At 50.7% G+C, this 144,179-nt stretch overlaps 1 protein-coding gene across 1 annotated transcript; it reads left to right on the plus strand.

The window, feature by feature from the left end:
- Positions 1–32,142: 32,142 nt before the first annotated feature.
- LOC138564021 (zinc finger protein 892-like) lies at positions 32,143–108,273 on the plus strand. Its single transcript, XM_069642880.1, has 3 exons — positions 32,143–33,787; positions 44,253–44,709; positions 105,164–108,273. The coding sequence occupies exons 2-3, from the start codon at positions 44,259–44,261 to the stop codon at positions 106,072–106,074; spliced, it is 1,362 nt and encodes a 453-aa protein (XP_069498981.1). The 5' UTR covers positions 32,143–33,787; positions 44,253–44,258; the 3' UTR covers positions 106,075–108,273.
- The last annotated feature ends 35,906 nt before the right edge of the window (positions 108,274–144,179 follow it).

A 144,179-nucleotide genomic window follows, 5' to 3' on the forward strand; every position in this document is an offset into this window, starting at 1 on the left:
TGGAGGCCTGTGGCAAGCCCAGGCATAGCCCCTGCAGCACATGTGGAGGCGTGTGAGAAGCCCCAGGCATAGCCCCTGCAGCAAATGTGGAGGCATGTGAGAAGCCCCAGGCATAGCCCTGCAGCACATGTGGAGGCATGTGAGAAGCCACAGGCATAATCCTGCAGCACATGTGGAGGTGTGTGAGAAGCCCCTGCAGCACATGTGGAGGCTTGCGAGTAGCCCTGGCATAGCCCCTGCATGCCCATGTGGAGGCGTGTGAGAAGCCCCAGGCATAGCCCTGCAGCACATGTGGAGGCTTGCGAGTAGCCCCAGGCATAGCCCTTCAGCACATGTGGAGGCTTGCGAGTAGCCCCAGGCATAGCCCCTGCAGCAAATGTGGAGGCATGTGAGAAGCCCCAGGCATAGCCCTGCAGCACATGTGGAGGCGTGTGAGAAGCCACAGGCATAATCCTGCAGCACATGTGGAGGTGTATGAGAAGCCCCTGCAGCACATGTGGAGGCTTGCGAGTAGCCCTGGCATAGCCCCTGCATGCCCATGTGGAGGCATGTGAGAAGCCCCAGGGAAAGCCCCTGCAGCACATGTGCAGGCATGTGAGTAGCCCCAGACATAGCCCTGCAGCACATGTGGAGGCGTGTAAGACATCCCAGGCATAGACCCTGCATGGTCATGTGGAGGTGTGTGAGAAGCCCCAGCCATAGCTCTGCAGCACATGTGGAGGTGTGTGAGAAGCCCCAGGCTTAGCCCTGCAGCACATGTGGAGGTGTGTCAGAAGCCCAGGCATAACCCCTGCAGCACATGTGGAGGCGTGTGAGAAGCCCCAGGTATAGGCCCTGCAGCACATGTGCAGGTATGTGAGTAGCCCCAGACATAGCCCTGCAGCACATGTGGAGGCGTGTAAGACATCCCAGGCATAGACCCTGCATGGCCATGTGGAGGTGTGTGAGAAGCCCCAGGCATAAGCCCTGCAGCACATGTGGAGGCTTGCGAGTAGCCCCAGGCATAGCCCCTGCAGCACATGTGGAGGCGTGTGAGATGCCCAGGCGTTGCCCCTGCATCACATGTGGAGGCGTGTGAGATGCCCCAGGCATAGCCCTGCAGCACATGTGGAGGTGTGTGAGAAGCCCTGGCATAGCCCCTGCATGCCCATGTGGAGGCATGTGAGAAGCCCCAGGGAAAGCCCCTGCAGCAAATGTGCAGGCATGTGAGTAGCCCCAGACATAGCCCTGCAGCACATGTGGAGGCGTGTAAGACATCCCAGGCATAGACCCTGCATGGCCATGTGGAGGTGTGTGAGAAGCCCCAGGCATAGGCCCTGCAGCACATGTGGAGGCTTGCGAGTAGCCCCAGGCATAGCCCCTGCAGCAAATGTGGAGGCATGTGAGAAGTTCCAGGCATAATCCTGCAGCACATGTGGAGGTGTGTGAGAAGCCCCTGCAGCACATGTGGAGGCCTGTGAGAAGCCCCAGGTTTAGCCCTGCAGCACATGTGGAGGTGTGTGAGAAGCCCCAGGCTTAGCCATGCAGCACATGTGGAGGCGTGTGAGAAGCCCCAGGGATAGCCCCTGCAGCACATGTAGAGGCGTGTTAGATGCCCAGGCATAGACCCTGCAGCACATGTGGAGGCGTGTGAGAAGCCACAGGCATAATCCTGCAGGACATGTGGAGGTGTGTGAGAAGCCCCTGCAGCACATGTGGAGGCCTGTGAGAAGCCCAGCCATAGCTCTGCAGCACATGTGGAGGTGTGTGAGAAGCCCCAGGCTTAGCCCTGCAGCACATGTGGAGGTGTGTCAGAAGCCCAGGCATAGCCCTGCAGCACATGTGGAGGCATGTGAGAAGCCACAGGCATAATCCTGCAGCACATGTGGAGGTGTGTGAGAAGCCCCTGCAGCACATGTGGAGGCTTGCGAGTAGCCCTGGCATAGCCCCTGCATGCCCATGTGGAGGCGTGTGAGAAGCCCCAGGCATAGCCCTGCAGCACATGTAGAGGCTTGCGAGTAGCCCCAGGCATAGCCCCTGCAGCACATGTGGAGATGTGTAAGACATCCAGGCATAGACCCTGCAGCACATGTGGAGGCGTGCGAGTAGCCCTGGCGTAGCCGCTGCAAGCCCATGTGGAGGCATGTAAGAAGCCCCAGGCATAGCCCTTCAGCACATGTGGAGGCTTGCGAGTAGCCCTGGCATAGCCCCTGCATGCCCATGTGGAGGCATGTGAGATGCCAGGGCGTAGCCCCTGCAGCACATCTGGAGGCATGTGAGATGCCCCAGCCATAGCCCAGCAGCACATGTGGAGGCCTGTGAGAAGCCCAGGCATAGCCCCTGCAGCACATGTGGAGGCGTGTGAGATGCCAGGGCGTAGCCCCTGCAGCACATCTGGAGGCATGTGAGATGCCCCAGCCATAGCCCAGCAGCACATGTGGAGATGTGTGAGAAGCCCCAGACATAGCCCCCGCAGCACATGTGGAGGTGTGTGAGAAGCCCTGGGCATAGTCCCCGCAGCACATGTGGAGGCGTGTGAGAAGCCCCTGCAGCACCTGTGGAGATGTGTGAGAAGCCCCTGCAGCACATGTGGAGGCCTGTGAGAAGCCCAGGCATAGCCCCTGCAGCACTTGTGGAGGCGTGTGAGAAGCCGTCATAGCCCCTGCAGCACATGTGGAGGCGTGTGAGAAGCCCCAGGCATAGCCCCTGCAGCACATGTGGAGGCGTGTGAGAAGCCCTGGCATAGCCCCTGCAGCACATGTGGAGGCGTGTGAGAAGCCCTGGCATAGGCCTGCAGCACATGTGGAGGTGTGTGAGAAGCACAGGCACAGCCCCTGCAGCACATGTGGAGGCATGCAAGAAGCCCCAGGCATAGCCCCGCAGCACATGTGGAGGCGTGTCAGAAGCCCCAAGCATTGCCCCCGCAGCACATGTGTAGGCGTGTGAGAAGCCCCAGGCATAGCCCTGCAGCACATGTGGAAGCCCTAGACATAGCCCCGCAGCACATGTGGACGAGTGTGAGAAGCCCCAGGCATAGCCCTGCAGCACATGTGGACGAGTGTGAGAAGCCCCAGGCATAGCCCTGCAGCACATGTGGAGGCCTGTGAGAAGCCCCAGGCACAGCCCCTGCAGCACATGTGGAGGCGTGTGAGAAGCCCCACGCACAGCCCCCGCAGCACATGTGGAGGCCTGTGAGAAGCCCCAGGCATAGCCCTGCAGCACATGTGGAGGTGTGCGAGAAGCCCCAGGCATAGCCCCGCAGCACATGTGGAGGCATGCGAGAAGCCCCAGGCATAGCCCCGCAGCACATGTGGAGGCGTGTCAGAAGCCCCAAGCATTGCCCCCGCAGCACATGTGGAGGCGTGTGAGAAGCCCCAGGCATAGCCCTGCAGCACATGTGGAGGCATACGAGAAGCCCTAGACATAGCCCCGCAGCACATGTGGACGAGTGTGAGAAGCCCCAAGCATAGCCCTGCAGCACATGTGGACGAGTGTGAGAAGCCCAGGCATAGCCCTGCAGCACATGTGGAGGCGTGTCAGAAGCCCCAAGCATAGCCCCCGGAGCACATGTGGAGGCGTGTCAGAAGCCCCAAGCATAGCCCCTGCAGCACATGTGGAGGCGTGCGAGAAGCCCTGGCATAGCCCTGCAGCACATTTTAAGGGGTGTGAGAAGCACAGGCACAGCCCCTGCAGCACATGTGGAGATGTGTGAGAAGCCCCTGCAGCACATGTGGAAGCCTGTGAGAAGCCCAGGCATAGCCCTGCAGCACATGCGGAGGTGTGTGAGAAGCCCCAGGCTTAGCCCTGCAGCACATGTGGAGGCCTGTGAGAAACCCCAGGCATAGCCCCCGCAGCACATGTGGAGGCCTGTGAGAAGCCCAGGCATAGCCCCGCAGCACATGTGGAGGCCTAGCCCCGCAGCACATGTGGAGGCCTGTGGCAAGCCCAGGCATAGCCCCTGCAGCACATGTGGAGGCGTGTGAGAAGCCCCAGGCATAGCCCCTGCAGCAAATGTGGAGGCATGTGAGAAGCCCCAGGCATAGCCCTGCAGCACATGTGGAGGCATGTGAGAAGCCACAGGCATAATCCTGCAGCACATGTGGAGGTGTGTGAGAAGCCCCTGCAGCACATGTGGAGGCTTGCGAGTAGCCCTGGCATAGCCCCTGCATGCCCATGTGGAGGCGTGTGAGAAGCCCCAGGCATAGCCCTGCAGCACATGTGGAGGCTTGCGAGTAGCCCCAGGCATAGCCCTTCAGCACATGTGGAGGCTTGCGAGTAGCCCTGGCATAGCCCCTGCATGCCCATGTGGAGGCGTGTGAGAAGCCCAGGCATAGCCCTGCAGCACATGTGGAGGCTTGCGAGTAGCCCCAGGCATAGCCCCTGCAGCAAATGTGGAGGCATGTGAGAAGCCCCAGGCATAGCCCTGCAGCACATGTGGAGGTGTGTGAGAAGCCCCAGGCTTAGCCCTGCAGCACATGTGGAGGCGTGTCAGAAGCCCAGGCATAACCCCTGCTGCACATGTGGAGGCGAATGAGAAGCCCATGGTATTGCCCCTGCAGCACATGTAGAGGCGTGTTAGATGTCCATGCGTAGCCCCTGCAGCACATGTGGAGGTGTGTGAGAAGCCACAGGCATAATCCTGCAGCACATGTGGAGGTGTGTGAGAAGCCCCTGCAGCACATGTGGAAGCCTGTGAGAAGCCCAGGCATAGCCCTGCAGCACATGCGGAGGTGTGTGAGAAGCCCCAGGCTTAGCCCTGCAGCACATGTGGAGGCCTGTGAGAAACCCCAGGCATAGCCCCCGCAGCACATGTGGAGGCCTGTGAGAAGCCCAGGCATAGCCCCGCAGCACATGTGGAGGCCTAGCCCCGCAGCACATGTGGAGGCCTGTGGCAAGCCCAGGCATAGCCCCTGCAGCACATGTGGAGGCGTGTGAGAAGCCCCAGGCATAGCCCCTGCAGCAAATGTGGAGGCATGTGAGAAGCCCCAGGCATAGCCCTGCAGCACATGTGGAGGCATGTGAGAAGCCACAGGCATAATCCTGCAGCACATGTGGAGGTATGTGAGAAGCCCTAGGGATAGCCCCTGCAGCACATGTAGAGGCGTGTTAGATGCCCAGGCATAGACCCTGCAGCACATGTGGAGGCGTGTGAGAAGCCACAGGCATCATCCTGCAGGACATGCGGAGGTGTGTGAGAAGCCCCTGCAGCACATGTGGAGGCTTGTGAGAAGCCCAGCCATAGCTCTGCAGCACATGTGGAGGTGTGTGAGAAGCCCCAGGCTTAGCCCTGCAGCACATGTGGAGGCCTAGCCCCGTAGCACATGTGGAGGCCTGTGACAAGCCCAGGCATAGCCCCTGCAGCACATGTGGAGGCGTGTGAGAAGCCCCAGGCATAGCCCCTGCAGCAAATGTGGAGGCATGTGAGAAGCCCCAGGCATAGCCCTGCAGCACATGTGGAGGCGTGTGAGAAGCCACAGGCATAATCCTGCAGCACATGTGGAGGTGTGTGAGAAGCCCCTGCAGCACATGTGGAGGCTTGCGAGTAGCCCTGGAATAGCCCCTGCATGCCCATGTGGAGGCGTGTGAGAAGCCCCAGGCATAGCCCTGCAGCACATGTGGAGGCTTGCGAGTAGCCCCAGGCATAGCCCCTGCAGCACATGTGGAGATGTGTAAGACATCCAGGCTTAGCCCTGCAGCACATGTGGAGGCGTGTGAATAGCCCTGGCATAGCCCCTGCAGCACATGTAGAGGCGTGTTAGATGCCCAGGCATAATCCTGCAGCACATGTGGAGGTGTGTGAGAAGCCCCTGCAGCACATGTGGAGGCCTGTGAGAAGCCCAGCCATAGCTCTGCAGCACATGTGGAGGTGTGTGAGAAGCCCCAGGCTTAGCCCTGCAGCACATGTGGAGGCGTGTGAGAAGCCCAGGCATAACCCCTGCAGCACCTGTGGAGGCGTGTGAGAAGCCCCAGGTATAGCCCCTGCAGCACATGTAGAGGCGTGTTAGATGCCCAGGCGTAGCCCCTGCAGCACATGTGGAGGTGTGTGAGAAGCCACAGGCATAATCCTGCAGCACATGTGGAGGTGTGTGAGAAGCCCCTGCAGCACATGTGGAGGCATGTGAGAAGCCCAGGCATAGCCCTGCAGCACATGTGGAGGTGTGTGAGAAGCCCCAGGCTTAGCCCTGCAGCACATGTGGAGGCGTGTGAGAAGCCCAGGCATAGCCCCTACAGCACATGTGGAGGCGTGTGAGAAACCCCAGGCATAGCCCCTGCAGCACATGTAGAGGCGTGTTAGATGCCCAGGCATAGCCTGTGCAGCACATGTGGAGGCGTGTGAGATGCCCCAGGCATAGCCCCTGCAGCACATGTGGAGGCGTGTGAGATGCCCAGGCGTAGCACCTGCAGCACATGTGGAGGCGTGTGAGATGCCCCAGGCATAGCCCTGCAGCACATGTGGAGGCATGTGAGAAGCCCCAGGGAAAGCCCCTGCAGCACATGTGCAGGCGTATGAGTAGCCCCAGACATAGCCCTGCAGCACATGTGGAGGCGTGTAAGACATCCCAGGCATAGACCCTGCATGGGCATGTGGAGGTGTGTGAGAAGCCCCAGGCATAGGCCCTGCAGCACATGTGGAGGCTTGAGAGTAGCCCCAGGCATAGCCCCTGCAGCAAATGTGGAGGCATGTGAGAAGCCCCAGGCATAGCCCTGCAGCACATGTGGAGGCGTGTGAGAAGCCACAGGCATAATCCTGCAGCACATGTGGAGGTGTGTGAGAAGCCCCTGCAGCACATGTGGAGGCCTGTGAGAAGCCCCAGGCTTAGCCCTGCAGCACATGTGGAGGCGTGTGAGAAGCCCCAGGGATAGCCCCTGCAGCACATGTAGAGGCGTGTTAGATGCCCAGGCATAGACCCTGCAGCACATGTGGAGGCGTGTGAGAAGCCACAGGCATAATCCTGCAGGACATGTGGAGGTGTGTGAGAAGCCCCTGCAGCACATGTGGAGGCTTGTGAGAAGCCCAGCCATAGCTCTGCAGCACATGTGGAGGTGTGTCAGAAGCCCAGGCATAACCCCTGCAGCACATGTGGAGGCGTGTGAGAAGCCCCAGGTATAGCCCCTGCAGCACATGTGGAGGCGTGTGAGATGCCCAGGCGTTGCCCCTGCATCACATGTGGAGGCGTGTGAGATGCCCCAGGCATAGCCCTGCAGCACATGTGGAGGTGTGTGAGAAGCCCTGGCATAGCCCCTGCATGCCCATGTGGAGGCATGTGAGAAGCCCCAGGGAAAGCCCCTGCAGCACATGTGCAGGCATGTGAGTAGCCCCAGACATAGCCCTGCAGCACATGTGGAGGCGTGTAAGACATCCCAGGCATAGACCCTGCATGGCCATGTGGAGGTGTGTGAGAAGCCCCAGGCATAGGCCCTGCAGCACATGTGGACGCTTGCGAGTAGCCCCAGGCATAGACCCTGCAGCAAATGTGGAGGCATGTGAGAAGCCCCAGGCATAATCCTGCAGCACATGTGGAGGTGTGTGAGAAGCCCCTGCAGCACATGTGGAGGCCTGTGAGAAGCCCCAGGTTTAGCCCTGCAGCACATGTGGAGGTGTGTGAGAAGCCCCAGGCTTAGCCCTGCAGCACATGTGGAGGCGTGTGAGAAGCCCCAGGGATAGCCCCTGCAGCACATGTAGAGGCGTGTTAGATGCCCAGGCATAGACCCTGCAGCACATGTGGAGGCGTGTGAGAAGCCACAGGCATAATCCTGCAGGACATGTGGAGGTGTGTGAGAAGCCCCTGCAGCACATGTGGAGGCCTGTGAGAAGCCCAGCCATAGCTCTGCAGCGCATGTGGAGGTGTGTGAGAAGCCCCAGGCTTAGCCCTGCAGCACATGTGGAGGCGTGTCAGAAGCCCAGGCATAACCCCTGCTGCACATGTGGAGGCGAATGAGAAGCCCATGGTATTGCCCCTGCAGCACATGTAGAGGCGTGTTAGATGTCCATGCGTAGCCCTGCAGCACATGTGGAGGTGTGTGAGAAGCCACAGGCATAATCCTGCAGCACATGTGGAGGTGTGTGAGAAGCCCCTGCAGCACATGTGGAAGCCTGTGAGAAGCCCAGGCATAGCCCTGCAGCACATGCGGAGGTGTGTGAGAAGCCCCAGGCTTAGCCCTGCAGCACATGTGGAGGCTTGCGAGTAGCCCCAGGCATAGCCCCTGCAGCACATGTGGAGGCGTGTGAGATGCCCAGGCGTTGCCCCTGCATCACATGTGGAGGCGTGTGAGATGCCCCAGGCATAGCCCTGCAGCACATGTGGAGGTGTGTGAGAAGCCCTGGCATAGCCCCTGCATGCCCATGTGGAGGCATGTGAGAAGCCCCAGGGAAAGCCCCTGCAGCAAATGTGCAGGCATGTGAGTAGCCCCAGACATAGCCCTGCAGCACATGTGGAGGCGTGTAAGACATCCCAGGCATAGACCCTGCATGGCCATGTGGAGGTGTGTGAGAAGCCCCAGGCATAGGCCCTGCAGCACATGTGGAGGCTTGCGAGTAGCCCCAGGCATAGCCCCTGCAGCAAATGTGGAGGCATGTGAGAAGTTCCAGGCATAATCCTGCAGCACATGTGGAGGTGTGTGAGAAGCCCCTGCAGCACATGTGGAGGCCTGTGAGAAGCCCCAGGTTTAGCCCTGCAGCACATGTGGAGGTGTGTGAGAAGCCACAGGCTTAGCCATGCAGCACATGTGGAGGCGTGTGAGAAGCCCCAGGGATAGCCCCTGCAGCACATGTAGAGGCGTGTTAGATGCCCAGGCATAGACCCTGCAGCACATGTGGAGGCGTGTGAGAAGCCACAGGCATAATCCTGCAGGACATGTGGAGGTGTGTGAGAAGCCCCTGCAGCACATGTGGAGGCCTGTGAGAAGCCCAGCCATAGCTCTGCAGCACATGTGGAGGTGTGTGAGAAGCCCCAGGCTTAGCCCTGCAGCACATGTGGAGGTGTGTCAGAAGCCCAGGCATAGCCCTGCAGCACATGTGGAGGCATGTGAGAAGCCACAGGCATAATCCTGCAGCACATGTGGAGGTGTGTGAGAAGCCCCTGCAGCACATGTGGAGGCTTGCGAGTAGCCCTGGCATAGCCCCTGCATGCCCATGTGGAGGCGTGTGAGAAGCCCCAGGCATAGCCCTGCAGCACATGTAGAGGCTTGCGAGTAGCCCCAGGCATAGCCCCTGCAGCACATGTGGAGATGTGTAAGACATCCAGGCATAGACCCTGCAGCACATGTGGAGGCGTGCGAGTAGCCCTGGCGTAGCCCCTGCAAGCCCATGTGGAGGCATGTAAGAAGCCCCAGGCATAGCCCTTCAGCACATGTGGAGGCTTGCGAGTAGCCCTGGCATAGCCCCTGCATGCCCATGTGGAGGCATGTGAGATGCCAGGGCGTAGCCCCTGCAGCACATCTGGAGGCATGTGAGATGCCCCAGCCATAGCCCAGCAGCACATGTGGAGGCCTGTGAGAAGCCCAGGCATAGCCCCTGCAGCACATGTGGAGGCGTGTGAGATGCCAGGGCGTAGCCCCTGCAGCACATCTGGAGGCATGTGAGATGCCCCAGCCATAGCCCAGCAGCACATGTGGAGATGTGTGAGAAGCCCCAGACATAGCCCCCGCAGCACATGTGGAGGTGTGTGAGAAGCCCTGGGCATAGTCCCCGCAGCACATGTGGAGGCGTGTGAGAAGCCCCTGCAGCACCTGTGGAGATGTGTGAGAAGCCCCTGCAGCACATGTGGAGGCCTGTGAGAAGCCCAGGCATAGCCCCTGCAGCACTTGTGGAGGCGTGTGAGAAGCCGTCATAGCCCCTGCAGCACATGTGGAGGCGTGTGAGAAGCCCCAGGCATAGCCCCTGCAGCACATGTGGAGGCGTGTGAGAAGCCCTGGCATAGCCCCTGCAGCACATGTGGAGGCGTGTGAGAAGCCCTGGCATAGGCCTGCAGCACATGTGGAGGTGTGTGAGAAGCACAGGCACAGCCCCTGCAGCACATGTGGAGGCATGCGAGAAGCCCCAGGCATAGCCCCGCAGCACATGTGGAGGCGTGTCAGAAGCCCCAAGCATTGCCCCCGCAGCACATGTGTAGGCGTGTGAGAAGCCCCAGGCATAGCCCTGCAGCACATGTGGAAGCCCTAGACATAGCCCCGCAGCACATGTGGAGATGTGTAAGACATCCAGGCTTAGCCCTGCAGCACATGTGGAGGCGTGTGAATAGCCCTGGCATAGCCCCTGCAGCACATGTAGAGGCGTGTTAGATGCCCAGGCATAATCCTGCAGCACATGTGGAGGTGTGTGAGAAGCCCCTGCAGCACATGTGGAGGCCTGTGAGAAGCCCAGCCATAGCTCTGCAGCACATGTGGAGGTGTGTGAGAAGCCCCAGGCTTAGCCCTGCAGCACATGTGGAGGCGTGTGAGAAGCCCAGGCATAACCCCTGCAGCACCTGTGGAGGCGTGTGAGAAGCCCCAGGTATAGCCCCTGCAGCACATGTAGAGGCGTGTTAGATGCCCAGGCGTAGCCCCTGCAGCACATGTGGAGGTGTGTGAGAAGCCACAGGCATAATCCTGCAGCACATGTGGAGGTGTGTGAGAAGCCCCTGCAGCACATGTGGAGGCATGTGAGAAGCCCAGGCATAGCCCTGCAGCACATGTGGAGGTGTGTGAGAAGCCCCAGGCTTAGCCCTGCAGCACATGTGGAGGCGTGTGAGAAGCCCAGGCATAGCCCCTACAGCACATGTGGAGGCGTGTGAGAAACCCCAGGCATAGCCCCTGCAGCACATGTAGAGGCGTGTTAGATGCCCAGGCATAGCCTGTGCAGCACATGTGGAGGCGTGTGAGATGCCCCAGGCATAGCCCCTGCAGCACATGTGGAGGCGTGTGAGATGCCCAGGCGTAGCACCTGCAGCACATGTGGAGGCGTGTGAGATGCCCCAGGCATAGCCCTGCAGCACATGTGGAGGCATGTGAGAAGCCCCAGGGAAAGCCCCTGCAGCACATGTGCAGGCGTATGAGTAGCCCCAGACATAGCCCTGCAGCACATGTGGAGGCGTGTAAGACATCCCAGGCATAGACCCTGCATGGGCATGTGGAGGTGTGTGAGAAGCCCCAGGCATAGGCCCTGCAGCACATGTGGAGGCTTGAGAGTAGCCCCAGGCATAGCCCCTGCAGCAAATGTGGAGGCATGTGAGAAGCCCCAGGCATAGCCCTGCAGCACATGTGGAGGCGTGTGAGAAGCCACAGGCATAATCCTGCAGCACATGTGGAGGTGTGTGAGAAGCCCCTGCAGCACATGTGGAGGCCTGTGAGAAGCCCCAGGTTTAGCCCTGCAGCACATGTGGAGGTGTGTGAGAAGCCCCAGGCTTAGCCCTGCAGCACATGTGGAGGCGTGTGAGAAGCCCCAGGGATAGCCCCTGCAGCACATGTAGAGGCGTGTTAGATGCCCAGGCATAGACCATGCAGCACATGTGGAGGCGTGTGAGAAGCCACAGGCATAATCCTGCAGGACATGTGGAGGTGTGTGAGAAGCCCCTGCAGCACATGTGGAGGCTTGTGAGAAGCCCAGCCATAGCTCTGCAGCACATGTGGAGGTGTGTCAGAAGCCCAGGCATAACCCCTGCAGCACATGTGGAGGCGTGTGAGAAGCCCCAGGTATAGCCCCTGCAGCACATGTGGAGGCGTGTGAGATGCCCAGGCGTTGCCCCTGCATCACATGTGGAGGCGTGTGAGATGCCCCAGGCATAGCCCTGCAGCACATGTGGAGGTGTGTGAGAAGCCCTGGCATAGCCCCTGCATGCCCATGTGGAGGCATGTGAGAAGCCCCAGGGAAAGCCCCTGCAGCACATGTGCAGGCATGTGAGTAGCCCCAGACATAGCCCTGCAGCACATGTGGAGGCGTGTAAGACATCCCAGGCATAGACCCTGCATGGCCATGTGGAGGTGTGTGAGAAGCCCCAGGCATAGGCCCTGCAGCACAGGTGGACGCTTGCGAGTAGCCCCAGGCATAGACCCTGCAGCAAATGTGGAGGCATGTGAGAAGCCCCAGGCATAATCCTGCAGCACATGTGGAGGTGTGTGAGAAGCCCCTGCAGCACATGTGGAGGCCTGTGAGAAGCCCCAGGTTTAGCCCTGCAGCACATGTGGAGGTGTGTGAGAAGCCCCAGGCTTAGCCCTGCAGCACATGTGGAGGCGTGTGAGAAGCCCCAGGGATAGCCCCTGCAGCACATGTAGAGGCGTGTTAGATGCCCAGGCATAGACCCTGCAGCACATGTGGAGGCGTGTGAGAAGCCACAGGCATAATCCTGCAGGACATGTGGAGGTGTGTGAGAAGCCCCTGCAGCACATGTGGAGGCCTGTGAGAAGCCCAGCCATAGCTCTGCAGCGCATGTGGAGGTGTGTGAGAAGCCCCAGGCTTAGCCCTGCAGCACATGTGGAGGCGTGTCAGAAGCCCAGGCATAACCCCTGCTGCACATGTGGAGGCGAATGAGAAGCCCATGGTATTGCCCCTGCAGCACATGTAGAGGCGTGTTAGATGTCCATGCGTAGCCCCTGCAGCACATGTGGAGGTGTGTGAGAAGCCACAGGCATAATCCTGCAGCACATGTGGAGGTGTGTGAGAAGCCCCTGCAGCACATGTGGAAGCCTGTGAGAAGCCCAGGCATAGCCCTGCAGCACATGCGGAGGTGTGTGAGAAGCCCCAGGCTTAGCCCTGCAGCACATGTGGAGGCCTGTGAGAAACCCCAGGCATAGCCCCCGCAGCACATGTGGAGGCCTGTGAGAAGCCCAGGCATAGCCCCGGAGCACATGTGGAGGCCTAGCCCCGCAGCACATGTGGAGGCCTGTGGCAAGCCCAGGCATAGCCCCTGCAGCACATGTGGAGGCGTGTGAGAAGCCCCAGGCATAGCCCCTGCAGCAAATGTGGAGGCATGTGAGAAGCCCCAGGCATAGCCCTGCAGCACATGTGGAGGCATGTGAGAAGCCACAGGCATAATCCTGCAGCACATGTGGAGGTGTGTGAGAAGCCCCTGCAGCACATGTGGAGGCTTGCGAGTAGCCCTGGCATAGCCCCTGCATGCCCATGTGGAGGCGTGTGAGAAGCCCCAGGCATAGCCCTGCAGCACATGTGGAGGCTTGCGAGTAGCCCCAGGCATAGCCCTTCAGCACATGTGGAGGCTTGCGAGTAGCCCCAGGCATAGCCCCTGCAGCAAATGTGGAGGCATGTGAGAAGCCCCAGGCATAGCCCTGCAGCACATGTGGAGGCGTGTGAGAAGCCACAGGCATAATCCTGCAGCACATGTGGAGGTGTATGAGAAGCCCCTGCAGCACATGTGGAGGCTTGCGAGTAGCCCTGGCATAGCCCCTGCATGCCCATGTGGAGGCATGTGAGAAGCCCCAGGGAAAGCCCCTGCAGCACATGTGCAGGCATGTGAGTAGCCCCAGACATAGCCCTGCAGCACATGTGGAGGCGTGTAAGACATCCCAGGCATAGACCCTGCATGGTCATGTGGAGGTGTGTGAGAAGCCCCAGCCATAGCTCTGCAGCACATGTGGAGGTGTGTGAGAAGCCCCAGGCTTAGCCCTGCAGCACATGTGGAGGTGTGTCAGAAGCCCAGGCATAACCCCTGCAGCACATGTGGAGGCGTGTGAGAAGCCCCAGGTATAGGCCCTGCAGCACATGTGCAGGTATGTGAGTAGCCCCAGACATAGCCCTGCAGCACATGTGGAGGCGTGTAAGACATCCCAGGCATAGACCCTGCATGGCCATGTGGAGGTGTGTGAGAAGCCCCAGGCATAAGCCCTGCAGCACATGTGGAGGCTTGCGAGTAGCCCCAGGCATAGCCCCTGCAGCACATGTGGAGGCGTGTGAGATGCCCAGGCGTTGCCCCTGCATCACATGTGGAGGCGTGTGAGATGCCCCAGGCATAGCCCTGCAGCACATGTGGAGGTGTGTGAGAAGCCCTGGCATAGCCCCTGCATGCCCATGTGGAGGCATGTGAGAAGCCCCAGGGAAAGCCCCTGCAGCAAATGTGCAGGCATGTGAGTAGCCCCAGACATAGCCCTGCAGCACATGTGGAGGCGTGTAAGACATCCCAGGCATAGACCCTGCATGGCCATGTGGAGGTGTGTGAGAAGCCCCAGGCATAGGCCCTGCAGCACATGTGGAGGCTTGCGAGTAGCCCCAGGCATAGCCCCTGCAGCAAATGTGGAGGCATGTGAGAAGTTCCAGGCATAATCCTGCAGCACATGTGGAGGTGTGTGAGAAGCCCCTGCAGCACATGTGGAGGCCTGTGAGAAGCCCCAGGTTTAGCCCTGCAGCACATGTGGATGTGTGTGAGAAGCCCCAGGCTTAGCCATGCAGCACATGTGGAGGCGTGTGAGAAGCCCCAGGGATAGCCCCTGCAGCACATGTAGAGGCGTGTTAGATGCCCAGGCATAGACCCTGCAGCACATGTGGAGGCGTGTGAGAAGCCACAGGCATAATCCTGCAGGACATGTGGAGGTGTGTGAGAAGCCCCTGCAGCACATGTGGAGGCCTGTGAGAAGCCCAGCCATAGCTCTGCAGCACATGTGGAGGTGTGTGAGAAGCCCCAGGCTTAGCCCTGCAGCACATGTGGAGGCGTGTGAGAAGCCCAGGCATAACCCCTGCAGCACCTGTGGAGGCGTGTGAGAAGCCCCAGGTATAGCCCCTGCAGCACATGTAGAGGCGTGTTAGATGCCCAGGCGTAGCCCCTGCAGCACATGTGGAGGTGTGTGAGAAGCCACAGGCATAATCCTGCAGCACATGTGGAGGTGTGTGAGAAGCCCCTGCAGCACATGTGGAGGCATGTGAGAAGCCCAGGCATAGCCCTGCAGCACATGTGGAGGTGTGTGAGAAGCCCCAGGCTTAGCCCTGCAGCACATGTGGAGGCGTGTGAGAAGCCCAGGCATAGCCCCTACAGCACATGTGGAGGCGTGTGAGAAACCCCAGGCATAGCCCCTGCAGCACATGTAGAGGCGTGTTAGATGCCCAGGCATAGCCTGTGCAGCACATGTGGAGGCGTGTGAGATGCCCCAGGCATAGCCCCTGCAGCACATGTGGAGGCGTGTGAGATGCCCAGGCGTAGCACCTGCAGCACATGTGGAGGCGTGTGAGATGCCCCAGGCATAGCCCTGCAGCACATGTGGAGGCATGTGAGAAGCCCCAGGGAAAGCCCCTGCAGCACATGTGCAGGCGTATGAGTAGCCCCAGACATAGCCCTGCAGCACATGTGGAGGCGTGTAAGACATCCCAGGCATAGACCCTGCATGGGCATGTGGAGGTGTGTGAGAAGCCCCAGGCATAGGCCCTGCAGCACATGTGGAGGCTTGAGAGTAGCCCCAGGCATAGCCCCTGCAGCAAATGTGGAGGCATGTGAGAAGCCCCAGGCATAGCCCTGCAGCACATGTGGAGGCGTGTGAGAAGCCACAGGCATAATCCTGCAGCACATGTGGAGGTGTGTGAGAAGCCCCTGCAGCACATGTGGAGGCCTGTGAGAAGCCCCAGGTTTAGCCCTGCAGCACATGTGGAGGTGTGTGAGAAGCCCCAGGCTTAGCCCTGCAGCACATGTGGAGGCGTGTGAGAAGCCCCAGGGATAGCCCCTGCAGCACATGTAGAGGCGTGTTAGATGCCCAGGCATAGACCCTGCAGCACATGTGGAGGCGTGTGAGAAGCCACAGGCATAATCCTGCAGGACATGTGGAGGTGTGTGAGAAGCCCCTGCAGCACATGTGGAGGCTTGTGAGAAGCCCAGCCATAGCTCTGCAGCACATGTGGAGGTGTGTCAGAAGCCCAGGCATAACCCCTGCAGCACATGTGGAGGCGTGTGAGAAGCCCCAGGTATAGCCCCTGCAGCACATGTGGAGGCGTGTGAGATGCCCAGGCGTTGCCCCTGCATCACATGTGGAGGCGTGTGAGATGCCCCAGGCATAGCCCTGCAGCACATGTGGAGGTGTGTGAGAAGCCCTGGCATAGCCCCTGCATGCCCATGTGGAGGCATGTGAGAAGCCCCAGGGAAAGCCCCTGCAGCACATGTGCAGGCATGTGAGTAGCCCCAGACATAGCCCTGCAGCACATGTGGAGGCGTGTAAGACATCCCAGGCATAGACCCTGCATGGCCATGTGGAGGTGTGTGAGAAGCCCCAGGCATAGGCCCTGCAGCACATGTGGACGCTTGCGAGTAGCCCCAGGCATAGACCCTGCAGCAAATGTGGAGGCATGTGAGAAGCCCCAGGCATAATCCTGCAGCACATGTGGAGGTGTGTGAGAAGCCCCTGCAGCACATGTGGAGGCCTGTGAGAAGCCCCAGGTTTAGCCCTGCAGCACATGTGGAGGTGTGTGAGAAGCCCCAGGCTTAGCCCTGCAGCACATGTGGAGGCGTGTGAGAAGCCCCAGGGATAGCCCCTGCAGCACATGTAGAGGCGTGTTAGATGCCCAGGCATAGACCCTGCAGCACATGTGGAGGCGTGTGAGAAGCCACAGGCATAATCCTGCAGGACATGTGGAGGTGTGTGAGAAGCCCCTGCAGCACATGTGGAGGCCTGTGAGAAGCCCAGCCATAGCTCTGCAGCGCATGTGGAGGTGTGTGAGAAGCCCCAGGCTTAGCCCTGCAGCACATGTGGAGGCGTGTCAGAAGCCCAGGCATAACCCCTGCTGCACATGTGGAGGCGAATGAGAAGCCCATGGTATTGCCCCTGCAGCACATGTAGAGGCGTGTTAGATGTCCATGCGTAGCCCCTGCAGCACATGTGGAGGTGTGTGAGAAGCCACAGGCATAATCCTGCAGCACATGTGGAGGTGTGTGAGAAGCCCCTGCAGCACATGTGGAAGCCTGTGAGAAGCCCAGGCATAGCCCTGCAGCACATGCGGAGGTGTGTGAGAAGCCCCAGGCTTAGCCCTGCAGCACATGTGGAGGCCTGTGAGAAACCCCAGGCATAGCCCCCGCAGCACATGTGGAGGCCTGTGAGAAGCCCAGGCATAGCCCCGGAGCACATGTGGAGGCCTAGCCCCGCAGCACATGTGGAGGCCTGTGGCAAGCCCAGGCATAGCCCCTGCAGCACATGTGGAGGCGTGTGAGAAGCCCCAGGCATAGCCCCTGCAGCAAATGTGGAGGCATGTGAGAAGCCCCAGGCATAGCCCTGCAGCACATGTGGAGGCATGTGAGAAGCCACAGGCATAATCCTGCAGCACATGTGGAGGTGTGTGAGAAGCCCCTGCAGCACATGTGGAGGCTTGCGAGTAGCCCTGGCATAGCCCCTGCATGCCCATGTGGAGGCGTGTGAGAAGCCCCAGGCATAGCCCTGCAGCACATGTGGAGGCTTGCGAGTAGCCCCAGGCATAGCCCTTCAGCACATGTGGAGGCTTGCGAGTAGCCCCAGGCATAGCCCCTGCAGCAAATGTGGAGGCATGTGAGAAGCCCCAGGCATAGCCCTGCAGCACATGTGGAGGCGTGTGAGAAGCCACAGGCATAATCCTGCAGCACATGTGGAGGTGTATGAGAAGCCCCTGCAGCACATGTGGAGGCTTGCGAGTAGCCCTGGCATAGCCCCTGCATGCCCATGTGGAGGCATGTGAGAAGCCCCAGGGAAAGCCCCTGCAGCACATGTGCAGGCATGTGAGTAGCCCCAGACATAGCCCTGCAGCACATGTGGAGGCGTGTAAGACATCCCAGGCATAGACCCTGCATGGTCATGTGGAGGTGTGTGAGAAGCCCCAGCCATAGCTCTGCAGCACATGTGGAGGTGTGTGAGAAGCCCCAGGCTTAGCCCTGCAGCACATGTGGAGGTGTGTCAGAAGCCCAGGCATAACCCCTGCAGCACATGTGGAGGCGTGTGAGAAGCCCCAGGTATAGGCCCTGCAGCACATGTGCAGGTATGTGAGTAGCCCCAGACATAGCCCTGCAGCACATGTGGAGGCGTGTAAGACATCCCAGGCATAGACCCTGCATGGCCATGTGGAGGTGTGTGAGAAGCCCCAGGCATAAGCCCTGCAGCACATGTGGAGGCTTGCGAGTAGCCCCAGGCATAGCCCCTGCAGCACATGTGGAGGCGTGTGAGATGCCCAGGCGTTGCCCCTGCATCACATGTGGAGGCGTGTGAGATGCCCCAGGCATAGCCCTGCAGCACATGTGGAGGTGTGTGAGAAGCCCTGGCATAGCCCCTGCATGCCCATGTGGAGGCATGTGAGAAGCCCCAGGGAAAGCCCCTGCAGCAAATGTGCAGGCATGTGAGTAGCCCCAGACATAGCCCTGCAGCACATGTGGAGGCGTGTAAGACATCCCAAGCATAGACCCTGCATGGCCATGTGGAGGTGTGTGAGAAGCCCCAGGCATAGGCCCTGCAGCACATGTGGAGGCTTGCGAGTAGCCCCAGGCATAGCCCCTGCAGCAAATGTGGAGGCATGTGAGAAGTTCCAGGCATAATCCTGCAGCACATGTGGAGGTGTGTGAGAAGCCCCTGCAGCACATGTGGAGGCCTGTGAGAAGCCCCAGGTTTAGCCCTGCAGCACATGTGGATGTGTGTGAGAAGCCCCAGGCTTAGCCATGCAGCACATGTGGAGGCGTGTGAGAAGCCCCAGGGATAGCCCCTGCAGCACATGTAGAGGCGTGTTAGATGCCCAGGCATAGACCCTGCAGCACATGTGGAGGCGTGTGAGAAGCCACAGGCATAATCCTGCAGGACATGTGGAGGTGTGTGAGAAGCCCCTGCAGCACATGTGGAGGCCTGTGAGAAGCCCAGCCATAGCTCTGCAGCACATGTGGAGGTGTGTGAGAAGCCCCAGGCTTAGCCCTGCAGCACGTGGAGGTGTGTCAGAAGCCCAGGCATAGCCCTGCAGCACATGTGGAGGCATGTGAGAAGCCACAGGCATAATCCTGCAGCACATGTGGAGGCTTGCGAGTAGCCCTGGCATAGCCCCTGCATGCCCATGTGGAGGCGTGTGAGAAGCCCCAGGCATAGCCCTGCAGCACATGTAGAGGCTTGCGAGTAGCCCCAGGCATAGCCCCTGCAGCACATGTGGAGATGTGTAAGACATCCAGGCATAGACCCTGCAGCACATGTGGAGGCGTGCGAGTAGCCCTGGCGTAGCCCCTGCAAGCCCATGTGGAGGCATGTAAGAAGCCCCAGGCATAGCCCTTCAGCACATGTGGAGGCTTGCGAGTAGCCCTGGCATAGCCCCTGCATGCCCATGTGGAGGCATGTGAGATGCCAGGGCGTAGCCCCTGCAGCACATCTGGAGGCATGTGAGATGCCCCAGCCATAGCCCAGCAGCACATGTGGAGGCCTGTGAGAAGCCCAGGCATAGCCCCTGCAGCACATGTGGAGGCGTGTGAGATGCCAGGGCGTAGCCCCTGCAGCACATCTGGAGGCATGTGAGATGCCCCAGCCATAGCCCAGCAGCACATGTGGAGATGTGTGAGAAGCCCCAGACATAGCCCCCGCAGCACATGTGGAGGTGTGTGAGAAGCCCTGGGCATAGTCCCCGCAGCACATGTGGAGGCGTGTGAGAAGCCCCTGCAGCACCTGTGGAGATGTGTGAGAAGCCCCTGCAGCACATGTGGAGGCCTGTGAGAAGCCCAGGCATAGCCCCTGCAGCACTTGTGGAGGCGTGTGAGAAGCCGTCATAGCCCCTGCAGCACATGTGGAGGCGTGTGAGAAGCCCCAGGCATAGCCCCTGCAGCACATGTGGAGGCGTGTGAGAAGCCCTGGCATAGCCCCTGCAGCACATGTGGAGGCGTGTGAGAAGCCCTGGCATAGGCCTGCAGCACATGTGGAGGTGTGTGAGAAGCACAGGCACAGCCCCTGCAGCACATGTGGAGGCATGCGAGAAGCCCCAGGCATAGCCCCGCAGCACATGTGGAGGCGTGTCAGAAGCCCCAAGCATTGCCCCCGCAGCACATGTGTAGGCGTGTGAGAAGCCCCAGGCATAGCCCTGCAGCACATGTGGAAGCCCTAGACATAGCCCCGCAGCACATGTGGACGAGTGTGAGAAGCCCCAGGCATAGCCCTGCAGCACATGTGGACGAGTGTGAGAAGCCCCAGGCATAGCCCTGCAGCACATGTGGAGGCCTGTGAGAAGCCCCAGGCACAGCCCCTGCAGCACATGTGGAGGCGTGTGAGAAGCCCCACGCACAGCCCCCGCAGCACATGTGGAGGCCTGTGAGAAGCCCCAGGCATAGCCCTGCAGCACATGTGGAGGTGTGCCAGAAGCCCCAGGCATAGCCCCGCAGCACATGTGGAGGCGTGCGAGAAGCCCCAGGCATAGCCCCGCAGCACATGTGGAGGCGTGTCAGAAGCCCCAAGCATTGCCCCCGCAGCACATGTGGAGGCGTGTGAGAAGCCCCAGGCATAGCCCTGCAGCACATGTGGAGGCATACGAGAAGCCCTAGACATAGCCCCGCAGCACATGTGGACGAGTGTGAGAAGCCCCAAGCATAGCCCTGCAGCACATGTGGACGAGTGTGAGAAGCCCAGGCATAGCCCTGCAGCACATGTGGAGGCGTGTCAGAAGCCCCAAGCATAGCCCCCGGAGCACATGTGGAGGCGTGTCAGAAGCCCCAAGCATAGCCCCTGCAGCACATGTGGAGGCGTGCGAGAAGCCCTGGCATAGCCCTGCAGCACATTTTAAGGGGTGTGAGAAGCACAGGCACAGCCCCTGCAGCACATGTGGAGATGTGTGAGAAGCCCCTGCAGCACATGTGGACGAGTGTGAGAAGCCCCAGGCATAGCCCTGCAGCACATGTGGAGGTGTGTGAGAAGCCCCAGGCTTAGCCCCTGCAGCACATGTGGTGGCGTGAGAAGCCCCATGCATAGCCCCTGCAGCACATGTGGAGGCGTGTGAGAAGAAGCCCCAGGCATAGCCCCTGCAGCACATGTGGAGGCGTGTGAGAAGCCCTAGGCATAGCCCTTCAGCACATGTGGAGGCTTGCGAGTAGCCCTGGCATAGCCCCTGCATGCCTATGTGGAGGCATGTGAGAAGCCCCAGGCATAGCCCCCGCAGCACATGTGGAGGCGTCTCAGAAACCCCAGGCATACCCTCCGCAGCACATGTGGAGGCGTGTGAGAAGCCCTGGCATAGCCCTGCAGCATATGTGAAGGGGTGTGAGAAGCACAGCCCCTGCAGCACATATGGAGATGTGAGAAGCCCCTGCAGCACATGTGGACGAGTGTGAGAAGCCCCAGGCATAGCCCTGCAGCACATGTGGAGGAGTGCGAGAAGCCCCAGGCATAGCCCTGCAGCACATGTGGACGAGTGTGAGAAGCCCCAGGCATAGCCCTGCAGCACATGTGGAGGTGTGTGAGAAGCCCCTGCAGCACATGTGGAGGCGTGTGAGAAGCCCCAGGCATAGCCCTGCAGCACATGTGAAGGGGTGTGAGAAGCCCCAGGCACAGCCCCTGCAGCACATGTGGACGAGTGTGAGAAGCCCCAGGCACAGCCCCTGCAGCACATGTGGAGGCGTGTGAGATGCCCCAGGCATAGCCCCTGCAGCACATGTGGAGGTGTGTGAGAAGCCCCTGCAGCACATGTGGAGGCGTGTGAGATGCCCCAGGCATAGCCCTGCAGCACATGTGAAGGGGTGTGAGAAGCCCCAGGCACAGCCCCTGCAGCACATGTGGACGAGTGTGAGAAGCCCCAGGCACAGCCCCTGCAGCACATGTGGAGGCGTGTGAGATGCCCCAGGCATAGCCCCTGCAGCACATGTGGAGGCGTGTGAGAAGCCCTGGGCATAGCCCCCGCAGCACATGTGGAGGCATGTGAGAAGCCCCAGGCATAGCCCTGCAGCACATGTGGAGGCGTGTGAGAAGCCCTAGGCATAGCCCTGCAGCACATGTGGAGGCGTGTAAGAAGCCCCTGCAGCACATGTGGAGGCGTGTGAGAAGCCCCTGCAGCACATGTGGAGGTGTGTGAGAAGCCCCAGGCATAGCCCTGCAGCACATGTGGAGGCGTGTGAGAAGCCCTGGGCATAGCCCCCGCAGCACATGTGGAGGCATGTGAGAAGCCCCAGGCATAGCCCTGCAGCACATGTGGAGGCGTGTGAGAAGCCCTAGGCATAGCCCTGCAGCACATGTGGAGGCGTGTAAGAAGCCCCTGCAGCACATGTGGAGGCGTGTGAGAAGCCCCTGCAGCACATGTGCAGGCGTATGAGTAGCCCCAGACATAGCCCTGCAGCACATGTGGAGGCGTGTAAGACATCCCAGGCATAGACCCTGCATGGGCATGTGGAGGTGTGTGAGAAGCCCCAGGCATAGGCCCTGCAGCACATGTGGAGGCTTGAGAGTAGCCCCAGGCATAGCCCCTGCAGCAAATGTGGAGGCATGTGAGAAGCCCCAGGCATAGCCCTGCAGCACATGTGGAGGCGTGTGAGAAGCCACAGGCATAATCCTGCAGCACATGTGGAGGTGTGTGAGAAGCCCCTGCAGCACATGTGGAGGCCTGTGAGAAGCCCCAGGTTTAGCCCTGCAGCACATGTGGAGGTGTGTGAGAAGCCCCAGGCTTAGCCCTGCAGCACATGTGGAGGCGTGTGAGAAGCCCCAGGGATAGCCCCTGCAGCACATGTAGAGGCGTGTTAGATGCCCAGGCATAGACCCTGCAGCACATGTGGAGGCGTGTGAGAAGCCACAGGCATAATCCTGCAGGACATGTGGAGGTGTGTGAGAAGCCCCTGCAGCACATGTGGAGGCTTGTGAGAAGCCCAGCCATAGCTCTGCAGCACATGTGGAGGTGTGTCAGAAGCCCAGGCATAACCCCTGCAGCACATGTGGAGGCGTGTGAGAAGCCCCAGGTATAGCCCCTGCAGCACATGTGGAGGCGTGTGAGATGCCCAGGCGTTGCCCCTGCATCACATGTGGAGGCGTGTGAGATGCCCCAGGCATAGCCCTGCAGCACATGTGGAGGTGTGTGAGAAGCCCTGGCATAGCCCCTGCATGCCCATGTGGAGGCATGTGAGAAGCCCCAGGGAAAGCCCCTGCAGCACATGTGCAGGCATGTGAGTAGCCCCAGACATAGCCCTGCAGCACATGTGGAGGCGTGTAAGACATCCCAGGCATAGACCCTGCATGGCCATGTGGAGGTGTGTGAGAAGCCCCAGGCATAGGCCCTGCAGCACATGTGGACGCTTGCGAGTAGCCCCAGGCATAGACCCTGCAGCAAATGTGGAGGCATGTGAGAAGCCCCAGGCATAATCCTGCAGCACATGTGGAGGTGTGTGAGAAGCCCCTGCAGCACATGTGGAGGCCTGTGAGAAGCCCCAGGTTTAGCCCTGCAGCACATGTGGAGGTGTGTGAGAAGCCCCAGGCTTAGCCCTGCAGCACATGTGGAGGCGTGTGAGAAGCCCCAGGGATAGCCCCTGCAGCACATGTAGAGGCGTGTTAGATGCCCAGGCATAGACCCTGCAGCACATGTGGAGGCGTGTGAGAAGCCACAGGCATAATCCTGCAGGACATGTGGAGGTGTGTGAGAAGCCCCTGCAGCACATGTGGAGGCCTGTGAGAAGCCCAGCCATAGCTCTGCAGCGCATGTGGAGGTGTGTGAGAAGCCCCAGGCTTAGCCCTGCAGCACATGTGGAGGCGTGTCAGAAGCCCAGGCATAACCCCTGCTGCACATGTGGAGGCGAATGAGAAGCCCATGGTATTGCCCCTGCAGCACATGTAGAGGCGTGTTAGATGTCCATGCGTAGCCCCTGCAGCACATGTGGAGGTGTGTGAGAAGCCACAGGCATAATCCTGCAGCACATGTGGAGGTGTGTGAGAAGCCCCTGCAGCACATGTGGAAGCCTGTGAGAAGCCCAGGCATAGCCCTGCAGCACATGCGGAGGTGTGTGAGAAGCCCCAGGCTTAGCCCTGCAGCACATGTGGAGGCCTGTGAGAAACCCCAGGCATAGCCCCCGCAGCACATGTGGAGGCCTGTGAGAAGCCCAGGCATAGCCCCGGAGCACATGTGGAGGCCTAGCCCCGCAGCACATGTGGAGGCCTGTGGCAAGCCCAGGCATAGCCCCTGCAGCACATGTGGAGGCGTGTGAGAAGCCCCAGGCATAGCCCCTGCAGCAAATGTGGAGGCATGTGAGAAGCCCCAGGCATAGCCCTGCAGCACATGTGGAGGCATGTGAGAAGCCACAGGCATAATCCTGCAGCACATGTGGAGGTGTGTGAGAAGCCCCTGCAGCACATGTGGAGGCTTGCGAGTAGCCCTGGCATAGCCCCTGCATGCCTATGTGGAGGCGTGTGAGAAGCCCCAGGCATAGCCCTGCAGCACATGTGGAGGCTTGCGAGTAGCCCCAGGCATAGCCCTTCAGCACATGTGGAGGCTTGCGAGTAGCCCCAGGCATAGCCCCTGCAGCAAATGTGGAGGCATGTGAGAAGCCCCAGGCATAGCCCTGCAGCACATGTGGAGGCGTGTGAGAAGCCACAGGCATAATCCTGCAGGACATGTGGAGGTGTGTGAGAAGCCCCTGCAGCACATGTGGAGGCTTGTGAGAAGCCCAGCCATAGCTCTGCAGCACATGTGGAGGTGTGTCAGAAGCCCAGGCATAACCCCTGCAGCACATGTGGAGGCGTGTGAGAAGCCCCAGGTATAGCCCCTGCAGCACATGTGGAGGCGTGTGAGATGCCCAGGCGTTGCCCCTGCATCACATGTGGAGGCGTGTGAGATGCCCCAGGCATAGCCCTGCAGCACATGTGGAGGTGTGTGAGAAGCCCTGGCATAGCCCCTGCATGCCCATGTGGAGGCATGTGAGAAGCCCCAGGGAAAGCCCCTGCAGCACATGTGCAGGCATGTGAGTAGCCCCAGACATAGCCCTGCAGCACATGTGGAGGCGTGTAAGACATCCCAGGCATAGACCCTGCATGGCCATGTGGAGGTGTGTGAGAAGCCCCAGGCATAGGCCCTGCAGCACATGTGGACGCTTGCGAGTAGCCCCAGGCATAGACCCTGCAGCAAATGTGGAGGCATGTGAGAAGCCCCAGGCATAATCCTGCAGCACATGTGGAGGTGTGTGAGAAGCCCCTGCAGCACATGTGGAGGCCTGTGAGAAGCCCCAGGTTTAGCCCTGCAGCACATGTGGAGGTGTGTGAGAAGCCCCAGGCTTAGCCCTGCAGCACATGTGGAGGCGTGTGAGAAGCCCCAGGGATAGCCCCTGCAGCACATGTAGAGGCGTGTTAGATGCCCAGGCATAGACCCTGCAGCACATGTGGAGGCGTGTGAGAAGCCACAGGCATAATCCTGCAGGACATGTGGAGGTTTGTGAGAAGCCCCTGCAGCACATGTGGAGGCCTGTGAGAAGCCCAGCCATAGCTCTGCAGCGCATGTGGAGGTGTGTGAGAAGCCCCAGGCTTAGCCCTGCAGCACATGTGGAGGCGTGTCAGAAGCCCAGGCATAACCCCTGCTGCACATGTGGAGGCGAATGAGAAGCCCATGGTATTGCCCCTGCAGCACATGTAGAGGCGTGTTAGATGTCCATGCGTAGCCCCTGCAGCACATGTGGAGGTGTGTGAGAAGCCACAGGCATAATCCTGCAGCACATGTGGAGGTGTGTGAGAAGCCCCTGCAGCACATGTGGAAGCCTGTGAGAAGCCCAGGCATAGCCCTGCAGCACATGCGGAGGTGTGTGAGAAGCCCCAGGCTTAGCCCTGCAGCACATGTGGAGGCCTGTGAGAAACCCCAGGCATAGCCCCCGCAGCACATGTGGAGGCCTGTGAGAAGCCCAGGCATAGCCCCGGAGCACATGTGGAGGCCTAGCCCCGCCGCACATGTGGAGGCCTGTGGCAAGCCCAGGCATAGCCCCTGCAGCACATGTGGAGGCGTGTGAGAAGCCCCAGGCATAGCCCCTGCAGCAAATGTGGAGGCATGTGAGAAGCCCCAGGCATAGCCCTGCAGCACATGTGGAGGCATGTGAGAAGCCACAGGCATAATCCTGCAGCACATGTGGAGGTGTGTGAGAAGCCCCTGCAGCACATGTGGAGGCTTGCGAGTAGCCCTGGCATAGCCCCTGCATGCCCATGTGGAGGCGTGTGAGAAGCCCCAGGCATAGCCCTGCAGCACATGTGGAGGCTTGCGAGTAGCCCCAGGCATAGCCCTTCAGCACATGTGGAGGCTTGCGAGTAGCCCCAGGCATAGCCCCTGCAGCAAATGTGGAGGCATGTGAGAAGCCCCAGGCATAGCCCTGCAGCACATGTGGAGGCGTGTGAGAAGCCACAGGCATAATCCTGCAGCACATGTGGAGGTGTATGAGAAGCCCCTGCAGCACATGTGGAGGCTTGCGAGTAGCCCTGGCATAGCCCCTGCATGCCCATGTGGAGGCATGTGAGAAGCCCCAGGGAAAGCCCCTGCAGCACATGTGCAGGCATGTGAGTAGCCCCAGACATAGCCCTGCAGCACATGTGGAGGCGTGTAAGACATCCCAGGCATAGACCCTGCATGGTCATGTGGAGGTGTGTGAGAAGCCCCAGCCATAGCTCTGCAGCACATGTGGAGGTGTGTGAGAAGCCCCAGGCTTAGCCCTGCAGCACATGTGGAGGTGTGTCAGAAGCCCAGGCATAACCCCTGCAGCACATGTGGAGGCGTGTGAGAAGCCCCAGGTATAGGCCCTGCAGCACATGTGCAGGTATGTGAGTAGCCCCAGACATAGCCCTGCAGCACATGTGGAGGCGTGTAAGACATCCCAGGCATAGACCCTGCATGGCCATGTGGAGGTGTGTGAGAAGCCCCAGGCATAAGCCCTGCAGCACATGTGGAGGCTTGCGAGTAGCCCCAGGCATAGCCCCTGCAGCACATGTGGAGGCGTGTGAGATGCCCAGGCGTTGCCCCTGCATCACATGTGGAGGCGTGTGAGATGCCCCAGGCATAGCCCTGCAGCACATGTGGAGGTGTGTGAGAAGCCCTGGCATAGCCCCTGCATGCCCATGTGGAGGCATGTGAGAAGCCCCAGGGAAAGCCCCTGCAGCAAATGTGCAGGCATGTGAGTAGCCCCAGACATAGCCCTGCAGCACATGTGGAGGCGTGTAAGACATCCCAGGCATAGACCCTGCATGGCCATGTGGAGGTGTGTGAGAAGCCCCAGGCATAGGCCCTGCAGCACATGTGGAGGCTTGCGAGTAGCCCCAGGCATAGCCCCTGCAGCAAATGTGGAGGCATGTGAGAAGTTCCAGGCATAATCCTGCAGCACACGTGGAGGTGTGTGAGAAGCCCCTGCAGCACATGTGGAGGCCTGTGAGAAGCCCCAGGTTTAGCCCTGCAGCACATGTGGATGTGTGTGAGAAGCCCCAGGCTTAGCCATGCAGCACATGTGGAGGCGTGTGAGAAGCCCCAGGGATAGCCCCTGCAGCACATGTAGAGGCGTGTTAGATGCCCAGGCATAGACCCTGCAGCACATGTGGAGGCGTGTGAGAAGCCACAGGCATAATCCTGCAGGACATGTGGAGGTGTGTGAGAAGCCCCTGCAGCACATGTGGAGGCCTGTGAGAAGCCCAGCCATAGCTCTGCAGCACATGTGGAGGTGTGTGAGAAGCCCCAGGCTTAGCCCTGCAGCACATGTGGAGGTGTGTCAGAAGCCCAGGCATAGCCCTGCAGCACATGTGGAGGCATGTGAGAAGCCACAGGCATAATCCTGCAGCACATGTGGAGGCTTGCGAGTAGCCCTGGCATAGCCCCTGCATGCCCATGTGGAGGCGTGTGAGAAGCCCCAGGCATAGCCCTGCAGCACATGTAGAGGCTTGCGAGTAGCCCCAGGCATAGCCCCTGCAGCACATGTGGAGATGTGTAAGACATCCAGGCATAGACCCTGCAGCACATGTGGAGGCGTGCGAGTAGCCCTGGCGTAGCCCCTGCAAGCCCATGTGGAGGCATGTAAGAAGCCCCAGGCATAGCCCTTCAGCACATGTGGAGGCTTGCGAGTAGCCCTGGCATAGCCCCTGCATGCCCATGTGGAGGCATGTGAGATGCCAGGGCGTAGCCCCTGCAGCACATCTGGAGGCATGTGAGATGCCCCAGCCATAGCCCAGCAGCACATGTGGAGATGTGTGAGAAGCCCCAGACATAGCCCCCGCAGCACATGTGGAGGTGTGTGAGAAGCCCTGGGCATAGTCCCCGCAGCACATGTGGAGGCGTGTGAGAAGCCCCTGCAGCACCTGTGGAGATGTGTGAGAAGCCCCTGCAGCACATGTGGAGGCCTGTGAGAAGCCCAGGCATAGCCCCTGCAGCACTTGTGGAGGCGTGTGAGAAGCCGTCATAGCCCCTGCAGCACATGTGGAGGCGTGTGAGAAGCCCCAGGCATAGCCCCTGCAGCACATGTGGAGGCGTGTGAGAAGCCCTGGCATAGCCCCTGCAGCACATGTGGAGGCGTGTGAGAAGCCCTGGCATAGGCCTGCAGCACATGTGGAGGTGTGTGAGAAGCACAGGCACAGCCCCTGCAGCACATGTGGAGGCATGCGAGAAGCCCCAGGCATAGCCCCGCAGCACATGTGGAGGCGTGTCAGAAGCCCCAAGCATTGCCCCCGCAGCACATGTGTAGGCGTGTGAGAAGCCCCAGGCATAGCCCTGCAGCACATGTGGAAGCCCTAGACATAGCCCCGCAGCACATGTGGACGAGTGTGAGAAGCCCCAGGCATAGCCCTGCAGCACATGTGGACGAGTGTGAGAAGCCCCAGGCATAGCCCTGCAGCACATGTGGAGGCCTGTGAGAAGCCCCAGGCACAGCCCCTGCAGCACATGTGGAGGCGTGTGAGAAGCCCCACGCACAGCCCCCGCAGCACATGTGGAGGCCTGTGAGAAGCCCCAGGCATAGCCCTGCAGCACATGTGGAGGCGTGTCAGAAGCCCCAAGCATTGCCCCCGCAGCACATGTGGAGGCGTGTGAGAAGCCCCAGGCATAGCCCTGCAGCACATGTGGAGGCATACGAGAAGCCCTAGACATAGCCCCGCAGCACATGTGGACGAGTGTGAGAAGCCCCAAGCATAGCCCTGCAGCACATGTGGACGAGTGTGAGAAGCCCAGGCATAGCCCTGCAGCACATGTGGAGGCGTGTCAGAAGCCCCAAGCATAGCCCCCGGAGCACATGTGGAGGCGTGTCAGAAGCCCCAAGCATAGCCCCTGCAGCACATGTGGAGGCGTGCGAGAAGCCCTGGCATAGCCCTGCAGCACATTTTAAGGGGTGTGAGAAGCACAGGCACAGCCCCTGCAGCACATGTGGAGATGTGTGAGAAGCCCCTGCAGCACATGTGGACGAGTGTGAGAAGCCCCAGGCATAGCCCTGCAGCACATGTGGAGGTGTGTGAGAAGCCCCAGGCTTAGCCCCTGCAGCACATGTGGTGGCGTGAGAAGCCCCATGCATAGCCCCTGCAGCACATGTGGAGGCGTGTGAGAAGAAGCCCCAGGCATAGCCCCTGCAGCACATGTGGAGGCGTGTGAGAAGCCCTAGGCATAGCCCTTCAGCACATGTGGAGGCTTGCGAGTAGCCCTGGCATAGCCCCTGCATGCCTATGTGGAGGCATGTGAGAAGCCCCAGGCATAGCCCCCGCAGCACATGTGGAGGCGTCTCAGAAACCCCAGGCATAGCCTCCGCAGCACATGTGGAGGCGTGTGAGAAGCCCTGGCATAGCCCTGCAGCATATGTGAAGGGGTGTGAGAAGCACAGCCCCTGCAGCACATATGGAGATGTGAGAAGCCCCTGCAGCACATGTGGACGAGTGTGAGAAGCCCCAGGCATAGCCCTGCAGCACATGTGGAGGAGTGCGAGAAGCCCCAGGCATAGCCCTGCAGCACATGTGGACGAGTGTGAGAAGCCCCAGGCATAGCCCTGCAGCACATGTGGAGGTGTGTGAGAAGCCCCTGCAGCACATGTGGAGGCGTGTGAGAAGCCCCAGGCATAGCCCTGCAGCACATGTGAAGGGGTGTGAGAAGCCCCAGGCACAGCCCCTGCAGCACATGTGGACGAGTGTGAGAAGCCCCAGGCACAGCCCCTGCAACACATGTGGAGGCGTGTGAGATGCCCCAGGCATAGCCCCTGCAGCACATGTGGAGGTGTGTGAGAAGCCCCTGCAGCACATGTGGAGGCGTGTGAGAAGCCCCAGGCATAGCCCTGCAGCACATGTGAAGGGGTGTGAGAAGCCCCAGGCACAGCCCCTGCAGCACATGTGGACGAGTGTGAGAAGCCCCAGGCACAGCCCCTGCAGCACATGTGGAGGCGTGTGAGATGCCCCAGGCATAGCCCCTGCAGCACATGTGGAGGCGTGTGAGAAGCCCTGGGCATAGCCCCCGCAGCACATGTGGAGGCATGTGAGAAGCCCCAGGCATAGCCCTGCAGCACATGTGGAGGCGTGTGAGAAGCCCTAGGCATAGCCCTGCAGCACATGTGGAGGCGTGTAAGAAGCCCCTGCAGCACATGTGGAGGCGTGTGAGAAGCCCCTGCAGCACATGTGGAGGTGTGTGAGAAGCCCCAGGCATAGCCCTGCAGCACATGTGGAGGCGTGTGAGAAGCCCAGGCATAGCCCTGCAGCACATGTGGAGGCGTGTGAGAAGCCCAGGCATAGCCCGGCAGCACATGTGGAGGATGATGGGGGTAGGGTGGCCAACTGTCTCAGATTTTGCGGGATTGTCCCGCAATGAGGGGCTCCGTCCGGCGGTTTGCAGAGTGGCTGTGCGGGAGACTTGCGTCGGGACAACCTACCTCCAGCACAGCCCCTCTGCAAAGTGAAGTGGGCATGAACGCAGCAGGGCGCTGCCGCCGGCTGCTTCCTTTGCCCGGGCGGCTCTGCAGCCCGGGCGGCTCTGCAGCCCCGGCTCCTTTAGAGCCTGCAGGTGGAGCTGTAACGCTCCGACACCTGCTTCATTGAAATGCTAACGCTTTGTTCCTGGGGTCGTGCTGGTCATGTTTGCAGTTAAAAAATGTGACCATCACCCCCCCCCCCCCCCCAGGACAAACCATTTGCATTTCAATTAAGCCAGGAATTAAGAGCCATTAAAAAAAAATACATTTCAAAAAGGGGCGGGCAAGTCTCCTGCACAGACTATCAGGGGGTTGGCCCCCCTGGATGGGGGTCCTTTGGGAACCCCAATAACTGATGCCCCCGAATTTGAACAGAGCCGGCATCAGGCGCGCCTTCTCCAAACACATGACGTGTACAAGACGCTTCAGGGTGAAGCCATGGCACAGGCTCAGAGCGGGAAGAATGAGCGATGGATAAAAGGGGACGCTTCGTTCTCATCACCCTCAGAAGCCCGATCATCCAAACTGCGCCACGGTTCTGAAGCCACCTCTCGCCCGCATCTCGCGAGACTTTCGCCCCTTCAGCTATCGCGAGACTAAGCCGCGTGACTGTACTGCGCAGGCGCACTGGAGGAGTCACGTGGCGGGAACAGGACCATAGCTCGAACCGGCAGCTTGTTTCACCTGCCCCTTCACGTCTCGCGAGACTGAGCTGCGAGGCAGTGTAGCGGTACTGCGCAGGCGCAATGACAGTGTACACTGCGATGTGGCTATAGCGCTCAAGTCACCGTTCATCCTTATCCCGCGAGACTTGCTCCTATTCCACATCTCGCGAGACGTAGCCGCGAAATATGCCGCAATATTGCGCAGGCGCACTTCATAAGTCCTGCTGCAGGGGAAAATGCCCATAGCTCTCAAGTCACGGCTCACCCGCATGTCGCGAGACTTGCTCCTTTGCCATGTCTCGCGTGATCTGCAGCAGTACTGCGCAGGCGCACTGAATGAGAAACATCTCGGAAACGGGGCAACAGCTCTAAAGTCACGTCCCTCAACCTCCGGCTCCTTTGTTTTGCCTCGATCTCGCGAGACTCTGGAGGCAGTACTGCGCAGCCGCCCTAGACAAGCCCTAGAAGGACCCTGCCCCAGCCCTGCTGGCCTCCTAGAACACCTGCTGCCTGGGGCTGAAGGACCCTGCCCCAGCCCTGCTGGCCTCCTAGAACACCTGCTACCAGGGGCTGAAGGGCCCTGCCCCAGCCCTGCTGGCCTCCTAGAACACCTGCTGCTGAAGGACCCTGCCCCAGCCCTGCTGGCTTCCTAGAACACCTGCTGAAGGACCCTGCCCCAGCCCTGCTGGCCTCCTAGAACACCTGCTGCCTGGGGCTGAAGGACCCTGCCCCAGCCCTGCTGGCCTCCTAGAACACCTGCTGCCTGGGGCTGAAGGACCCTGCCCCAGCCCTGCTGGCTTCCTAGAACACCTGCTACCAGGGGATGAAGGACCCTGCCCCAGCCCTGCTGGCTTCCTATAACACCTGCTGCTGAAGGACCCTGCCCCAGCCCTGCTGGCCTCCTAGAACACCTGCTGCCTGGGGCTGAAGGACCCTGCCCCAGCCCTGCTGGCTTCCTAGAACACCTGCTACCAGGGGATGAAGGACCCTGCCCCCGCCCTGCTGGCTTCCTATAACACCTGCTGCTGAAGGACCCTGCCCCAGCCCTGCTGGCCTCCTAGAACACCTGCTGCCTGGGGCTGAAGGACCCTGCCCCAGCCCTGCTGGCCTCCTAGAACACCTGCTGCCAGGGGATGAAGGACCCTGCCCCAGCCCTGCTGGCCTCCTAGAACACCTGCTGCTAGGGGCTGAAGGGCCCTGCCCCAGCCCTGCTGGCTTCCTAGAACACCTGCTGCTGAAGGACCCTGCCCCAGCCCTGCTGGCCTCCTAGAACACCTGCTGCCAGGGGATGAAGGACCCTGCCCCAGCCCTGCTGGCCTCCTAGAACACCTGCTGCTAGGGGCTGAAGGGCCCTGCCCCAGCCCTGCTGGCCTCCTAGAACACCTGCTGCTAGGGGCTGAAGGGCCCTGCCCCAGCCCTGCTGGCTTCCTAGAACACCTGCTGCTGAAGGACCCTGCCCCAGCCCTGCTGGCCTCCTAGAACACCTGCTGCCAGGGGATGAAGGACCCTGCCCCAGCCCTGCTGGCCTCCTAGAACACCTGCTGCTGATGGACCCTGCCCCAGCCCTGCTGGCCTCCTAGAACACCTGCTGCCAGGGGCTGAAGGGCCCAGCCCAGCCCTTCTGGCCTCCTAGAACACCTGCTGCTGATGGACCATGCCCCAGCCCTGCTGGCTTCCTAGAACAGCTGCTGCCTGCTGCTGAAGGACCCTACCACAGTCCTGCTGGCTTCCTAGAACACCTGCTGCTGAAGGACCCTGCCCTGCTGGCCTCCTAGAACACCTGCTGCTGAAGGACCCTGCCCCAGCCCTGCTGGCCTCCTAGAACACCTGCTGCCTGGGGCTGAAGGACCCTGCCCCAGCCCTGCTGGCCTCCTAGAACACCTGCTGCCTGGGGCTGAAGGACCCTGCCCCAGCCCTGCTGGCTTCCTAGAACACCTGCTGAAGGACCCTACCCCAGCCCCGCTGGCCTCCTAGAACACCTGCTGCCTGGGGCTGAAGGGCCCTGCCCCAGCCCTGCTGGCTTCCTAGAACACCTGCTGAAGGACCCTACCCCAGCCCTGCTGGCCTCCTAGAACACCTGCTGCCTGGGGCTGAAGGGCCCTGCCCCAGCCCTGCTGGCTTCCTAGAACACCTGCTGCTGAAGGACCCTGCCATAGCCCTGCTGCACTCCCAGAGCACCTGCTGCCTGGGGCTGAAGGACCCTGCCCCAGCCCTGCTGGCCTCCTAGAACACCTGCTGCCTGGGGCTGAAGGGCCCTGCCCCAGCCCTGCTGCCCTCCTAGAACACCTGCTGCTGAAGGACCCTGCCCAAGCCCTGCTGGCTCCAGGGGTTGCCTTGAGGGAGCTCTGCCCAAGTGATTCTTTGACCTCGCATTGAAAGCTGGAGGCCTTCAGTTAACTGCCAAGGAATCCGCTGGTAAGTCTGTATTTTTCACTCCTGCAACTTCGCCACTCTTTCACATTTTCAATGCATTTGTGATATTTGTGATATATATATATATATATATATATATATATATATATATAACGCCAAGACAGTTATGGTGGCTTTAAACAGGAGATATACATGAAAAACCAGCAAATAGTTGCAAATGCCCTTCTCCACCGCAGTCAATAGCAGGAGCTGCTGCATCCAGAACGTTGGCACACATTACTTTATTAGCAGATCCCTGAGCAGGGCAGACACATGAAGCTGAATGTTACACGCTTCGCAATGCCCACGTTGCTTGTTCCCATACCATGTGCGTGTCTGTGTGTATATATTTAATACATCGTGAAGGCCAGGTCAGCTAGCATGTGGCTTGGCAGTGAGCAGTTAAGTTCTCTTTGTAAGGGTTCTGGTAGGAACTTTGCTGCACAGTTTCTCTGTTGGGCCTGTTCTGGGACCTTTCCATAGTTTTCCTCATGCTACCCACGGCATTCCATTTTGCATCCTTAAAGGCAGTGTAACTGATATACTTGTAGGGCTGCTGAGCGGAAATGGAATTCACCAGGCGCACCCTCTGACAAACTGGCTTGCCGCTTCCTTCAAAGGCAATATCGTCTCTGCATCCGCACCAAAAAAAGTGTCTTTCTTCAAGCCTGCATCAAACAGCACGGCCACACTTTTCAAAGTCTGTAAGGAACTAGCCAATCCTGCAGCAGCCTCCTCTGCTGTCACACCCACGCAGGACCTGTGCACGGCCCTGGCTTCACACTTCACTGCAAAAACCTGAGACATCTTTTCCTATCTCACTTCCACACCACATCATTTACCCACACAGCATCCTTTGGCACCTCCGCCACTTAAGCACTCCCTTATGCACCCTCTGCTTATGAAATCCTCCGCCGCACCCTCCATTCCTGCAAACTACCGCCCTATCTCTATCACCCCATTCCCAAGCAACCTCCTTGAGAAATTGGCTATCTCTCAGCTCACCCTCCATACTTAATCTGCTGGTTGCCTCCACGAGAATCAGTCTGGCTTTACAGCAGCCAGAGGCACAGATATTGCTCTTCTGAACACCCGTGAAGACCTGCTCTCAAATCTCGACACTAACACTCCCTCTGTCCTCATTCTCCTCGACCTCTCCTCTGCGTGTTATCCTGGGAATCTCAGGTCAGGCTCTGGCGTGGTTAACCACCTTCCTTTCTGACCGCACATCCCAGGTGGAACTTGGGTCCTTTCTGTCTTCTAGCACTCTCTCAACCTGTGGCGTTCCCCAGAGCTCTAACCTGTCCTCCTGGTTCTTCAATGACTACATGGCTGCCTTGGCATGTGTGATGCCACTTTCATCTCGAACTTCCAATGTTATGCGGATCATGGATGTCGCAGTATAGCAGGTGGAGTTAAAGGAATAGTGCGCTCAAAAATATTATTGTCCTGAGGGTTCGGGCATGTGTTTTTAAGTATACGTTGATCGATCGCACAAACCGTTCCAATGCACCTTACCGTAGTTTTCCTCTTTTGTACACATGCAAAATCAGGCAGGGTGTGGCCATCTTGTGATAATCTGATCAGTTGCTGGCCTGCCCTGACTTCACTAAATCATATTCCCCCCCCCTCCCCCTGAGGCTGCCATCTGCAAACCTAGTGATATTCTCTGCCTATCTCCATGACGTGACTGGGCAGCGTAGACAAACGCGCCCAGTCATCACCTACGTGACGCAGAACCTGGAAATCAACCCCCAACACAACGCGTCACAATTCGGAATACAAAACTATACTTTAAAAGGAAATGGCAAAACAGTACAATTTGTACAAGTACTTTTTTTTAACAATTAACGCTCCGACAACATCCGGCAATTGCCATATTCAATGAAATGGGTATTTTTTTTCATTTTTCTTGGTCCATAAATGTTTGTCGTGAGCCATGTTGCGCTCCTTTTGGGTAGGTATAAGAAACGCATCAGACGCACCGTGAATCACAAGGCTTGGGCATCAGCTTGGCGCTAGTCCACCGTAAACAATGTCATGTTGCTCCTTATTGCTGGTACCGCATAAGGGCATATGGGCCTGTATCGATCATCCCAAAAAAGGGTCCCTGTGACCCAGCTATTCAAAAGTATCTGCAGCTGGCGGTTGAAATACCGTCTTTTAAGATCTGAAATCGATCCCAGAAAGGCACGATGTAGCTGTTTGGAAAACAACGGAAATGTCAGGACTCAGGGCTGGCAAAGATGAGGAGTTGTTAGATATGCCTCTTAAGCTGGGTAGGTCTAGCAACTACAATTCCCAGCATTCTCTGGGTCTGCATGTAGTTCAACACGCGCACGCTTGGCCAGCTGTCTGGGATTAAGGACAGCATATTAACTGGTAACGGCAGCGTGCAGGTGTGGTTTATTCTGATTCAGCGTGGAGGCGGGCAGGCCGCGTGCGGAGAGGAGCGATGGAGAGCAGGACGGCATGAACTACAGACAGCCGCATTTCGGAAGGAGCCGGAGCGTGCCGATAAGGATCACAGCTTTACGGTCATTGTCTGGGAAGTCCCGTGGGGCTCGCCAGACCAAAGATAAGTACAGGGAAATGCACAGTGATTGCTTACATTGTTGGGAGAGATTTACAGCGGTTTGCATTTCGTCTGGGAAGTCCCGAGGGGCTCCCAGACATAAGATAAGTAGCGGCAAACGTTTTTGGAATGTTGTGCTGAGAAAACAGTGTATGCGCTCATGTACTGCTGCGTTGGGACATCCAGGGTGTTCACTCATTTACGGTTGTGCTGGGCAAACCCAGTGTGTATCAAGCAACAGTGAATCTGCATCTTTAATGGGTGTCTATGAGTAATGAACTCTTTTCTGACAAAACACTCAATATGATACATGGACATTACGTTACCCAAGTTCACCAAATCTTCACTAGTGCAGTAAACTAGTGTAGGAGGGAAATCATTTGTTATATGTTGCTTTGCTGCCCGAAGGGCCATGTGTCTTGTTTATCATGATGGGAAGTTTTCCTAATGTTTGTTTTCATCATATTGCTTGCTTATGTGTTTTCTTGTGAACCAACATGGGTAAGTACACGTAGTAAGGTGTACTAGGTAGGAAGTCAGGTTATATACGTGAACAGTGTTACATGCTGGACAGAGTAGGGTTCTTTCCTGGTGTTTCTCCCTGTCCCATCCAAAGTAGGAGTTTCTTACCCTTTTTCCGGTGTTCCTAAATTCCCATCCTATCCACAACCTCACCCTAACCCCTCTCCCCTCCCCCCCCCCATTGGCTGCCACATGGCGACCTGTTTTATATATCGGGCGTCTGTGCCAACCACGGTGGGAGGGTCGAGTTCATTCGGCTTCCGTGGTTTGGGGGAGAGTGTCGATCTCTCTTCCTTTCCTTTCCTTAAAAGGTGTGATTGTGACAAGAAATGTGTCTCAATAGCCGATCTTTATTAAAATGTATCATTTTACCGATTAATTCTGCTAATCATGAACACAGACGTGAACCAATGGCAACACAGAAAACCACGTGAAAACTAGTCCACAATTATATTCAGAGGTTAGTGCTATGGAGAATGTTCAGTTCGAAATGGGATGCGGAAGCTGACGCTACAATTCGAATAACACATAGATGGCATTTTAATTAAATATTAGCGTTGAACCTGGGGGAGCCTAGTGGTGGTCTACATGCATCTCGATGCTGGACTGCCCATGTGCCCGGGAACAAAGACAAGTACACACACAGGTTGTACTTGCGTGTCATTGCAGTATGCCACAAAGAACAACCCAGTACAATGTAACCTAGCAATAATGGTGGGCTAATGATAAATTGAGTCGATGGTCTATAAAATCGTCAAAAGTAAAACTTACATTATATTCGGCATTTCCATTCTCTTAGCGTAACACAGAGACACCGTTCTGATCAATGCCTTTTCATAAAGTTAAATTGCATGATCCTTTGTCCAGTTTTGGAATGATGAACCTTATCATATTTGACATTATTACACCCCTCCCTTAATTCATTCCTTTGGGGATCATGCCTTTCTCTCAAGGTCGAAAAACAATTGAACCTTACACTGTGTGTGATGCGTGGGCGTGCTGAGCGCGCAAGCAAAACATCAAAGCTGCTGACCTTAACTCAGAATGAAGATACATTCTTAGTTTGCCACAACTTGTCTCGGCGCATCCATGAGAAAGGGACTTGTGAGGCTTACGCACAGGAGGAAGAATGTGGGGGCTGTCAGTTTTCGCTGTTCTTTGCGCTGTTGAGGGGTAGGGGAAACTTTGCAATGACAGAATGCGGCCTAGTCCAAAGTTGTAGTCCAGGGTACAGAAAATGGAGTCCAAAAGTGTTTAGCAATAGCCCCACCTCTGCTTATGTCAGGGCCTACTTCCCCATGGCAGCAGAAGGGCAAAGGATGCACCCCCCATGAGTGCAAGAGCAGGGTGTCACTTTCGCGTATAATATATAGGGGCGGGAGCTCAATAGACCCACTCCTTCCCTACATTAGCAACGACCCCCAACACATGCCCCCATGAATATATTGGTCGGAGTGCAGCTATTTCTCACCAACAACCCACTTTGATCAGTGAATATCCCACAGTACATCGACGAAAGTGTGAAAGCACAGCGTTGCATTGTATGGCATACGTAAAAATGGAACTTGTTAAAAAAAAATGGACAAAGAGGATAGATTTCAAAAGACAAATTGGATGCTTTATTTGGACACTTCATAAAAACAATGTTGATCAAAAAAAGAGATGGTAATCATTTGAACCTGGATGTGAACTGTTCTATGAGCTCTGCTTTGGATGGTGCAGGGCACGTTGACAATGTATGTGTAATCTGAACAAAATCTCGTGCGATTCTGTGAGTATGTATTTCCAAGACAGTCATAGTATCTTTCACAAAATCGAATTCCATTTCCTCATATACTAGCTTGACCACCCATTTTTTGCTTCTTTTCATAAAGGCCATTGCTTAGCGAAGCATCCCAAAGTCTCCTGCAGTCCTCGATTGTTCACGCCCTACATTGTCGTTATGTGCTAACGCTGCTAGTAATGTCCTATATTGCATACCGTCTATACCGAAATGAACCTCTTTGGCCTGTACTTTAGGCACATATTGTGGAACACCTCCAAATCTCCTGTGTGACAGAATTCTTTGAGTCCCTTCAGATCTCTTGATAGAGTTTTATCAAACGCAATCTTCTCAAGGGCTTTGTGTGGAGGTGAAGATGGAATCACCCACTTCTTCTTCCGTTCCTGCTCCGACGACAAAGGGGCATGTGCACATTGGTGGAAATGTTGGTTTTCTGTCTAAGAGTGAACGTTGGAACAGTGGTGAATTAGTGACCGCCATTTCTCTAGTAGAATTTCCACAGACCCATCACAAGTTTTGGAGCTCCACCAAAGATGGTTGCTGAAAGACTTGGACCACTGTAAAATATTTTCAGAACCTTTTTTTATTTCCCCTGCTGCTGAGATTTTTTTTTTTATTGATGGAATTGGCAAGGTGCCGTTCATCAAATTGATGGCGATTATTTGGGAACTGCTCTTGCATTGTCTTGGCTATTGAAACATGTCTGTCTGTGGCTATGAGGTTGATTTGCATTCCCCTCAATTGGAGCTCTTCCAGTGATTTTATAAAACCTAGTTTTTCCATGGCCACTGAGGATTTACATTCGGACACCAGCACGACCACCGAATTCACAATGTTTTTACTTTTCATGTCCTGAAAGTGGTATGTTTAGTACTATGCTGAAAATCCGGGGCCATCACACTGTCCATCGCCAGCTAGCCTGAACCTTTTTTCAGAGAATGTATTTTGAATAGACATTTGTTCAATTTTCCAAGCTTCACTAATGGCAGGGAATAGATATTGACGTTGATATTTATAGTACTGTGTTTTAGCAATGAAATGGAGTCCCACAAATTCACAGAAACCGGACAACTTACTGAAACTAGACACACTGAAAAGTAAAGCAGCTGCACACAGTAGATTCCCAGCTGGCAGTTTCCCCAGCATTGGTTGAGCGGACCATGAACATTTTTCATGGAGCATTTCACAGGTGGCATATATTTTGAGGTTACTGCCTTGTGATACACGAGTCACATTCACCAATGGCTTCCCACATACTTCTCCTCTCACTGCAGGCACATATTTCAGCATCATTCTAATCTCCATCAAGCAGCTGTCGAATACAATGGCCCTCATTAGGAGGTTGGAGGTAACCATGCTGCATTTAGTGGCATGGTTGCCTCCTTATCGCATACCGGGCCCGGGTTCCTCAAATGAGGACTTACCGGGCCATGCCAACCTTGGCGGACCCGGTAATTCCTCGTCCAAGGAACCCGGACCCGGTCCATCCCCATTCGAGCCCCCATAGGGCTCAATGGGAATGGGGAAGGAGCTAACAACGGGCCCGTTGTTAGCTCCCTGGTCTCCTCACGGGACCCGGTAAGGATGCCTGACTTTACCAGGCGCCCATTGCGTGTCCCGCGAGCAGACCTCGTAATAGGGTGGAATGGGTTTACCATGTTCATACAGTCTACAGAGCTAATGTTTCTTGTGGAAATGCATCAGAAGGGCATCCAGTTCATTTCCCCCCTTTGAATTCTGGGATGTGTAGTTCCCCATCTTTCAAATTGGTGGGAAAACTACAAATCGGCTGATCTTTAACCCGACTCTACTGCTCACAGAGAAAGAGCGGTCACAGCATCAAAGCTGCATTTACTAATGTGGCCTCGCTTCCCCTATGCTCTTGTCTGCTAAACACCACATCTCGCAGTGCAAGATCCAGAATGCACAGCACTTGCTTACTGCAGCCTTTCCAAATCAGATTGAAAAACTCACCTAATAGCTGCATGCCCTAAAACGGGATACCGGTAAAAACAACATGACGGTTATTATAGTTCAATTAAGCTGTTTACGGTATCTATAACGGTATACCGTTACACCTCTACCCTCCTACACAGTGAATTCCTTTCTTTGGAGCAGTTATAAAGCACCTTTCAAAGTTGTGGTGAAACAAACTCTGTCCAAGCTACCTTCCTACAGTTTCTCTAGAGTGTGTTGAACACTTGGACTGTTTTGTATTCCTCACTTGCAGTTTTCCATTCAGGTTGTAATTGGTTATTTATAACACGCTTAATACCCAGAGGTTTCTAAGCGCGGACCAGGGGATCAAACCTTTGTTGCTCCGTGTCGTCTTGCTTCCAAGGTGAGCATGTTTCCTTTGAGCTATCCTCCCGGGACTGTGGAAATAAAGCAATCATATTTTTTTGGCTTCACATGTTTCTATAAGGATTTACATTTAGCTAGGTTGTTTTACCATCATTTGTGTATTTTGCAAGTAATCCTTGTAAAATAGTATTCTTGAAGTTCCAGATAGCCAAAACGTAGATATGTGCACCACATACATCTAAAAAAGAATGCAGCTAAATTGTGTGTGTGTGTGTGTGATCCTAAAAACTTGAGATACTATTCAACTGACCAACAATGTCAGTCTAACAAAATTTGATACTATGAAGTAACAAAGCAAGTCTCAAAATATGGTCACTTTCGGTGATGTCCCTTCCTGTGACGCCAGACGCCACCTCCCGTGTCCAACCCAGGCTCTCACCCTCCAAACATTAGTTTAAGGTTGAGAACTAGGCAACACACTGTGTGTGTGTGTGTGTGTGTGTGTGTGTGTGTGTGTGTGTGTGTGTGTGTGTGTGTGTGTGTGTGTGTGTGTGTGTGTGTGTGTGTGTGTGTGTGTGTGTGTGTGTGTGTGTGTGTGTGTGTGTGTGTGTGTGTGTGTGTGTGTGTGTGTGTGTGTGTGTGTGTGTGTGTGTGTGTGTGTGTGTGTGTGTGTGTGTGTGTGTGTGTGTGTGTGTGTGTTGCCCGTGTGTGTGTTGCCCGTGTGTGTGTTGCCCGTGTGTGTGTTGCCCGTGTGTGTTGCCCGTGTGTGTTGCCCGTGTGTGTTGCCCCAAGGAAAAGCTCCTGGCTTTCTAGTGGGTTTCAAGCCACAGAACACCCTTGGGGAAGAAGAGGACCAGGGATGAAATAATAAACCCGCCGGCATCACTGGAGGGTGTGGCGAGGAGGAGTGAAGAGACTCGCCAAGTGGTGCCATAGTGGTTGCTATCGACCTTTGTTAAATAATCAAACCAACCTATCCCTAACTCTGGTGCACGTCAGGAAATCTGTGTGAGTCGGAGCAAAAGGCTCTGTCCCGGCCACAAAGGCCCTACTCTATCCCTGCTGCTACAACAAAATACCTTAAAGTCCAGCTACTGCCCATGATCCAGTGACTCCCTTCTCCTGGATGTAAAGCATACAAACGCTGCTCAGGTTGTTTAAAACAAACGTTCCAGGTTCTCGTAACCCCAACAGAAATACAGCCACATACAGTTCTCATGGGGCTAGGAGAATGACCCCTTCTCCTAGCTGGTTCCCCAATGGTTTTCACTTTTCTTAATGAGGTTTGTAGCTCCTTTAGGGAGGCTTTCACAGTCTTGTGGTTTTGTATAATCTGGATTTGGCCCCAGTAGGATGATGCTGTTCCTGGAGTCTTTCTTGACTTTTCAACACCTCACTTTGTGGAACTGGTCTGGGAATTGTCTCACAAAATGATTTACGTTTTTCTCTATTTCATTATAGTTTATAGTCTCTTAACTTCCTGCCCTTCTCCTGGACTTGTATGTGTTCCCATTATCTTCTCCTAGGAAACTCTTCACTGGTTTCACCTGGGGTTGCAGGTCCACACTTCGTATTTTAACTTTTTCCATTAGTAGTTCTCAGTCTTGCCTCTCTCCACCTCAAGTTATTGTGGACCACCTCTGTGTAATTGTAAGATCCTTTGGTTCCACCGTGGCAGGTTACACCGCCTCCACAGTCTCTCGCTCTTGCTGATACTTACCTACGAAGCTCTGCTATAAGCTACGGTAGATGGTCTCGACCCCAGCGATAGACTTCACAGTCAACGACTACAGGTCATGCCACCACCTCGCAATCTCGGCAAATCTATCACACTGGTTCCCAACCAACTTGTAAAACACTTCCTAGGTGTCCCACTATCTCTTCTCAGCCTTGGAGACGAGCCTCACTGCCATCTTCTGAAGCCCTGTACTATCTCTCCAGTCTTATGTGCGGCCTCCTCTGTCGCCTCGTTCTCCCTCTGGTTGTATCACAGCTTCCAGCTTGCCACAGGCAGTTGCCGGACGGGTCAGTGGATGATGAAGAATACAGCCCGTCTATGCTGTTGAGTTTTAAATAGTTGGGACGGCCCTAGCGTAATGACCTACCAATTAACATCAGCTGCTCTAGCCTTCATCCCACTCAAAGGTTGCGTTTTTACGGTTTTCTTCATCTCAGTACTTTGGTCATCAGATGGGTTCAATCTTCCACAACAACGCATAGTTGCAGTTGTAATCTTATGTTGATAAGATGTGGGCGGTATCAGCCTACTTGGTGGGATTTCACTGGGGTTGTGCCTCCCAATTGCATCCATATCCGCAGGAGAGGGGGACGTCCCCATGAGATCCTCCCCTAGGGCGACTATTGGTTAACGGCCTCACCTCCTTGACCTCACAGTAAGGGATTGTCCCCTGGGGAGAAGTGACGCCATCTGAAGGATCGTCACATATCCTTCCCCTTAGGGTTTTGGCTTCCCCATCTTTCTCTACAGGAAATCGCAACAGGAAAGCCACATTGCCATGTTATCATCCGTTCCCGTGTTCAACATGAAAACACCTTTTCTCCAACTAAATGAACAAAAAATAGAATTATGTATTTGTAATCCAAATAACATCAATGTATCCGTTCAATAATCTTTGGGAAAGCTTACTTTATAACTTGTTCATTAAAGCAGTGATGCCAGTAAGGAGTGATTTGCTAATGTGTACCATTTAACTCCTGCTTTGCATTACTTCAAGTTCTCTGTATAGTAGAACTCCTCCTGTGTTACAACAGGAATTCCCCAGTGTATGGTTCCAGAAAGGCACAAGGTGACGATGGGTAATCCATGTGCTGTTCTCTTATGATCTGGCTGCTGAGTACCTTATTGCATAAAAACGCAATGAAGTCTGGTTACTAAATGCTTCCTTGATGTCACCCCACATAGCTCCTGTGTTGGTGATCCGGATTGGGGTTAAGAAAAGGGACTCGACCAATAAGTCGCCCCTGCTGGGTTTAGTCGGTTGCTATCTTGTTCAACAGTTCCAAGGAACAGCGAGTAACCCTGACTCTGGTTCCTATGGACATGTACTACGACCGAGAATCCGGACAAGAGGCTATTGGTGTATACATCAGTCTTCCATGCAAACACCCACTAGCAGCTAAAAGTGGGTGTTTCCAGTCCGTGGTGAAATTAGGTGTTAATTATTCACCAGGTTGATGCCTGCATAAGACTAGGACTGTCAGTAGAATGCAAGCCACAGATATGTGAGCGTATATTCTAACCATTTGTGTTTCTCTCTCATCAGGAGACCATGGATCTGGTGAAGGTTGAAGAATGGGAGCTGCCATCACCCAATGATTACCCAGACTTCATGGATCAGGTGAAGGTTGAAGAAGGGCAGGAGCCATCTACCAGCGATTACCCTGAGCTTATTCTCCAGGTGAAGGTTGAAGAAGGGGCAACACCATCTGCAAGTGATTGCCTGGAGCTCATGGACCAGGTGAAGATTGAAGAGGGGGAGATGTTGTGTGCCAGAGATTGCCCTGAGCCTCTTCTCCAAGTGATGGTAGATGGGGAGGCTCCATCTGTCAGCGATTACCCGGAGCTCATGCACCAGGTGAAGATTGAAAAGGGGAGAAGAGCTTCTCACAAAATAAGTCCAGATTTCATGATACGTGTGAAGGTGGAAGAAGAGGAGGAACCATTTACCATGGAAGACCTGCGTTCTGGGGAAGGAGAGAGAATGGAAATCGCAGACTCGGGTAAGATAACATATATTTGCATATTGTCATAGATGTCCTCAAGAGTACACCAGTAATTCAAGGGTTCTAATTACATAGTTGTAAAGGGTTCATTAAGTGTCGTCTCTCTTCCTAGCGCAGGTGTTTTTCTGCCCAAGGCTTGAATCTACAGATCAGTAACCCCAACTATCTAAGAAGCTGTCTGGCTGAGTGTGATGGCCTGAAGGCAAATGGCCTCTCTCTCTCAAACCGCCTCTGGAAACAATCTAGGTGGTCACTGATCTAAAGCCCCTAAAGGTCGTGTATTGTAACAAAGCTTAAAATAAGCGGTGTTGCATAGCAATTTGCTATGCAATTGTGTACATTTGCTAATTAAATTGACACGTGTAGCACAGCTACCTATTTAAATTGCCCTATTTAATGAAAGCAAAGCTCACTCTGAATTCCTCTCTTGCCCTCAGTGCTCTCTCTGCCCTCCTGTCTCTGTGTACTGCAATTTCAAAGGGGCTAAAGACGAGAGAGTGCAGCAGTTATCTCCTCCACTCTTAAAAGTGCCAAAAGTCTGCGTGGGAATGCTAGGAAACATTAAAATAATTGCAAACCAGAAGTAATCGGGATGACACTTTTATTAATCCAACTATGGGCCTCATTACACGGATGGCGGTAAGGATTTACCGGTACCGGTAAAATACCGGTACTGGTAAATCCTTACCGCCTTACTACGAGGTCATTTGCGGGATGGGGGATTTAACGCCTGCTTTTTGCAGGCGTTAAAAACCAACCCGCAAAGGGACCCAGGGAGCTAATTGCAGTACCACAATTTGCGGTACCGTAATTAGCGCCTTCCCCATTCCCATTGAGCCCTATGGGCCAAAAATGGGAATGGGGAAGGGCAATGGTGGAAGGGGGAATTACCGCCCCGCCAACCTTGGAATGGGGCGGTAATTCCCCTTTCCGCCAAGGCGGTGCCGGTATTTTACCGGCATGAACCATGGCGCTAATAGCGCCATTGTTCTCCGCCATCCGTTTAATGAGGCCCTATGTCCTGTCTGGCAAAGACCAATATGTCTCGACTTTATTTTCTTTAAAAGACCTGCAATTCCATTCCTAAAAATGTAAGATCTTACATAATGCATTGCTACTGTAAAACACTGCATTGGGCCTCATTACGACCCTGAGGCTAAAGGGTTAACGGCGCCGTAAAAGGCTGCGGTGCCGTGAACCCATTAGCGCCTGATTACGAGGTCCCTTTGCGGGACCCGACCTTAACGGCTGGTCTACACCAGCCGTTAAAGTAGGGACCCGCAAAGGGACCTTGGTGCTGCGGTACCGTACTTAGCACCTTCCCCATTCCCATTGAGCCCTATGGGGCAAAAATTGGAATGGGGAAGGGCCATGGAGGAAGGGGGAATTACCGCCCCACCAACCTTGTAATGGGGTGGTAATTCCCCCTTTCTCCATGGCGGAGTCGGTAACTTACCGGCATGGACCATGGTGCTAACAGCACCATGGTTTTCCGCCAGGGTCGTAATGAGGCCCATTGTCTCCATGTTTGTCAGTGAAGTTTAGGTTAGTGAATCTAAAGCTCAGTGTCAACTATATTTGGTTTTGTTTGGAAAGAGGCATCATATTGACGAGTGAACACTTTTGAATATTTACATGATCGCATGGCCAAATGCTTTTGATGGCAAACCTAGTTCTGTGACCTGATGGTTGCATACATCTGTGTAACTAGTGCTCAACCCATGAGCTGATCCCAAACTCCTTGACCTTCTATCTCAGCACTCTGTTGCTTTATACCAGCTAGCCTGAAAGTGAGATAGCCGCAAACTACAATATTCAACCTTGTTTAACCAGTTCTGTGCCCGCTATGCCATCCACTCTGCTTAGTGTCTTACTTTCTTTTCTATTACATAATGAATACACAAAGCTAACTAGATGTTTACGCAAAGTAGTGATCAATAGTTGCATCCAGTCTGTACACCTACAGCTCTACTGCAATTAGCCTCCAGAACCCGCTTTGCCCTCCAGTTATGATTGCAATATATATTAGCACCTGCGTAAGAGAGCTGGCCAATCTGGAGGCTGGGAACGCAAACGGAATCTGCAGGCAGCCGCCTGCATTTCATGCCGGTCCGTTGCGCCTCTGCCCAGCCTTCACCTTCTCTTTGTAGGCGCTTCTCCATGCAGCGTCTCCACTGGAGTGCCACCCCTCGACACCCCCACCCCTCCTCTCCCCTCCGACCCACCCCCCCCCACTCACTCACCTGCGCACCTCCTGGTCCTGAAAAGAGTGGTTTCCAATTGCAGATGAATGTGTGATTTATTGGTAAGGCAAACATGGCCTGGTTCTCCTAAAAATAAACCAAAAACACTATCAGTACTCCAGATGGTGGCTCTGAGTGCTAATAGTGATAAACACTGATAGGTATGCAGGGCTGGAATGCTGCGCGTGTGCCTGCCTTGCTCGGGATTGAGGGCACTTAGTATCCCTGTACACCCCTGGAAGTGGTATTTAATGCTATATTGAAAACAGTTGATATCAATGACCGTCAAGGGCCATCTTGTCAACCTGAAGTTGACAATTACCCTGTCTGCCGCAACACCATGCTGCATACTGCAGTGACCCTGTCTGCCGCAACACCATGCCACATACTGCAGTGACCCTGTCTGCCGCAACACCATGCTACATACTTAAATGACCCTGTCTGCCGCAACACCATGCTACATACTGCAGTGACCCTGTCTGCCGCAACACCATGCCACATACTGCAGTGACCCTGTCTGCCGCAACACCATGCTACATACTTAAATGACCCTGTCTGCCGCAACACCATGCTACATACTTAAATGACCCTGTCTGCCGCAACACCATGCTACATGCTCTAAATACCCTGTCTGCCACAACACCATGCTACATACTCTGTCAGAGACTATCATTTTCCTTTAACATTATGAACTTTTTGATTTCTGTAACATCTGAAGTTCTCCTTATAGAGTGAATTATGGGTCAAGCATACAATGTACAGGACACTGCCTTGTGTAACACCGGTTGGACCCAGCTGCACAGTCTTGCACTGAAAACTGTTTTCAGAGCCTTTTTTTCATATCTGTTTATTTGTGTCCATTTGTGCAGCTAACCTTTAAATTTTACAGACGCACATCTAGCTAAGTTCTTATTTCAGCGCTACACAAAAATGCTGTAATGGTGCTCATATTATGTCTCTGGTATAAATAACTTCTGGTGAGATTTAAAAAATAAAAGGGTAAAAATGGCTGCTAATCAATTTTTGTAAACTAATGTATGCCTTATTGTAAGGATAGGTGCCTTTCAGACCCCCAGGCCTCACTTGTCCACTTCCTTCCACGCCCTCCTGTTCCTCTCCCTATGTCTTTCTCTTTCCCTTTTCTGCTCTTTCCTACCCACCATATCTTCTATCTCTCCCCCGCACCTCCTATTCTATCCCTCGATTGTTCCTCTTTCTCTTCACCTTACTATCTACTTCCAGCTTCCAATCTTACTCTTTCCTACTGCGCTTCTCTCTCCACACCACTTCCTCTCTCGCCTTCCCACACATCTACTCTCCTCTCAACCCTCGCCTTCCCTGTCACCCTCCTTTCACTCTTCCAGCCACCTTACCATTCACTCCCTGCTATGTCAGTTTCATGCCTTTTGTTAGGTAAGAATTGGTGCAGTCATACTGTGTGAGACTACACAAGACGTATCCGCTTGGTATTAGGTAACCCACCCCTTGGTATAGGTCTGTACTAGACAAGTTGGTAGTGTGATTGAGCAGCCAGGCTTATCTCAAGAGGTAAATGTGAGCTGTAGCGCTCTACACATGAAATCCGTCAATACAAGTAACCAAATAACACTTAAACTCATTGGCAATACTTTTCAGAATCAGTCAAGCTGGTGACTACTCTTTGGATATGCACAATACACTTCTCTTACACCCTGAAGTGACTTGAGGGATAGTATTTGCATTTGTATGTCATGCCAATATATTTTTATAGACTGAGTTGAAGAAAGGAAGGGTTAAGGGAAATAAAAGGTTGGAACAGTTTCTTAAAAAGGTGAAGACAACTGAATCCTGCAATGAAATCTAGGTAAACCTTTCTCAGCAATAACAGTATTCAACAAGCTACTACCTATGGAGGGACAAGCAATGCCAAAGTCAATGGATTTAGAAGAGTGCCTTTAGGAAGCCAGGACAGGCAGTCATTTGGAAACTGTCTATGGGTCTGATGCACTTCTTGGATGCAAGTCTTTCACAAAGTCCGATTTGTTCAAAAGAAAATCACTGACGCACAAGCTGTTAGGCCTGTGCAAAGGGGAGTTGAAATTAACTCAAAGTTAAGCAAATGCAAATCTCAAGTGAGACAGCACGACTTGAGACACAAAGGTAAGTACCCCGAGACCATCCAGTACTTCTGGTTAGTAGAAAAGTGGTCCAGCTGGATGTCACCTTGTTGCAGCTATGTACACCCTGGTTCCTGAGCCTCAGTCGTGGGGACAAGAGGGAGGACTCTGGAGGGCTCCTGCGGCGGTACTCTTGACAGTTGTCGGCAGCTGCAGGCTCTCTTCCATTCAGCGGCACTTTGCGGTTTCAGCCCTAAGCAAACGGCACTGATGCAGAACAAATCTTCGGTTGGACTTTCCTTGCTCTCTCGGCCCGGCAATCTGGATCAGGATTTCCTGCTTCTAAAGGGTCCTTAGGAGGCTCCTGGAGCTTTTGGGCGGATTTGTTCCATGACAGACGTTGCCCCCGATTATGGACACTCGATCCCTGGCATTGGGCTTCTGCTGCAACTGAGAGGCACAGAAAGTCAGGGATTGCGCCAAAGTAGAGTTCGTCTCAGGGTTATTTATTTATTTTATTTATTTACATTTATAAAGCGCTCACACAGCCCGCAGGCATCGAGGCGCTGTTACAGGAATTGTTTGTTTTTCTTAGTTGCGTAATTGTGTTTTTTTGTCTTAGTTACGTATTTATAACGCGCTTAAACACCCGGAGGTTTCTAAGCGCGGACCCGGGGATCGAACCTGTTGCTGCTTCGTGTCGTCTTGCTTCCAAGACGCGCACGCTGCTGCTGAGCTATCCTCCCGGGTTAGTTGGTCCCACTAACCCAGGAGAGAAGTTTTTCCGTCCGGAGCTTCTCTGTCGAGGTGAGGTCCGTGGCAGGGCTTCACTGGGCACTTCAAGATCCAGGTGGTTGCAGCGAGCTGCTCTTCACGGGTTCCTCAGATGTTTCTTCCAGTGGTCGACTCTGCCTGTAGTCCCAAAACCATCGTGCCTGGTGCCTTCCTGCTTGCCGTTCTGTTTCCCTACTTAAGGAGCCCTCCAGCTTCTTTTCCTTTGCAGATGGTGAGCAGGTGCAAGTGGATCTAGGTCACCTGGCCTAAGCCGTGCCCACCTGGTGCCTTCCTGCCTTCTGCTCTTTTTCACCTCTTAGCAAGCCCCGCCCACTACTTCTGCAGGAGTCTGTCCTGATGCATTCTGATTTCACCATCACCGTCTTGTGGCCAATGCTGGATTTGACTTTTATGGACTTCATTCACGGTGCTTCACTCTTTTTCAACTCTCATGCTGGACTTCCTTTGCATCCTGTGTTCCTGGTGGCCCTGAATCATGCTGTTCCCATCTTCATCTTGTATCCTGGCTTGCAACATTATGTGTTACTACTGACTTCTGCAATTGTATTCGCTCTCCACTCTTGCTTCTCCACTCTTTTTTACTGCTTACTCTGTTCTCTCCTCCTTTCCCTTCTCCCTTTTCCTATCTCCTCCCCTTACTTTCTTCTATGCACTTACTCTTTCAGAATTGTCCCTGGACCTAATATGATAGCAACCTCGTCTGTTTCCGCCACCCTCCCATTACTGTTTTTTTTCCTCCCCACCACCCCTCCAGCACTATCTGAAATGTGGTCAGGCCTAGTATGATAGTCGCTTGTTTTGTTCCTCCCCTCCCTTTCTGCACCCCTCTCCCTCACCTTTTGTTTTTCTCCGGCTCTACCAGAAATGTCGTTAGGCCTAGTACGGTAGTCGCCTGTCTGTTTCCATTTCCTTCCCACTCTCCCCCACCCTTCCTTATCTATGTCTTAGCTCTTGCACTATCGGAAATGTCGTCAGGCCGAGTACGATAGTTAATTTCACATCCTTACTGTTCATGGCCTGTAAGAATGTGGTTGTATTTTCCCTTGTTCGCTCCCTTGCCTTGAAGCGCTTTGAAACACATTGTGTATAGGCGCTATATAAATAAACGATCATATCATATATCGCCTTTTAAGCAAATGTTCCCATTCATGCACAGTCTAGGCTTTACTTATCTTAGGGAAACTTGTAGAGCGCAGCGTAAGCCAAAAGGCATCTTGGCGCTAGGCTAAAAGGAGGTCTGTCCAATGCACAGGAAAAGCTAAAACAGAAAGGTCTTAAGCGCTCGACGGAACACTAGATGCGATTTAATACTGTGCAGAAGGAAAGTAAGCTGGTTCCATGCCTTTGCAGTCGCCACCGGGAAAGCATGCCCACTGATACGGGCAAGCCTGACCCTCGAGGGCTGTATGGTCTTCAGATCCTGTGAATGGAATGACCTGGAAGTTATGTACAGCCCATCTCCTCAGCAACTAGACCGTAAAAGGCCTTGTGTGCTATGCACAGTGCCTTGAACCTAATACATTGCTCCACAAGGAGCCAATGGAGATGCCACAGCAACAGAGTCATGTGAACACCCCAGGGGGGCCAAGAACGGGTCTGGCAGCCAAATTAAGCAGCAGCTGAAGACACCGCAAGAGATGCTTTGGGAGGGCCAGTTAGAGGGCATTACAATAGTCAATATTGCTAATTACTAAGGAGGAAACGGGGCCGTGGAATTTAACAGGAATACAAGGCAAGTCTTTCCGGAGAGTCTGTAACTTGAAATGAGCTTTTTGGCATACAAGAGAGACCTGGTCAGCCATAGAAAGAGAGGCTGAGATTTTAATGCCTATGTCTTTCATGGAAGAGGTAGGCTGAGGAAAAGAGCCAAGACTGTGGCCAGAACTCTGTGGTCCAAAACAAGGAAGGAGTAGATGTACCTACTATCAGCACCTCTGTTTTTCCACCGTTGAGCTTAAGCCAATTTCTCACCATCCACTCAGGCTGCCAATCTCACAGCAGGGTGGCTGTCCTTTCAGGACAGTCAGCCGGCCAATCAGGACTGGTTTTGTGCAGGCACTCCTAGAGATAGACCCTCCCTCACATCCTGTCCTTCCAGACAAAATGGAGCCAGGGGCGGGCTTCAGGGATGAAGCCTGCCAAATGCAAAACACACAAAGGGCTCAAGTCTGTCTCAACTTGCAGAATAAAAGCCAAGAATGACCTCACAAACAGTAAATGGTGAAAAAAGAAGATTGTGGCCATTTTGACAAAATTGTCAACCGTGGGTGCTGTACTGCAGCTGAGGGTTCAGCCTGTGGTAGAAAAGCACGCTGGTAGGAAAATTATACCACTGCCACCGGCCATATAAAGTAGAGAGGGTAACACAAACTGTTACATGAGAAAGTAGGATGAGGGGCTACTATGTAACCCCTCAGGACCCCACAAAAAATGGTGTGTGCTGGATCTACAAAGAGAAAAGGTAAGTAAGAACAATTTTACTTTACTATTCTTGGGAACAGTAGTTCACCCAAGAAAAGGTATTTAAACCTTAAGAGAAATCCAAAGGATTTCTCAGTGACACTGCACTGACGGTGCTGTGTGTCACTATCCAAAAACCAGATGCTTATAGAGTTTGTCAGACTCCAAAAACGGTGAGAACATAAAATCCAAATCAGGGAAAAACACATGAGCGAGTGAGACAAAGGTCCCACTCACTCAGGAGTTAAAATTTAAAAAGTCCTAAGTGCAGAAAAAGATCTGGGGGGTCTCTAAGGTGGGATGATTTTGCACAGAAATGAAAATTCTCCCTAACAGCCTTTCGTGCGCAATCGCAACCAAGTACCACTTTACCTCGCCCTGCACAGCCCTTCAGCAATTCCCCTCCACGCTCCTCTCCACCGTCCTTCCTCTGGGATCGACATTATGATTGGATAAGCAGGAGCTAAAAACAACTCTTGGGTATTGAGCATTATGTATAATTGCAGAAGTTAATATATTAGGAAAAGGGGATGTCTCTTTATTATAATATTTTAATAATGCGCCTAATACTTGAGAACCAGTTTCTAAGTGCGGGCCCCGGATTCGCACCTGTGTTGCTCTGCGTTGTCTTGCTTCCAAGATGAGCACATTACCCCAGAGCTATCCTTCCGACCCTTTAAGATGCGATATTTTTTAACTGAGACTAGTGGAGGAGGAGAGAGTATGGTATGTAGAGGAAGCCCCCCTGACATGATCGTGCCTTGGAGGGGCAGAGCAGCACCAAACCACGAAGCCTGCGACTTTTGAATCAGCAAGATATGCTACAGTAAGATGCCGCCGAGAACAGCAATGGGGAAACAGCTTCCAGAGAAGAGAGAAGTATCCAGGAGCTGGTAGGGACTTGGCCACAAACGTCTCGTGGTAGGTGAGGCGCCTGCTAACCGGCACTGAGGCCATTACAACTGGGAGCGCGAGAAGCTCCTGGTTGCCGCATCCATAGACTGCTGCAGCATGAGGGGCAGCGAAGACCGAGACATCACTGAGAATCCAGGCAGGAAAAACACAGACAGCAGAGAAGAATACCCAAGTGTGAACTGAGCCCTGCAACGTTCCCCTATGCAGATGAAGGTATCAGGGAGAACAGGAAAAGTGGGAACCCTCTCTTTTCTTTGGTGAACATTCTAAAGTTGACTTTGAAGCCTGGGGAAGGAACCTTACACAGGACAAGAGAAGGCCATTCAGACATTGTGCCAATATTGTTGATTATATTGTATTGCCATATATTTTCTTTGTGTGTTTATCGTTTGGCATATTTTGATAAACCAGAAACAGTTGTCCCCCACGCATTAGTGAACACTCGCATAGCAAATTGCTATGCAACACTGCTTATCCTTTGCCTTGTTTACATTTTATGGACACTCGGGTGGGGGGTGGGGTGGTTTGCCACGTCTACTCACCCACTTGTATAGTAGAGTAGATTTTCTGCAGCATGGGTACTTGCAGGGGATGTTTGAAACTTAAGTGTCCCTTAATTACGCTGACACCAGAGTAAATGCACCCCTCTAGGGAAGTAAGGCCAAGAGTCTATCTTGTAAGGATAACGAATGTAATCTTTACAGAAACGAGGATGGAAGCAAATAACTCTGCTCCCTGAACAGTCTCATCTGTCCCTCATCCATTCCTTTCTCCTGCCAAACTGGTGCCAGGCAGGAGCTTTTATAATCCAGTATTTCTGTAGTTGCGTCACTGGGGGACGTGTCTGGCCTACTTGTCAATCAATGCCTGCTGTGTGACAAGTCGACCTATGAAAGCATCTTCAAAACAGGTCCATCCCAGTTCCTCTAAAACCATTAAGGACCACATAGATACCCTCGCTCCGGCCCTTGCTGATTTCTGCAACCTCTCCTTTGCCTCTGGATCTTTCACCTCCCCTCTGAAGCACTCCCTTGTGCATCCTCTCCTCAAGAAACCCACAGCTGATCCTTCTTGTCTGGCTAACTATCGCCCAATTTCCATTACTCCCTTTCTGGGCAAACTCCTGGAAAAGCTGACCATCTCTCAGATGAACCTTCATTCAGATTCTGTTGGCTCTCTCCATGACCACCAATCTGGCTTCAGAGCTGCCAGAAGCACGGAAACTGCTCTCCTGAACATCTGTGAAGACCTGCTCTCCAACCTTGACTCTACCATTTCCTCTGTCTTCATCCTACTCGATCTCTCCTCTGGTTTCGACACGGTCAACCATGCTACCCTGCTCAATCCCGATACCCGTGACAACCTGGGTATCGCTGATCAGGCTCTGGCCTGACTGACCTCTTTCTGCTCTGATCGACCCTCCCAGGTACAACTTGGGTCCTTCCTATCTTCTATCTCCCTCTCTACCTGTGGTGTTCCCTAGGGGTCTAACCTCTTGCCACCGCTTTTCAATCAATACCTGGCAACTCTAGCCTACTGCATTTCCATGTTCTGCTCAAACATCCTGTGCTATGCTGATGACACCAAACTCATCTTCAGGCTTCCTCAGCCACCTCCTCTCCTTCCCTCATTGCCTAATCTCCATTCAGAATTGGTGTGCCGTCAACGATCTTTGTCTAAATGCCAAGGAGACTGAGATCTTCCTCATTGGTACACCTCCATCCTTTCCCCTCACTCTCTGACCAGCCTCCCTTGGCCCTCCTCCTACCGTTACCTGCGAGGCTAAGAACCCCAGGGTCATCTTTGACTCCACACTTTCCTTCTCCGCACACATCTCTGACGTCTCTTAAAAAGTCAACCTTCTTACTGCACCTCCTTAGAGGTACTCTGCCTTTCCTCAGAAGCTCACTGTCTCCCAAGCTCTGGTTCTCTGTAGGTTAGACTACTGTAACAGCCTCTTTCTAAATATATCTGCCTCCACTCTCCACGACTAATCCAGAACAGAACTACAAAACTTGTCTTTGGCCTCAAGCCCAGGGATCATATCTGTCCAGCTCTGAAATCCCTTCATTGGCTCCAAGTTGATGAAAGGATTACATTTAAAACCCTCTGCATTGTCCCCAAGGCTTACTGGGTCCTGGGTCCAAAATACCATCAACTATCCATCCATAAATATCTCCCCTCTCAAGCCCTTTGCGCCTCTACTTCTAACTCCCTCAGGGTCAGTCGTTTTTCAAAGAAACGAGCTTGGGGTAGGTCTCTCTTTTCGGCTGTGGCCTCCCTTTGGAGCAGGCTCCCTGCCGCCTTGAAACTTGAAGAGAACCATCTCCGGAAGCATCTCAAGACCTTCCTCTTGGCTTCAGCGTTTGCCCCTCTTCTCCCCTGCTGATCCGTTTTCTCTCTTGGCATTGTGCACCTGGCTACCCTCTGTCCTTCGGGCCCAGATACCTACTCACCCTGCCAACCTCCTGCACTGCCTCCAGGCCACCCCTGGCACTGGGGTCTGTATCTGTACCCATACAGCCCCCCACCCACTTTTCTTCTGCACCTATCAGATACACCCTACCTAACTAACCGTTCCATGCACTTTCCCCTTTTTCCCTTTCCCATGCGCTTGCGCTCTCTTAATGTCACTGGGCCTAGTAAGATCGTAATTTTCGTTCTCCCCTGTTCCCCTCCCTTTGCTTGGTCACGCTCTGAAACACATGGATTTGAGCGCGATATAAATAAAATATCATTTCATTTAATTTAGATGAGCAGAGTGCTGGCACCAGAGATGAATGCTCTCCCGACTTGTGTTTACTATGCTTCCAAAGTCCTTCTTTGCCGAGATGGAAACTGCGCTCATTAGATTCCTGTGTTCAAATTAAAGGCCATGCATTTGGGTTTGTGCGATATTGCATCAGCGATTTGTTTAATGTTTTGCGCTCCTGGTCCTCCAGGCATTCTGTTAGAATGCTGGTGTATGTGAGTGAACGGCAGCACAGGAGAATCAGCTGAGTAAGGGTGAGATTGCACCCATTGGTGTTGGGTAAGATTTTCATAGTTATGATGAATCCTCCTGACCTGTGTCGACCCCAGAACGTTTTGCTTTTATTGGTGGGATATATATCCTTATATCTCTGTGTGGGATCCTTTGTCATTTTTAAGACTCTCCATAGTGTCTTTTAAAAAGTTCTCCCCTTTGACAAATTTTTGGCAATAAGTGCCTATTGGTGGGTTGCCATAGGGGCTTTCCTTTTATCTTTCTCTGACTAACCTTGTGAGAACTACAGTTCCCAAGGGTAGACATGATCTTTGGATCCCTTTTACATTTTATTAAGTGAGACCAGCACACCCTACCTTATGTGGAGTGCTGGGGAGATACTGAGTATCCCCTTTCTCATTTAAAATGTAACATTTATGTTACAAAGACAAACTTAAGTTTAATTGCTGGTGGCAGTGAACCTTTTTATGAATCTGGTGCACCTTTACCACGGCTTGTTTGCACAGCCCGTTAAAGGCACCCATGGGTGCTCATTTTACCAAAATGACCTCTGTCTTGTTTTCTCGCCATTTTAGTGTTCCTTGTCCTTTCTTTTCCTTCCCCTGCCATCCAAGGCGGGAAATATCTTTGTGTGGTTTGTATATTTTCGGCGGGAGTCCTGTGGACATTCCGCCCAGGCTCCAGAGTGTCTGTGAAGGCAGGAAGCAAGGGAGGAGTCCGAAACTCTGCAGCCCTTTGTCTTCTAGCCTGAGTGAGAGATTCCAGTTCACACTGGAAGGCTGGCTCTCCTGAAAGGATTGCCAACCCCCAAGTTTGAATGTTGCAAGGCTGTTTGTTTGGCTGGGTTTCTGCATAAACGTCCGAACCTGGAAGCTGAAGAAGTAGTCGACAACTGCAACCAAATCCGAAGAGGATGATGAAGGAAAAGCTGCTGACGACGATTTACAGCAACCAGAGAGCCTGCTGTGTAACCGGAGCCTGCTGCACCCCTTCCTTCCAATCGAAATGGGAACCCGAAAATGACAAGCCCACCCCAGAGCCTGGTGTGACCCACTAGACTAAAGAAGACCTGCATTTTGAGCTATCCCACGCCGTGCTGCGAACTTGCAGGGATGCAATACCCCAATACCCTGGCACCTCGAGTCATTGTGCATTGCACGGTCTTCCAAATCTTGCTGAAACTTGATGGGCATCCTGCTGGAACTCCAGAGACACGATTCAAGTCTGAAAAGTCCCCTGACCAGAGTGCTGGACCTTTGTAACCATGAGAATCCAGCCAGCGATATTCTGTCTTCTGTGCTCCTGAAAAAGGCACCAAATCCACAGAGCCACATCCAGCCACGAGAAAAACTTGCCTAGAGCCTTCCCTGTGATCTGTGCTGCAAATGTCCTTCCAGTGTCCTGTCTTCTGTCTTCTTAATGAAGCAATTCAACAACTGGGTTTTCGGCTGCAGATCCAGAAGTCCTTCTTCTGCAAAAACGTCTTCTGAGCTGAGCTACTGTGCTGGCTTGGGTATTTACTTACCTTAAGTCTCTTGTGATTCCTGTGTAGTTTTGGGGTGTTTCCTGTGATTGGGAGGCCTCTCATCCAGTGAACCCAGGCCCATTGCTGGAATCCTGCTGGGGTGTCTTATGTGACGCCCCTGGACCCTCAACTAAAGTAACACACTGCCTAGTTTGAACAGCCTTCATTAGGAACTCTGACATTTGCTCTGTCCTGACGCTGCCTGTTGGACACTAGCCCCTAGTGACCCCCCTCCCTCCCCCCAGCCCCTTCTGCCACTGACAACACTCATGCTCCAAGAATAAAGGAAATACTTTTAAAGGATTGGGCCTTTTGCATGGAAAAGAGAATAGTGTTTAAAAGTTACTTATTTGTAAAAGAGTTGGTTGGTAACTAACTCCTGGAAGTGAACAGTTACAAAGGTTATTACTTTAGAAATGTTCTGCCATTCGGAAAAGTAGATATAAGTAATGCCAAAAGTAATGCTGTTGCCTTTACTTAACTATCTATAGCAGAAAATTAGTGTTCTAGGACCTCATCACGACTTTGGCGGTAACCCTTAAATCTGGCGGTCGCGCTATTACAGCCGGATTTAAGGGTCCGCCAAATTAGGACTTCGGCAGATTTCGCCCCAGCTCTTGGCTGGGGGGAAATCCGCTGAAAATTTGCGCTATTACCACCGACGGGAAATCCGCCGGCGGTAAGAGCGCACATTTTCCCCATTGAGCCCAATGGGGAATGAGGCATTCCCGAATGGGCTCATTGGGGAATTACATTACCGCCGAACTCGTGATCCGGAGCTATTAGCGCCGGGGAGTTCGGCGGTAGGGCTAATACCGCCAGCGTTACCGCCAAAGTCGTGATCAGGCCCTTAGTCTCCCAACTGGGTCTTGCTTCCCCTGACTTGTTGTTAGCCTGTCCAGAATAAGTCTGCATTAGGTTGTTGCCTACCTAGAATAATTTTGAGTCATTCATGAAGTGTAACATTCGGTTTTGCTTTCTCTAGTCTGTTTTAGGGCCTGATCACGACTTTGGCGGTAACCCTCAAATCCGGCGGTAGCGCTATTACCGCCGGATTTAAGGGTCCGCCAAATCAGGACTTTGGCTGATTTCGCCCCAGCTCTGAGCTGGGGGGGGGAAATCCGCTGAAAATTTGCGCTATTACCGCCGGCTGGAAATCTGCCAGCGGTAAGAGCGCGAATTTTGCCCATTGAGCCAATGGGGAATGGGGCATTCCCGAATGGGCTCAATGGGGAATGGGGATTTAGATTACCGCCAAACTCGTGATCTGGCGCTATTAGCGCTGGGGAGTTCGGCGGTAGGGCTAATACCGCCAGTGGTAATACTGCCGGCGTTACTGCCAAAGTCGTGATCAGGCCCTTAGACAGACACAAAAAGAGTCCTGGGTTTTACTTAATACAGGTTTTGCAGCCACACTGCGCATAGACACTGATTAAGACCAAATTGGTATAGTGATTTTTAATTGACACTGAGGTAGCCTAACACGTGTTTCGGGCACTTGCCCTTCCACTGAGGCTACAAGGTTATCGTATACACAACGTAATGTAATACAAAATAAATTAAACAAAATATGTCAGACCCAAAGAAACCGGGCAAACAAAGGAAGAGCCTCAGAATAGTTACATTAGTCATTCATGGCACAACATTGCGAATTTTACAGTCCATGGTGTCAAGAGCCAAAAAAAAAAATATGTTTCAACCATTTAAAAACAAGTCCACAAAAAAGAACCATCCATATACAATATCATTGCAAAAAGGGTTCATACCATTTGTGTGTTCAGAGTTCATTGGATCCGAATAAGCAAAGGAAATAGAAGAATAAACAAAAATCAAAAATGAATTAGCTTGAGGGTTCTAAGTGGGCCATACAAGATGTAAAGGCTATTAATAAGTTACATTTTTTTTACCTGAGGTCAGGTGTAGTTCAATTGAGAACTGAGAGAAAATAAGACAAGGGATCCAATTAGGACAATACCATTTAGGGGGCATCACCAATTTAGAAGATGAACATGCTATCATTCATTCACTTACCCAAGTTAAAGGTAAGTGGTTTGTAATTGATTTCTCATGGGCTCCACTGAAATTCAATTTTATAGGCAATATATAAGGCATATGTGCTATTGCATAGTTAGAACAATTAATCATACGTAGTTAAAATGGCATATGCCAAACGGGTACCTGTCACTTGCAGTTGCAACAGCTAAATAATGAAGCGTTTCCGCGTGTCAGCTTGAAGAAGAGGTGGAAAGAGGAACAAGCGTGTATCGCGTGCCCAGCAATAAGAGGAAGAGAGGAAGGGACAACAGGCAACATAATTAGATAAGGCTGTGTGTCTGGCTTGATAATTGAAGCGCGCGCAGACTCTAGGGGTCTGCGTGCAAGTGTGTAACTTACCAGCGTCTCCGCTGCCAAAAACGAAGCTGGAGCCTGCCGCCCGCGGCTCGCACTGCCCTAGTTAATGTCAGTAGCGTGTGCACAGCAATGTGCCCGGCCGTACATATGGGAATGTACAGCCGCCATCTTGGGTGTGTATGCGCGGCAAGAGGCATTATAATTTAAAGGTTAATTAAAAACTGGCTGGCCCAGCTAATGTTGGAATGAAATTAATGAGAGGTATTTTAAAGCGAATAGAGAAACCTCAATTGAGCTTGGAACAAACCATCTCCGTTATACTAGAGTAACGGAGATACGAAGTACAAAGATTAAATCACTTACTTGATTTAAAGTCACTTGCAATGAGGTTGATAATTTAACTAAGATGAAGAGGACCAAAGACCAGATGGCCCAGCACTTTAAACCTCATTTTAACCAAAAGGATTTGGTGGCCAAAATGAAAGAGGAGCCCAGCACCATAAGGGGTTGAGAATTAATATATGAAGAACAAACCTCAACATAAGGGGCATAATGGCATGAAGAGCCGGCCCTTCCTATTACACCCTTAAATTACTGTTAAGTAATCTGAAAGTAACTATTGCTTTTACTCCCCAAGAATAGGTGTGACCTATACTGAATGTGCATGAAAAGGTTTGACTTACCTAGACTACTGTTGGTTCTCTAAATAAGGTCTATGCTTTGGTCTGTGAACTTTAAAACATAGTGTTGTGTTTTATATATATATATATATATATATATATATATATATGCATAGTACTTATTCCCCCCCAGATTTATATGGGCCTACACTTGTATTTAAATAAACCATTTATTTGTACAATACATAGGGCCACATTATAACCTTGGCGGAATGGGTAAACGGGTGCCACTAATGGATGCGGACCCATTAAACCCATTCCGCCTCATTACGAGGTCCCCTCGCAGGACCCGATGTGGTTTTACCGGACGTCCTTACCGGGTCCTGCGTGGGGACCAGGGAGCTAATAGCAGCATGGCTACCTCCATAATGAGGCCAATAGTGTTTCAATGTTTCTTTGGACCATTTGTATTACAATTTAATTTGTACTGATTCTTCAGCCCTCTAACCCTCCTAAGATCAGCCTGACTGCTCTGTCTACACTACCCTGAACTCTGGTGGTACATCCTTCTGCTAAGAGTGGAGTCTTATACTGCCTCAGTTAAATAAGTCCTTAAGACTTCAGAAAAACTGTCCTAACAGTTGGTGTGCTCCTGTCATGAATATGAAATGAAACTCACCTGGACAATAAAAAGGATACAGGTTGTTTGTGGCCAGTTACCCTGTGGATTCTATCTCTTCCTATCGATAGTCCAAATGACGGACTCAGATGAAGATGGTCTTGCTTGAATTAAGACCTTCCAATTGATGAATCCCTCTGGCTGATACATATTTACAGCCAGAGCGAGGAATCAATGGAAAGGGCACGGAACACAATACACTCGCCAGGCTGTACAAGAAAAAACAACATTCAGTGCTTTCTCCTGATTTGATGACAACCCTATCACATAATCCAGAATAACAACTAACCTGTTGGCGTCTTGAGTCAAACAAAGGGATCCAGCGTAGAGTAGCAAAGTAAATCCAAAGGAAAACAACAATCAGGAAAAAGGGAAGTTAGTAAGGAGCTATTTGCCGAAAGGCACAAGGGTCGCACTAGAGCCGGGTTTGTGCACCCCTGGATAGTGTCCACAAAGTTCAGTGCACATTTAGAATAAAAAATAAATAAAGTAACACTTGGTTCCAAGTGGGAATGTCCTTACTCTGCGCTGAAGAGGATATATCCAATGCCTTTGGAAGTGCGTAGAAGCAATGAGTTCGATTCACTATTGCTGGCACTCAGTTTGTAAGAGAAAAGGAACCAACTGAATCGTACTGGCAGAACTGTACATAGGGGAACTCTGAAGACTCTGGTATTACGGCAAAGTCTGTCCCCTTGATGGTGAATATTGCGGAAAGTAGCTGCTTGCATTGCAGACCACTCGTTATACACGGGTGGAAGACCGGAACTCGAATTCAATGCGGAAAGCAAAGAAAAAAAAGCTGGTTGCTTCGTAATCCATTGGAGAATACACACGCTGGAAGCATAGCTACGAGAGGAGCCGCTGTTCATTACAGCCGTCCAGTCCGGAACAGCTATCCAAGGGAAAGGATACCATGTAACAAAAAGGATCCAAGGTATCCGCAGCTTCGACCAGGAAATGACTACAATCGGAAGCAGCGAGTGTCATCTGTCCTGCTTCTAAATACATTAGTTCCAAAACACGTGACCCGATGGAACTAGGAAACATGTGATAAATCAACAGCGTCCCTGCTGTAAGCGCTGCTTTCCAGGAAGAGAGTCAAATAGGCTCCAGCGCGTATAGAACGGTCTGACTGCCATTCTATATGCATAATGTCTCCCTTGCAGGTCGATCAATGCAAGCTTGATCGTTAGACCAGGGCCATGGGGAAGTGCCTTGACAGGCATGCTAGTGCCACACCCTAAAGGGCCCACCACACCCCTCCTAGCGTGGAAACAACACAACAGGACAGGAGCGTGAATGTTAGATCAAGGCTCACAGGACCTGTCCTCTGGTCCGTAACCCTTCCAGTAAACCAGATAATAAGGCTTACCCGAACGCATTCTCATGTCTAGAATAGTTCTCACCTCCTACTCCTCGGAACCCCCTACAGAAACGGCCAGAGGCTGGAGAGGCAACCGTGTAGTGGATAAGGTTTAATGAGGGAGACATGAAAATCCGGATGCACCCGCCAACGGACTGGTAGGTCCAAACGGACAGCGGCTGGATTCACTATCCCGGTTATCTCATAAGGACCAAAAAAACCTAGGTAACAGCTTTCTTTTGCCGGGTATTCTCAGGTTCTTAGCTGACAGTCAGACTTTAATTCCGACTTGATAGGCTGGGGCTGGTGTCCTATGAGCATTGGCATATGACTTTGATCGTTCCTGGGCTCTTGTCAGATGCTTTTTGATTCTGGTTTGCAACACTGTGAGGTCTCAGACGTTGGTTGCTGCTGCTGGGTCGTCCAGGGAAAGAACAGGGTCCAATGGAATGGACCTTGGATGCTGAACGTACAAAGCGTAAAATGGAGATGTGCTAATAGAGGAATGTAGGGAGTTGTTGTAGGCAAACTCGGCAGATGGCAATACTGAGAACCATGTGGACTGGAATTGCAAACATAAACACTTTAGATATTATTCCATGGTACTGTTTGTCCTCTCTGTTTGCCCCTCTGTCTGAGGATGATACGAAGTTGACATCCTGTCATCAATAAGAAAAGCAGATCTTAGGGCCTTCCAGAAGCGTGAGGCAAACTGGGAACCCCTGTCGGTGATGATGATGATGATGGAAGGCAAACCAAAAAAGATGAAAAACATGCCGCATGAACAGGTCCGCCAGAACGGAAGCTGTGAGTACCCCCATGCAGGGGACAAAAAGGGCAAGTTGGGTAAAGTAATCCACCACGACCCTTATGGTATCAAAACCTTGGACTAGTGGTAGCTCCACAACAAAATCCATGGATATCATTTGCCAAGGTTTGTGTGGTGCCGGTTGAGGACGCAACAGCTGGCTTACCCGGTTTGTTTTTACATTAAGCACAAACAGAGCAAGAGGTAACATAATCTGTTACATCGCGTGACATGGAAGACCACCAACACCATCGTCTGAACAGTTCCAGGGTTTTCTTATGTCCTGGGTGAGCTGCTACCATAGAATCATGTCCCCATCATAGGGCTTTGTTGCGTGTGCTTTCCGTTGGTAGATACAGAACTCCTTGTATGAAAGGCAGACCATTATGTAAATCCAGATTAAGTTCAAGGATTTTACGTGGGTTCCGAGACACCCAGTCCAGAAGTTCTTGTTTTAGTGAAGGCTGTGCTGACCAACTGCATATCACATGGTCGGCCAGAAGAGGAAGTTGCTCTCCACTATGAACGGAAGTTCAGTATCAGGGTGTTGTAAAACGGGAGCCGTGGTAAAAGCCTCTTTTAAAGTGTCGAAAGCGATCTGTGCGTCATTGTTCCAACAAAATGCCACTTTGGAGCTGGTTAAACGAAGTAGGAGGTGCCACCGTCATAGAAAATGACTGAATGAAACGACGTAGAAATGTGCAAACCCTAAAAAGGATTGTAGTGCTTTGGTGTTGCTAGGAATCGGCAAGTCTAGTATGGCTTTAACCTTGGAGCGACTCATCCGCACACCATTACTAGTACTGTCGTATCCCAAGAACTCCACCTCTTGTGTATGAAACACGCATTTTTCAGCTTTTACAAACCGTTGGTTTTCTCGCAGTCTTTGTAGCACTTTGGACACATGAACAACATGTTCTTGATAAAACGAGGAATAAATCAGAATATCATCTAAGTAGATGACGACGAATTGATTCAAGAGATCGCTAAATATGTCGTTCATGAAGAACTGAAAAGTAGCAGGGGCATTACATTTTCCAAAGGGCATAACGAGGTATTCGTAAAGCCCATGCCGTGTCTTGATGGCAGTTTTCCACTCGTCACCTTTCCGTATGCGAACAAGATTGTATGCCCCACGAAGGTCTAGTTTAGTGAAAATCACTGATGATCCCAGTTGATCCAAAAGAACTGTAATCAACGGCAACAGGTATTGATTTTTTTTTACAGTTATAGCATTTAATGCTCTGTAATCTATACAAGGCCTCAAATCCCCTTCCCTTTTGGGAACAAAAAACAGTGGGGAAGCAGCAGGTGACTGAGAGGGGCGTATAAAACCCATCTTCAACGCCTTGTTGATAGTCTTTCAAGACCTCGTCTTCCTGTTGTGTCAATTAATATACTCGACCCATTGGTATCTTTAGAACCTGGTAGCAACTCGATAGGGCAATCATATGGCCTATGAGGAGTTAATTGTTCAGCCATACCTCTGTCGAATATGTCTGAAAATTCAATGTACTCCCGTGGTACCTGATTGACACTAGGCAGAACGGCACCGATGGTCGATGCCACCTCCATAAAGGCTAACACCGGAGTGTGTCTGATCACTTCTTGGTTTTTGAAGCAGTGTTCATTGCAATACGTTGAAGGATACTGTATCTGTCCATTAACCCAATCTATGGATGGGTTGTGTAAAGCTAGCCAAGTTAACCCCAGTATCAACTTGTACTGAGGTGCCGCAATCACATCAAAGACCACCTCCTCCGCCTGCCCATTGGACTGAACCACCCGAACAGGGATGGTTTCTTCCGTGCCCATTCCTGAAGTCCGTGCAGACCCATCCTCTGTGTTGACTTGTTTTGCAACTGCAGCATTGGCAAAACTGACATTAATGTAATTATTTGTAGCTCCAGACTCCACCATTGCCTTGGTATGAACACAGGATCCGGCAAAGCACAAACTGAGACGGCTATTGGAGACGAGGGGTTTTCATAACGGGAGTCTGGTTTTGGACTCGGCACAGAGACTCCAGCTACTGCCAAGCTTTGGCGTTTCCCGAACGCTTGACTGTTTTTTTAGAACAAGAAGCCAACAGATGGTCAGCGGAACCACAATACATGCATAGATTGTTTTAGTTTTTTCCAGCAATTCTCTCTTTCTGCAGAGGATAGACTGGCACGGAGTGCCCCGATCTGCATCGGTGCAGGTTCATTGGACGGAGCTACATGGGTGTGACACCGCATAAGGGATTGCATATTGGGTTTTCTCTCTTCATTTCTGGCAGATCTTCAGCGTCTAACTGAAGAATTTGATCCAAGAGTTTGGTGAAACCCGAGGGTACCACTGGCACTGTGGACAAGGCATCTGTAACAAATCTACTATAATAGCCCCAGTTGATGTACAATCTGGCTCCGTCAATACCAGGCTAAACAGTCACTTAAAGGGTTAATTGTAGCTTGCACACAGAAGGAAGGGATTGACAGGAGTACTGACCAATCAATACGTGTGTTTCATGTAACAACCACTATTTTCTTTGTTTCCTTGGGGTTGCTAGGAGACAGAGGGAGAAGATTCAGACCAACAGTTACGAATGGGCATACTGACGGAGGTGAAGATGAGAAATAAAAGCTAACAATGTTAAAGCAGCCAAGTTGCGCCGTTGCGCTTTGAAGAGGTTTTGTTTTCAATATAATTAAAGCGATCGGCTGATTCGCTCATTCAAGGAGGGTTCGGAGATACGAATTCCCCGATATAATTGGACTATGCACTGGCGGTGCAGTTGAGGGAGAACGTATGACTGCTGGTGAGCTGTGAGGAGAGGCTAAAAGCGTCTGCCCATCGATCGCTATAAAACTCTGTTTTAAACGTGGAAAACGAGAGAGAGCTACGCCCAGTCAAACGGCGCGGCTCGTCTATTTCCACAGCTGAGAGGGCGGAGCCGGAAGGTAGGCGGCGCTGACGGTTTCTCCCAGCTGAACCGGGTGGAGTCGCCTCTTCGTGAAACGCTGTTACCTTTAACAGCTGATCGGAGGGAGTCGACGAGTACGCTGTGCCTCGGCAGAGGGAGAGAACTGAAAGAAAAACGTATGTGTAAAAGGTACGTGAATGTAAAAGACTGCTCTTGCTGGAAGGGAGAATAGACTGTAAGGTGGACAATGGGAAATATGATCCTCAGAATGTAATCTGATTAAGAGGTGAATAAAGAGCCAAAGGAATGATGAGAAAGATTTAAAAATAGCAAAGAAACAGAGAGCAGTGTTAAATAATTTACATATAAAGGAAATCTACCTATCCTAGAACTTGATGAAACCTCCCTAACTAAGAGAGACCTATTGAGAAATCAAGAGGGGAGAGATTAACCCATAAAGAGATATGAAAGTATAAAAGAAATGAAAGAGAGAAATACTTAGGCAAGAAAACAAGAAGCTATTTAAAGACTCATTAACCACAAGTTGACTTGTGTAGAGTAGAGATGAACTAAAGAAAGAAAGTGAAAGACATTGGAAAGGACATTAAAGACTTACCTGAGAACAGGCCAAGAGTGGTATTTGGGGTTCCAAACCAGCAGAAGAGAAGAAATGCATCTTTACTATAAGAGAAAGAGAAAAGAATTAAAAGAAAGTTATGTATTGAATAAAAGTTGTTTCTGTAACAAAATAGCACCTACTATCTGGCTCAGTGTATTTATTAGAAAGCTAATATAGTGTCCAGATCACAGCATCTTTTAATTTTTCCGACAATGGGCCTCATTACAACCCAGGCGTTAAGGGTTTAACGGCGCCGTTAAACCCTTAACGCCTGATTACCATTTTAACGCCTGCTTTTAGCAGCCGTTAAAATGCAAGGCGCTAACCCGCCTTGGTGCTAATTACGGCACCGTAATTTACGGTGCCGTAATTTACGGTGCCGTAATTGGCGCCTTCCCCCCTCCCATTATGCCCTATGGGGCAAAATGCGAATGGGGAAGGGTAAATGGGGAATGTGGATTTACTGCCCCACTCACCTTGGAATGGGGCGGTAAATCCGCCATCCACCATGGTGTAAACAGAGTTTACACCATGGTGGTAAAGTAGAGAATTTACCGCCTGGGTTGTAATGAGGCCCAATATCTTGTAAAAAACACTGCTGCTTTTTTATCTTGTGGCCATCTGGTTTCAGCAGGTAACTGTTTAGGCCTGGCTAAATAAGCCAATTAAGGCTGGTTGCCTTGCTGCAAACTCAGCAGCTCCTGGTGCGTGACTTGTGTTGCATAACACATGTCAAATGCCTTGCTCATGGCTGACGAGAGGGCCTCACAATAACAAAGCGGAGGACTGTTGGAGTCAATAACGGGTTAACCCATGCCAGGGCAGTGCCCCCTAAATGCAATAGCACAAAAGCGGCTTTTGTGGTCAGATCAGGGAACGAATTTGGTCGGCAAAGAAAATGGAGGCAGCACTGAGACAAATGTGCGATATGCCTTGGGGTCGCCCGTGAATCACTCTGCTGGTGCCAAAGGGAAATGTGTGGGCATTACCACCTTCACTGGTTCTTGTTGGGGCGTCGGGAAGCCTGAGCCAGAAGCAGTGGCTGCAAGGGGTTCAATCCCCTGAGGGGAAGAACGCATGGCGCCTTGCAGTACATCCATACGATGACGTCGGGTATCCTGTGCAGAGACCATTTCATTTCTTAAATCAGCAATTACCTGTGTCAGAACTGCCAAAGGGTCTGTACCCTCCATTCTTAAGGCTTCTGATTCTGTCACAAATAGGTTACTGGAATATGGTTGAGGCAGAAACTCACCTGGACAATAAAAAGGATACAGGTTGTTTGTGGCCAGTTACCCTGTGGATTCTATCTCTTCCTATCGATAGTCCAAATGACAGACTCGGATGAAGATGGTCTTGCTTGAATTAAGACCTTCCAATTGATGAATCCCTCTGGCTGATACATATTTACAGCCAGAGCGAGGAATCAATGAAAGGGCACGGAACACAATACACTCGCCAGGCTGTACAAGAAAAAAACAACATTCAGTGCTTTCTCCTGATTTGATGACAACCCTATCACATAATCCAGAATAACAACTAACCTGTTGGCGTCTTGAGTCAAACAAAGGGATCCAGCGTAGAGTAGCAAAGTAAATCCAAAGGAAAACAACAATCAGGAAAAAGGGAAGTTAGTAAGGAGCTATTTCTGGAATGGCACGAGGGTCGCACTAGAGCCGGGTTGGTGCACCCCTGGATCGCGTCCACAAAGTTCAGTGTACATTTAGAAGAAAAAAGAAATAAATGAAGTAACACTTGGTTCCAAGTGGGAATGTCCTTACTCTGCGCTGATGAGGATATATCCAATGCCCCTGGAGTTATATTCACTATTGCTGGCACTCAGTTTGTAAGAGAAAAGGAAACCACTGAATCGCACTGGCAGAACTGTACGTAGGGGAACTGTGAAGACTCTGGTGATACGGCAAAGTCTGTCCACTTGATGATTAATAACGCAGAAACAACTGCGTATGTTGCAGACCGCTTGCTGATAAGTAAGTGGAAGGACTGATTCGGAGGTAAGATGAAGTCCGTCCGCTAGATGGCGAATATTGCGGAAAGTAGTTGCTTGCATTGCGGACCGCTCGTAATACACGAGTGGAAGACCGGAAGGCGAGAATGCAACGCGGAAAGCAAAGAAGAAACAGCTGGTTGCTTCATAATCCACTGGAGAATACACACACTGGAAGGATAGCTATGAGTGGAGCCGCTGTTACAGCCGTCGGGTCTGGAACAGCTATCAAAGGAAAAGGATACCATGTAACAAGAAGGATCCAAGTTATCCGCAGCTTCGACCAGGAAATGACTACAATCCGAAGCAGTGAGCGTCATCCGGCGTGCTTCTAAATAGGTTAGTTCCAAAACACGTGACCCGCTGGCACTAGCAAACACGTGATACATCAACGGCGTCCCCGTCAAATAGGCTCCAGCGCGTATAAAATGGTCTGACTGCCGTTCTATATGCATAATGTCTCCCTTGCACGTCGAACAATGCGGGCTTGTTCATTAGACCAGGACCAGGGGGAAGTGCCTTGACAGGCATGACGGCTCCATCCTGGTATATTTAAGAGTGTAACTGGAACCTTGTGACACATGGACACTACAGCTACATGTTTCATGAGTTTCTGCTCCCAGCTTATTCCTGTCTTGAGGCTGCAACATACAACCTAAAGAGTTCTTATAATGCTCCGATTCTCCGTAGAAGGACGGTACATTTCAACTCCCTCGTAGGATTCTCTGTGTGTTGATCACTGTGAGCCTGTTTGGTACCAGTGTGGCAGAGACCACAATATTCCCCTGCCATCTGTGCCTGCATAGACCCGCACAGAGAGGAAATGTAAGATTGAGGCCCGGCTCCTGAAAGCTGCGGTCCTGAAATGCTTGGAATTCCTGATCCAACATACACTATTTCTGTGGAGAGAAGTCCCTTTCCCTAAACTATGTCACACTAATGAGGATTTACAGGAATTCCCAGACCAGCACAAGAGATTTTAAAAGGAACGTCTCGGTGATAGAGGTGTGGGCATTTGTAGAAGAATGTGCTTGAAGTTTGGAGCAAGTTGGCAATTCGGGAAGGAAGAAAGAGCAGGCATTTGGAGAGCAATCGGGACAAGTGGCAGAGACTAGAGACTAATGTGGGTTAAGGGACATCAGGCTGTGGCAGATGGGAGATATCTGGAGGCTGTAGGAAGGAAATGTCAGGAGGTTGTTGGAAGGGGACCACAGGAATCGGGAAGGGTAAAACGACTGTAATTTGCTCCTTAGAGAAATTGGCAAAATGTGCCCTCAAAATATATTGGGCATTTCGGATGGTTTCCTGCCTGACATGTCCCTTTTTCCCCCTCATGTGTTTTAAAAAAAAAAAAAATGTTTTTGTTTTGGTCTGATATTTCAGTCTATGGGCCTCATCACAAGTTGGGCGGTAATGCCGGCGCTAATAGCGCTGGCGCTATCTGCCCTACCGCCAAACCACCGGCGCTATTAGCGCCGGATCACGGGTTTGGTGGATTTGGAAATCCCCATTCCCCATTGAGCCAATTTGGAATGCCCCATTGGGCTCAATGGGGAAATTTCGCGCTCATACCGCTGGCGGATTTCCCGCCGGTGGTATGAGCGTACATTTTCGGTGGATTTCCCCCCAGCTCAGGCGGACCCTTAAATCTGGCGGTAATAGCGCTTCCGCTGGATTTAAGGGTTACCGCCAAACTCGTGATGAGGCCCTATTAGGGGAACTGTCAAATTAATATTTTGGTAGGTGGCGCTGTTGAGCAGTCCAAGATGGCTTCCTAGCTCCCAAGCTCCGTGTGGACTGGGCAGAAATCCGCCTACATCTGTGGTTTGCTGCGTCGCCATCAGCCAATATACTAAAGATCTGCAGCCTATATCTCTCTGCCTGCATACTGAAAGTTTTTAAGTAAAATCGGGCCCCAGAGACTGACCTGCAACGGCAGCCCGGCCACACATATACTACGGCTTCTGCATGCCCCCAGCTTCCTGTGCCTAGTTCCTTGCGGCCGTGGTGGGCACTGCGGCCGCCTACAGGGCGACCGGGAACTCTTCCTTCCGGGTCCCTCGATGGTGATGAGAGGATCCAGTGGAACTGCAGCAGCTCCGGCCCTGTTCGCCGCGGCTGTCTCGGCTGTGGGCCATTGCTGCATCCGAACCTACACTTGCAATGTCTAATCGATCCAGAGGGGCCGGCAAAGGGGGACTATGGATACGTTTACTAAGGCTGTCCCAAGGGCTGAAGCAGGTCACACGTCACCCCCCCCCCCCCCAGGAAGAACCCGAGTCTGATCCCCATCCCAGTGCACTGGTACCAGATTTCACCACAATGATGGAATCAATGGCAAAGAACTTTGCCTCCTTCCATGAGAAACTTGACGACATTAATGCCAACGTCGCCTCACTAATCACCCGAGTCGACCAAGCAGGGACCAGGATCACCGACGCTGAAAACAGAATTGCTGCGAATGAAGATGAAATACGTACACTTCAGAACACGGTTGCCTCCTTGACTCGAGATATGAAGAGCGTAAGGGCAAAGTGCGACGACTTGGAGTCTCGCTCGCGCAGGAATAACTGCGCATTGTTGGTGTTCTGGAGAACGCCCTCAAAGGGCGTATGGAAGACGCTGTTGAGAACCTACTTAAAGATCTGCTGGGTAATCCGGCCCTGTCCCCATACTTCACGGTTGAACGAACCCACCAGGCCTCACCACCGCGCCCCAAACCGGGCTACATTCCCAGGCCCATCATCTACAGAATTCTCAACTACCGGACAGGGACCTCTTTCTCTGCCTATCACATATTTGCGTTTGTTTATTTGTATTGCGCACCCTGCCCGCGGGCATCAGGGCGCATGTATGGAAAAGGTGCTTACAGAGAAGTTTTACAGACATAGGTACAATTGCATTGTATAGACATATTTACATCAAAAATAAGAGCATGAGTAAATCACGGAATGGCGAAAAGGTCAAATGTACAGTATATACAGCGAGTAACCCCTTTGTGAGAGAACGCAGCATGATTACAAAGTGGAGGCCAGTGCATCCTGTTAGAATAGCCCGCGTTTAGATTTGTTTTTGAAGGATTGGATGGCTGGCACATTCCTAAGATCATGAGGTAGGGTGAGAAAAGGAGACTTGTGCCTGGAAGCCCACACCATCAGGATCTTCTCTGACTTCTCAGTAGGGGTTTGTTTGTTTGTTTTATTTATTTAGTAATGCGCACCAAACCCTTGGGTAGCCGGGCGCAACAATATACACAAGAAGTCTTTAAGCTTAGTTCCATTTCTTGGCACAAATATGTACAGCACAGCACAGATGCAATAATACAAAAAATACAGTGCATATGTTAGGAGGTCCAGGGAACCCTAGCATGTTTATCTATCTGGTCATATATACAACCATATTATATAACAGAAGCATATATCTATGCAGCATATAAAGCCCTATAGGTAATATTGCATGCAAGCGGTTACCTAGAGTACAGCGTGGTTCTCGGACGCAGAGGTTAGGTAGGGCCAAGTGTGGTAGGGGTGTTGTAAATCAGGTTATGTATCATTGGCGCGCAGCAATTTCAGTATCTTATGTCTAAATCACAAGGATGCAACAGGAGAGGCGCCAGTTCCTCCGCGTCAAAGAACTGCTTAGAGAACGTAACATCCCTTATGCAATATTGTTCCCGGCACTACTCAAAATCGCCTATAATGGAAAACTGTACTTTCACTGTCCCGGACGAAGCAGTGAAGTTTGAGTCGCAAATACCTCTCCATAATCCAGGAGGGGGGCCACGCTGATGATGGCGAATCATAAAACGGTTTTACTTGCCCTTTCTGTCTGATCATTTTTTGACTCACAATGTGATGATGGCAATGATGAATCGTTAACTCAACAAATAAGGCTCCCTGTTACAAGCATTCGGGCCACTGGTCGGCCTTTGGCCTATAGACACTAACTATCCCCCTCTCGTAGTGTCTGGAGCCGACCACATGGGCCAACCAATTCTCCGGTCTAACCCTGCTTTGTTGTACTTATTGGCTTCAGGAGCCATGCAAGTAATACATGCACCGCAGAAGCCTGTGCTGGACACAGCACACGCTGTCTCCTCCTTCGTCTAAAATGTATACCACATGGCAACAGCGCGCCCCACTGCAGTTGCAATGATTATTTTCATTTGGTCGTTGATTATTGTTGGCCCCCGTTGGGCCGGAAATGGGGTGTACCCACGTTGGGTCCTGCCCACTGACCTCTGTCTTAAGGGGAGTGTCGGTTTATTGAGGAGGGGGGTGGATGGGAACACTTCCCAGTTGGGGAAGGTGGTAAGGGAGGGGGGTGGAATTGGGTTGGGGGATTATGTTAAAAATGGCAGAGGCAGGCGGACACACCACATTACACCGGGGTATCTCCGGCTTGAAAACACTGACGGCAGTCATGGACGACATCGCCAAAGCTGGGATGTGCCTTAGACTTCTAAAATGCCCACTGACATAATGTCCTGGAATGTCTGGGGCCTCAGTAATCACACCAAAGCCCGCAAGATTATGGCCTATGTCCAAAGCCACGGTTGCAGGATATTACTCCTAAAGGAAACGCACTCTGAGGGTCCCCTGGCAAAGAACATGGCGACATCCTGGGGACCAAATAGGTGCTACACCTCCTATTCCATCCGGGCCAGAGGTGTGCTAACAATGATTCATAAATCCATCAAATTTGTAATGCACAAGAGTTATATTGACCCCGATGGCCGATACGTTCTATTGCACTGCACAATCATTAACAGAGAATATCTCCTCGTAAATACATATGGTCCAAACGTGGATACCCCTGATTTCGTGGACAGTGTGGCCCCCATACTCCTGGGATACGTGGGAATCCAAATCATCTGGGGAAGAGATATGAACTTCATACTAGATACAAACCGGGACAGAACAGGGATGGCTCCCAGGTCACTGTCTAGCGCGGCACGAAGGCTACTGACACACTTCCTAACTCTTGACCTTCACGACGCCTGGAGACTTTTTTGCATCCACAGACACGCAAATATACCCACCATTCCTCCGTACATGATAGCTCCTCTAGAATTGACTTTTTCCTGGTGTCAAGTGAAATAATGGGGAGGACTGAGGGAGCGCAGATACTGACCCGTACCCTTTCGGATCATGCCCTGATCACCCTGGCGGTGGAATTAGGAATGCCCGTTCCAACATTCAACACTTGGCGATTCATATCCGCTGCACTGTGCGATATTGTGTTTAAGGCTGAAATCCTTGCGGACATCGAGTCCTTCTTCGAGCATAACGCCCCCCAGGCCACCACCATTGGGGTACGATGGGATGCCTTTAACGCCTATATTAGAGGAATGTCCATATCCAAGGAGGCTGGGATACTGAAGACCATTAGGGCTGACCTTAGTCGCTCTCAGTCCAGATTACGTGATCTAGAGCAGAAATGTACAACATCAGCTGACCCTGCAACTCTTCCCCTTATTACAGAGGAACTCCCGTTATTTAATACGCAGGCTACTAGGGAAGTTCAATACTTCAGCCGCCCACTAGCTGCGCGGAAGTATGGGGAGTGCGAGAGACCAGGCAGAGCACTGGCTACCCTGACAAGAGGGGAATGGGGATGGGCCCAGATCGCCTGCATCAAAGATGAACAGAGCACCACACAATGGTCAGACCAGCAGATACTTGACATCTTCACCAAGTTCTACACAAACCTCGACTCCCAGCCCCCTGAGCATAGCGAACAGCATTTGCGAGATCTCCTTTTTTCATATACCCACTACTACTATCTCCCTGGTAACAAGGGACCAACTAGACTCCCCGCTCCGACTCGATGAGATAGTTACTGCCATCTCAGATCTCCCCAAGGGCATTGCTCCTAGGTCCTGATGGACTCACTGCCGAATTCTATCAGGAACACATTGCCATGCTGGCCCCGAAGCTCTTGGAGGTGTGAGAAGAGTCCCTTTGCTTGACTGTCCTCCACCCGACATTGCGCAAAGCCGTAATAACGGTGCTACTTAAACCCGGCAAGCCCAGTGAGGAATGAGGATCCTATAGACCCCTATCATCGATGAATCTAGACACTAAGATCTTTGCTAAAGTAATAGCGAACCACTTTCTCCCAGTGATGACTTACATGGTCCACGAGGATCAGGCAGGCTTCGTACCTGGGAGATCCACCTCCCACAACATCAGGCGGCTACTTAACGTTATGTCACGGATAGACCAGGGCTCAAATGCGGTTGCGGTCACATTGGACGCTCCAAAGGCGTTTGACATGGTATCTTGGAGATGCATGTGGGTGGTGCTGGAAGTGATGGGCATAGGCCCTAACATGATCAAATATATCAAATTACTATACACCTCCCCAGTGGCCAGGGTACGGGTCAACTCCCTAACATCGTCTCTGATCCCGCTCTCCAGAGGTACCCGCCAGGGTTGCCCATTCTCCCCTATCCTCTTCGCCCTAGCAATAGAGCCCATGGCAGACCACATTAGAACATGTCACTCCCACCGGGGGATTAGTCTAAAAGACACTCCGGAGATCAGATCCCTCTATGCGGATGATGTGTTACTGTACGTAAGGGACCCCTCCGCCCACCTAAACCCAATATTACGGTATCACACGAATTGGCACAATTAACTATACCAAATCTGAGATCTTCCCACTCACTAGTTCCACCCAACAACCGGCCACTGAATACCCACTTTTGCTGGTCTCCGAATGGGATCAAATACTTGGGGGTAAATGACAACTACATGGCAGTGGCACAGCTTGCTGAAACAAATGGCTCGCTGGCGCTCTCTCCCGCTGTCACTTGCTGGGAAACTTTCAAGATGGTGTTGCTACCTAAGTTCTTATACACTTTCTCCAACATACCCATTTGGCCAGGGGGAACATACTTTGCGAAACGACATAAAATGTGCGCACAGTTTTTGTGGCATTCTGGTGCGGTACGCAAGAAATGGTCCGACATGACCCTTCCGTATGAGAGAGGAGGATTCACCGCCCCTGATCTGACACTATATTGGCTGGCGGCACAGACCCAATACGCCTCCCATTGGTACACTGGCACCCACCCCCTCCTCCACCCGCATGTCAAACTGGAAACACTTGCAGCAGACAATGTTAATGTAATGACAGTAATTTTGCACCGACAGTACATACCAGACTCCCTCATAGACCCAGTGGGCACCACTGTACATGCATGGGGCTGTCTCTTTGAGTTGACAGCGGATCAGCACCCCTTTTACAAGTGGCTCCCCGTGTGGGGGTTCCCCAGATTAGAGCCCAGGCACGATGTAGCACTCAACACTGGAGTAATCTGGGTTATCAGGCTCTGACAGATTTTTACCCTGACGGGCAGTTTATAAACCCACAGACATTGAAGCTGGGCCACTCCGGGTTGGCCATAGAACTCCTGCAATACTACAGACTTCGTGCTGTCTTCCGTGCCGCATGGCCGACTTCCCCAACAAACCCCCTGACTCCCCAGGGATTGCTTACATCGCTAATTCGGGAGGTGCACGCAGCTTTGTCTCCGCACTGTATAAGATACTACTAACAAACGCCCCATCCCAACCTTCCAGGGCACGGGGCGAATGGGCGGAGGAGCTGGGCTTCGAAGTCTCCAATCATCTATTTGGGGAAATGTGCTCACACACCAACAGTCTCCCTCAACTTCCGTTACCGCGCCATGTAATTTAAGCTGCTAAATAGGCTATATTACACCCCCCCCCTCCTAATTTGCTCATACTGGCTTACACGCTTGCCCCCGCTGCAAGATGGAGAATGTAGACCATTTACATATGTTTTGGACATGTGTTAGGCAGAAACCTGTGCAGCTCCCTTTGGGAACACTGCAAAAGATTTAGGACTACAGGTGTTAGCAGTAAACCCACTTGGTAGCAGTCTGTACCACCCAGATTTACCTGGTAGCTGTGGCTGAGCAGTCAGACTTCCCTCAAGAAGAGTTAGGCAGTATGCAGAGTATACACAATAGGCACTCAGATACAACAATACAAGCAAACGCTGACCAGAGCTTTGGTATCAAAGTATATAATTATTTATTTAAAAACATACTGTTTGAAACACCCCAGCACTCTTATCGTAAAAATACACTAAACACAGTTACTATTATAATATATACAACCCTTGTTCCTTATCAGATAAGTTTTAGTTAACACCACTTATTTTCATACAGAGGTAAGTGCTTAACTATAGATGGCACTCCAACAAGTTCATGAAGAAGGGAGGGAAAAAGACAGAATATGGGAAGATACACCACTCTAAGCTTTAGGAACACTATTAGCAAAGCAGACAAGCAAAAGTCACTTGTGAGCCAAAGTCCATAGGCTGGGCCCACTCTTAGAGAGAGCAGAGCACAAATGCGCCCAAGATCACACAGTTACCCTAGGCTTAGAAAGTCTTGCAGAGAGTTCGAAAAGAGTTTAGAGAGGCTCAGAAAAGTTTAGCCAGGGTGTCCCAGGCTAACCCAGGTTCGAAAGCCGGGGGCTAAATCTACCCCGTACAGTCTGTGGCAAGGGAAGCCGGGCGGGACACGGTACCTTAAGTGGGAAGGATCCTCCAGCGGTGGCAGTTGTTCCTGGCAGTGGGTGCAAGTCTCGTCGTCATCCAGGGGAAGGGAAGATCTCGACTTGGAGGAAAGATGAAGATCGTTGCACTGCCAGGGAAGAAACCAGCCGCGGAGTTTTCCGGTTAAAGGTATTAAACGTGGTATCCCGGTTGCCGGGGTGCTTGGCACAGGCAAGGCGGCCACGAGATACGTCGGGAAGGCGAAAAGACGGTGAAACTGGTTATCCCCACCAGTCAAAGGAAGAAGACTCTCCGGCGGGAGATCTCCTCTGTCGTTGGGAAAAGTGGTGAGACGGTCCAGCAGGGCTCCACCGGTGGTGTCGTCGTGGCAGGTCGGCTCAGCTTCTCCCTCGTCGGATTCTTAGGTCCTGTGGCGACTTCTGAAGTTCCAGTCCCCAAAGCCCTGCTTTTATGCAGAAAACCCCCATTCACTCAGCCTAGCTGTCACTCAAACATGCTAAGTGGTGAGCCGGCTGACTCACCACTTGGGCCAATCCGGACGGAGTGCGACTTGAGTTGCCTAGGCAACTCAGTCCAGGGTGCCTAAATCCCCCTCCACCCCTCCTAAGTACCCCAGACAGAGTGGCACCACTTCGGAGGGCTGCTGTCGAGAAGCCCGCCAAAAAGTGGAACAAAAGGCTCAACTTGGGTTGGAGTCACAGAAGAGAACACAAACGCCATTTTAGAACCGAGTTTTGGCAAAAAATACCAACCGGAGAATTAATATTAATTAAACCGGCGGTATGTTCGAGGCTATCGTAATTAAATAAATAAAAGATAGTAGTCTCGAACAATGGGAAAATCCCATAGAGAAATATTCGCTGTTGAATATAAAAAGTAGTATCCACTGCCAACAGCCAAAAATCGATCAGGGGGGACGGAGACGTGCCCCCTCGACTAACAGACCCCGGGGCAATCGAATTGCCCCAGCCAGTACATCCCCAATATGATGGTTTGTACTGGTTCTGTTCAGAATTTAAGACTAGTAAAGTCAATGGTGACTTTACAGACCCTGGGAGACAGTAGTCAGTCCCAGGGTATGGGGTCTATACTGGGGAGCCACTATGACACCCCTGTGTCACTGCACTGAGGGTGCTGTGTAACACACATCACAAAAACACATGAAGCCCTATGGAGTAAAAGACCCCATAGCCCATTAAACACATCTAGAGTCAAAGGAACACACTCAAATCATGCCCAAGAGTGAGGGTAAAAGAGTCTCACTCTTTGTAGGAGAAAAAAAAATAAACCCCAAAAAATCCAGCAAAGCTGCTGGGGGACTCACTAGGTTAGGAAATGCAGCCCAAACAGAGAATTCTCCCTAACAACATGCCATAAACTGGGGGAATTTTGGGAAAGAATATTAACAACATTGTTGGAGATCAGTGAGGGTGTTATTGACTCAGACTCTTTGGAGGTGCTGTTTGGTGTGTGGAAAGCAAAGAATATTAAGGGCATGGCCAAATTTCTAAAAATAAGCTGTATGGTGGCCAAGAAATGCATACTGCTAAACTGGAAAAATCCATCCACCCCCCCCCCCCCCCCCCACATTCCAGAAATGGTTGAACTTGCTTACCTGGTCCCGGAACTGTGATGAGGAATATCTCGACATGCTCCCCACTCGCTCTCGCCCCAAGACCATTTGGACTGCATTCAAAAGTTACCTTAACATACAGGAGGCGAGTGCATCTGAGAGTGGCTCGTCTGTGGGCCTGTAGGATGGTATCCTGTGCAGATTTTACCTTACTGTGTCATTATATGTACTTATTGAATGTAAATGATCACCCTGATGTGTGTGTTTCTTGTATGCCTCTGCCAACAAAAATAAAATATGTTTTAAAAAAAAATGTTTTAACATTTGAATTCCGTTATGGGCAACAAAAGGGAAATTCACCCAAAAGAGGCAACTCTGGCCGGAGGTGATCTGCTCTACCAGCAAAATGAACTTGGGGGCAATTTTTGTTTCGCCCACATCTAAACAGGTGGAGGTAATAGGAGAACATCAAAAGGTGGTTGGAGGAAGACGGCTAGGGGGTTTTGTAGGGGGAAGACGGCAAGGGCTGAGTAGGGGGAAGACGGCTAGAGGTAGCAGGGGGGAGGCGGCTAGAGGTAGCAGGGGCAGAAGACGGCTAGAGGAAACTGGGGCAAGACAGTAGGTGACTGGAGGGGGGATATCAAGAGCTGGTGGAGAATAATACCTTTCCTGGCAAGGAGAAAACATCCACTAGAGCCTGTGGAAGTCTTGGCCATAGAGTTCATTCATTCCCAAACAGTGCCCAACTGGAAGTGACGGACATGAGCTCAGAATGTCCGATGAGTTTCAGATACTGGCCCACAGAAAGGCAGGCCAAAGCAGTTGCCATCTGATCAGGATAGAGCAGATTATGGCCCTTTGGGATTCAGGAAGCAGCCAGATCCTTCTGGCCCTGTACTCTCGGAGAAGGCGAATACTCTTAGATTGGGCCCCATCACCTGTGTTGACAGGGCCAGAGCCGCCTATGCCAAGAGCCGACTATAATTCTTCATTCAGAACAAACCACACTATGTGGGTATAGCTGGCCTTCGATGGCTGCCAGAAGAGGTAAGCACTAGGATACTCTCCACCTTACTCGGATCATCCCCCACTCCTACCTCCCGACACTATGCTCCCTGGCTCTCAACACAGTGCTGGCGTCTCAGGAAGCAATGGTGAGAAGGAGTGTAGAGAGTCAGAAGCACTTGGCACTAGGATACTCTCCACCTTACTCGGATCATCCCCCACTCCTACCTCCCGACACTATGCATCCTGGCTCTCAACACAGTGTTGGCGCTTCAGGGAGCAATGGTGGGAAGGAGTGTAGAGAGTCAGAAGCACTTGGCACTAGGATACTCTCCACCTTACTCTGATCACCCCCCACTCCTACCTCCCGACACTATGCTCCCTGGCTCTCAACACACAACTGATTCCTTCTCCTAGTCCAAAATGCTAGTAATGGTTTTGCACCTCTGTACCTGTTAGATTCTATCTCTTTGCACAAAGAAATGTCCTTGCTCCCCACTGGTGTTACCTAAATATGAGACTTAGCTTTAATTTGTTTCCCACCATTGAATTAATTGGCGCAAGAAGAAGGGTGTGGAATCCGTAAAGATATGATAAATTTTATTTCTATCGCGCACGTACACAAGTGTTTCAGAGCGCAACAAAGCAAGGGAGGGTAACAAGGGAGAACAAAAACAGTGATCTTAGGCAACAATCTAAAGATGTAAGAAGCATTCAGATTCTTCACCACTAGTAATTGTTTGCGAAAGACGGGATAATTTAAGATTACTGTATTTTTATTGTTGAAAGAATTCTGGCATAGAAGTCTTAAACGGTAATCAAATTTCTTTAGATTTTTAGGAGCAGTCCGATATTTAAGAAGGCCTTTTAGACATTAATTCTGATATTAAGGATGTTATCATTTTGTATATATTGATATATAAAATGTGTGTAAGGTTTGCTTTAAACCGTAACACAATAAATGCATGTATTTCTTGTTTTGTCCTCGGTCTATGTCCCACTTTGTTCATACCCTTGTAATCTGGCTCAGCACTTTTTCTCATGTTTGTACTATTGTACACACACCCTACCAGGTAATGCCTCTGCCATCTGTATATGTGTTATTTCTCCAGCATGGGGTATGGCATGGATTCACATGTTCATGAATATTCCCCATCGTCAGGCTGGGAATCCTCGGTAAAGAAAAAATCAGTATCGGTTTTGTTTCTGATCTGTCTTTCTTAGTACTAACCAATCACTGGTCTCTGGGTCATACTGCCCCCAGCCAATGACTGCCCTCTCCTTAAGCCCCTCGCCTGGCAGCCATCCTCAGATTTCTACGGCACGTTCAAGTGTTGGGAGTCTGTTAGGTAAGATTTCCACAGGGCTGGTAAATCTTCCTTGCCTGGTTCAACTCCAGAACTTTTTGCTTTTCTAGTGAGATATTTTCCATTAATACCTCAGTGAGTGGGAACCTTTTTCCACACTCACCTGTCTTTAACTCTTTTTATGGGTGTCATTTTTTAAGACTCTCCATAGTGTCTTTTTAAAGTTATCATGTCTAACAACTTATTGGCAATAAGTGCCTGTTGTTGCTGGGTTGCCCTAGGGGCTCCCCATTTAACTTTCTTGTGCTAACCTTGAGTGAACTACAGTTCCCAAGGGTAGAAAGGATCTTTGGATCCCTTTTACATTTACTTCTGTGAAACCAGCACACCCCACCTTATGTGGAGTGCTGGGGAGATGCAATGTATCCCCTTTCACATTTAAACTGTAACAATTCTGTTACAGTGACAAGCTTACCTTTAATGGCTGGTGGCAGTGATACCTTTTACTAATTTGGTGCACCTTTACCGCGTGCTGTAATCACAGCTGCAGTAAAGGCACCTAAGGGTGCTCATTTTTACCAAAATGGCCCCTGTCTTCTTTTTCTGCCATTTTAGTGTTTCTTGTCGTTTCTTGTTCCTTCCCCTGACATCCAGGGCGGGAAAATCCTTTGTTTGAGTTTTGCCTTTGGCGGGAGTCCCCTGGACACCCCGCCCAGGCTCCAGTCAGTCTGTAAGCACAGGAAGTGGGGGAGGGGTCCCAAACTTCCCCCTCCTTTGTCTTAGGTCTTCCTTCAACTGGGCCAAATCCCAGTGGGGGGTTGGCTGTCCTGATTGGACAGCCAAACGCCCCTTTCTTGTAAAATGCGGGGAGAGAATGCAGAGGTTGTGTTGCAGTTCCTGATAAATACTGGAAACCTGGAAGCTGATGTCATGTCGACCACTGGAACTGAAAACCGAAGAGGATGACGAAGGAAAAGCGGCGGGAATGATTTCCAGCGGCCGGAGAGCCTGCTTTGTAACCGGAGCCTGCTGCAGCCCTTCCTTCCGATCGACCTGGGGTCTCCGAAAACGACGACCCGAACCCAGAGCCTGGTGAAACCCACTAGACTCAAGACGACCTGCATTTTGAGCCATCCCACGGGTTCCTGCGACCTTGCGTTCTTGCAATACCCCAATACCCTGGGACCTCCTGCCACTGTGCGGTGCATGGTCTTCCGAATTCCGAATCTCGCTGAAACTTCGTGGGCATCTTGGTCTATCTCCAGAGACACGAATCGAGTCCAAAAAGTCCCCTCACAAGAGTGCTGGACCTTTTAAACGACGAGAATTCAACCGCGATTTTCTGTCTTCATCTGTGCTCCTTGAAAAGGCGCCAAACCCGCAGAACCGCATTCAGCCGTGAGAGAAATCTTGCCTAGAGCCTTCTTCATTGATCCCTGCTGCAAAGTCCCTTCTGAGGTCTTGTGTTCAGTCTCCAGGACAAGGAATCCAGTGACCGGGTATTTGGCTGCAGTCCCTGAAGTTCTCCTGCTGCAATCTCTTCTTCATTGCTGAGGTACTGTGTTGGCTTGGGTATATACTTACCTTAAGCCTGTTGGGATTTCTGTGTAGTCCTGGGGTGTTTTCTGTGATTGGGAGGTCCCTCGTCCAGTACACCCAGTCCCACTGCTAGAATCCTGCTGGGGTGTCTTCTGTGAAGCCCCTGGACCCTCTTCTAACCCTAGAAGTAAAGTACTCACTTGGTTGCCAGTTTTCCTAAGGAAACTCTGACTTTTGCTACTAAAGAACTTATTCTAACACTGCCTGTTGGTCACTAGTCCTAGTGACCCCCCTTCTGCCACTGAGAACACTCATGCTCTAAGGGAAAAGACTTTGAAGGGATTGGGACTTCTGCCTAGAAAAGAAATCAAGTGTTTTTACTTACTTGTAAAGAGTTGGTTGGTAACTGTAATTCTAAGAGTGAACAGTTACAAAAGTTCTTACTGATCTTGGATGTGTGATGCACTATTCTTAAAAGTATGGTTAACATCTTTCCTTCCTTAGCCACTGTTTTGCCAGTCTAAAAGAAAGTAGATGTGAAGGTATTTTACTCTCCTGTGATTAGGTTGTGCCTCTTTACAAAAGTAATGTGTTGGTTTCACCAGATTATTCCTGAAGGGTAATTGTATGAGTGTCCTCCAACTGTTGGTATCACCAGGTTAGTCCTGTTAGGATAACTGTATGAGTGTCCCCCAACTGGGTCTTGCTTCCCCTGACTTGCTGCTAGCCTGTCTTTAATAAGTCTACAATAGGTTGTTGCCTACCTAGAATATCTATTCTGTAAAGTGTGATATTGGGTTTTACTTTCCCCTTCATTGTGGAGTTAAAGTAAGTGGGTTCTACTTACCTTGTGATAGCTGTGTGCCATCCAAAACAAGTGACAAGAGTTATTGCTTATCTCAATCTGGGGTTCCCTGATTTCCAAAGCATCTGTAATTATACATTACCTCCATAGGTTTTACTCACCTGGTATAACTGTGTGTTATGACAAAAGTAGTGATAGGTTTTTACTGCACCTAGAATAAGTGTTTCACTATTCACCAAAAGTATTGTGTCCAGTTGACTGTTTATGTGATTTGTCCCAAGAGTCACTGTACAACTGGAAGGGCCTACTGTCCTTGTATTACCAAAAGTAATCTAAAAGTAACCATTGGTCTTTTACTCCCAAGGAATAGGCTTGGCCTATACTAAATGTGTATAACAAGGTTTTGACTTCCCTAGAACTACTGTTAGGTGTTCCAAATAAGGTCTATACTTGGGTCTGTGTACTTTCAAGTATAGTGTTGTGTTTTATATTGTGATTTCATATAATGTTTCAGTATTTACTTAACCCCTAGATTTATCTGGGCCTACTTGTATTTAAATAAATCCTTTATTTTTATAATACATAGTGTTTCAGTGTTTCTTTGGATCATTTGTATTACAATTTTCACTTGTACTGTATCTACTGCCCTCTCTCCCTCCTAAGATAAGCCTGGCTGCTCTGTCTACGCTACCCCGAACTCAGGTGGTACAGCCTTATTCTAAGAGTGGAGTCTTGTACTGCCTCAGTAGAATGGTTTTGCTAGGCCCTTAACTGGACTTCAGAAAAACTGTCCTAACAGAGTCCTCGTGCCATAGCTCTCGAGCTTTTACTGCGTTTTGCGATTTTATTTTTTTAAAGAGTTTACAGTCAATCGACCCTCAAGCTCCACCGTTTCTACTTCCGATCAACAGGGACCCGTTTCGGAATTTTCTACACCCCTCAAGGGCGAAGTTTTCGTCGAGTACGCTTCTTGGAGGATTCCAGAAGACCTTGAGGCCTACCCCGTGGACATGGCCCAGGACAAGGGAAGCTTGACGCCCGGATCCAAGCTGTTCAGGAACTGCTCTGGATGCGGATTACAGAATGTGTTCAAGGAGGACGAGCATTCTAGATGCCTCTACTGCCTTCACGAAGACAAAATGCACATGGAGAAGGAATGTGCGTTTTGCAAGAACATGTCAGAGCGGACCATCGGGGATCGACGAATCCACCTCACCAACTGGCTGGAAGGAAAGAGCCCAGCGGTAGGTGAGAAGAAGAGGTCTGAGCGGTCTTCTAAGTCCTTTGAGGGCGCTCCGGCGACGGGGACCCAACAGAAGGCTAAGCACCGTGAGTCCGCGGGCACCGGGAGCTCCGAACGGTCAGGCTCCTCGGCTGCCCAGCAGGGCGCACATTCACCGATGCCATCAACCACGAGCCAGCGCTCTGGCTCGGGGAAGAGAAAGTCGAAGATCCCGGTTAAGCTTCTGGAGAAGCCCCAGTCGATCCCGACGGAGACAGCCGAGGGGGAGCGAGGTGGTGTCCCTCCCTCCAAGGTGAAGGCCTCAAGCACGCCAAAAGTCGTGAAGGCCCTGATTCACCCGGCTATGGCCTCTATCGAGGGAGTCGTGACTGCCCTGGCTAAGCCTGTGGAGGCTACCCCAGTGGAGACAACCTCGGGGCCCAGAGTTTCCCTGCCACCACGGAGGGAATCCTCTTTTCAGCCCATCGATGAGACCCCCATGAAAACCCCGGTGGAAAAAGAGGGGGGGGGGGCGGTGGGCATCACGGACACGGATACAGCCTCTGAGGAGGAGCTGGTTGAAGTCGTGCAAGGCCTCAACAAGAGGTTTGAGGCGGTCCGGTCCCACGGGAGGAACCCCGGTGAGGCTGACGAAGAAAACGACGGTGGCGCTGATGAGGTTCCCGAGGGGGAGGAGCCATTGCCAGACAACTCGGCAGCCATTTTGGTGGCAATCCAAACCTTATGCACAGAGCTAAGGACGAGATTGCCTCTACCCCCAACCGACGACCCAGCAGAGCCAGGCCAGTCGGGGAAACCCTCCTAACAAGCAGAGGAGAGTTCATCCCACCACCCCCACCTTTCCAGCCCTCACAGCCCGCTCAGCCTTCCCCTGATCCTAGGGATAACATGGGAACAGATACAGCCACGACAGGAACGGATGACGACGGTGGTGACGACGGGATGGGCCTGCCATCACCACCCCCACGGGCCTGCCCGCCCGACGAAATTGGCTCCTTCCACGCCATGATTTCCAGGGCATCCGAGCTCTTCCAGCTCTGCCCCGAAAAACAGAAGGAAGGCTTCCTCTATCAACGGTGCAAGGCCAAGTGGAAGACTGTCCTCGCGGTGCCGTTGCTTGACGACATCTGGGACAAGGGACTTGCTCTCCTGAAGAACCCGTCCACGACGCCTGCCAAGATGGATTGGTACGATAAGTACCGGGTCCCTGATTCCGCCCCTCTGTGCCTTAGGGCACAGCCGACCCCGGATTCAGTCGTCTCGGCGGCGGCCAAGAAGAAAGCGGCGGGGGCAACAGCTTCAACCTCCCCACCTGACGACGAGGGAAAGAGACTGGATGCCATGGGACGACGAGTCATCTCATCCGCGGCGTTGACAATTAAGGCGGCCAACGCCCTAGCGATTGTGGCCCACTACGACATGGAGTTGTGGTACAAGATCGCCCCCCCTGCTGGACCTCCTACCGGACGACAAGAAGGCAGAGGCCCTGGGGATCCTACAGGAAGGTGAGGTGGCGTCAGACCACGCCATAACGGTGGCCACGGACACAGGGTTCCGCCAGTTGGGCAACAGTGTTTGCCTTCGACGGCGGGGATGGCTCAAGGCAACAGATTTCCGCCAGGACGTGCAAACCAGAGTTCTGGACATGCCCTTCGACGGAAACAACCTGTTTGGAAAGACAGTAGATGAGTCACTTCAGGCCATCAAGACGGAGACGGCTCGGGCCTTGGGAGTTTTGCAGCAACGACAGCCACCCTTTCGGAACTCCGAGGCAAGCAATGTGCCTCCAAAGGATTCAGCGGTGGCTCCTCGACGTACCGCCAGGCAGCCCGCTCCTCATCACAAGAGGCCTACCGAGGACGCAGCAAGTCAGGAGGACGCCATTGCCAAGTAGGCCAGGGCGGCAAGGCCGCCTCCAAGCAGGACTGAACCGGCCGTACCGTCGGGCCCCCACCTGCGCACCCTGGTGGGAGGCTGGCTGGCGAAGTTCATCAGCGTGTGGGAGTCCATCTCCACTGACCGTTGGGTACTGGATGCCCTGGCCCACGGGCACACCCTCGAATTTCTAAAGAAGTGCCCCCGAATTCTTCCCGTGGCCAGGAAGGAAAATCCCATCCCACAACTGCTATTAGAGGTAAGGGCGATGCTCAAGAAACAGGCCATCAAGCTCGTCCCGAAGAGGCTCTGGGGCTCCGGAGTATACTCAAGATACTGTCTCGTCAGAAAGAAGACAGGCGGTTGGCGCCCCATCCTGGACCTGCGTCAGTTAAACAAATACATCAAGTCCCAGAAGTTCTGGATGGTCACCCTCCAGCACGTGCTGGGACAGCTGGAGGCAGGCGACTTCCTATCGGCGCTGGACTTGGAGGATGCTTACTGCCACATCCCCATTCTAAAAGGACACCGAGGTTTCTCAGATTCATAGTCCATGGACGGCACTACCAATTCAAGGCCCTGCCTTTCGGATTGAAGTAAGCGTCCAGGGTATTTACCAAGTCCCTACCGCCAGTGGCAGCGCGGCAGCGCGTGCAAGAGATCCACGTTTACCCCTACCTGGACGATTGGCTCATCCGAGCAAGGACAAGGGAGCTCGCTGTCGAGCACACGGCGAAGACCGTCCAACTGCTCACGGACCTGGGTTTCTCCATCAACTTCCCAAAATCCCACCTGGTTCCGTCGCAGGTCGCACTGTTTCTGGGAGCCAAGCTCGATACAGTGGCACGATTGGCTTCCCCGTCGGAGGAAAGGACGAAGGCCATCCTGGGCATGGTGCAGCGCCTGCTGGCCATGGACATTGCCAGGGTGAGGTCCTCTTGCATCTACCTGGTGCGCCTATGCAGGCTGCGGATGCGTCCTCTACAGGAGTTCCTCGACACCCGTTGGATTGGATGCAAGCGGCGGGCAGCTTCGAAGAGAAGATCCCTCTCAACTAGGTCTTCTGTCAAGCTATTCGGTGGTGGGGCACCCGTGCGCATCTCGCGGCGGGCACAGACTTTCAGACCCCAACACACCAGGAGACGGTAACGACGGATGCCTCCCTGGAGGGTTGGGGAGCGCACACCGGAGATCTTCATGCGAGAGGCCTTTGGCTCCTGGAGGAGAGGTCACTCCACAACAACATCCCTGGAGCTCCGAGCAGTGTTCTGGGCTCTCAGTTCGTTTCTCCCGTCCCTCAAGGGCAAGGTGTTAAGGATCTTCACCGACAAAACCACCACGATGTTCTACATCCGGAAGCAGGGAGGAACCAGGTCCCCGGCACTATCCAAGGAGGCCCAGGATCTGTGGCATTGGGCCGTTGCCCAGGGGATGTTTCTGGTGCCCTTCCACCTAGCAGGGATCAAGAACACCATCGCCGACTCGCTGAGAAGGGAGTTGCGCTCATGCCACGAGTGGGAACTGCATCAGGACCAAGTGGATTGGCTTTTTCGACGATGGGGGAAAACCCCAGATCGACCTGTTTGTGACGGCGGCGAACTCCAAGTGCCAGAGGTTTGCATGCAGGTTTCCCCAGCCGAGGAGCATGGCCGATGCTTTCTCGTTCCCCTGGGATGGCCTGTTCTATGCATTCCCGCCGTTGCCGTTGCTTCTGCGACTCGTCAACCAACTCAAGAGGTCCCAGTGCAGGATGATCCTTGTCGCACTGGCGTGGCTGAGACAGATCTGGTTCCCGGACCTTCTGGACTTGTCAGGTCCCCCCCCCCCCCCAGTCAAACTATCGACAGACCCAGATCTTCTCTCCAGAGAAGGAGGCGCCATCCTCCATCACGACCCGGGGTCGCTGAACTTGCAGGTCTGGCTCCTGCGGCACTAGAGTTTGGAGGGTACGATATCCCGGCGGACTGCAAGGAGGTGCTTGCAAAGGCCAGGGCGTCCTCAACTCTCAAGTGCTATGGACACAAATGGAAGAGGTTCTCTGTCTGGTGCCGTGCACAGAAGATTAACCCTCTGCGAATTACAGCCCATCAAGTGCTGCCGTGCCTCCATCAAAATAAATCCCTGTGGTCTCATCGCCTGGTGAAGGTGTTTATGAAGGGACTATCCGTTCATTCCCGCCGGTGAAGACTCCGGCCCCGGCGTGGGAGCTCAACGTGGTGCTGACCAGGCTCATGGGGGCGCCTTTCGAGCCTATGCATTCGGCACCGTTGAAGTTCCTGTCATGGTAAACCGCATTTCTTGTGGCCATCGCCTCCGTACGACGAGTGGGAGAGATCCAGGCCCTATCCTGCAAGCCTCCATACTTGACTTTTCACGAGACGAGGGTGGTGCTGAGGACACACCCCTCCTTCATGCCCAAGGTGCCGTCGGAATTCCATCTTAATGAGCCCTTGCTGTTACCAGTTTTCTTCCCGTTGCCTTCGTCGCCGGCCGAGAGGACTTTGCACTCGCCGGATGTGGCTTGAGCGCTGAAGTTCTACGTGGACCGCACGAAGAGTTTTCGGAAGACATCACAAGTGTTTGTGAACTCTGGACCTGTGAACCAAGGGAAGGCCCTTTCAAAGGCTTCCATTTCCAGATGGCTCTCCGGCTGCATCATGCACTGTCACCGGTTGGCGAACTGACCGTTGCCCGGCCGTCCGAGAGCCCATTCAACCAGAGCAATTGCTGTTACCACAGCCTTCTTGTCTGGTGTGCCCCTGCTGGACATCTGTAGGGCTGCTACGTGGAGGTCGATGCACGGCCTTCACAAGATTCTACTGCGTCGACCGGGATTCCAGGGAGGAGTCCAGGGTCGGCCAAGCAGTGCTGAGCAACCTGTTCGCCTGAAGGTGGGCCTGATGAGGAGGTAAGAGTTGCTTAATGTTGAGTTTATGTAATACTTAATGTTGAGCCTTGCCACCTCCCGTGGTTGTCCATGGGTGTACTGCTATGTATTCTTATATTCATGAGCATGTGAATCCATGCCAGACCCCATGCTGGAGAAGGAACAAGTTACTTACCTGTAACTGTTGTTCTCCAGCATGGGTCTGGCATGGATTCACATGCGAACCCTCCCGCCTACCCCTCTGCAGCTCTTCACTTGGCCATACTGCCACTTTACGTGCTACCAAATCTGAGTATGGCTGTCAGAGGAGGGGCTTAGGGAGAGGACAGTCATTGGCTGGGGGCAGTATGACCCAGAGACCAGTGATTGGTTACTACTAAGAAAGACAGATCAGAAACGAAACTGATAATGATTTTTTCTTTACTGTGGATTCCCAGCCTCCCGGGGAATATTCATATGTGAATCCATGCCAGACCCATGCTGGAGAACAACAGTTACAGGTAAGTAACTTGTTCCTTATTGTAAGTCCTTTTGTAACTGTCATCCTTGTTCTTCAGATAAATAAAAATATTACGTCTTCTGGACACGCCCATTTGCTGGTCCTCTGAGTGCTGCTCCGCCACCTTATGCTTTCCCCTGTTCCTCCATCTCCCCTCCCTACACCCCACCACCTCCGAGCGGATGTCTGTATGTCTTTGTGCAGTACGCCCTTGTCTCCTGTCCTACCTCCTAGACGAGATAAGTAGAGGGAACATGTGAGCGCTGTGAAATGATATTGCACACCAAACGCCACAATACTGCAACCCGACCACCAGCCAGCAGCTGTCCAGAACCCTACAAGCTACTGGCGGAAGACAGAAACTAGCAATGAAAGAAAGACGCTGCAGTGCCACCAGTACACATTCAAGAAAGAAGCTGCCAGTACTGCTGGGCACTCACAGTGATCATACTGCAATCCTAGACTGGTGTGGGTCGACTTCGAGAAAGAAACAGCCCCACCACAAAAACAGACTTACTTTTGGGGCTAAGCAAAGAGCCCCAGACACGCAATTGAACAGTCAGCCCCTTGGGCTGCAATGTTGGTCTGTAACAGACACTGGTGGAGGAAGCTTAGCCCACAATTTACAACATTTGCAGCATCTAATGTCCGTGGCAGGGATAGAGCTTCCAGATTGGCTAGGGCAAGCAGGCCAATGGCAAGAAGCGAGGGAATATAAAATAGCGGGAAATGAAAAAAGTTTGGGTTGTTTGGTTGAGGTTACAGGAGGTGGAGGTGTTGGACCAAGAGACCCCCAGCAGGAGAAAGGAAGGAGCAATAGAGTGTGGAGACAGTTATTGGAGAAGGTTAGGTATTGGCTTATTGAGTGTAAGGGTGCTGTGGTGTAAGTTTGCATGGTTTGCATGGTTTGTGGGGTGAGTTGTATTGGTAGGGTAGAGTGCGTTAGTGAAGTGAATGGTGCTGAATGAAAGGATGGTGTTTGTGTAGTGGTTTGGAGAGTGGAGTTTAGAGGGGAGTATTAGTAGTAGTGTGTAGGATGGAGGAGGCATTACTAAAGTGAATGAGGGAGTAGCTGTATTGTGGAAAAGGGATTATTAGCTGGTAGACTGGAGGGAGTAGTAGTACTTGTCCTGAGAGGATAGCTCAGGGGCAATGTGCTCATCTTGGAAGTAAGACGCGGAGCAACACAGGTTCGATCCCCGGGTCCGCGCTTTGAAACCTTTGGGTATTAAGCGCGTTATAAATAACCAATTACAATGACTATATCAGTAGCTAGTAACCTGAAGGGAGAAGGAGGGTGAGCGTGAGCGTGGGGGTGCGGCGAGAGAACATTTTAGACAGTAAGGGTCCACGTTTGGTAGCACTAAACAAGGTTTACAGATGCCTGCTTAGGGAGGAGGGTCAAAACCATAAGAGGGAGAGAAGGACAGCATTAAGCCCCACAAAGGAATACAAAAGCCCTCAAACTGTTTCTGTGAATCGGAATGACAGCTAGGCTGTGCATGGATGGGAGAAACCTGCAAAAAAGGCAAGGCTTCTTGAACAGAAGACAGTCGACCACTGGACGAAACATCCGGCGAAGGAATCATGATGAGAAGCTCGTTGCATCCTCCTGGACCGTTGAACTGCCTGGTGAAGCCCTGCTCCTGTGCTGAAATTCCTTTTCCTAATCGACAAGAGAAGCTCCGGAAGGGACGACTTCTTCCCTTGGGTTAGTGGGACCAACTAACCCCTGAGACAAACTTTGTTGGAAGACCTTCCCCCAACTGGCTGTACTACTTTGCTGCTGTTGGAACCGAGCGCCAGGGGTCGAGAAATCCATAGTCGAGTGCAACGTCTGTAAGCCGGCCAGAAGTTCCAGGAGTCTCCTGAGGACCCTCCCAAAGCAGGATGATCCAAGCTCTAGTCACCTCACCAGAGTGTACTGGACTCAAAGTGAAGGAAGCCCATCCGGTGTCCAAGAACCGCGGTGGTGCTGTTGACCAAGCACTGAAATGGTGAAGTGCCGCTGATCTGAAAAGAGCGCGTAGCTGTGCCGACCTCTGAACTGTTGTGCAGGAGTCCTCTAGACAACGTCCCTTTTGTCCCCACGACTGAGGCCCAGGAATAAAGGTTCTGCAACACTGCAATCAAGACAGAAGCCAGCTGGATCCTCTTCTAACCTAAGGTACTGTTCTGACTAAGGGGTACTCTTTATTCATAGCTTGCTTTTCTCAGTTGAGACTTGTAGTAGCTGCTTTTTTATTTTGTTGCTTTTTGGGTCTAACTCTAACTTTCACAGGTGTAACAGCTTGTGGCCCAACAGTGATTTTCTACAACAAACTCTAACCTTGTCGGAGACATTTTTTGCTATCTAAGTGCTTCAGCTCCATAGACTTTGCCCCAATTGACTGGCCGTCCTGGCTCCCTGCAGACTCTTCTAACCCATTGATTTGGATTCTTACTGTCCCTCAGACGTGATACATTGGTGTTTAACTAATATTGCTGGGAAAGGTTTTTATCTAGACTTCATCGGGAGATCTAAAAGTGCTCACATGCTCCGAAAACCTGTTAACCTTTTTCCTTCCATTTAACCTTGCATTTTTGCCAACCTCAGAATTTTACCAAGCACAGAAGTGATCTATAAATGGCAATACTGTTATTACTAACGATACTAGTAGTGAAGTCACCCCAGGGTGTAGGAAGTGTGTATGAAGCATCTCTAAAGAGTGTCTACTTGCTTTGACTTGATTCTGAGCACATATTTTGAAATGTATTTTCATTGTTGCACATTGCCCTTTTTAAAGAATGCTTATTTCAAACTGACCGTTAAGTAAATCATTATTTTACTAGACAACCTTCAGTGTAAGTGTTAATTGAATACTTTTATTTGTGGATTTCGATGCTACAGCTGTACAGCTCACATTTATCTCTCTTGAGATAAGTCTGGCTGCTCAGTTACACTACCCACTTGTGTAGTACGGACCTATACCAATAGGTGGGTTATGTAAACCAAGAGGACAAGACTGGTGTAGTCTCCCACAGGGTTACTGCATCCAATCTTGCCTAACACTTGTGGCAGGCGGTGAGGATTTGTGTAGAGTGGTTACTTTGAATATTTTCTGTACTTGTGTCCAACTAAATCAGCCACAAGGCTAATCTCCATTAAAAAGTGAAGCAATTGTGACATGACAAATATGGATGACTTCAAGGAGGCAGCCCTTATTGTTCTGACAGTAGATCAACTGCCAGGGGTCTCCCTGTAAAAGGAAAGAAATGTGAATAAATTCCGAGATTGTTGAATCGCCATTGTTTGGGTAGTAGGCCTGCAACACCTACTATCCTAAGTAATGTGGAAAATGATGAGGAGGATGACAGCTTAGAATCTAACTCCAATCTGCAAGGAGGAGTCAGAGGAGGTAGAGGAGTCTCAGGAAGAGATCATCCCTGCCACATCCTGCCCTTTTGCCTCAGCCTATTTCCATTGGGACCCCACAAGGTCCACATTTAAACCCAGAATATGTTTTTCTTGAAAGAATGAGATTAGAGTTGGAATTCAAATGTTGATTGCTCAAGCTGAAGCCAAACATCAAGAAGCAGTGAGTATGTATGAACCTAACTTGATGTGTTGGATTGGCTGGGTACGTTTGAATACACCTATGTCTTCAAGGAATCAGTGGGAATGATGTAATTCCTTGGCACATATCTAGGCTCCCCCTGATTGGCTGTGATGATGTAATGGAGTTGGGTGCCATTGAGAGAGAGGATTATGAATCTGTGAAGCTGGCATTAATAGCCTGATTTGGGAACACTCCTTCCCAGCTTCCAAGACTGATGGTACGCCTTCGGTTACCTGGGTACGTGAGTGTTAAAAGAATTTAGATAGTTGGGTTGGGTCAAGGGTTACAGAGTGAACACCTTTGAAGGAATGAGCAATCTTTTTTTGTTAGAATCTATTTTTGAAGCCTGCTCTCCTGAGCTAAGACAGCACTTGGCTGACTCAAAAGAGATTGATCCCAAAACATAAGTACAGGCTGCTGACGTGCGGGTAACCAACAGGGCCACTCACAAGACCATTGGGCAACTCACAAAAAGGAAGAGGGGAAGCAGCACAAGAAAGAGGGAAAAGAGAATTCTAATTCCAACCATCCAAAAGAGGGACACAAACATAGCCAGGGTAAATTCCATGGGAAACCTGGTAAGTCTAGTGAAACCTCTGGTGCTAAACCAGAGGGAGGCCAGCAGAAACCCCCATTCCAGAGAGCATTTGGGAAATGCTTTGTATGTGGGTCTACTGATCTTTGAAAGGGGATCCCAGATGTAAGGGTAAAACTTTAGGGGTCCACAATGCCTTCTTAGCCTTCATCCTTGAGGGAGGAGTTCAAATGGCAAGTGCCAACTTTGAATTACTCACTGAACACCCCATTAGCGTTCAAAGCAGTGTTTCTTTAGTGTCCTTTGGGTCTGTGGGAACAACAAAATGTGGCTGTGTACCCCCTTAGAGGCATTCTTCCTCTCCTCTCCTTACCCAGAAGCTCACTGTCTCCATAGCTCTTGGTTCTCTCTAGGCTGGACTACTACAACAACCTCTTTCTAAATCTTCCTGCCTCCACTCTCTGCCCTCTGCAACTCATCCAAAATAGGACTGGTAGACTTGTCCTTGGTCTCAAGCTCAGGGATCTATCTTTCCAGGACTGAAATCTCTTCACTGGCTCCCAGTGGCAGAGAAGATGAAGTTCAAAACCATCTGCATTGTCCACAAGGCCTTCTGGGGCCTCAATACCTTCAACTCTTTCTTCCTAAAAGATATCTTCCCTCTTGAGCTCTTTGCTCATCCGCCTCCCATTCCCTCCGGGACATTCGCTTCTCCAAGCAGCGAGCTGGTGGTAGATCTTTCTTCTGCTGGGGCCTCCCTCTGGAATAGACTCCCTGCCTCTCTGAAACTTGAGGAGAACCATCTCCGGTTCCGTAAGCACCTCGAGACCTTCCTCTCTGTTTCTGCCTTCTCTTCTCCTCTCCCCTGCTGATCTCCTGGCTGAATCTGAATCTGCACTGGTTAACTGGCTACCCTCAGATCTTGAGCCCAGGTCCCCTCTCGCCAGTTGCACACCTGAACTGCCCCCTAGCAGCCCTTGCACTTGGGGGCTTGTTACAGAAAGGCAGGCAGGCGGTATTTGTAAAGTAATTGTAGTTTGTTTATTGATCCACTACATTAAGGTCAGTAAGGAATTGGAAAAAATTAAATCAAATGTAATCAACAGAAAGCTTCTTCAGGTTTTTCCTTCCTTCTTAAGGAGGTTTCTTCTCCTTTTCTTGGGCTTGGGATGCAGTAAATACCTCTGGATAGTCTTCTCCTTTTAGTCCTCATAAGCCCACAAGCCTCCCGCAGCTCCTTTCTCCACGTCTGGTTGGCTCTGCAACAAACCGAGAGTGAACCATCAAACCTCTTCTTTGCTCTTGTTTATATACACATGACTTAATTGGCCAATCAGCATCTCTTTTACATCCCAGGTTATAAAGTTCCCTCCAAGACCCGCCCCCTTTCTCTTGGGACGACGACGAGGGTAATGGCGTCCTGTTCATTTCCCTCTTTCATACCATCCTTAATGACCTGGCCGGGACCCCGTAAAGCAGGTTAGGGTCTTTGTTTGTGCTGTCATTGGCTTTGTTATGGATGTTGGTACCGCGTTGGTTTGTGTGGGTGTATTCCGCGTCGCCCCTGCTTCCAGGGACACTGCAACTAATGTCAAGCGGCGAGGTTGCCGACCCGGTGTAATGCGGCGGTTCCGCCGTCCTGTTATTGTGCAGAATCGCTGCAGTCCCTGGTTCCAGTGACACCCCAACTAGTGCCGAGTGGCGAGGTTTATCACTATTCCGGTCAGTGCATGCTAATTGGGGTACTTGTTGCACTCCTGGGTTGTGTCCCCACCATACCCCGAGATTATTTGCATCTGCCTGCACCCTGTTACTTAATGAGAGGGGCAACTGGAGTTCGGTGGGTTCTTCCGGGCCGTTACAGGCCTGTTTCTGTATCCCTAGAGTCCCTGCTAGCACTTGAACCCTGATGTCTGTTCTTACCCTTGCACTTGCCAACAGCTGGCCGTATTTTATTTAGTGTCTTATTTATTTACTGTTACCCTATGTACTGCACTGCCACTGCCTCTTTCCCCCTGCATTTTTCCCCTTCCCTTCCCCCTGCACTTTCCCCTTCCCTTCCCCCTGAACTTGAGCGATCTCAATTTCACCTGGCCTAGTAGCATCGCTGTCTGTCTATCCTCTGTGTCCCCTCCGTTGCCTCGTTGTGCCTTGAAACAGTTGTGTATAGGTGGGTTATAAATGCCATATCCTATCGTATCATTTCCATACCAGATAAAACAAAAGAATATTATAAGGACAGTCTACTTGTACATGGAGGGGAGACCCGTGCCATTAGAGATACTGAGGAAAGCATTACAGTGGTTGATGAAAGTTTCTTCAAACCTGAGGATGTGGCTAAGGTACTCAAAGGTAGTGGGCTAAACTTGCAGGATGCCCTATCCAAATGGTTCCTATTCTGCCAGCTCTCGTCCAGTGCCATAATATGACTGTTAGAGTACATGTCAGTGTACAGAATGAAGTGCCAGGGAAAGTCCTGCTGGGAAATGATTTGAAAACTATTGGAGTTGTATCTAGAACCCTCAGGCCTCCCAGTAACAGGAAGCAGGAGCAAACAACATTGGCCAGAGAGGCAACCTTGAGCGACTCTCAGTGGGAGGTGAAGGACATTTCCAATACCCCCAGTCCACAGGAGGGCCAGCCTTCTATTTCCAAGCCAAACAAAGAGACGCAGGGGAAACCCAAGGTCTCAAGGAAAAGAAATGTCTCAAACCTAAACCTGTTCACAGGACAAGGAAATCACTGAGAGGACAGTCCCAGGTCACCCCAGTGACCCCTTCCCCAGATGAGGCTGTGTGGGAAGACCATACTCAGAAGAGTCAGCTATTGGTGACACATATCTGGAAGAAAACCTTCCCTATGTTGGAGATCTGGATCCTAAAGACCATCACGAACTGCAAACTTTACTTGCAGAAGGTGGACCGTCTAGGGAAGACTTCAGCAGAGGTCAAAGAGAGTGTCCCTCTCTAGAAGGTCTTCGCCAACAGACCGCTTCCCAGCTGGAAGGGCAAGAGCCAGGGAAGCATAGGCTTTATTTGGAGGATGGCCTCTTCTACAGTGAACCTATTGATTCTACCCCAGGAGATTACAGGAGACTTGTAGTGCCCCAGGAGGTAAGACAACAGTTCTTACAGTTAGCCCATGAGATCCCTCTGGCTGGCCACTTGAGTTTCAAGAGGACCAACGAGAAGCTTTCTCTTTGTTTCGACTGGCTCAAGATGTAGAAAAGTTCACTAAGAGCTGCTGCACTTGCCTGACTTCTTGCAAAAGTGGAGGCAAGAATGTGGCACTATAGTGCTGCTCCCTGTGGTGGGAGTCCCTTTTGAGAGGGTGGGGATTGACATTGTTGGTCCCCTAGACCCTCCAACTTCTTCAGGCAACCAATTTATATTGGTTATGGTAGAGCATGCTACTGGGTATCCTGAAGCAATACCTATGTGAACTGTTAAAGTTCAGGCAGTGGCTAAGGTCCTCATTGGTATCTTTATCAGGGTAGGTTTCCCCAAGGAGGTCATCTCTGATGGGGGGAGGGGGGGTCACATTTAATGTCCCACTACATGCAGACCATGTGGAAAAACGGTGGAGTGACCTACAAGTTCTCAACAACATACCATCCCCAAACCATGAGGGTTGTAGAGCGGTTTAGCCAAACTATGAAGAGCATGATGGGTGCTTTAAAGGAACCCCGTAGAAAAAAGCGGGACCGTCTACTGCCATGCCTTCTCTTTGCTAATAGAGAAGTCCCTCAAGCAGGCGTTGGTTACAGCCCCTTTGAACTGCTCTATGGTCATCCGGTCAGAGGCCCTTTGGCCCTGATCAGGAAAGGCTGGAGAGTGCTCCTTCCCTGCAGCGAGTGAGAGTCATTGAGTATGTGCTGGGCCTCAGGAAGAGGATGGCACTCATGATGATTGAAGCTTCTGATAACCTAAAAGCAGGTCAGGCTCTGGTCAAGCATTGGCATGACCAGAAGGCCAATATGGTGGAGTTCACTCCAAACCAGCTAGTTTTGGTTATGGTACCTACCAGGCAGAGAGCCTTACAGGGCAAATGGATTGGACCCTTCAGGGTTGTGGGTAAACTTGGAGAGGTCAATTATTTAGTGGACTTGGAAAATCCCAAGGAGGCCCCCAGGGTCTATCACACTAACCGAAGCCTTATGTTTCCAGACCAGAACTAGGAGCTTTGCTTCTAGCCTCTGATCAAGAGGAGTAGGAGAGTGAGCCTCTCTCTGATCTCCTCGGGGGACAACCCTCAGACGAGACAATTGAAGGAATAAAACTCTTCAGATTTGACTCTGCAACAACAGGAGGAGTGCAAAGCTTTGTTAACTCGGTTTCTCCCCCCCCCCCGTTCTCACTGACTCCAGGCTTGACCCCTTGGGGCCAGCATGATATTTTCACTGGGGACAGTCTCCCTGTCAAAAGCAGAGGTTACAGGGTGTCCGATTACATCAGATCCCACATAAAGGAAGAGGTCAAGAAGATGCTTGACGAGGATTATAGAGCCATCTACAAGTCCATGGGCTAGTCCAGTTGTATTAGTACGAAATGCAGGAACCCAGGAATGGAGATTCTGTGTGAACTAAAGAGCTCTTAATGCAGTTACCACGACTGATGCCCATCCTTTACCCAGGACAGATGAGCTGGTGGACAAACCTGGTTCAGAAAAGTTCCTCAGTACATTTGACCGGACCTCAGGCTATTGGCAAATAGCTCTGACAGATCATGCCAAGGCAAAAACTTCATTTTCCACCCCAGGAGGCCTCTACCAGTTTAAGGTTATACCTTTGTGGGCTCCAAAATGCACCTGCTACATTTCAGAGGATGGTGAATCAAGTTCTGAATGGGATGGAGGACCTCTGCATGGCCTACTTGGATGACAGCAGTGTTCAGCCTCACCTGGGAAGAGCATCTTCACCACCTGGGATATGTTTTGCAGCCTCTGGAACAGGCCCATCTGACCATAAAGGCTTGTAAATGTCAAATTGGTCAGAGTAAAGTGGCCTACCTTGGAAATTAGGTAGGAGGAGGTGAAATAAGGCCATTGCCTAGCAAAATACAAGCTGTACTAGAATGGGCCACCCCTACTACTCGAACCCGAGTGAGAGCCTTTCTAGGTCTCACTGGGTACTACAGTAACTTCATAGAGAACTATGGGAGCATAGCCTCTCCCTTGAATATGATCCCCTCACCCAAATTCCCCAAGAAGGTCGGTGTAATAAGAGTGCACTAAGGGTTTTGAAGGACTAACAAGCCCTTTGTCAAGTTCCAGTCTTAGAAGCTCCTGACTACAACCAATCCCTCATCGTACAGACAAATGCTTCTAACACATGGATAGGTGCAGTGTTGAGTCAACTGGATGAGAAAGGCAAGGAACACCCTATCTGCTCCATCAGTAGGAAACTGATGGACCATGAGACAAGGTGGGCAACAATTGAACAAGAGTGTGTTGCTATTGTGTGGTCTCTGAAGAAGTTTAGGCCACACTTGTATGGTTCTACATTTGTTATTCAGACTGACCACCAACCCTTGAGATGGTTAATGCAGATGAAGGGGGAGCATTCTCATTTCTGTGCTAATTACCTGCAACCTTGAAGACCCCCAGTTCCTTTGCTGGATTTTAGGGATTTTTAATGTTAACCCGTGAGTGAGTGAGTGAGTGAGTGAGTGAGTGAGTGAGTGAGTGAGTGAGCCCTTTTTCTCACTCACTCGTGTGTTTTGATCTGATTTGGATTTCTAATGCCTTTGTTTTTGGGGTCTGACAAACTCCATAGGCATCTACTTTTTGCATGGTGACACACAGCACTTTCAGTGCAGTGTCACAGAGAAACCCTTTAGATTTCTCTTAAGGTTTAAATACCTTTTCTTGGGTGAACTAAAGTTCCCAAGAATAGTAAAGTGAAATTGACTACTTTTTTCTCTTTGTAGGTCCAGAACACCCTATTTTATGTGGATTGCTGGGGAGTTACTTAGCAGCCCCTTTTTCCTACTTGCTCATGTAACAATGTTTGTTACCCTCACAACCTTAAATGGCTGGTGGCAGTGGTTTAATTTTCCTGCCATTGTGCGCTTCTACCACAGCTGAATCCTCCACTGCAGTGTAGCACCCATGGGTGACCATGGTGTCAAAATGGCCCGGTCTTCTTTTTTCGCTGTTTCTTGTTTGTGAGGTCTTTCTTGGGTTTTGGTCTGCGTGCCAAACCAGGTTTCAGCCCTTTGTTCGTTTTGCCTTTGGCAGGCTTCAGTGCTGAAACCCGCCTCTGGCTTCAGTGTGGCTGGAAGGACAGGAAGTCATAGAGGTGCCTGAAACTCTGTTTGTCCTTTGTCTCCTGAATGCACATAGTCCTGATTGGCTGGCTGGTTGTCTGTCCTTGAAGGACGGCCACCCTGCTAGGCTTTGCATGAATGGGAGAAATCTGCACAATAGGTGAGGCTTCTTGAACGGAAGTCAGAGTCGACCACTGGAAGAAACATCTGATGAAGGAAGCGTGAAGAGAAGCTTGCTGCATCCTCCTGGACCTTTGAACTGCCCGGTGAAGCTCAATTGCTGTGCTGAAACTTCTTTTCCTAATCGACAATAGAAGCTCCGGAAGGGGCGACCTCTTCCCTTGTATTAGCGTGTCCAACTAACCCCGAGACAAACTCTGCTGGAAGACCTTCCCCAACTGGGTGTACTTCTTTGCTGCTGGAAGCGAGTGCCAGGGGTCGAGAAATCTGTAGTTGCACGTCTGTAAGCCGGCCAGAAGCTCCAGGAATCTCCTGGAGACCCTCCCAAAGCAGGACGATCCAAGCTCGAGTCACCTCACCAGAGTGCTGGACTCAAGGAGTGAAGGAAGCCCAACCAGTGTCCAAGAGCAGTAGTGCTGTGGACCGAGTGCTGAAACTGCGAAGTGCCGCTGATCAGAAAAGATCCCGTAGCTGCCACCGACTTCCGAACTGCTGCGCAGGAGTCGTCAGACGTCCTCCCTCTTGTCCCCACGATTGAGGGCCAGGAACGAAGGGTCTGCAACACTGCAACCAGACAGAAGCCAGCTGGATCCTCCCCTTCTAACCTAAGGTACTGTTCTCACTAAGGGGTACTCTTTATTCATAGCTTGCTTTTTTCAGTTGAGACTTGCAGTAGCTGCTTTTTTTAGAGTTGGTTCTAACTTTAACTTTCACATGAGTAACAGCATGTGGCCGAACAGTGATTTTCTACAACAAACTCTAACTTTGTGCAGACTTTCTTTTGCTATCTAGTGCCTCAGCTCCATAGACCTAGCTCCAAATTGACTTTGGCTGTCCTGGCTCCCTTCAGATTCTTGTAATGCATTGACTTTGATTCTTACTGTCCCTCAGAGGTGATGCATTGGTTTTTAACGAATATTTCTGGGAAAGGTTTTTATCTAGACTTCATCGGGCGATCTGAAAGTGCTCACATGCTATGAGAACCTGTCAACCTTTTCCCTTCCTTTTTGCCAACCTCAGAATTTTACCAAGTGCAAAAGTGATATATAAATGCCAATACTGTCCTAGTGACGTCACCCCAGGGTGTAGGAGGTGTGTATGAAGCATCTCTAAACAGTATCTGATTGCTTTGACTTGATTCTGAAAATGTATTTTGAAGTGTATTTTTATTGTTGTACATTGGCCTTTTTAAAGAATGCTTATTTAAAACTGACCGTTAAATATTTTACTAGAAAACCCTAAGTGTTATTTGAATACGTATTTTTTGTGGATTTTGATGCAAATGCTCAAAGTTAAGCTTCTTGAAAAAAGTCTAAATGCTGAATCACACTACCAACATGTGTAGTACAGATCTATACCAATAGGTGGGTTACCTAATACCAAGAGGACAAGACTGGTGTAGTCGCCCACAGGGTTACTGCATCAATTCTTGCCTAACACTTGTTTCGCCTCCATCAACTCCCACGTCAGTGGCATTCCGGAGTCTCAGATTAGGGCCGGTTCACAACCGTCCAGTGGATCTCCTGCCCAGGGTGTACCCAGTGTGCCCCACGAAGAAAACCATCCCACGGTGGCAGCGTTTTGCATTCCAGTCACACACATGAGGGATGCCGTGGATAGTCAATCTCTCGTATGCCCATCGTGGTACCGGGGTGCATTCCCCTCTCCTTTTCCTATAACAATCCCCACACTCTTATGCAGGCTCAACTGCTCCCTCATTGGTGGCGTGCTGTCTTCTGAAGCCCTCTCCCTCGCTGCACACTTCAATAGGGTTCCTGTGCCGTGGTTTTTCCTTCCCCAGAAGTGCTGTGTCCAACTTTATCCTGCGCCCTCAGTCTCTGGCACAATGTCGGGCCCAAAGTATTCTCCCATGTCCCGTTAAAAAGCCTATACAAATGCCTCTTCTGCAGCGTCTGCTTCAGGCTCCCCTGCTTCCTGCTCCGCGTCCTCCTTCTCCTGCAGCCCAGTCGAGACCCCAAAAAAGAACACACACACTCATTAAATCACACCGCCTGATCCGCACCTGATTCCACACATGGGTACTTGTGCCTCTTTCTCTGTCTGGGTTTCCCAGGTTGGAGGTAGGAGAAGAAAGGAGAGAATGAGTGAGGAAGAGGGATGGACTACACTAGACAAAGGGACCTGAGAACTGAGAAGGAGCGGGGCAAGGAAAAGGATTTTTACGGAGCCTGATCAACCCAAACAGCATAAACCTCAAGAAGAGTCATGAATACCCAAGAAATCGAAGAGAGCCAGAATCGGAGAGGGGCCATTGGAACCCCAAAGAACTAAGTGAGCTATTGGGTCAACAGAACCCAAAGGAGCTATTGCGACATAATAGGCAGAGTGATGAGGGAGAACAAGATAAGTCAATGGTTTATGGGAGCACAAAAGCAAAGAGCCAGAAGGAGAGAGGGGTCACAGGAACCATAAGACATTAGGTCAGGGGGCATTTAGTTTTTTCCAGGAAAATGACTTTTTTAGGAACTTTTCATAGACTGACAAACTGTTTTCTTTGAGTAGAAATATTGTATTTACTTCTACCATTGGATCCAGAGCCTTTTCCTGGTACCGCCAGAGATATCCTTGTGAAGAAACAAGAGTGCAGGGCACTCGACCTCTTTTCTTTTACCTTTCAGTGAAGTGGTAGGGCCAGTTTAGTGGATAGGTTTGGACCGAGGACTCTCTTGTTTTTGACTATAGACAAGCACCTTAGTTTAATTTCCTTAGGACGTGACCTCCCTTCTAGTAGTAGGAACAGTGAGGGGTTTTCTTTTAATTTAAATAAACTGTCAAACATGTCCTCTGGTCCGAGTCCTCCTTCTGATTTGCTACATAACCCAGAAGAATCTTAAGATCTAGCACCAACCTCCAAATGGAAAAAAGAACCTACGGAAAAAGCAAACTCTTAGGAACTGCCTTCTCCATTCTCATAGCCAAACTATGGAACTCGATCTGAAGAAAATCAGGGCGACGGAGGACCTAACCTTCCAGAAACCGCTAAAGACTGGGTCATTCAACTTGCCGAGATGAAAATGAATCCACAACTGCAGAACGATCATCCTCACGGGAAGGCCAGTTCAACCCCATACAAGGCCCACACCACCTCCACAAAGACATTGAAACTCTAGCCCTGATTGAAAGAAACATGAGGAACCGGACAACCCGAAGCTGCTCACCTCTTGGACCGATATTTCAAGATACACGCATGCAAGTTTGTAGAACGGATCAGGATGACCCAGGAAACCCAACAACTCCTAGTCCACACCCATCCCCTCTCGATAGTGGCCACTCCAGCGACCGCTTACAGCCCCTACACAGTAATCTCTGATATACCAATCCATTTGCTTCCTCTTTAGTCTTTTCCCATCAATCTACCCACACGCCAATGCAAAGGTGAATGCTCTAGAGAAAGAAAGCAACAGCATAGCGGCACAATACCCAGACACCACCCAAAAACCTTCCAACAACTTCCTTTTCTCTTCTACCCTCCCTTGCCACACACTTAGCACAGATGCCCAGATGGCTAGCGAACCACCCTGCTAAACACCCAACCCGCACATCTTTCTCAAAACCACTCACAAACCCCAATAGCTTCCTATCTGGAAACAATAAGCGTCCAGTGTACAAACCATCGCACCCAGAAAGCACACACGGACCAACGCCAGTTACTCCTGGTTCAACAGACATCAACAGCTGAGCACAACTCCTGACTTATGCCTCTCTTTCTGCCCAAACCAACCCAGCCCCCTTTACCTTACAGAGCCACACGAGGGCCTGGAGACCATGGAATTGGCAGCACTGCACGGTAAACATCAACATAACATGATTGGGGAAATAAAATACCTACAGTCTGTCACAACACTTATGTATACTTGTTTATGGAAAAGGAATTCTGAATTAGAGAGAGATTTCTAAAGTAGTTATTTTTTAGAAGAAGTATTTCATGTGCAGCATTTTAATGTGAATAACATGACGATTAGATTTAAAATATGAAATGTTACTTTGGATGTACTTTTATGAAGCAAGTGTTCTCATTGGAATTTACTTGAGCTGCATTTTCACGTGTAAGGAGTCTTGGTTTTTCCCTTCCACGTTTCATTCAGTTGTCAGAGGGATTCACTTATGATCACAGAGCTGCTCCTTCATCTTTAGGTTGTCCAGTGGCATAAAATAATACCCTGTTCCTCTGCTTCTTTCAACAGATAATTGGGACATTTCCAAAACCAAGAGTGGGTGCATGCAACAGAGGAGCCAGACTGGGAAGACGGTGCATCAGTGCACAGAGTGTGAGAAAAGCTTCTATGACTGCTCCAATCTCATAAGACACCAGAGGATTCACACTGGTGAGAAGCTCTGTGAGTGTGCAGAGTGTGGAAAGCAATTTACACAGGCTTCAGCCCTGATAGTGCATCAGAGATCCCACACAGGGGAGAGACCGTACCCATGTTCAGTATGTGAGAAAAGCTTCAGTACCCGTGGGACTCTGAGTTCACACCAGTTGATCCACACTGGTGAAAAGCCCTACGAGTGCACAGAATGTGGCAAGCTGTTTACGCAGGCTTCAAACCTGAAGGCGCATCAGAGATCCCACACAAGGGAGAGACCATACCCATGTTCAACATGTGAGAAAAGCTTCACTACCAGCTCATCACTGAGAAAACATCAGGGGATCCACACCGGTGGGAAGCCTCATGAGTGCACCGAGTGTGGTAAGTGCTTCACTGACGGCTCATATCTGAGACAACATCAGAAGATCCACCTTGGGGTGAAGCCTTACGAGTGCACAGAGTGTGGTAAGCACTTTGGAAGCGTAGCACACCTGAAAGTGCACCAGAGGTCTCACACAGGGGAAAGACCGTACCAGTGCACAGAGTGCCAGAAGCGCTTCACTGACTTGTCATCACTGAGAACGCATCAGAAGATCCACACTGGCGAGAAACCCTACGGGTGCAAAGAGTGCGGTAAGCACTTTAGTCGGGATTCAGACATGAGAAAACATCAGAGATGCCACACAGGGGAGAGACCGCACCAGTGTACAGAGTGTGAGAAAAGCTTTACTTATCGGCCGGACCTGCGGAGGCATCAGATGATCCACGCTCGAAAGAACCCCTAGTGGCCTTTCATACTTGAAGAAACATCAGACTTCCCATATGGGAGAGAGGCCGTAACAGTGCACAGAGTGTGGGAAAAGTTTTACTTCTAGATAGGCTCCAGAGAAACATCAGAGGATCCACATTAGCAGAAGCCCTTTGGGTGCACAGACTGTTGCAAGCACTTTGATGTTTTCTGATGTTCGGTAAGCGCTATAGTGGCGCATAATGTATAGTGTGTAAGAAACATTTCACTACTATTTCAGGGTTGCATTAGCGGGGACCACTAGGTTAAATCTGGGGAACCTTCCCAAAGAAAGCCCATATTGGTTTAGTGGGTGACTCTGCTGCAGGACTACCAGTGGCCTTTGCCGGTCCCATTCTTTGCACAGCCGCTCCAGGCTATGGTGTGGCTGCTCTGTTCTGCTGTGTGGCTGCAGTCAGCGTCTCTCTGAGGAACCACTGCAGTGATCAGCTCCTAGCGGTGCTGGTGCTATATGTGGGCAGGCAATTGCTTCTCTATCTTCCATCTTATCTTCTTCCTGGTCTCTTCTTTCTCTCAGGTATCAGCTTCTGCAATAGTGAAAGAAAACTGGCGAGCATAGGCACTAGGGGCGGGGTCAAGCATCAGGGCTTGATCTGTTGCCTTTTCACTTATGGCCAGGGATGGTTCTGGATTCCCCCTTTCTCCTTCCACCTCCCATGGAGAGAGAGAGGTGTTTAACCCCTATGGACATGCTTAAGGATTGGACCTTGAAACACTACATTACGTTTACTGCAAACATCTCTATGCTGTTTCATTTGCCATTTTTCTGCCTGCTGGCTTGTTATGGATTCCAAATGTATGAATTGGGCTTGGGAAGTCCTATGAAATATTTAGTGCTTTGGAATCAGATCTTGCTGGTTACCATCCTGGCGTCTCCAGTCTGTTATTCTAAGATACCATCCATCCGAGATCAAAATGGAAGCCACTGGCTCCATTTCCAAGAAGAAACCGAAGGGCCAATATTACAACTCAGCGTATCATGTCTAGTAAGGAGGTATTACTGGAGATGTTGAGTTTGGTTTTCTTTATTGATGCCATTCTTCAGTTATTCAAGTCCTTCACCAGCGGTTCTGTTAATCGAGGCCTCCAAGGGCAGTAGTTATGACAAAATGCTTTAATGCATCTGCAGAAAAGCTGAGGGGCACTCATACACGCAGATTCTAAGGTAGACCCTTGTGACCATCTCAGCCTGAATGAAATTAGTACAGTCTTGACAGTCTCTCAGAATGCAGGAAATCCGGATGCGTCTGATCTCTGTCACTCCAATCTTGCTCCTCCTCATGAGGTCTCTGACCTTGTCTGCCAGTGCCAAATAAGTGACCACATACGTGTGAACCGGGCCATTGTTACCAACAGTTACAAATGTTATCAATAAATATTGTCCTATTTCATGGACATGAACCTTCCACTGTTCGCTGCGAGCTGCAAAAGGTACTTGCGAGATGTGAGTTACAGCAGATGTCTTGCCCCAACAGAAACTCAATTGAGGTTCACTACCCAGATGACGGGACTAACCCTTGCTTGAACAGGATCTTATACAAACAGGAAGGCGTATTAACTCTTCACGGCTGCGCTGGAATTAACATTTCATTTTAAAATGTGCTTAACTGATTGTGTTGTACACTACATCAAATGCCCACGTGATGCAAGTCCCATGTGCTGGAGCAACAAGAAGAATGAAGAAGGTACAAGTCCACTGTTGCTGTACGCCGCACACAAGCAGTGCACTAAGTTGCACAATTGTGTTTTCTACTTCACGAGACAAATCCTAAACCGGCCAGAGAAGCGGACATACTCAAATCCTCTTAAAGACGAGAGGCCTGGGTCACCCACAGACTGTCCGTTCCTGTCTCATCGTTTTATTCGGTCACAGATTGGATATATTCGGTCCCTATCAAGAGAACTTTCCAATGTCCAGGTTAAATGAATGGCATGTCAAACTTCTTCTGCACTGGTGGGCTTCAGGTACTTCTTAAACAGAAGGTGTCTTCCTTTCTTTGATGGAAATAAATACGGCCTTTGCTTTGGAGCTTTGAAAAAACTCACAAATACACTGTCCTTTGTTGGGTAAAACTATTTAAATGAATTACGTGTGTGTGTGTGTGTGAGTGTGTGGGGGGGGTCATGTTTTATGTATCTTCTATTGGGGTCAATAAAACATGCATTTACTCATTAATGGCTTTGAATCTGTAAAGGTAGACTTGTGTTCACAGATCATGTCCTTGTATGTTGGTATTTTGTGATTTGTATTGGAAACTCTTTCTCTGTCCTGGCCAGCCCTCGTTCTCTAACCTTTCAGATAGTGCCCAGAAGCATGGGGAGCAGTGTAGCCTGCTATACCGACCGAAGATCCAGAAACCACAGCTACCAGCATGCCCCACACGCCTCAAACCGCTGGAATGGCTAGTCCCACCCGGAAAGGGTTCAGGGGGGTAGCAGCACCTCCAGAGACCAACACCACCAAGTACCACAATGCACCTGGTTCCCATGGCCAAAATCCGGCCCAGATAAGACAAAAGGTTGCCCTGAAAAATTGATTTTGCTCACCCATCCAAGAGCTGAATGGGAGACTCCATACCTGCCAAAGGGTCATCAGAATAGTTACATGGGAGCAGTGAAACAGCAGCGGTGGAGCTGGAGCTTGCGGAGAGCTGAACTGCAGTATCCTCCCCAAAACAAATATTTACAGTGACTTACTTGATAAATTAGGGGAACGGAGAACAAACAGCCCTAGAGATTGCCTGGCTGGCTGGGAGAAAATGGAGACCGAAGAGGCTCGGGTCCTTATAAAGACACCCAGGGAAAATGCCAGGCCACACTGGAAGGGGACAGGAAGAGTCAAGAAACAGCCTGGCCCAAGGAGACAGATACCACACGTTAAATGGTTAAATTGACACCTGCAAATACTTTTAACCCCCCCCCCCCCCCATGGCAACTGAGGCCTTTCAAACATATCTCCCTGACATTCTTTTTTTTTTATTTATTACATTTATACAACGACTAAACCCAAAGGTGTCGCAGCGTTGGTTTTTAAAATTGGCAAGTGGGGTTACAGTCAGCGAATACATATGTTAAACCACAAGGGTTTAAATGTATTTTTGAAGGTTGATTTAGACTTCATTTTGGGGAAGAAGGATAGCTCAGGTGCAACGTGTTTGTCTTGGAAGCAAGACAACACAGTGCAACACAGGTTCAAATCACGATCCCGTGCTTAGAAACCACACTCTGGTATTAAGCGCGTTATAAAATAACTATTCTATTCTATATAGCTGGTGATGAGAGTAGGGGCTGTGACAGAAACTGACGCCGCCTGCACTCTTCTTTTTGTACCTATGAACGCAGAGGGTGGTGCTGGATGCAGAACGTAATGAATGCACATGTTTTGCCGTGATCGTATTCTTAAGATATTTGAGATGTTTGAGGACTGTAATGTTGGAACCATCAACGCAACAGGTGGAGAATGAGTTATAACCATCTTTTAGCCGGTAAGGTGAGCCTACTATAAGCAGGTCTGCTTTGTGATGATGTTGGTTTGTTTATGGTGATAGAATCGCAAGTATAGTTGCCAGAGATGGGGATTTAAGTATCGTCTGTGAAATTAGTGTAGTTTCCGAGGGAGTCCAGCAGATCAATGAGTGGTTTAGTGTAAGTGTTATAGAGGGTAGGGGAGAAGCAAGAACCTTGGGGAACACCACAAGGTACTGAAATGGGATCAGCAGCTGCCTTCCCAATGAAGACCCTTGAGGTACGATTGCTGAAGAAGGATTTAATTCAAGTTGTAGCTTCAGCCAAAAAGTGGAAGTGAACATTGAGGTGTTGGCATGGGGTCTCGTGATCAACAAGCGCAAATGGGACAGAGAGGTCCAGGAGGAGGGGGATGGCTATATTCCCTGAGTCTCGTATTTGATCCATTTGTATCGTTAAGTCAAGCAGTGCTGTTTCGGTGCTCTGCTTGAGTTTAAAACCAGATTGTGTAGTAGGTGATGTTGTTCAAGGCAAGTTTGGACTTGGGTGTAGGTACTCCAGTCTAGAATTCTTAGTAAGCAGGGAACCATGGTGATTGGGCTATAGTTAGTGGGGATGGTCGGGTCGAGCGAAGGTTTCTTTAGGAGAGGGGTGACCCATGCAGCATTTATGCCTCCTTCACCACTTCGCTTGTGGTGTAATGATTGGTGTCAGTGTGGGTGCACAGAGTTTAACTATGGCCCTCATTACGAGTTTGGCGGTAGCCATGGAGCTAATAGCTCCATGGCTGCCACCAAACTAGGCTCATTTACCGGGTCATTCTGACATAGGAGGACCCGGTAAGTCCTCCTTGCAGGAACCATTCCCCATTCCCATTTGAGCCCCCATAGGGCTCAATGGGAATGGCGATGGAGGTAACAACGAGCACATTATAAGTGTCCTGTTGTTACCTCCTTCCCCTCGCGGAACCCGGAAAGCACTCCTGGTTTTACCAGGCGTTCGATCCGGGTCCCACGATGGGAACCCTGTAATCAGCCCTGACGGAATGACCGGCCCCCTTCATTCCGTCAACGCAAGCCTCGTAATGAGGCCCTATGTGTGCTGGACAGGTGTCCCCCATGCGGTTAGAGCGTTTAAGGGCATGTATGGTTTCTAGGACTTTCTCTTGTGTAATAAATGCAAAGAAGAAAGGAGGAGGAGGGGAGGACATGTCTGGGAATGAGCACTTGGGATTTGTGGGATTTGGTGGGTGGGATTTGGTGGGTGGGTGTGGTGTGGGGGGTTTGGTTGCCAGAAGACCCTTTTTTAGTTGTGATTTTTGCTCATAGTATGCCCGTTTTGTCAGAGAGCGACTTGAATGGTGGAGCAGCAGGTTTTGTCCACATGGGCAGGGGCTATGGTAGGGGCGGTGTTTTCTAGCTCTCTAAGGGTGGTGAAGAGTTTTGTGAAGTTGGATCCTGCCTCGGAGATTCTAGCATTAAGTCAGCTAGGCCTGTGTGGAATTAGTCGTTTCTCATGGGATCTTTCTGCTTTGACTAGAATTTCATGATTGAGGGGGGAAAGGGGGTGTCTATTGCAGAGATTTTCAAGGGCTCTTATTTTCTGCGTAGGATTAGCAGTTACTCTGAAAAATAGGTGCTAGAAGCTTTGTGGGGCTTCTGTGTTTTTGCTGCTCCATTTTATTTTTATTTATTGGGCATTTATAATTTATGGGCCTCATTACGAGGTAGGAGGTAGCCATGGTGCTATTAGCACCCTGGCTACCACATTCCGGGTCTGGGTTCCAGAAATAGGGACTTACTGGGTCATTCCAACCTTGGAGGACCCGGTAAGTCCCCATTCCGGGAACCATTCCCCATTCTCATTCGAGCCCCCATAGGGGGCTCGAATGAGAATGGGGAATGGCTGGAGGGAGGATGACGGACAACAATACCTTGAGACTCCAACCGCGAGCCCAGGTTCTCACAAAACCTGGGCCTCCTCAACCTGAGGGAGCTCTTTACTATGATACACCCCTCTGCTGGATGATATGGACAGACAGAAGAGTAAATCAAATTAAAGAGCAGGGAATACACGCACTGCCAAACCAACAGCTGTAAGGAAAAAACAATCAATGGATTAATACTGGCAGAGAATGAAAAGAACGCCTATTACCTGAATCCTCCCTCAAGATACCTGGGATGTTGGTTGATAGTGCTTGGATAGTTAGTGGACCTAAGAAGGGAAATGAGAACCAGTATTACCCCCCTGGCGACAGGAGAGCGGAGAGGGGAATAATAACAGATGGAGGTGAGTAATTAGTCTTACCACAACAGGGATAGAGTCAGTCCTTGAGCAAACATTAGTTCTGTTAACAACGGCAAGAGAAAGTAACAAACAGGAAGATTAGTACAGGTGAATAACCCGAGCAGCACGAGGGTCGCACTAGAGCCGGGTTGGTGCACGGGGTCTGCAGAGCATTCTGTGTGCACACGCTGGTGTTGATTAACTGTCGGCATCTCTTCATGGACCAATGAGACTGTGGTGGTGTGGCAAAGGTTTGTGTTGGTACAAGGGCAGTGGATATCAATGAGAGCAGAATGGTCAGGAGTGCGTGAACCCCTGATACTGATGGTAATGTATGATCTCCGAACAAGGAGAAAACGGAATTGCTGAGATAATGTTCCCCACAAGACCTGGGAAGGCGGGGCTCTGAATCAGCAGGGACACAGAACAATAAGAAGCTTACCAGACGTCTGAACTTGGGGATATAGTTCCAGTTTGACATCCAGGCCCGGCAACATGACTGCGTGAACAAGACAAAATGTGAGGCTGTTGGAATCTAGAGGACAGCAGGGCGGGGGGGGGGGGGGAGTGAGAGATGGGCAACTTGAAGGATCAGCAAAAGTATACGTTAGGCAAGAGAAGTCTGTGTAGATGGTCCAAGTCAGCAACAGGATATTTGCATGGAGTCCGAACATCAGGCAAAAGGAAGTCCTTTGGATAGCCGTGGTCGTAAACAGGAAAAAAGACGAAGAACGTAGTGATATAAACGCTGCAAATAGAAGCTGCGTACCTTTTCTGAACGGCGCATTTAAACTTGGCTGTGGAGGTGGGACCTGCGAAGCTGCGTAGCAGAAAGGAACAGCTGACTTGTCACGTGATGCAGCCTTCGATGTCACACAGCGTAGTAGATGCTGTAGCCCGTCTCCATGGCAAACATCAGCACTGCCAAAGGGGCGCAGCCATGCATCGGGATGACAGGACAGCACGCCTTCTGGTGCGGGAGGTCCGTTGCCTGCCAGATGTTACGGAAGTGCAGGGTAGAAGGGCCAGAGAAAGAGAGTGCTAGCGGGGGGTGGAGGGGCCAAGGTGTACAGAAGGTCCACAAGCTAAATGTGCAATAAGGGGCTGGAAGGGCTACAAGGATGCATGCCCAGCCAGGCTAGTGCATGGGGAGGAGCCCAGGAGGGCAACTGCAGGTTGAGGGAGAGTGCGGTCAGGGGAGACCAAGGAGACCAAGTGCAGGGGGAGACAGGACTAGGTGGACCTGGTGCCCTGTGAGACTCTGAGGAAACCAGGCAGCTAGTTAAGGGCAGCCAGGGACATGAGGAGGGGGAGGGGGAAGGAAGAAGAGAAAAGGAAGGTTTTGAACAGCTTCCAGAATCTGGTTCAAGTCTGAGAGGGGTGGAGAGGCCATTCCAGGGGGAGGCTCCTGCCGCGGAAAGATACCTACCCCCACACTCTGCTTGAAAAAGCATCTGATCTTCAGGGAGTTAGAACTAGACGACCAAAGGGCTCTAGCAGGCAGGTATTTAGGGAGAGAGAGTTGGATGTAGCGAGGTCCCAGGCCCCAGAAAGCCTTGTGGCTAAGCCCTGAGGTGCAAAGGGCTGAGGATATCACTGTTTGCTGTGGCGAGCGTTACTTCCAAGTGAAGACCAGAAGAGAGGAGGAGAGGAAAAGAGGTGCGTGTGCCTGTGCCTTTAACTGCTTGACTGACCTAGTCACCTGACCAGGCAAAACTGGTACTTAAGGCCGCCTCTTTCGCCCTTGTGGCGCTAAGCCCTGAGGTGCAAAGGGCTGAGGATATCGCTGTTTGCTGTTTGGCGAGCGGCGCAAGGTGTAATACACAGATCATAGCGCCAGCAATGGATCCATCTAATCTAATGTCAACAAATCAGATTTTAAGAACTAGAGCCCAAGTGAAACGAACTGCAAATTCAGATGCAATGCCTGCAAAACGACTGAGAACTAAACAGGCGAGCCAATACTTCTCTTGTGGATCGGCAACTGATAAAACAGATTTATCTGAAGAACCATCTGTGGTTCTGACAGAGGATGTGTTTGAACCCTCAAGACCGGAGGAGGGAAATCTGCCTCCAAATTATGCTGCTTCGACGCCTTCGCCCGTGCAGTCAAATCTAACCCCTCCCGCCACAGTGCCTCCCCCTGGCTTCTCATTAGCCGACCTGGTGAAGGAGGGTTTGCTGATATCATCAAAAAAGAAGAACAGAAAGGCTGCCAATGTTTTCGTCGGCAATAGCAATAGTGAACTTGACTCACCGAGTGGTGGGGCCGCAGTGTCACGATCCCTGTGTGGGTCTGGAGAGGCCGTGTTAATTGATGCAGCACCGGCGACCGAGGATGTTGCTGCGGAGCGGTCGATGGAGGACGCGACACGAGCCCCTGCCGCGGCATCCACGGATGACGTTGGTAAGCAAGATTGCGGGGTGTGGCCTGTGGCGGCGGGGGAGCCCGGCGCGGCTGCAGAGATCTCGCGCGGAGCAGATTTTGCGCAGCGCCGGGTCGCTCCACTGGATGTGAATGTGAGCGATGTTGTGACTACTCGATCTGAGTCCGCTCTTGGCCGGACCATGTCGCCATGTGAGTCAGGGAGTGCCAGAGCGGTCCCTGCATGAAGTAAGTGCATCCCATGCTTCACTTATGTTACCGATTCATGCTATAAACGATTCTCAGCGTGAGACTTTTTCCTCCATTCCTCATGCTATGATCCACATTCCCAAGCCGTCCCTTATGGACACTCTTTATAAAGAATCTTCTGTAAATACAACATGGCAGAAGGAAAACGTCCAGAATGCGGTGGAAAAGGCTTCTTCTGCTGTGGTTAATGACAAAAGAAATTCGTTAGAGGTGGTTTCAGCAGTTTTGCAAAACCTGATAAACCTGAACAAATCCAGAACCTCTGATCGGTTGGCTGTATCTACTCCAACCCATGATACACCACATAAAGCCACCCAGAAAAGACACTGTATGAACGTCACCGATATTAATCGAGATATCTGGGGATCTGATAATCACAAAAGACACAAACCACGAGAGATTGTGTCTCCTGCCGGTTCAGTACAGTCACAGGAGGGAAATGTGGCTGATTCCCAGAAAAGAGTGCCCATCCCATACAATGCTGGACTGCCTAATAGGAAGAGGAACCAACTTAATATAAGTATAAGTTCATTTCGTGAAGACTCATCAGACGATTCTGAAACAGACTCCTCGATTGGTGAACGTCCATTTCCAAAGATCAGGAGAGAAGGGGTATGCTCTAGACGAATTGCACGTGATTCACAGGAGAGAACTGAAAGCATGCACCCAGCGTTGTGTGTCCACGTGCCCTCTAATGACCTATTAATAGCTCTAACATCTGCAATGGCAATTTCCCTCACTCCATTCACCAAGTTGTATGAAACATTAAATGAAAATGTGAAGGACGTCACAACGCTATTAGCAATGATGAATTCAAAATTGGTTCCCCTAGAGGCAAAGCAGGGGACGGACGGATACAAACAAAACGAAGTGAACCATCAAATTTTGTCACGCATACAAGCATTAAATGAAGCCAAACGGAATGATCTGCTCGACAAAAAGCTGTTCACAGAAGTGGCGAAGGAAGCCTTGTCTTTATTTCAGAAGTCACATATAGTGCAAAAAAAGTGAAGAGTTGAAGAATGACGGAAATCAGAAAGACTTGGGAAGTAAAGCTTCAGTTTCCAACTCATTTGCTGTAGTTAACTTTCCCAAGCTGGCCACAAAGTCTGTTTGCCAAACACAGCTGGCCCAACCGCATAACTTTATTCTCCAAGCTAACAGGTCACCAGAAAGCTCGCTGATTGAAGTGATTGACTTGGTTAATGAAGGACCTAAAGTGGGTGCCTCATTGATGGATTCTGAGGTGGGAAATCAGACGACGGTCAATAAGTCACACGATAAACGGCAAAGCCAATCAAACTTGCTTGAAACTTCGTTTAATACAGCTTTTCTACAAGCAGAAAACGCATCGAATCCAGCCTTGGTGGACTTTCAAACGGCTTCTGGCTCATCCCCTTGTCAGAAAATATCGGACTTGGTCTCCGTCCCGCAAGATGTGCCGCTAGGGCAACCAGAGCTGGCAGGTCTATTTCCCATTTTTGGAAACTCAGATGCAGAAGCGCAACCTACTCTGACGGTGGGTGTAAAGAAAAATCTCCCCCAACAAAAAAGCAAAAAAACATGCCAGCCCGAAAAAAAGGAGCCCGAAAATGTCTGCGTAATCTAAATATGTTTCAATTAGTTGACAAGGCTATTTCTACAAGTTTAAAATTAGAAGACACAATTAAAGAGACTAAAATCGCTCACATCGATCAAGGGGATGCAAAGTCGAATGTTATGGAGAGTCCGCTCAACGAAGAGGAATTGGCTATACAGGTGGACTTAGTGGAACTATCAGTCTATGAAGACAAGGTTGGGGATGACGTCGAAGTTGTGAACGCTCCTGTGGAAACAAGTGACACTCAAAGAGTTGCTGAATCTTCATCAGAATAAAATTCTAAGAACCTAAATCAGTTACCGAGTGTACCACAGAAGTGGCAAGATCTCTCAACCAATCCTACACGGAAGGTTAGAGACGGAGTGTGTGAGATAATTCCTCCTGCTGCAGAGACAACGGATGAAGGCAGTGAACCAAGGAGTCCGGAGTTCATCACATTACAAGAAAAAAGAGATAGACAAAGGACCCAAGAACAATCTAAAACCCTGAATGCTGATGGTTTAAGTCAGCGTCTTCCGAATGGGGTGATTTTGAAGAGAGGAATCGAATTAGTGGCGAGTGGCAACTCAAACGCCAAAGCACTTAAGTTTCAGAAATTGGACTTCCACCATTCAGAAATGCCGGCGCAAAATCAGAAAAACAAAAACCGGCTGCCTCTGGCCCGATTGGCGGAGCCGTCGTCTCTGATTAAACTAATGTTAGGGCCACTGGAGAGCACCGATAAACTAATTTTGAATCGAACAAATGTGTTAAGGTTGTTGCATCATGTTCCTCGACTCCGTTCTCTCGAGTCAAAACACTTGAAAATCATTGAATTTCCAGATGACTTGTGTACTGACAAGGTGATTCTACATCTAAACTCCAATTTAATTGCAAACGTAATCTTGGAGGCAGATGAAGAGCTGCTGTCGCTAGGTTTTGATACCTACAAAGTGCTGGACCCAAATCAATGTGAAAAAGAAGAGATGAAAATTAGTCAAGGGGAGCCATTGCTTTCTAGCAAGGGTGACTCCGCACCATTGGAGGACTTGAGAAAGAGGGATCAAATGTCCCAAAACTGGCAGCTTCAATCTAGTAAGAGTGGACTAGTTCGTAATGTCCAACTAACCGCTTTCCCGCTTCAAAGTTCGGCGGCGGTAGAACAGGAGTCGAAGATCAGAACAAGTCCTATGGAGAAAATCTAAATTACCATAGATAATGCGAGACTATCCGATAAACCCTCTTCTATACAATCTAGCAACCAAAGAGCACACACCCCAGGGGAAGATTGGAACTGGATGGCCTCTGCTTTAAATACAAATTCGAACAGCTAACGCCTAAAGTCTAACGTAACTCAGGATTGGTCCTTTGCTTCATAGAACACACGTGGCTTCTTACATCTCTTAAACAACAACTGGGCACACGAGCTACAACTGATCTGTCTCCAGGAAACCTGGATGTGTGAATTACCAACTATCACAGACTTTGAATGTGCGCTGAACCCAGCTATTAAGGCCGAGAAGGGCCGCCCTTTAGCTGGTCTCTTGACAATGATCAAACGGTCGTCAGGATACCGCTTGCTGAAATCAGTGAATTACACGCCTTACATTCAAGTCTGCGAGATAAGAAAATCTGTTACTCACAAGGCTTGCGATGCGATCCATATTATTAATTTATATTGGAACCATCAACGAACTGGGATACAACGTTTTATTGATCAGGTTACCGCTATTCTTGATAATTTGTTAGAGTCCAGTACTGGAAGTGGTTTGATTGTCTGTGGTGATTTAAATATTGACTTCTTTAATCCACAGAGTTCCCTCAAAGGTCATTTAGCAAAATCATGGTTAGACGAAATGGAAGTAAGAGGTCTCTCAATGCTAAATAGCTGCACGCAAGGTGATATACCGGCAAGGCCGACGTGGCAGCGAGAAGGCCAAAGTTCCATTCTTGACTATATCTTCGTTTCTGACACCATGCATGGGAAAATTAACTCAATGAAAATTCGGACAATGAACAACAGTGACCACCAAATGCTGGAACTAAAATTTCAAGATTTAAGAGGCCCGCAGAGTAAAAAATGGAACACTAAAATTTCAGTGGAACCAAATCGCTTTTGTTTAAAGCTGGAAGAAAAGGAGGTAATCACAATCTGCAATCAATGCAAGTCAACGTCGAAGGAGATTGATTATGTGCCAATCTTGACGCAATTCAAAACAAAAAATATTGGTCTGAAAACTGGTCTTTTCAGAAAAAACATAGTTTTGATCTTATGATAAAACAACGAAAAAGAACGATGAGAGCGGAAATTCGAAAAAATAATCAAGGCCCAAAGGGAGAAATAGCAGCGAAAAACAAAGCAGTTAGACAATCTTACAACAATTGGATTAAAAGCCATCGAGCAATATTACACCAGAATGATGCCGAAGCAATGATGAAGATTCTAATGAATAAAAACAGTGGTGAGTTCTGGCGAACAATCAATTGCATGGAAACCCCGCAAGTGGCCCTGCGAGCTTGCCCGGTTCCAGAAATGGAGTGGGTGAACCACTTCACAGCCCTATATCATAAAGATCTCGTTCCAAATAAGTCAATTTCTAACATAATATCATGGAATCTACAGTTCTCAAAAGACGACATCTGTGAGATAATCGTGAGAGCAAAAAACTCTCGGGCACCTGGCCCGGATGGGTTGTCGAACTGTATGATTAAACAGTTTCCTGACTTATGGGCTGACCTGTGTTGTGATTTATTTGTAAGAATCAACTCGCAAAATCAAATACCAGCCTCATGGAAGACAGGGATAATAGTGCCTATATTCAAGAAAGGTAATAGATCATCACCGAAAAACTACCTACCGGTGGCCTTGCTTGATGTTCTGGGCAAGATTTTCACATCTTTGTTGCAAATAAAACTGACTGCTTGGGCGAAAACAGCAAATAGAGTGGACGAAAGACAGGCGGGTTTTGTGAAATCTGTTGGGTGCTCTCTGAACCTGCTTGTATTAAATCTGCTGAAAATGGACGCCCTAAGAACAAGCACGAGAGTGTATCTTGCCTTTGTTGACTTTTCCATGGCATTTGACATGATCGACCGTGAAGTGTTGTGGCAAAAATTGGAATTGTGGGGCTGTCCAGTCAGATTACTTGCAGCAATTAAAGAACTTCACACTGACACCTCAATTGCAATTCGGCTCGATCAATCTGGGACCTTATCTGCTCAAATCAAGACGCATAAAGGTGTCAAGCAGGGTTGCCCGTTAGCAGCAGCAATTTTCAGCCTTTTTATCTCTATCGGTGCAACGATTCAATCTGTGATATCTTTTCCACCAAAACTCAATTCATCGAAGGTAAGCTGGCTGTTGTATGCTAACGACTTGGTAATCCTTGACTTGACACCAATTGGGCTCCAAAGCAAACTGGAAGCAGTTCAAAAATATGTGTGCCAGAACAACTTAAAGATCAATACTACCAAGACTGAAATACTGGTTTTTGAGAACTTAAAAACAAGCCGGAAATCAAGGGGCTTAAGACATGTGTGGTCTTTATATCAAGAGAAATTGCAAATCTCAAAAAGTGTAAAATATCTCGGCATGATTCCAGTATCTGCGACGAGCCTTGGGTAGCAGACTCGAAGCGAAAGTGTGGCCAGCTGGCTTGTCAGGGCCTAGTGATACACAGAAAATACGGGCGCTTCTCAATGCAACCGCTGCGTAATTTTTATGAACAAAAAGTTGTCCGGATCTTGACCTACGGTGCGGAAAATGCTTTTGGATGCCCGTCGACTCACTGGGCCTCACTGGAACATATGTTCTGGACTAAGTCCTTAAGCTTACCGCCTGGAATTGCATCAGCCTGTATAAGATATGAATTTCCTCTAATCTCACTGCACGCTAGGATATGCTGGAACCAGCTAGCACTGTTTCGAAAAACCAGAGTAGAGGAAGGAATATTCCAATTTCAGATATTCCATCATGCTCCATCAGAAGGTCCAGATATCCTCTCGCAATGGGTTAAACAATGTGAAGATCTTTTAGTAATGAATAACATCAACTTGAAAACTTTTCACACAAATCCAACGGCAGCTAAAGTGACATTATGGCGCGCCGACTGGATAAATAGATGTACTGAACGTCTAGCTGCAAGCGCGATGAAAGATTCACCTGCCGAAGCAAGAGGGTACAACATCCTTCAAAAATATCTGACTCGCTTTCTGAATCCGAAAGCTAGAAGATCATTTATGCTATACCGGCTAAATGCATTGAAAACCAGGGATCGAATTGGTCACTGGGCGTGCAATGTGGGTCTAAATCCCATCTGTCGGTTGTGTAAAAAGGAGTAAGATCAATTCATCTGGGCCGGTGGCACGACGATCATCAGTCGGCGTGCGCTGATGTGTGGTGGCAGAGCATGTGGAATGGTTTGGACATACCCTTGACCTCCTTCCTGGCCGACATAGAAGAGAGCTTAAAGGACAACAATGAGTAATTAGGAGACGGCCAGACCAAGCGTTCTATGTACTTTAAGAACGATCGAGCAATGTCAAGATTTGGGGATAAATGGGGGAGGTTAATTGGGGAGAAATGATAAAGGTTAGTGGGCCTCATTACACGGAAGGCGGTAATGGTTAACGGCCACCGTTAATGGTAACGGTGACCGTTAACCATTACCGCCTTACTACGAGGTCCCTTAGCGGATTGGTGCTTTAACGCCTGCTTTTTGCAGGCGTTAAAAACCAACCCGCTAAGGGACCTCGGAGCTAATTACGGCACCGCAAAATTGCGGTGCCGTAATTAGCGCCTTCCCCATTCCCATAGAGCCCTATGGGGCAGGAATGGGAATGGGGAAGGGCAATGGCGGAAGGGGGATTTACCGCCCCACCAACCATGGAATGGGGCGGTAAATCCCCTTTCCGCCAAGGCGGTGCCGGTATTTTACCGGCATGAGCCATGGCGCTAATAGCGCCATGGCTCACCGCCTTCCGTGTAATGAGGCCCAATGTGTGTTATTTTTAATTTTTAATTCTTAATTTTGCTTTGTGAAATATTTTAAAGGTTTGAATTTAAACCAATAAAATTAAAAAAAAAAAGAAAGCCTTGTGGATGATGCTGATGGTCTTGAGCTTGATCCTTGCAGCCACTGGAGAGATTTTAGGGCTGCAGAGCTGCAGTCTCTGGGCTTGAGGCCAAGGAGCAGTCTCTCAGCCTGTTTTGGATTGGTGGAAGGGGCAAAGTTAGGTGCAGTTAGGCAGATTAAGGAAGAGGCTGTTGCAGTAGTCCAGTCTGGGGAGAACCCGAGCTCTGGAGACATTTGAGTTTCTGGGGAAGGTGAAGAAAGGGAGAATTCCTCTGAGGAGGTGCAGCTGAAAGTGGGTCTTGGCAAGGTCCGTGGTGTGAGACGAGAAGGAGAGAGAGAAGTCGAAGATGACACCAAGGTTTTTTGGCTCACAGGAGGGTGAGGGGAAGGTGCCCATGGAGGGCATCCAGGGTGTGGCGGGGGAAGAGGGAGCAGGGGTCCCAATGAGAAGGATCTCTGCCTTGCTGGCATTAAGGCAGAGAGTGTTCGCAGAGCAAAATGCCTGAATAGCAGACTGTGAGGAATGAGAGAGGAGGAAGAAGAAAAGGCGTCGGAGGAGGGAAGCTTGAAGATCTGTGTGTTATCTGCATGATATTGAAAGTTAGGAGAGAAGGTTTAAATGAAGTGGGCTAGAGGACTCAGGTAGATGTTGAACAGCCAAGGCGAGAGGATTGAGCCCTGAGGGCCTCTGCAGGGGGAGAGTGAGATGGTGGAGAGAAAAGGTCCCAGTTTGACGTGGGAAGGTCAATCTGAGAGGAAGGAGGTCAACCAGTCCTGAGCCCGGTCTGTGATGCCAAGGGCATCACGGAACCGATTTATCTGGGTGGCATGATTGACAGTATCACAGGCAGAGGAAAGGTCAAGAAAGATGAGAACGGAAGGAGAGCTGGAATCGACATTGGAGAGCAGGTCTTCACAGGTGTTCAGGAGAGCAGTTTCTGTGCCTCTGGCAGTTTTGAAGCCAGACTAGTAATAGTTGAGACAGCCAACAGATTCAGTTTAGTGTAGTTTAGTTTAATTGTATAGCGCAACCAAATCCTAGGGTAACATGGGCGCATTAGACTTGTAGCAACCATATCGGTTACAGTGTGGAGCTAAGGCAGAAAGATTACACATACAACAATGTTACAATATTACAACAATATTACAAGTGACAAGGGTAGCTACAGAATAAATACAGTATGGGACCGGGTTACAGAATGGTCTGAGTCGATGGATAACGCAAATGTTGCAAGATGGCAGTGTGGAGCTGCAACAGAAGGTTACACCTGCACAACATTACAAATGACAGGAGTAAATAGAGAATAAATACAATATGGGACCAGGTTACAGACTGGTCCGAGTCGTCTGGCAACACAGATGATACACGATAGAGCAGGAGTAGTATTACTGGGTAGACAGCAAGTCCTTCACTTTGGCTCTGAAGCACCAAAAGGAGGGTTCCGCTCTAAGTCCGTGGGGAATGAGTTCCAGCATTTCGCAGCTAGCAAAGGGAAACTCGCACCCCCTACTGTTTTCAAGTTAAATTTAGGAATGTTCAGTTGGTGCAGGTATGGGGATCTGGTTGGTCTGGTGGAGCACTGTCTTGTAAATTTGTCTGATAGATATTGAGGTGCTGTCAGGGAGAGGCATTTATGTGTAATGACGAGTGACCGCAATTTAATTCTTTCACGGATTGGGAGCCAGTGAGCTACCTTTCTGAAGGTAGAAATGGGCACAGTGCGAGGTAAATTGAGGGCACATCTGAGGGTGTTGTTCTGAAGAACCTGTAATCTGTTCAGATTATGATTCGTAGGTCCAAGAAAGAGTGTGTTGCAATAATCCAGTTTGGACAGTATCAGCACTCTAGCCAAGGTGAGGCAGCTGTTAGTGGGCAAAAATGGTTTACAAGCATTAATAAGTTTATTGGTGTAAGCAGTGGAAGAGATGGTGGCATTTATTTGGTTTTTAAGCGAAAGTGTGGAGTCGAGGTAGACACCCAACGTTTTGACTTCTTTCGATACGTTTATAATGTTGCCGTCAATGGTGAATGACTGGTAACGGGGGTCGAGTTCATTAAGACAGGCCTGAGATCCCACGATCAGCAGTTCCGTCTTGTCATTTATGCAGAGGCTATGAGTAGCCATGCAGGCCTGGATTTCAAGGAAGATTTCATTTAGTTTTACAACATCGTTCTCATAGCAACCGGTGAGGGTAATGAGGACCTGGGTGTCATCAGTGCTATTCGTGTATGCGACACCCAGATCATCAAGACAGTCAAAGAGGAGCTTAGTGAACATGTTGTAAAGCATGGGAGAAACGCAGGACCCTTGGGGGATTCCACATTGGATGGGGACTGGAGCAGCCGCGGTCGATGGGGTGAAGACCCTGGTTGTTCTATTGGAGAGGAAGGATTGAATCCAGTTGGTGGCATTATGGGAGAATGCAGCTGCCAAAGAAAGGAGTTTAGTCAGAGTTTGATGGTCGACCAAGTCGAAGGCTGCTGACCAGTCCAACAAGAGCAGGATGGCCAGCTTGCCCTTGTCTGTAGCTTCATCCATTTGGAATTTTCCGTCCCATGCCTGGGTCTAAAGCTGGATTGTCGCAGACCTAGGAGGTTATTATCTTCCTGATGTTGTTGTATTTGGATGTATGCTACTGGATCTAATATTTTCAGAAGGAATGGGACAGTTGTGATGAGTCTATTGTTGGTCAGTATATTAGGGTCTAGATTGGGATTTTTGAGTAGTGGCAGGGCCACGCTTCTTTAAGGTGTTTGGGACAGAGGCGTTCTTAAATGATGAATTAATAAAGGTGGTGATAAAGGGAGCTAAGTCTTTCGCGCCATCCTTGATAACTGTGGCAGGGCACAGGCCGCCTTGACAGAAGGTTTGAGGCTAGCAATTATGTTAACTGCTTCCTGCACCGTGACTGGGGAGAAGTGGAAAGGGGGACAGTCTGGTTGAAGAGAGCTAGGTACGTTACGAGAGTGGTCTTAAGGGGCGAGGTCGGCTTTTTTAGACTATATTGGCTTGCTGGAGAGCTATTTTGTTTGATAAAGCTTGCTGGATGTTGTCACACCAGGCTTTGTCCTTAATGCAGTCGACGGTTGTCAGCACTGGCGATTCCAGTTTCCTTAGGATAGAGAACAGCTCTTTTGTGCCGGATTTAGCATTCTGAATTCTGGAGTTGAATATCTCTTTTTTAGTGTTCATAATGGCAGCTTTGTAAGTGGCAACTGTGAAGGAGAACTTTTCTTTGGTGGAGGAGGAATGGGCTTTTCCCCAGCTGGCTTTGGAAGATTTTTTGATATTTTGATATTCTGTAGTGCTTTTAGTTCTGCAGAGAACCATTTGTTCACGTGGGCGATGGGTTTAGCCTTTCTTAGTTTTAGAGGTGCAATTTGGTTTGGGGTTTGTTCCATTGTGTTGTAGAGGTCAACTAAGGAGGTAGAGTCAGTATTAGTGATGGTCTGGATATTGGTGATTGGATGCAGAAGTGGTCTTAGATTCTCTATGGTGATATTATGTGTGTTCCTGGACGTAACTTGTGGAGCAGTGCTTGTGGGTACATCCTTATGAGTGTCTTTAGGAATGGCAAAGGTAATGGTGAAGTGGTGGTCTGTCCAGGCGCAAGGTGAGATGTTGAGAAGGGAAATGTTACAGTTGGCATCGGCCAACCAGTCCAGTGTTCTGCCTTTAGTGTGTGTAGGCTTGTTAATGCGTTGTGTGAAGCCTAGTTGAGTGATGGTTAGTGGTGGGTAAGCTGGGAGATGGCCAGCTTCTCCAAGAGTCTACCCAGGAAGGGGGTAATAGAGATAGGTCAGTAGTTTGCCAGACAGGAAGGGTTGTCTGAAGGCGTTTTGAGGAGATGATGCATGGGAGTGCTTGAGGAGTGAGGGGAAGGATCCAGTGGCAAAGGAGTGATTGCAGAAGTCGGCCAAGGCTGTAGCAAACTGGACAATGTTGTCCTTGATAGGTGTGGAGGAGCAGGGGGGGCTCCTGTTTGGATGAGACCTTCATAGAGCGGAATTGTCTAGAAATCTCATCAGGTGTTAATGGAGAAAAAGAGGAAAGTAGGAGGGAAGAGGGGGTTCCAAGGGAAGCCTTAGAGTAGCCGAGGGAGAAGGGTGAGCAGTCGGGGAGAGTGACAAGATGTCCTGAGTTTTAGAAATGAAATGAGAGGCCAGAGAAGTGCAGAGTGCCGGGGAAGGCTAAGGAGGAGTGTAGGCAGAAGTTGGGTTGGCGAGTTCCTTGCAGATTTTGAAAAGTTCAGCGGTGTTGTTAGTAGCCGCAGAGATGCAGGCTTGTATGTAGACCCTCTTCTGAGAGCAGATGGAGAGTCTGTAGTGCCTTTGGAGCAGGTCGGCAGGCCAGTGTTATGACTGGCTCCCTCCGTACTTTATCCATTCCACTGAATGCATGTCTTCCTGCTTTATCCTACCCCCCCCCCCCTCAATGCATGGTGCGTGTCGGCAGGTATGAGATCATGAATGGAATGCCAGGAGAGTGTCTGGAATGTTGAGTGTGAATGTGATTCCACCCAGGATAGTTGTTAATGATGTAGCCTGGGTGGTGGGAGCCAGTGGGCCAGTGGGCTCCCCTCTGACTGTACGTCCTATCCTTCTTATGTTCCTAATGTAACCTGATTGACATTGAAACCTGATTTAAAGCTATTGGAAGAACCGACAGCTGACTATCTGAGTATTCCTTACTAGTTATCATAACAATTGGTGACAAGGATGCCTTTGTGAGGACCTTGGAGAACCCCCGGAAAAGACAGTACCTGTGTGTATGAGCGCCAGGGAGGAAAAAGGAGACAGCTGCGGGGTGTGCAGCAAGGGAAGTAGAGAGCTGGAGAAAGAAAAGAGAGGGGGCCCACTGCCCCCTAAAGAGGAGTCCCACCACCTAGGGGAAATAAGAGTGCCAGACTGGTTTAAAAAAGGCCAGGGACTTTCTTGTAGCAATAAGGGATTGCGAGGAGTTCAGAGACTGCATTCCTATCGTCCAAAGCGAGCAAGGGTGCCAGAAAACCCAAGAACTCCTTTTGGTTGAGCCCCCAAGGAGAGGAAAATGGTGCACGCAAAGGGCCTAAAGGAGTGGAGTGCGCCGGCCAGAGTGCCTTGGGGCCACTGGGTATATGGGCCCAGAACATTTTAAGTTGAGCACTCCAATGCCAGGTCCAGAGGAGTTTCCCAGTACACAGTGTGGCTGTCAGGTAGTGTAAATTTGCAGTTTGGTGGCAGAAAAAATATTGGAAGGAATTGACTTCTACAAAGCTCTCGATGTGTTACCAGCGCTTTGTGAATCATACGGTAGGCTAAGGTTCACCTGTGCCGTGGGGAGTTACTGCAGTGCCTGAACAATGTATGTCACAGGTGAGAAAAATGACGGCCAGCTGAAGTGATGATTGGCATGGCAGAGCTCCGATCAGTTCTGCAATCTCAGTGCGAGTGGTGATGTCAGCAAGATCATTGGGGGAGCTGGTGATCGGTTAGAATACTGGCACCGAGCAATGATGTGCTTGAGGGGGAAGCACCTGATAACGTGTGCCGGTGTGACATGGAAGCCGGTCTTCATCCTGGAAAGTTTGCAGGAACCCGAGAGGCAGTGGGGGACTGACTATGCTGTCTTTCAACTGAGGCAGTTTGGAGGCAGTCTATGAACACGGCTGATGGGTACACTGTCCTACTGCCTGACGCCAATGTGGGTGGCAATTGCCGGCGATGCTACCATTCTGTTTGCTGACTATTTGCTTGTTAACGGTCTTGTGGCTCAAAGCCAAGTACAAATCACTTCACAAGTTTTGGGTTGTGCCCACGACATTTCCGCTGTTCTGGGAAAGTTCCCAATTATGTGTCTGTGATATCTTTTGCACTGTAATACGGTGTGTCGTTTGGTCTGTTCGGGTTGATTCCCAAGTGTATGCATCCGTGTGGATGTGAGGTGAATCTATTTGGAATTAATTCAACATTCGTTGGGTACTGTGAACCATGAGTTTTGAAGGAGTGCTAGGAGGATGTGTTTTTCTTGTGTAGAGGATGTTAGTCTCTAGCTTAGATTAATTTAGTTGGAAATTAAATGGTTTGAAAATCTTGCATCAAAAATGTTTGTGGTATGTGAGGCTTTGCAAGGTCCCCAGAGAGTTAAGATTCCCCATGTTTTAAGAGAACAGTGCAGCAAAATGTTTAGGTCACTGCAGTGTATTTGTAGAAAAGGTATGCTGGGGTATCATGAGAATGCTAGGGTTTTCCATGTTTAGGTCACTGCAGTGTATTTGTAGAAAAGGTATGCTGGGGTATCATGAGAATGCTAGGGTTTTCCATGTTTAGGTCACTGCAGTGTATTTGTAGAAAAGGTATGCTGGGGTATCATGAGAATGCTAGGGTTTTCCATGTTTAGGTCACTGCAGTGTATTTGTAGAAAAGGTATGCTGGGGTATCATGAGAATGCTAGGGTTTTCCATGTTTAGGTCACTGCAGTGTGCTTTTACAAAATGTATGTTGGGACACTATTATGGGCCTCATTACATGTGTGCCGGTCCGGTAATAATGGTGCCGGTAAGCCTACCGGCACTGTGGTTAGTGGACTGGCACACTACTAGTCTGCGAGCGGGTGGCGTCACGCCTGCCAGGTCAGACCTGGCGGGTGGGACGGCACCCGCACACAGACTTTGATGGAAGCACTGGCACTGTTGCGCCCTCCCCATTCCTATTGAGTCCTATGTGAATGGGGAGTTACGAATGCAGCCGCATGACTTACCGGACCGCCGAGGCTGCAATGCCCCAGTTATTCCGGCAAGTCAGGTGGCGGTAAATCATCACGAGTCTGGCGACAGCCTGCCGGTTAATGTCTTGGCCCATTAATGCATGACATGTTCAGTGTTTTGAAGTTGCACTGCAGCTAAAATGTTATATAGCATGGCAAAAGAACAGGGACGTGAATATGTTGGCATGGGTGCAAATTCTCCAGGTTCCTATGTGACTGATGTGGGTAGTATGAGTACTCCCTGGTGTTGAGTTGACAGGTGAGTAGTAGCCCGTTGATGTTGAGTTGGACTGAGTTAACGGGTGTGGAGCAGGGCACTGCCCGCAAGCTGTTTGTTGTACTGGTGTGGTTGGGATGCCCCCCCACATTCAGTTTTCTTTTGTTAGTGTTTTACAGTGTCCAGTGGGAAAAGACCGTTGGTGGTTTGCCTGACGGGAGTGTCTCCCTGGTGTGGTATCCGGATGGGAGTATCTCCCAGGTGTGGTATTAAGTATCCAGGTGTAGTGGTAAGTAATCTGGATGGAGACATGTTGGAATTGAGATGGCTAGAGACTGTGTCGCAGGTGGTGGCTAATTTTGGGGAATGGTCCCTGGTGATTTGGGGCGAGAGAGTTAGCCCTTTCATCTTAATGTAGGTTTCTAATCTAGTGTTCCATTTTTTGTTGTTCACACTGAGAATGTCAATTAACTTTTGGCATTTTCGTGAGAATGCAGTGACATTTTTGGTTTCCTTTCCATCTGGCCGCTGGAGGTTTATCTTGCGTGTGTTAAGATGTTTGATCCTTTCTCAGGATTTGGACATCTGATGGCCCAGTTTGTATGGCCAACAAACTGGGGTTGGTGAGAGTTTTCCATGTCTGGTAGCCTACCGTGCGTGGTTGTTGCCATGGTGTATTTGTAGTGTGTTTGGGTCTGTGCAAGTGTGTGCGTGGTGTTGCACGTCCCGGTTGTTCCTTGTTAGATCGGCTTGGAATTGTTAGATGGGGACGTTAGCTAGGTCCTTGTTTTGGTGCAGTGGGGCAACGTGCCAGTCCATATAGGGACAGCACCTGCTTAGGGGTGGCAGTCCCAAGACCCAAGAGTGGCACTTGTGGATGGAAGGTGTTTGGTGTCTTTTAGGGTTTCTGGTTGTGTGGTTTGGTGGTCCATGTGGGGCTGGCAGTGCTTGAACGTGGCAGGTTTGAGGTTCTCTGGTGCCAATGGTGGGCAGAAGGTGGGCAGTATTGTCTTGTTGGTTTAGTGGGTAGTTTTGTTGGTGTGGTCCTGTTGCCAGTGGGTTGAATAGCCATTTTCTAGTTTACGGTATTGGGTTGAGTGCTTGTTTTTTGGTGTGCAGTGATGGGTTTGTGTATGTGTGGTTGGTTGTGGGGAAGGAAGGAAGGGAGGTGTTGTGACTGTCTTTCCTTTGACTGGGTCCCCCCCTGAATGCATGACGTGTGTCTGCGGGTATGAGGTCATGAATGGAATGCCAGGAGAGTGTCTGCGGGTATGAGGTCATGAATGGAATGCCAGGAGAGTGTCTGCGGGTCTGAGGTCATGAATGGAATGCCAGGAGAGTGTCTGCGGGTATGAGGTCATGAATGGAATGCCAGGAGTGTGTCTGCGGGTATGAGGTCATGAATGGAATGCCAGGAGAGTGTCTGCGGGTATGAGGTCATGAATGGAATGCCAGGAGTGTGTCTGCGGGTATGAGGTCATGAATGGAATGCCAGGAGAGTGTCTGCGGGTATGAGGTCATGAATGGAATGCCAGGAGTGTGTCTGCGGGTATGAGGTCATGAATGGAATGCCAGGAGAGTGTCTGCGGGTATGAGGTCATGAATGGAATGCCAGGAGTGTGTCTGCGGGTATGAGGTCATGAATGGAATGCCAGGAGTGTGTCTGCGGGTATGAGGTCATGAATGGAATGCCAGGAGAGTGTCTGCAATGTTGAATGTGCATGTGATTCCACACAGGAAATTTGGCGATGATGTAGCCTGGGCGGTGGGAGCAAGTGGGCTCCCCTCTGGCTACTTCCTATGTTCCCACGGGTGACCTCTTTTCGGAAATGCATGGGGTTCCCTGTTTTCCTTGGTTTTCCTTACCCTTTTTCTTTTGCGCCCCGGTAGGTGCACCTACACATGCGAGGTACCGTTTTCATCGGGACATGTGTGGGGATGTGGGAAGCTAGGCCACGTATTTTTGGCGGTGTGTCGAAGCCAGCAAGGAAAACAGGGAACCCCCACCAAAGACCCACATGGGAGAAGGGTGTCCAAGGCCACGGATATTACCACCGACTTTGTTGGAGCTCTGGCTGGCCTGCGTTACAGCTTCTCCCCACCAGGGAGTCCCGGCAGTGTGCCAATACCTCCCCAAAGGGAACAGCTGTAATGCAGCCCAGCCGCAACTCCAGGGCGGTTGGAGGTGATGTCCCCGGGCTTGGACATCCATGCACCATGTGGGTGTACCGTCCCCTAAGCACAGCGGCAGCTCCAGGGATCCCCGGCAGGATCACCATTCCTCCCCAGAGGTGACACCTGTAACGTAGCACAGCCAGAGCTGCAGCCTGGGCTTGCAGACGGACAACCCACATGGGAGGTATCCGCTCCCAGGAAAAAAACAATGTTCTCCAGCATGGGGTCTGGCATGGATTCACATGCTCATGAATATTCCCCATCGTCAGGCCGGGAATCCTCGGTAAAGAAAAAATCAGTATCAGTTTAGTTTCTGATCTGTCTTTCTCATTAGTAACCGATCACTGGTCTCTGGGTCATGACTGCCCTCTCCCTAAGCCCCGCCTCTGGCAGCCATCTTCAGATTTTTAACGCACGCTCAAGTGTTGGGAGTCCTCGTGTTTAGCTCTCGGGCTTTTGCTGCGTTTTCAAAGAGAATTACTCGTTTTTCGGTCAAATAGAGCCTCAAGCTCCACCATCTCTACATCCGATTAACGGGTATCCGTGTCGGATTTTTTTCTGCACCCCTCAAGGGTGAAGATTTCGTCGAGTTACGCTTCTTGGGGGATTCCAGAAGTTTCTGCGGCCTACCCGAACATGGCCCAGGAGAAAGGAAGCTCGACGCCCGGAAAGCTGTTCAGGGTTTGCCCTGGATGCCAGCTACAGAATGTGTTCAAGGAGGACCAGCACTCGAAATGTCTCTACTCCCTTCATGAGGACAAAACACACGTAGAGAAGGACTGTGCATTTTGCAGGAACATGTCGGAACGGACCACCAGGGACCGACACCTTCATCTCTCCAACTGGCTGGAAGGAAGGAGTCCATCAGGTGAGAAGAAGTCCGAGCGGTCTTCTAAGTCCTGTGAGGGCGCCCCGGCGACGGGGGCCCAACAGAAGGCAAAGCATTGCGAGTCCGCGGGCACCGGTAGCGCCGAATGCACAGGCAGGGCACGCCTTCCCCGGCACCATCAACCACGAGCCAATGATCTGGTTTGGGGAAGAGGAAATCCGAGAACCCGGGTAAGCTTCTGGAGAGGCCTCGGTCGATCTCGAAGGATTCGGCCGAGGGGGAGCGAGGCGGTGACCCTCCCCCCAAGCTAAAGGCCTCAATCACGCCTAAGGCGGTGAAGGCCTTGATTCACCTGGCCAAGGCCTCTATCGAGGAAGTCGCGGCGGCCCTGGCGCAGCCTGTGGAGGCTACACCAGTGGAGGTGACCTCTGGGCCCAGAGTCTCCCTGCCTCCGTGGAGTTAAGCCTCTTTCAGACCCATCGAAAAGACCCCCCTGAACACCCCGGCGGAAAAAGAGGGGTGGGGCGGTGGCCATTGTGGACACGGACACAGCATCCGAGGAGGAGCTGGTAGAAGTCTTAGAGGGCCTCGACGAAGGCGTTGAAGAGCCCGTCCCCACGGGAGGGATCCCGACGAGGGTGCCGACGAGTGACGACGGCACCGGCGAGGGTCCTAATCACCCGTCGCTTCCGGAGCCACAGGATAACTCGGCAGCCATTTTGTTGGGAATACAGTCCTTATGTTCGGCGAGAAGGACAAGATTGCCCTTACTACCGACTGAGGATCCGGAAGCAGGCTCGCCGGAGGAGCCAGAGCCCCCCGAACAAGAGAAGACGGATCCATCCAGCTATGCCTTCTCAGCCCTCGCGGCCTGCTCAGCCTTTACCCACGTCCCACCCTCCCTGGGGATGACACGGGAACGGACACGGCCACGACGGGTACCGACGACGATGGCAGTGACGACCGGACGGAGCTCCCATCGCCAGCCCGGGCCTCCCCGTCCGACGAGATCGGATCTTTCCATGCAACGATCGCCAGGGCATCCAAGCTTTTTCAGCTCTGCCCCGAAGAGAAGAAGGAGGAAGGTTTCCTTTACCAACAGCGCGAGGCCAAGAGGAAGGCAGTCCTCGCTGTGCCTCTGCTAGATGACATCTGGGACGAGGGTCTCACCCTTCTCAAGAACCCGTCTACGACGCCTGCCAAGAGGGATCGGTATGAGAAGAAGTACCGGGTCCCCGACGCGGCCCCTTTATGCCTTAGGGCACAACCAACCCCTGACTCGGTCGTCTCAGCGGCGGCTAAGAAGAAAGCAGGGGGGCATCGGCCTCAACGTCAACTTCCCCGCCTGACGGCGAAGGAAAGAAGCTGGACGCAATGGGATGACGAGTTATCTCGGCGGCGGCAATAACGATTAAGGCGGCCAACTCCCTCGCGATCGTGGTCTGCTACGACAGGGAGTTATGGTACAAGATCGCCCCCCTGTTGGACTTCCTACCGGATGACAAGAGGGCCGAGTCCCTGGAGATCTTGCAAGAAGGCGAAGTGGCGTCGGACCACGTCATTATGGTGGTGCCCGCCAGCTAGGCAACATCGTTTGCCTTAGACGACGAGGGTGGCTCAAGGCGACGGATTTCCGCCAGGATGTACAAGCCAAGGTGTTGGACATGCCGTTCGACGGGAACAACCTGTTTGGGAAAAAGGTGGATGAGTCCCTCCAAGCCATCAAAGCGGACACGGAGACAGCTAGAGCCCTAGGCATGCTCCGGCAACGAAGGCTGTCCTTTCGGAGCACCGGAGACAAGCAGGGTGCCTCCAAGGGATTCGGTGGTGGCTCCTCTACGTACCACCAAGCGGCCCGCTCCTTGTCACAGGAAGCTATTAGAGGACGAGGCAAGTCGGGTGGGCCCCGCCGTCGTCGCCAGGGAGGCCAAGGCGGCAAGGCATCCTCCAAGCAAGATTGAACCAACAGCGGTGTCGGGTCCCCACCGAAGCAGCCCGGTGGGAGGCCGGCTGGCGAAGTTCGTCAGCGTGTGGTTGTCCATCTCCACCGACCGTTGGGTGCTGGACGCCCTGGCCCAGGGGCACGCCCTCGAATTTCTAAAAAAGTGCCCCCGCATTCCACCCGTGGCCAGGAAGGAAAATCACATCCCTCTACTGCTATAGGAGGTAAGGGTGTTGCTCAAAAAAGGTGCCATCGAGCTCGTCCCAAAGAGGCTCCGGCGCTCGGGAGTATACTCAAGGTACTTCCTCGTGAAAAAGTAGACAGGAGGATGGCGCCCTATCCTGGACCTGCGACGACTGAACAAGTACATCAAGGCACAGAGGTTCCGGGTGGTCACCCTCCAGCACGTGCTGGGACAGCTGGAGGAGGGCGATTTCCTGTTGTCGTTGGATTTGGAGGATGCGTACTTCCACACCCCCATTCTGAAAGGACACCGAAAGTTCCTCAGGTTTGTGGTCCAAGAATGGCACTACCAGTTCAAGGCCCTCCCGTTCGGATTGAAGTCGGCACCCAGGGTGTTCACCATGTGCCTCGCACCGGTGGCGGCGTGGCTGCGTCTGCAGGGGATCCACGTCTACCCCTAACTGGACGACTGGCTCATCTGAGCAAGGACAGGAGAGCTTGCTGTAGGCCACACAGCAAAGACCGTCCAGCTGCTCACGGACCTGGGATTCTCCATCAACTTTCCCAAATCCCACCTGGTCCCGTCGCAAGTCGCACTGTTTCTGGGAGCCAAGCTCGACAAAGTGCCACGTCTGGCCTTGCCGTCGGAGGAAAGGACGAAGGCCATCCTGGGCAAGGTGCAGCATCTACTGGCCACGGACGTGGCCAGGCTGAGATCCAAGTCCCTCCTCGGGATGATGTCCTCCTGCATATATATTGTGCGCCTGTGCAGGCTTCGGATGCGCCCTCTGCAAGAGTTCCTTGACTTTGGCTCCCGGAGGAGAAGACTCTCCACATCAACATCCTGGAGCTCCGTGCAGGGTTCTGGGCCCTCCGGTCCTTTCTCCCATCCCTCAAGGGCAAGGTGGTGAGAATCTTCACCGACAACACTACCACGATGTTCTACATCTGGAAGCAGGGAGGAACCAGATCCCCAGCCCTCTCCAAGGAAGCCCAGGATCTGTGGCGTTGGGCGGTCGCCCAAGGGATGTTTCTGGTGCCCTTTCATCTGGCAGGGATAAAGAACACCATCGCTGACTCACTCAGCATGGAGCTGTGCTCGTGCCACGAGTGGGAACTACGTCAGGATCAAGTGGATCGACTTGCAACGATGGGGAAAACCGCAGATCGACCTGTTCGCGACAGCGACGATCTCCAAGTGTCAGAGGTTCGCCAGCAGGTTTCCCCATCTGAGGAGCATGGGCGATGCTTTCTCGTTCCCCTGGGATGGCCTGTTCCTTTATGCGTTCCCTCCGTTGCCGTTGCTGCTCCGACTCATCAACCAGCTCAAGAGGTCCCGGTGCAGGATGATCCTAGTCGCACCGGCGTGTCTGAGGTAGATCTGGTTCCCGGACCTTCCGGACTTGTCAGCGTCCCCACCGGTCAAGCTGCCGACGGACGCGGATCTTCTCTCCAGAAGGCGCCATCCTTTATTACGAACCGGACTCGCTGAACTTGCAGACCTGGCTCCTGCAGCACTAGAGTTTGGAGGGTACGATATCCCAGCTGACTGCAAAAGCCAGGGCGTCCTCAACTCTCAAGTGCTACTGACATAAGTGGAAGAGGTTCTCTGTCTGGTGCCGTGCACAGAAGATTAACCCTCTACGGATTACGGCCCCTCAAGTGCTGCCATACCTACTGTCGCTGGCCGAGGCTGGACTGGCTCACGCCTCCAAGATACATCTGGCTGCGATCTCCCGATACACCAGAACCACAGGACGGGCGTCCTTGTGGTCCCATCGCCTGGTGAAGGAATTTATGAAGGGACTGTTCCAATCGTTCCCCCTGGTGAAGGCCCCTGCCCTGGCGTGGGAACTCAACGTGGTGCTGACCAGGGTCATGGGGGCGCCATTCGAGCCACTGCATTTGGCACCGTTGAAGTTCCTGTCGTGGAAGACTGCGTTTCTTGTGGCCATCTCCTCCGCACGGCGAGTGGGAGAGATCCAGGCCCTATCCTGCAAGCCTCCATTCTTGACTTTTCACGACACGAGGGTGGTGCTGAGGACTCACCCCTCTTTTATGCCTAAGGTGCCGTCGGACTTCCGCCTCAACGAGCCCTTGGTGTTACCTGCTTTCTTCCCGTCGCCTTCGTCAACGGCCGAGAGGACTTTGCACTCGCTGGATGTGGTTAGAGCGCTGAAGTTCTACGTGGACGGCACGAAGAGTTTTCGGAAGACATCACAGCTTTTTGTGAACTTTGGACCTGTGAACCAAGGGAAGGCTCTCTCGAAGGCTTCCATTTCCAGATGGCTCCCCGGCTGCATCACGCACTGTCATCGGTTGGCAAACCGACTGTTGCCTGGCCGTCCGAGAGCCCGTTCGACAAGAGCTATCGCTGTTACTACGCCGTTCTTGTCTGGTGTGCCCCTGCTGGACATCTGCAGGGCTGCTACGTCGACTGGGATTTCAGGGAGGAGTCCAGGGTCGGCCAAGCGGTGCTGCGCAACCTGTTCGCCTAAGGTGAGCCTGGTGAGGAGGTAAGAACTGCTTAATGTTGAGTTTTGATGTAATGCTTGATGTTGAGCCTCTCCACCTCCAGTTGGTTGTGCATGTGTGTACTGCTATGTATTCTTATATTCATGAGCATGTGAATCCATGCCAGACCCCATGCTGGAGAAGGAACAAGTTATTTACCTGTAACTGTTGTCCTCCAGCATGGGTCTGGCATGGATTCACATGCGAACCCTCCCTCCTGCTCCTCTATGGCTCTTCACTTGGTCATACTGCCACTTTGCGTGCTACCAAATCTGAAGATGGCTGCCAGAGGCGGTGCTTAGGGAGAGGGCCGTAATTGGCTGGGGGCAGTATGACCCAGAGACCAGTGATTGGTTACTACTGAGAAAGACAGATCAGAAACGAAACTGATACTGATTTTTTTCTTTACCAAGGATTCCCAGCCTGACAACGGGGAATATTCATGAGCATGTGAATCCATGCCAGACCCATGCTGGAGAACAAGAGTTACAGGTAAGTAACTTGTTCCTTCTGCTGGCATGGGGGACAATTTGTGGCCTGCCCCTGCAATTGTGTCCCAGCCCACCAAAATATCTGCCCAGACGGCCCATTCCCACCCACACCACCAACAACCCAGCCCCAGTCACACCCACCCCACTGACAGTGGGCCCTAACTGTAGAATAATAAAAAACAGTACTCGCATAACGTTGAAGCTGCTCGCGTAGGAAAAGCTGTAAACAAAACAAAAATCATGTGTAACCTATGGTCACACCAGCAAAAACAAATCAATACTTTTCAAGCATGCCCCCCTTTCAAGCCATCCCTGGTGGTCTACTGAACCTCACCGCCCAGTGAACACCCATTTGCCCCTTCCTACAGGCAGATATCTGCCCCAGGGAGGGCTGCATGAGGTGACACCCCCACACTCCATTTAGGGTGGGGGGGCGGAGCTCACCCCAAAACGTCGGACAGGCCCACCAAGGGATGGGAAAGTAGGGTTTGGGCACCCTGGCGGCAGATTGGCACACCAATGTGCCAAAAAGGACGAGCTATCTTGTCCTTGGCACTACGGAGGTAATGTCAAGGACAAGATATCTCGTCCCTGGTACTTAAGGGGTTAAAGAAAAAGAACTGAAAGAAAATGAAAGATTGTAAAGATGGCCTGATGAAGTGCATCAGGTAGTGAGCCTTTAAGGGAGAGATGCCTGCTGAGAATAGACTTGGAAATCTAGTAAGCCCAGAGGGGAATTCCTGGCAGGTGAGTACACCAGGGGACCATCTGTATATAGAAGGCACACTTTGCCTTCCTTTTAAACACCATTGTTTGGGAAAAGAGACACTGGGCCTCATTACAAGTTTGGAGGTAGCCTTGCCCGTAATACAGGCAGGCTACCTCCAAACTTGCAAAAAAAATCTGGCACCCGCAAATGGCCAATTACCGGGTCATTACGACCCAGCCAGACCCATAATTGCCCATCTGAGGGTGCCGGAATAGGATGCTCCCCATTCCCGTTTGAGCCTCAATGGGGATCAATGGGAATGGGGAGGATGGATGCACCGTTTATAATGATGCTGGTGCAACCGACATGCTGTGCTCGCGGGTGCCTTTCATTCCGCCAGGTCAGACCTGGTGGAATGAAAGGCATTCGGGAGCACAACTCGGAGTTTGCCGGTCCGTATACAACAGTACCGTTGTATCCGGACCGGCAAGCTCGTAATGAGGCCCATTGTCATCCTTGAAACATTGTTTCCCGGAAAATACACTTTTCATCATCTTTAACGAAATGTTAGATGAAAAAGAAATTTCGTAGTGTGCTATCATGCTCCACCTTTTATCCCTGTGGGGGAGGAAAAAGGGCAGTCAGGTGTGCATGATCTGGGTCAATTGCCTGACTTTGTCTGGTCCTAATGTCGGCACATGTCAGAAAAACTGCTCTGGTGTTAGTCCCCTGTCTTTTGTGATATGTGAAAATGTTTGTGTCGGAAAATGGGTGGCGGAGTAGTGTTCAGATGGGGGGGGAAAGGTGCCTCACCGGTCTGTGTCCCACTTCCACTCTCCGAAGACCCCCCATCCAGGTGATCCTCCCTCACTGGTCCACACCACAGGATCTGGATCCACAAGCGATGGCCGTGTCCTGGCCACCTGGATGACAGATCCCCGGGGACTAGCGGGTGAGACACCTTCAGGTTTCTCGCAGCTGAGAATAAACCAACTACACTAAAGGAACCACTAGGACAAGATCAACAATTGGCGGGTGTGACGCCAGACCCTAGAGTAAATAAAGTGGGCCATAAAGAACAATCAATGCCCCAAAGGACTAACATGAATGATGAGCAGGGGCAAAAAAAGTGACACTCCTTCCATTTTGGCCGCCCAATTAGCAAGAGATATCGCGCAGATTAAAAAGGAACTGGCCAAAGCAAGAGAACGTAATGCAGACTTGATTAGTGAGTTTTCAAAAAAGCTGCACTCACAAAATGAGGCTGTTCTGACAAATTTGACACATGTTAATGCGCTCAAAGGAGTGCAAAGCCTACAGGCAAGAGGAAGAATCGCTCAACACAATCAAGTTTGTTATCTTTCTGCACTGACCTGCTTCCACCTTTGCCGGGAAATCACTTGCCGATTCCAGAGGCAACATCCACATCAGAGGAGGATCTGTTCTCACCACGAACACTTCAAGGCCTGAATCATTTTTCAAGTTCAATAACTTACAATAATCAAGCTACGGTTATGACAACAGTAACCATGGCCCTTAGCCCTTTAATGAAACTTTTGGAAACAGTAAATGAATCCTTTAAAGATCAAGCTACACTTTTAGCGATGATCTATCTGGAATCCTTTATAACCTCTCTCCAATCCAGGGTAGAAAATTAGGCGGCAACCTCGTCTCACGTAGAGCGGAAACTCCAATAGATGCTCAGCTGTGTACGGGTGGATATAGGAGAGACTTGAAAGGTGCTTTTGGAACTCTCCAAGGAGAACAAGCAGCCTAGTGACAAAGTACCAAGAATGGTCAAACCACTCTGCAATGAGAACCGTGCCAAACAGAAAGCATTGCATGAGCTGGATGTCGAGCATGGAGGAGCTGAGGAAGAGAAGCTGACTCAAGTAACTGAGTCAAGGATCAATGTGGGGGTAACTTCAGCCCAATTCTAACTCAACAGTGCTACAGATCATTCCAAATGGTAATAATCTCAATTTATTTGGATAAGGCCCTACTTCATTTGGGACTAAAGACATTGAATTTCTGCTAACATCGGAAAGTGGCGTAAATGGAAACATTGGAAAGTCGGATAAAGATCAAGAGACATCATTCCCAATATTTCAGAGGGAAAAAAAGGAAAACTGGGAGTACGGAGGGAAGTGAGATGCCACAACAACAAATAAAATCAAAGAACTTTCACTCTCAGCAACGTAGAAAATCAAATGATGCAAAAAACATCTTTCATAATCGGTCGTTTCCATCAACTAACCATAAAATATATTTAGAGGAAAGAGACAGCTCATCCAGAACCGGACTGCAAGACTTGTCCTTGGCCTGAAGCCCAGGGATCTTATCTCTCGAGCGCTGACCTCTCTTTGGCTCCCAGTGGCGGCAAGGATCAAGTTCTAAACTTTCTGCATTGTCCACAAGGTTTTCGGGGGCCTGGGACCTCAATACATCCAAATCTCTCTGCCTAGTTATCTTCCTTCTCGCACCCTCCGCTCCTACAACTCTTTGAGGGTCAGTTGCTTCTCCAAGCAAAGAGTTGGGGTCAGATCTCTTTTTATTCCGCTGGTGCCTTCACGCCTCTCTGAAACTTGAGCAGAACCATCTCCGGTTCCGGAGGCACCTCAAGACCTTTGTGAGAAACCTGAAGGTGTCTCCCTAGCTAGTCCCCGGGGATCTGTCATCCAGGTGGCCAGGACACAGCCTTCGCTATTGGATCCATTTCCTGGGAGGAGGGAGGGTCACTTGGATAGGGGGTCCTTGGGGAGTGGAAGTGGGACACTGACGGGTGAGACCATGTATCCCCTTTCATTTAACACCTTTTTCCCCACCCTCTCACGTGGGACATTCCAAACCACTGTCCCCCCTTTTCCACCATGAACACTTTCGCACAAACCACGGACAATGGACTAACACGAGCCGTTTACCTGACATGCCCCAATACCAGGGTCAGGCAAAGTCAGACAATTGATCAGAATCACACACCTGACAGCCCTTTCCCCTTCCCCACAAGGATAAAAGGTGGAGCCAGAGAGCGTAGTACGAAAACACAGCAGACAGCACAATGAGATGGCCACAACATGGCAGTTCAAGAGAAGAAGGGGAGACCAGCTACAGAGGGGAAGCAGCACCACATGGGTGCTATCTCGAGAGACTCCGGTCGAGCCCGGTGTGCAGTCATATTTTCGAATGTTATATTTTCGAAAGTCATAGGGCCTCATTACACGGAAGGCGGTAAGGGTTAACGGTCACCGTTAATGGCAACGGTGACCGTTAACCCTTACCGCCGTACTACGAGGTCCCTTTGCGGGTTGGAGGATATAGCGCCTGCTTCTTGCAGGCGTTAAAATCCAACCCGCTAAGGGACCTCAGAGCTAATTACGGCACCGCAAAATTGCGGTGCCGTAATTAGCGCCTTCCCCATTTCCATAGAGCCCTATGGGGCAGATATGGGAATGGGGAAGGGCAATGGCGGAAAGGGGATTTACCGCCCCTCCAACCTTGGAATTGGGCGGTAAATCCCCTTTCCGCCAAGGCGGTGCCGGTATTTTACTGGCATGAGCCATGGCGCTAATAGCGCCATGGCTCACCGCCTACCATGTAATGAGGCCCATAATGTCGAAAATATTCATTTGAAAAAAAAAATGTTGAAAATACAAAAATTCGAATTTTAACTTGCTAGGGTAAGTATTTATATATATTTTATTAAGCATGTTTGTTTTTTTAAGCATTAACATTGTAACATACTTTTAATAATAATAATTATATATAAACATTACAGTAGGTATATTGCTAAAGTAGTTTCGGTAATAACTATACAGTTTAAATATATATATATTTATTTTAAATATAACAATACTAATAAATAAATAATAAATACTAAATAGGTAGCAGTCTTTTTTAACTTTGAACAATCGGTTTACTTTTTCGCCATTACATGGTGCTATTGTATTACAAATGGGAATGTGCATTTTGTTGATATTTGTTATTGATTTGTAAGTAAAGTAGCGTAAGTCTACGTATGCGTGGGCGCCATTTTTTATAGTCGGTTCTGGAAGCCTTTCCGTCGTGTTCGGGTCTCTGTGTCTTCATTCCTGTTTTTTTTAGGATTTGGATGTTTTTTTACCAGATTTCATGGACTCAATGGATTTTTTTTCTGGAGTTCATGGATGTAATGGATTTTTTTCAGATCTATGCACTTTTATTGTTGGATTGTGGATTTGTTCTTGGGCTTTGTTGGATTTTCACCTTTTTTTTCTTCGCTGGATTTAACTTTTTTTTGTCCGCAGATTTGGACTTTGCTTGGATGTTATTTTTTATTTTCCTATGGATTGCCTTCTGGACTTTGGGATCCTTGGATTTGTTTGGTTGGTGTTTTTGGCTACTGGTGGAATTTGCCATGGCGGATCGTTGATTCTACAAAAACGTGAGTATTTTTGACACTTTAAATTATATGCTATAGAATCCAGGTTGTTTTCTTTGTCATCTTGGTTAAAATGATGTACTATTTGCTCAAGTTTCTGCTCATAGTCTCTGTATTTCTTCCTTTTTAATTCTGTGTTTGCAAGTGAAATTGTTTGTGAGAGATGAAATTCTTGATGGGATTGTTCATTTTGTAATTCTTTTTAAAAATGCCATAAGTTTGGGTTTTTTGTGTTGAAATGTTTATTCATTCGGCTATGCCATCCTTCCAATGTATTATTAGTTTGTGGTCTCCCCTCTAATGTGGCTTGGTAGTAATTCCATAATTTGACACTATATTTGGGCCTTCGTCTTGTGCCACTCCTTGTTAATTGTCCTAACCAAGTGTTCTCCATGTAATCTAACAAGTCCGAATTTTCCTCCTCATGATTTTTAAAATAGTCACTGTCTATTAAATGTTCGTAGAAATTTATAACTTGATCCTCCTTAACAAATGCCAATCCGAAAAAAGTTTTTTATGTTATGTTGGTAAGTACTGTCCTCCGTGTATTTTGTGCTTAGTCCCAGATTTTGTAGTTTCTTCCATATGGCTTGAGTAAAATGAAAAAAACACCCTTGTATGTTTGTATCTATATATATATATTGCAGAAAATCCCTTAATTTGTGCTAATTCGAAATCCATGATTATATTTGTGGGTTTTGAATCTGGTACAGTGTCCTTAATTTTGTTAAACACAATTTTGTAAGTTTCTTCGTTTTTCTTGGCATTAATACATAAACAAGTGGTATGAGTCTGTTATTTATTGATCCATGCACTGTAAAAAATTGTTGGAAGGGTTGGGGCATGCCTTGAATGTTGCGTCACTTTGCCACATTTCGCTTTGACTCAGTTGCTGGAAATTGGTCGCCGTTGAAAATATTAATATTTTACCGTCTCTCATTTCTATGGTAGCATGGTGGAAATGTTCTCCTTTTTCAGTTAATTTAAACACTTCTGGTATGGTTATATCATAGGTGCTGGTGGGAGATTTTCTTTCTGTTGTTTTTTACGGTTTAATGTTCGCTGCATCTGTTTTTCACCAGGCATTTGTGCTGATATGTGTAAAGGTAACTTGTCACATACTGTCGATATTACTGAACCGCTTGCTTGACCTGGGTTTTCTACTGCCTTTCTTTTTAGCTCATGAAGAGTTTTTTTTATTATTATATTTGTTTTATCCGGGCGATGGTTGTGTTCTCCTTTTATTTTTATATTGGAAGACTCACTTATCACCCGTGCGGTACATTTTGTTCTTCCATATTCAGTGCACTTCCAGTATGTACTTCATTTTTTTCTGATTCCTTATTGTAAATGTATCCTTTGTAAACCAGTTGTTTTCCTCCCTTTTGTGAAGTTATATATTCAACTATTTGTCATTTTCAATCTAAAACAATGAAAAAAAATGTTTCACTATTTTTGTCACACATTAATAGTAATATATTTTTCGAATTCAATATCTAGTTACATATTTGTTATGGTAATATTACCTATTTTTGCCTGAAGTAGCTTATCGAATGTACTGTAGTCCGCTCTGACGTTTGGTTCTGTCAGGTAAATAGTTTTTCACAACCGTCATCTGTTTCTTAGTATTTAGGCAAGGTTCTTTACTCGTGGGTGTCACCTATTTGTTTAATCCTTACTACTCTTCATTCTTTGGGGTTTTCGTTAGTCATAATGTATTTTATTTACAGATAGGCAAATGGTTATGTGTTGGGGGCGGGGCGGTCACTGCGGGGGTTCCGGTGAGGGGGGTTTGGGGGGAACCCCCCCATAAAAACGTTACTATTGCTGACACTTTACATTGGTATGTTAGCATTGTTGGTTGACTTTTTTTGACAATTTTTTTCGAATAATTGTCTTTTTCTGTTATATGTATACATTTTCGACATATTTATTTTTGAAATATTTTTTCGAAATTTTTGTATTTTAGCATTATGTTTTCGATATTATGACTATAAACTGTCGAGCCCCATAGTGAGAAACTACAGCAGCCAGAAGGCCATAGGAAGGCCGCCAAAGGAAGCAAAGTTGTGATACGTGAGGGTCAAGCAAAAACCCTGTACAATTGATAGACTTTGATCCACAGGTTGGCTAAGATAAGGGACATGAATCCATCCTGTGAACATTTGAAATGAATTGAAAGCACCAAAAAGGCAATAGTGAACCCGGGGGAGGGATGCCGAAGGAGGGAGAAGAAGTTGAACGGTCCCGAGAAGCAGAGTGGTAAAGTGAACCCAAAGAAGGGGGGGAGGTCCACTGAACTGTTTAAGACATAACGATTTGTGATTTACAGTTGAGAGGGGTCAGCCTGGAAGAGGGGGCCCCAGGGGTGAAACCATCACCCTATTTGAACTGAGGAGTATGATAGAGAAGGGTCAGCCCGGAAGAGGGGGACCCAGGGGTGAAACCATCACCCTATTTGAACTGAGGAGTATGATTGAGAAGGGTCAGCCTGGAAGAGGGGGATATAGGGGAGTGACTTGTTATCACCTGAGCAGACTTTCTTTTGTTAAAGGAGCTTTTGTTTTGTTGTTGAAACGCATCGGGTACGAAGGCAAGAGAATTTCTGATAAAACGAGACTTGGACATCGCCAGTCCTGAGAGCTGCCATTGGAACTGTCGTCCCGTGTTGAGAAGCCCGCGATAGTACTGTGCTCCGAGCTCCCATCCTACCCCTTGCTAAAAAATGTGGGGAAGGGAGACTGAAGCCACCGCATCCTGACCTATTTTTTTAGAACACTTCTTTATTTCTTTCTAAAAAATGCACCCAACATCCTTTG

The sequence above is a fragment of the Ambystoma mexicanum genome, chromosome 1p (assembly GCF_040938575.1).
Source record: "Ambystoma mexicanum isolate Mex_15411 chromosome 1p, UKY_AmexF1_1, whole genome shotgun sequence".
Taxonomy (NCBI): domain Eukaryota; kingdom Metazoa; phylum Chordata; class Amphibia; order Caudata; family Ambystomatidae; genus Ambystoma; species Ambystoma mexicanum.

What these genes read in the sequence shown, in the direction of transcription:
- LOC138564021 (XM_069642880.1), top strand. Translation starts at nt 44,259, where the DNA reads ATGGATCTGGTGAAGGTTGAAGAATGGGAGCTGCCATCACCCAATGAT. An exon ending in AATGGAAATCGCAGACTCGG is followed by an intron (nt 44,710 to 105,163) that starts GTAAGATAACAT and finishes TTCTTTCAACAG; the next exon opens with ATAATTGGGACATTTCCAAA.